The sequence below is a fragment of the Talpa occidentalis genome, unplaced genomic scaffold, assembly GCF_014898055.3.
Source record: "Talpa occidentalis isolate TD23 unplaced genomic scaffold, MPIMG_talOcc4v2.1 talOcc4.8, whole genome shotgun sequence".
In the NCBI taxonomy this organism is placed as follows: domain Eukaryota; kingdom Metazoa; phylum Chordata; class Mammalia; order Eulipotyphla; family Talpidae; genus Talpa; species Talpa occidentalis.
In genome coordinates, this window is record NW_023605194.1 from 30,158,265 (window position 1) to 30,288,618 (window position 130,354).

The 130,354-nt window shown below is 43.4% G+C and overlaps 2 protein-coding genes across 4 annotated transcripts; both read left to right on the forward strand.

Moving 5' to 3' along the window:
- Window positions 1-21,359: 21,359 nt before the first annotated feature.
- On the forward strand, window positions 21,360-24,371 carry FAM170B (family with sequence similarity 170 member B). The gene is made up of 2 exons (XM_037496388.2): window positions 21,360-21,700; window positions 22,966-24,371. Exons 1-2 carry the CDS (start codon window positions 21,589-21,591, stop codon window positions 23,715-23,717), a joined length of 864 nt encoding a protein of 287 aa, XP_037352285.1. The 5' UTR covers window positions 21,360-21,588; the 3' UTR covers window positions 23,718-24,371.
- An 8,877-nt stretch (window positions 24,372-33,248) lies between these two features.
- Window positions 33,249-111,374, forward strand: VSTM4 (V-set and transmembrane domain containing 4). Of its 3 annotated transcripts, XM_037497895.2 has the most exons (9): window positions 33,249-33,304; window positions 41,460-41,858; window positions 59,143-59,211; window positions 67,417-67,524; window positions 71,268-71,312; window positions 75,269-75,302; window positions 89,857-89,963; window positions 91,451-91,512; window positions 110,001-111,374. In XM_037497895.2, exons 1-9 carry the CDS (start codon window positions 33,250-33,252, stop codon window positions 110,124-110,126), a joined length of 1,005 nt encoding a protein of 334 aa, XP_037353792.1. In that variant the 5' UTR covers window position 33,249; the 3' UTR covers window positions 110,127-111,374. The 3 variants fall into 3 exon arrangements, with proteins under 3 accessions (XP_037353792.1, XP_037353793.1, XP_037353794.1); XM_037497896.2 differs by lacking the exon at window positions 71,268-71,312; XM_037497897.2 differs by lacking the exons at window positions 89,857-89,963; window positions 91,451-91,512; window positions 110,001-111,374 and adding an exon at window positions 80,000-87,575.
- The last annotated feature ends 18,980 nt before the right edge of the window (window positions 111,375-130,354 follow it).

Sequence of the window (130,354 nt, forward strand, 5' to 3'; positions counted from 1 at the left end):
TACTGATGTGGGGCCCTCCCTGGTGGCACAGGGGTTAAAGACCCAGGGCTATCAAGCTGTTACCAGCCACTGCAACTTGAGTTTGATCTCTAGCCAGGGAGCTACACACATGGTGCAGCAGACCTCTCGTGTCTCACCCGCTGCTCCCCTCAGCAGTATATTTCAATAGATCTGCCTGATCTGCTCCCCACTCTGTCTCTGGTGAATCCTCTCACCCCCAACACCTCTGGCCTACAGCTTAGTTCTTGCACACATAAATAAATAAATCTTTAAAAAAAAAAGCTGATGTGCCCCAAGAAGCAGAATGGCCTAGAAGCCCTTTGTCATAGGTGTCTGTGGCTTAGCTGCCAAATCCACAGTGAGTGGCTTTGTTCTGTGGCAGTCCTACTGGAAACTCTTTGAAACCCCTCAAGACAATCCCTAGCTGTGAAAGCAGCTCTGGTGCATGAAGGTTCCAATGGGCAGGAACTCTTGGAAGTGTTTGGAAGTAGCCACAGATGTCATTGTGTCTGTGGATATCGTGATTAACTCCCTCACTCTGTGCTTCGGAAGTGTGCTAAGGATTCCGGGCTGGGAGAAACCATGCCCTCCAAGCCCATTAAGTCCCGGGGTCCTAGAACACATGCAAGTCCCTAACAGCCCAGCTTAGCAAGCATAGCATCCTGCCCAAAGGGCAGGGGACAGACAACACTCAAACACCAGGATGAAGAACCATCTCTGATGGGTAGAGCAAACTACAGAGGACAGCAGACAGTGTCTAAAGGCAGAGCCATGGGTTTGCTACCTCCAGGACTCAGTATCTGGAGAAGAAGGCGAGATGGGAGAAGGTTATCTGTCAAGATCAGTAAATTAAAAATATGCATCAATCCTTAAAGATATGTAAATTAAAATAGTGTTTACATTGAATCTATAAATTAAATAAATAAAAATTAAATGAATATGTGTGTATACTCCTCCATGCATGTTGAAAGTATACTTACTGAATTCTAATATATGGGGATTTGGAGAGGTTAATAAATAGCACTTCTTTCCCTTTCTTTTCATCATCCAAGTTTGGAAAGAGCTGAGAGGTAGACAAACAAGTTAAGCAGATGGAGATTAAAATATCAGTTATTGTGATTTTCAAATGAGTCATGGCATGTCAATAACACTCTACTGCCCCTAGAGCCTTGTTCAGGGTCCTTGTCTCAGCCGAGTGACAAGTGGGCCTGGCTTGGTTGGAGTGCTGAGATCAAAAATGCAAAGGATGGATGGGTTTGGGCTGGGCTTCAGAGGTGGAGATGCCCATATTTGCTGACTGATAGACTTGATGAGGGGATGGGCAGCCCAGCATCATTCCTAGGGTTTGGTGCCATTGACTAGGGCATGGAATATTGGACTTGGGAAAAGTCTGCAGCTGGTCTGGCTCTCTTACATCAACCTAGGGGCCACCAGATGGGCTGCATTTGGAGACTATGAACCCCATGTTCCTGCATGTGTCCAATTTTGTGAGTTGGGCTAAAAACATACATATTGGAAATTGCTCCAGAATGTTCTCTGTGATCCATGAGAACAAGCAGGGGAGAATCGTCTTGGAGGGGCTATAGGCATCTTCTGTCTCAGATGGGGAGTTGCTTAGACAGAGGGAGGCTGAGCTGAGCAGTGGTGGATGATGCAGGCAGAGGGGGTCGTGCATGTGACCTGAATCTGAAGGGGCTCCGGCCAGTCTGTGCTCAGGACCCTTCCTGCTGATGGATTCTCTTCCTTCTGAGTCATTTGTCATAATCTCAGACTTGTCAGATAAATTAATCATCCTTAAAAGAATATGATTTTTCACAAGTACATTATCACTTGGATGACAAATGAGTGGCATGCCTCCCAGGCTGCGGATGGATGCAGAGTGCAGGGAAGTGGCTCAGGCCTCAAACACCCCAACCTCACTTATCAGCATATTCTGGGTCCAAATGTGTTCATGGCTTTGGAATCTCAACTGCTTTGTGATTTTCTCTTCATTTACAGTCCCCTCTCTGGAGACTCTACAGCTGCTTTGTGAGCCAGACAAATGACTTAACCTTGAATTGTCTCAGTTTCCTCATTTGTAAAATAGGCTATCAGCCCTGTAGGAGCATTTGTGAGCATTACCCGAGGTAATGGATGTAAAGCTCTTAGAATACTGGCATGCAGTCAGCTCTCAGCAAATGTGGTTTCTACTTATAGGTTACTTTGGTACACTTTTATCTTATTCCAAAACTCAGGGAAGCTGAGATTAAGGAAATTTTCACGCTTAGGGATTAAGTTTTTTATCTATATCTTTTAAATAAAGATTTCAGTTTAGAAAGTTTTAGATTTTCCTAAAATTTGTGAGGATAATTCATGTGCCCTGCAATCTAGTGCACCCTACTAGAAACATCTTATTTTATTATAGTATATCTATCACAATCACTGAGCCAATCTGATTGCATTATTGTGAGCTGCAGACCGAATTAAGGTTTCCCTTAGTTTTTACCTGATATTCCTTTTTCTCTACTAGGATCATCTAGGACACCACATCACATCACGTCTCCTTAGGATTCTCCTGGTTGTGATGATGTCTCATACTTGCCTTTTTTTGACAACCTTGGCAGTTTTAAGAATACTGGTTAGGCATTTTGTAGATTGTCCCTCAACTAAGATTTGTCTGATGTTTTTCTCATGAAGATAAATTTCTTTCAAGGTAAGTGTGCTGTAAAATTGATTATCATGGCACAATGAACCAAGTGTTTGCTAATCTTTACTACTGTTCGTATAAATAATATTAACCAGATAGCTGACAAATCTCTCTTAAGTTTGAACTGGTTCACATCAGCAAAAGGGAACATTTTTCTTTTTTAAATAAACAGAACAGGTATTTCTAATTAGCAGCAGGCTGCTCAGGTCAGCTTCATGTACCACTGTATGTGTGTTAGATCAACAGGTAAGCCCAGTCCTGGGCAGATGCAATTGGACACCACGGTCCCCCTTTATCCAAGATAAAACAAGCTGCCTTTGGTCACTCTGTAGACAGATGGGGCCCTTTGGTAGTGTGACCTGAGCTCATCACGGGAGTGGATAACAATTTCCCATTAGTTTTCTCAGCAAAAATGACCCAATAAGGAAAATTTACAATGTGATTCTAATCTTTTGTCTGTTGCTGAGATTAAATCAGGAGATGGTTCTTATATACTTACACTTATACTTACATACACATTGTGAGTCAAGTACAATTGTTGCTTGACCAAAAAGAAAAATATGTCTAAGAATTACCCAAACATGTTCTGATAGGGCATTTGCAGCTAGTGGCAAATTTTCTCTTCCGTTCTGTGCTCCCTCAGAACAAAATCACCAGTAGAACTCACTCTAAGGGGAGGTGTTTCTGGGCTCTGCCCACATCTCCCAAGGCCCTATCTATTGTTGTTGTAGATGTGACTCCTCTCCTGTCAACCTTCCAAAGTGAAGGTCACCTTGACCACTCTGTGCCCCCATCAGGCCTTGATGTGGGCTCACACAGGTTAGACATAAGTGGGACTGACATCCTTAAGGAAATGGCTGGTCTCAGAAGGAAAATAAAACACAATGGCACAGGAGAAAAGGCACTCGGTTAGGTAGTTGTTGCCTTCATTCAGATCCTATGGGTACTTGATTCATTTAAATCATGTCTGCACCCCCAAGCCTAGCTTTTTTACACATAGTTGCACTCCCTGGAAAAAATGCTCCCTCACTGATGGACTCATTCGTCACCACAGTGTGGAGTATGAGCTCTAATCTGAATAGCCAGGTTCCAAGTCCCCTTGTCTACACAGCCTCTGTGTGTGACTTCTGACAAATCTTCGCCTTAGTTTTCTCCTCTGTATACTGGGGTTTATGACTACTATTAATATTTCCCAACAAATTATTGTGTAAAACATTTTATGAAGTGTCCAAAATTTGTAAACCCTCCCTAAATCTTACCTGTTTATGATGTATGGTACTGGACCCTGGGCGGGGGGGCGGGGGGTGGGGGGAATACAGAAGACAGAGAAAAAGCAAGTGTTACTTTAGAGGTGTGGGCAGTGTTGAGGGAGTCCAGAACAAAAGAGAAAATCTGTTAGCAGAGAGTGGTGTTTCAGCCTGCATGTGAGGATCTTGGCATTAAGGATGAGGGCACAACATTCTGGAATATGACAATCACAGTGCCTGGAGCTCAGGTTGTGTAGGAAAGAGGATGGGGAAGACTGTGATGCAAATAAGGAGCCAACCCCATTTTGTCGTCTGGATTTTGTGAGATCTGTATTCTCTTTCACAAAGTTAAAGACAACAAATAAAGACAATAAATAAATACATGAAATAGAATTTCAGAGACATGGAAGAAAGATACAGAAGTTTTCATACTTCCTAAGTGTTTGACAAGGAGAAACCAGATAGGACTGAGAAAAAACATTTTTAAGAGAGTAAAATTTACCAGAGCTTTAGAAAAATGGCAACCTTAGCTTAAAAGGAAAGATTTAGCAAGTCAATTATACCCAGGAAAATCAAAGTAAAATTTGAGAGTACAAAGAACAACACCAACAACAAAAACAAACAAACAAAAAAATCAAGGCACCTAAAAGATATGAGAAAGTGATGAAAATTAGATTTCTTATTGGTAGAATTGAATGAAAGAAGGACTGATGTTTTTTCAAGGGAAATAAAATGTTCTATAATATTGTATTTCCTTCCCCAAAGCTCACAGTCAAGTGAGGTAGCCAAAAGATGTTACAAATGTAAAAACTCAGAAAATTTCGTATCAAAAATTATTTCTGAAGAATGACTAGAAGGTGAAATTCAGCAAAATGAAAAAGAATGTAAGAGGACATTATATAGAATCTTGATTAATTCTCAATATTAATAGAAAAATGTAGCATGAAATTTGATAATGTATAATCAGCAGAAACTCCAAGAATAGAAAAAAAGAAGTGGGAGATGGGAAGCTTCTAGTAGCTACACACCACACGCATACACAAAATATAAAAAAAAAGGAGAAAAAAGAGGAGAGGAGTTGAGGAGGGGAGCAAGAGGACGTAGGGGAGGAGCAGGAACCAACGAGAAAGCATCATAAATCATAACAAATCAGGGTGGTAACAACGAAATAAAAATGCATAAAAATAAATGTGAATTGGTTATATTTACTCAGTTCATCTACTTAAAACTGATGTTTGTTTTACTTAAAATTCCACTATTTGCAATTTTTAAAGGGGCACAACTAAAATAAAAAATACAGAAAGATCAAAAACAAAGGGATGAAAAAATAACACCAGGTAAATGCTAAAACTGCAGAAATAATATCAGGAAAGACGCTGAATTGAAGTAAAGCATTTGACATGGTACAGAAAATGACAATGATGGTAATAATTCACCAGGATTATGAAATGTCGTAAGTATCCACTTACTATGTACCTGACAACAAAGCTCTGAAATAAAATAAACCATGATACACACACAAGAAGAAATAACAAGAGCTTTTGAACCAACTCTCCAAATATCAGCATACTATGTTAGGATCTTCCATTAAGAAGGTCACCAAGAAACAAAAACAATCACAAATTACAAAGGATTGAAATTATATACTTTACATTTGCTGATCCCAATGAAATGAAAATCTAAAAATATTCTTTTAAATGCTAGTGCGAAAGTATTTCTTAGCTTGGAAATCTTAAAATACTTTAAAAAATAACTCTTGAGGGATTTTGAAACTGCAAATGACAGAGTAGTATATCATTCTAACCCTCCTGCCAATAATAATTGCAAACTCAGTATAAAAAAGCAAATTAAAGAGTCATTCAAAGGTACTGAAGAGCCACCTAAAGCAAACATAACCTGGAGAGAAGTTGACCCTTGAAAGAAGAGGAATAGGTAAGACCCACATTTTATCTTGCTTTACTCAGTATACTTCCCAGTTTACGCTGCACACATTGCAATAAAGTTTAAGCAGAATGTGGCCTTATTGAGCTGGGAAGACAGAAATTGGGACTTGAAGCAGTCAGAATGGCTAGAAATTTTGGAGAACAATTACAGAAAGGAAGAAATCTTACAGGGCAAGTGGGAGGATTCAAAATCTGCTTTAAATTTCTCCTTAAATCCTTGGCTGACTTCTAAATGTGGCATGCACAGGATGAAATTGCCAAGGGACTCAATGGAAAATAACAGCTAAAAAGAGCTGAGAAGAGATTTCAACAACTGTCCTACAATTGAGAGACTATGAATTTCAAATCTTACCAAATTAAAGGTCCATGGTTGATGGTTAATAATATGTGTCCACTTGGCTGGGCCACAGTGATTAGACAAACATTATTCTGGGTGTTTCTGTGAGGGTGTTTTGGGACAAGATTAAGATTTAAACTAGTGGACTATTGCTGTCCATGATTGGCCTCACCCAAATCAAAAGACTTGATATTGCCTGGACAAGATAGAATTTTGCCAGCAAATATTCTATAGACTTGAACTACTTACTGCATTAGCTCTTACATGGTTCTCCAGTCTGGGAGTCCACGCTAAAGATTTGGGCTTATCAGCCTACATCATCATATAGGCTAACCCTTTAAAATAAATCTCTTTCAATATAAATATATATCCTACTAGTTCTGTTTCTTTGGATTGCTCAGACTAATAATAATTAGTACATAATTGGTAAATACAATTGGCTTCCCACTGAAACTAGGAGTAGGGGTTGTGCCCCAAGGAATTTCAAATAAATTTGAAATAGATCCACTCAACAAACCCTTAGGCCAGGATTCTATAGAATTAAGGTAATTTGTCAGTAATTTAACTAACCAGACTACTGATTTGTGCAAGGATCTGAATTTACAAAGGTGACTAAATGATGACATGGAAAGATCAATGCTATTGAGAAAAAGAAAGAATAGCTTACATTTCCTAAGAGCAGGAGCAGAAGACAGGAGGGAAGAGATGAAAGCTTGGTCCAGAGCTTTAATAGTTTTTTTCCATCGCAAAGGCAATGCAGGACAGGGGAAACAGCTTAAGGATGGCTAGTTTGAGTAATGCTGGCATACTCTGGGATATGGCGGTTGTCTCTAGTCTGGTATTTGACACTAGATAATTTAAGCAGGGAAAATACTGGTGTGAGGATTAGCTAAAAAATATGGTTGGGGATATGAACACAGGTTTAGTTAGAAGATTTATGATATGACATTTACATGCCTACAAAAGCTGAATTGCAAGAATGGTAAATAACTTTGGCTGTTAATTTGACCAAACAATTAAAGGGTGTCAAATAGACAAATACAAAACCTAAGAAAACACAGAACAACTAAAAATCAACATTCTTCAGAAGAAGATACCAGAATTCAGAGTCTCCACAAAGGATCAGCCACAATGTCCATTATTAAAAGGGACAGGACCAGATATTCAGTGATGCAGAAGAACAGGACTCAACCAAGAAAAAGCAGACGAGAGAAGCAGATCCATCACAATCCAGATGTTGAAATGAGTAGTCAAGAACATTCATTATTTTCTCTTCAGGAAAAATGAACAGAATGGTAAACAAAAGGAATTCCTCAATTGGAAAATAAAAACTCTAAATAAGAGCCATGTGGAATTTTGAGGATTGAAAAATGCCCTATCTAACCTCAGGGCACTTTCTATTTGTACTTGCTGTTCACCTGGGAGGCTCTTCCCCCAGATTCTCAAATGAGCAATTATTTCCTCTCTCAACTTAGAGATCTATCTTCCTGCAGAGAGGCCTCACTGAGAGGGCTCCCAGAACTGTCTTTCTGCTTGCTATGTTTTATTTTTTCATCAGAAGCTTTGCCTCCACTGACATTAATGCTTATCCTTTCATCCATCTGTTGTTTATCTTCTGTAGGAATGCCAGCTTCTTGAGGACCAGGATTTTTTCTTGCTCAGTGTTGTATCTTCAGAGTCTAGAATAGTGTCGATCAGTACTTACTGTTGTGGAGTTATAAAGATTGAAGACATTGAAGTATAACAAAGAATATTTTTATAGAAATAAACTTGAACAGCTAGATAAAATGGATGATTTCCCCAGAAATTTAAATGACTATGTTTGACTCAAAAAGAAGTTGGAAAACTGAACAGATGAATTATCATGGGGGAATAGGGTTGAAAATAAAAATTGTAGTAGTTATTACTTAAATCTTCAATGAATCCCTATCAACTTACTTACTAATAGTATACCAGAAGTACCCTTTCTTCAAAGGCTTACCAATGCTTTTTGCCTTTGAAAAATTTGCCTTTGTTATTGATTGAAACAATTTCCAACATTTCCTCAGTTTTTTTGAACATGTGACATTTCTAATTTTTTGTCACTATAAACAGTATATAATGAAAAGTCTTTGTATATTCTTTAAACACAGGCATGAGGATTTATCTAGAGCAAATGGTTTATATGGTATGGCTAGTATGGAAAAAGCCTGAGTAACAATATAGTGAGTATTATATCACTATCATTGAGTATAGTGGTATTATGCTCCAGAAGGTACCACAGGGACCTGGTGTCCAAGGCTATTGGGTCTTGCTAGACCCAAAAAGAAGAACATCCTTCTCTGATTTTTTTGTCTGAATTTTTACCTCAGACAAAGGCTGTTCTTGGAGATAGTGAGAGAGACAAGGACTCCTTCTCCTAGCCTAAGAGAGTGACCTCAAGTGATCTTGGCAAATCCACAGGAGAGTCCACAGGACACAGTGAACTGTGAGACCACTGTGGCAGAAAGGGCAGCAGCATGGTAGCAACAAGGCGAAGGTATAAGGAGAGCCAAGTGCCTAGATGAGGCAGCTGTAGATATAGACTGAGTCATAGCTACTGTGAGGACAGTTGTAGATACAGATACAGACTGAGTCAGGTTGAGGGGGACCTGGTGATGTCAGGAAAGGTGGTATAAGCAGGAGGGTACATTCATATATCTTCCCTGGATTGGGAGTAGCTAACTTAGAGATGACTTACTCCCATCTGTTGGATGAACTGACATGGGACAGGTCTGAAATCAGTATAAAGAATTTCTAGGAATGATGGCAGACATGGAAACCACTCTTAGCGCTTCATAGTTGCTCAACTCTGAAAGAATGATCAAACTTGTATAGCACCACATGGAGGGTTTGAAACACCTAGATAGTGGGGGTGCCTCCCTTTGCAAGAAAGTCCAGGTGAGGTGGCTGATTCCACTTCCCTAGAAAGGAGAGTGATGGCAGAAAGAGAACTTAGCTTCAAGGAAAGAAGTTTTCATACAAGTGCAACTTTTTAGAGGGCAATAATGTCTACAGAGGATTTTTCGGAAGTCTTCTCACATAAAACTCTTGATGTTCCTATAAAGAACGAAGGATGCCAGCCTGGGCTGGCATGATTTGGCAGGCTAACGTCATCTCCTTTCATAATGAGGATGGTAATGACTCACCCAGATGCCAGAAGAGACAGTAAAAAGGGGAGGAGGAACAGGCACAATGCCAGGGCTTGTGACAGGAGGTGTGCCTGACCCCTGGAGCACAAGTGGTGCAGTCACTCTGTCAGATATTTTCCTGGGGTCTTGAGGGGTACCCTTCTACAAGATCTCCAAGTTTAAGTGGGATGTCTTGCTCTAAAAACAGAGAGGGCAAAAGAAAGTAGTATTTAAGCCGAGGTCAAGAGTGAAAACTTAAGTGTGGTGTAGCTTCTAAGCTTTAGCTATTGTTCATGAAATCAGTGAGGCTTCTTGTCTCCCACAGGGAAATAGCTCTTCAAATTAATGATAATTTACAATACGTGCTTAGCATTTGCCTGGAACAATTTTAAAGAAACATAGGAAAGCTGGATGGAAATAATGCCAAGTGCCAGGGCTCACATTCACTCTTTAAGGGGTTCAGTCCCTTAGAAGAAGTGGTGGGTGGCAGTGGGTGGAGGAGCTGCGGGCTGGGGCTGGTGTCCAGGGTGGGGGGGGGAGGGACATGCGGAGGGCACAGGGAGGACTTCTGTGATGGGGAAGACCTGCTCTCTGCAGACATCGCTGGCCCTAGTTTGGAGGCTGCACAATCCAACGGCTATTTGACCTGGGGCATGTTAAGGGCAAATGGTGGAGTCTCTTTCAGGTCTGGCGCAAGGATTAAAGAATGTAATAAAAGGTCTTGTTCTGTGCCTGGCACATGGTTGGTGGTAAATAAATGCTGATTCTTTTCTGTCCTATGACCTTAGGGCTAAGAAAACTGAATCCGGTGGGCCTTCCTCCCTTTGGGCAACTGGAACTGCTAATTCAGGTCTCAAATGCCTGAAGCCCAAGGCTGAATTTGTGTCCTAGGACGCACTTCCTGGGGCAACCCCCACACCTAGAGAGGCTGCCCTGCCCCACCCTGGCCCCAGCCCACCCCTGCCCAGGCCTGCGGGAGCCTCCCTCCATGAGTCTCTTGCCCAGCTGGTTTTGATCAGGCTCTCACTTGGGCCACATTTCTCTCTCTTCGTTTGTCCCTGTTTATGTTTTCTTGCAAACAAATGTCATGTGTTTCCCACGAGACTTCTTTCTGACCAGTTTATTTTAACCCTGTGTGCATAGAGCAGGTTTCTATCTTCCTCTTCAGTCCTGTGTTCTGCACCCAGAGAGCCAAATGCAGTCCTCTGAGCCAGAGGCTTGGTTAAGGGTAATGACCGGGACCTGGTGTGGAGCATCTTAGGGGATGGATGGTCAGTGGGCGTGGGGCTTTGCAAATCTTGTTTGTGGTCTACTTTTATTTTTTAAAATATCATTACTATTGTTAAAAAACAAAATCCACACATTTAAAGCTCTACTGGCTTTTTAAAATGATTCATGAGAGGGGAACTTTCTCTCTATCTAGCAAGTAGGGAAGAAAGATGCCCTAAGCACTTGCACGAAATGGAAAGTTTTTATAGAACAGAAAGAGTGTGGGACAAGGTTAGTAGTCAGAGAAAATATTATGTGAGATAAAAGTCACCTCTGCTCAGGGGGAGGCAGGGAGGTTTATCCTGCAGATCAGCTCATGGTGCTGATGGGGAATCTCCAGATGGTTGAAGAAGACTCTTTTGAGAGTAGTTGAAGCTGCAATTAGATTAAGCATTAAGTCTTTACTGGGGGGCCTGGCATGGAAAAAACAGGGTCTGTTTTTTCTGTGTATAGTAGTATATAAGTAAAATTAGAAGCAATTTGCTGGTTAGTTTAGTTAGTTTCTTTCAAGTTTATTGGACAACAAGTAGAAAATAAACAAAGGAAGGAATGGGGGCCCTCTTTTCTATACAAAGATATTCAAATTTTGGTATGTAGCATTCCAAACTCTGTGTGTGCGTGTGTGTACATATATCCTCAAACAACAGGAGTTTGAATTGTGTGGGCAAATTTTTTTATTTGAGGGTTGCACTTGTATGGATTTAACCAAATACAGATGTTGGTTTGTTGGTTGAACCCGCAGATGTTGAACTTATGGTACAGAGGGCCAAGAAAAAGTTACAGGAGGATTCTCAACCATATGGTGATTGGTACCCCTAAACCCTGCTTTGTTCAAGGGTCCAGTATGCTAGGTTTGACATAACTCAAATGATCTAGTGTGTTTTTTTTTTTTTTAATTATTTATGTATTTATTTATTTATATAAGCACTGGGTACAGTCAGAAGCACAGGAGGGTGAGAGGATTCACCAGAGCCAGAGCGGGGAGCAGAACAGGCAGAAGGACTGAAGCACACTGCTCAGGGGAGCAGCGGGAGGCAGGAGAGGTCTGCGCACCACGCGGGACCCTCCTCCGGTGGCCGGGGAACAGCCGAGGATCGAACCAGCACCGCAGAGGCTGCGGGCAGATCTAGTGTGTTTTTACTTACTATATTGTGAACAATCATTTTTCATGTTCTTTATGAACTACATTGTATCTCATTGTTTAGTTGTCCCATTATTTATCTCCTTATTTTCAAACTCTCACAGATATGTATCCACATCAGCCACTGGGACGGCTTATTTAAACACAAATTGCAGGCAGCACTCAGGTGGAACATAAGAATTTTCACTTTTAACATGTTCTGGGGTGAAGCTGATACAACTCAAACAATTTAGCCCAAACTCCTTGCTTGGAACACAGGGTCCTCCTGAGTTCAACCGTTCAAAATATTGGACACACCTTTTGTTATCTTAAAGATATATTTCTATTTTATTTTCTTTTTAAATTTATCTTTAATTGAGGTAATATTTGGATACCCTAGTCAGATGTCACCATAAAAGCTAAATTTCTAGAAGAGGGATTGCAGAGACAGATGATACCACAGGTTTAAAGTTGTTGCTACATATCGCCAGAAAATTTGTAGCAATTTATTTCTCTACCTGAGTATAAGGGCGTTCTGGACCTTGTATTTATTTATCTCCTCCCCTCCCCCCATTAACTGTGCCCACCTCCTTTAGCAAATATAATCCAGAAAGCTATACTCCACCCCCCTACCCCAACACGCAGGCTTTGTAAACCAAGAAAACCTCCCTTCAGACTCAGAGGCTCAGTTTCTTCATTTATTAAAGGGAAAACAATCCTTCTTTACCCACATTTCTAGGTTTCTCTGAGAATCATGTGAATAACGGACCTAAGTGCCCTTTCTAAATTGGGACCCACAGGCAAATGGGAGGGTCCTGAGCATTTCTTTGAGGATTAAGTATATTGTGGAAACTTCCGGAAAGTTAGTTACTGGGGCAAAGTTGCTTATAAAGGGTTTGTCTTCACAGCCAGAACTGCAGTTGAGTTAATTGATTGTAGGAGGGCCCCAGCTTTGTGATGGTGAATATTTAGCAACTTGCTCCCTGCCTGGGGGGATGGATAGAAGAGTAGGAAAGGATCATTGATTTTAGCCCTTGTCAGTTACCATAGTGTAAATTTTCCCTCCAAGCCCTTTTACAAGCTGCCAATGTGTCATTCATGCAGTAAAATAATTACAAATTGATGAGATTTAAGTATTTATTTCTGTGTTTAATGTAATTTATTAAATTGTAAGTTTCTATGATTTTAATTTTGATAATGACTGCATTTAACAACTGGTTTGCAGAATGTTCTTGAAAGATTTAACAATTGGTTCTCACAAACCAGTACTAGCTGGCCCCAGCACACCACTGGATGCCTCCTTGGCCATGAACTTATTAAAAATGCAAGTTGCTCTTCTATCTTTATAGAGAAAGAATGCATAGTTATCTGACTTCATTTTTTGTTTTTACTTTTTACTGAGATTTCCACATGGGTGATCTGAATTATTTTGGTTCCAAATGTTTGGCATTTGTGTATTAACATAGTCCATATTTAGGTTTTTGAGAATTGAAATTTGGGGTCCTGCTAAGACATGTGACTTTCAGGCAGCATAGCCAAGTTTCCTTGCCCATGTCTCATGCAGAAAGAAACTGTAATTTGGGGCAGCCTGCTTGTTTCCAGAACCTCATCAGTGAGGTCTTGAGAGATTAGTTTTCAAATTGCTGTTATCCTAGCTTTTTAATTATCTTAGTTTGGCTCTATTGTGATCAATTTAATTTGTGTGGTTGGGTAGTGAATCCTACAGTGTGACTGCTGCTTACCACATTACTGATGTTTGTGGCCTGCAATCTTCCAATAAGTTGACTGAGTTTGTTTGTTTGTTGTGGTTCAAATGTAAGCCATTCATACTCTTTCGTGCAGGCAGGTAAATAATGTAAAAAATGATTATTTGGCTGGTACAGTGAGAGTTCACTGTAATGGATCACTGCCTATGAATTTGTGCTATGTCAATATCCTATTACATGCTGTAGCTAGCAAAGTAATAATAAATTTGCCGGGTTATCTCAAAGTTTTAGGGAATCATTTTAAAACTGTAAATCAAAATTTAAATAATACACAGATGTTTATAGTTTTCTTTTATAAATAATACTAATTTATATCTGCTCCTTTCTGATGTTTATCCTATTGCTGAATTTCTGACAGCCAGGCTGGATTTGAGATGGTTTGGTTGGGGGTGGGGGGCAGCTGTCTTTCCTTTGTGAGGCGAGCCAATACTGACTTCCTATCATCAATGGCCAGGCTTGTCGCTCCTCCCTGGCAATGGGTGCCCATATTGCCCATGATGCTGGCTGGTTCAGGTCACAGGTGGCCAGGCAGGAGGTGCACCCCTCCAGTCCCTTTCTGCCTATGCTCTGGGCACTGTGGGCTTGCGACAGCCCTGTCTTTGCCTCACTGAAGTCATGTTTCCTGACTGTGAACTCTTCCTATTTTACAAACGTGCAAATCACATGGAGCAAGGGATCCTTTAGAACCAGATCTCTCCCTCCCAGCGCAAAGCCAAGTGGGATTTATCCCAGGAATGCAAAGATGGTCCAACATTTGAAAATCAAGCAATGTCATAAACCACATTAGAATAAAGAATCAGGAGGGGGAAACCCACATAATCATCATAGTTGATGTCGAAAACAGCATTGGATAAAATTCAACATCCTATCCTGATGAAAGCACTCAATAGAGCATTAGAAGAGAACTTCCTCAACAGGAAAAAGGCCACAGAGTATAAAAGTCCCCAACTAACAACATCTTCAATGGTAAAAGGCTGAAAGCTTCCCCTGAAGATAAGAGCAAAACGCGAATGTTGCCTTTTATCACTTCGATTCAACATAGTATTGAAGTTCTTGCCAGAAAAGAGAAAGGAAAGAGAAAGAAATAAAAGATGTCCAAATTGAAAAAGAAGTAAAACTGTATTTGCAGATGACATACAAAACCCTAAAGAATGAACAAAAAACTGTTAGAATTAATAAACAAAAGCAACTATGTCAAATTTTTTAAAAATTGTATTTCTGTATAATAGTAATAAACCATCTGGAAAAGATATTATGAAAACAGTTCTGTTTACATAGCATCAAAAGGAAGAGAATATTTAACAATAAATTTAACTAGGGAAGGGCAAGATTTATAACACCGCCCTTCCCGCCTCCCCCCATGTGGAGGGGGAGCTGCAGCCAGATGCATTGTCTTGCAGGGATGCAGCTGCCTGCAGCCTGGTACGACTGAATGGACTGCTTCATCTTCTGGCCCTTAAGCCTGGGCCTTCTGTTCTTTTCCTGGGAACTTTCCTGTGGGAATTTCACGTAGCCTGATCCAGTCTTTCCAGAAGTCCCCCTCCTCAACCTCGTTTCATTCCTGGAGAGCCTGGGATCAGTTACAAGGCTTTGAGTGGTGTGCAGGGGAAGGGATGGTGCCTGGCCTCCCCTGGGACACATTTTCCATCCATTAAACAACTGCATCATCTCACAAAAAGATACTTCCTCTGATGAATTAGATGGGAGAAAGCTAATCTTAAAGCAAGGGTCTGAAATAGTTGCTCTAACTACAGGAATAAAAAGAAATCACCCCAGTGCTGCTCTGGTCATCTGTCCACATGCTGCTTTCCAGTGGGATTTGCAAATGCCTTGGATGTAAGATTTCCTTGGAGTAATCCCAGCACACTCAGAAATTGTAATAACTCTGTTGACCTTTCAGGTCCTGGACTCTCAACCACCAAGTTGAAGCCATGCTTCTAGAAGTTTCACTGAATATGTTAGCAACTGGTGGCCTGAGAGCTGTGCTGCCTATAGCCAGTGCACTGTGATCATTGAGAGAGAAAAGACCTTTCTCCAGCACTCCCAGCATGGCTCTCTAAGAACAGCAAAGGGAGCAGACAGCTGCTGGGATCCTGGAGCTCCTGGTTCACGTGCCTGGCTTCTATCTGGGATGTCCTTCTTCCCAGCTGAGATCACCCTTCCAAGGAAGCAGATGTTGGAAATAGAAGTGATTGTATCCAGAAATCGCATTGAACAATGGTAGTCAAATGGAGCTATATCTGGGCAAGAGAGAGATAGACTCTGGGCCAGGTTGGAGCCTTGGGGCCTGGAGCACAGCCGCCGAGATGCCTGAAGGCCCCAGTTCAGGGGTGTCCCCCTTCCTGCTCCCTGATGACAGAGAAGATCTAGGCTGTTTGCGTGGGCACCCTGAGGTTAAGGTCAAAGCCCTGAGACTGCTCCAAACAAACCACTGAGAAATGACAGCCTATGATTAAGTCTGAAGGAAAACAAAAGCAAAACTCCCCTCCCCGTTTACTTGGGGAGCCCAAGGAAGAGCTCTTCATATTACATTTCTCTGTGGCTGAGTTTTTCCTTACGTGGTCCACTGACTCACTTCTTTTTAAATAGTTACAAGAAGCAACAGAAAATGAACTCAAAGGTTAACACAGCCCCACTCTAATCATCAACTTGTCAGATGTCTTCTGGCACTTTCTCCGCGGTCTTTGCCCAAGGTCGAAGAAGACTGACCTTCACTGGAAGAAAGTGCTCCACTCTGGGTCTTACTCTGTATCTGTCCTGCAGCATCAGAGGCAGCTCTGCCTAGGGTATACAGTCTGATAAGAAGAGTTCTTTGTGGGGAGGGGAATCCCTGTAGGGGTCCTACTTTCTGAAGTGAAGAGGGGAGCATTACCCACTTAAAACATGTTACCAAGAGGACCAGTCACAGAAATGCCACAGCCAATGCACTGCCCTGGGGGAAACATCAGGCTCTTTGGCCAACTGGCCGGGCTATTTCTGGACTCTCATGGGCTCTGGGATGAATGATGTGATTCTCCCTGTAGCCTAGATTAAGGCACAGGCCAATCTCTGGAGTTAGGAGTGAAGGGAAACGAGAGGTGGCGTCTCTACTTCCTGCCGTGCCTGTGGCTGCTTTGTTTCCTGTTAGCCTCTTCCCAGCTGAGAAAAACAGGGGCTGGGAAGAGGAGGTTTTGGAAGAAAAGTTAAGACTGGAAAATACTCCTGGCCTTCTTGATGAGGTTTCGGGCTCACATGTAACGTGTGAAATGAGTTGGCCAGGAGTCAGAGCTCCCAGAAAGTGCTGTGTTGGTCCTTTTGGGGTTTTGCACACCAACCCTGCTGGCTACAGCAACAGAGCATGGAAGTTCTTGGCAAGGCTGTGGAACCAGCTGGAAAACTTTGGGGGCTGGGACACAGAAGGCTGGGCAGGCCTAGGCCTTAACTCTTCTCCACCCCACTTCCCCTGGGGGTGGGGGATCCTGTATGGGTGGCCTCAGCTAAATATCTATGTGCAACAAGAGAATGGGTGGAGACAAAGAGCCTTCCAGTGGATAAAAGTGGCCCAGGGGCCACGTGAGGGTAAAACCCAGCTGTACACCTTTGGTGAGGCTTGGCATGGAACCACCCTCTGGGGAGCAGTCCAAGGGAGACAGTATTAGGGTAGCCAGGCAGAGCAGCAGGCAGCCCTGCCTCCCGGCTTGAGAGGTGAGCATCCCACCGCATCCTCCAACCCAGTCTCATGAGCCCTCTGAGACTCAACCTCCCTCCAAATAGGGTAAATAGGCCCTACCTGGAGGATTGTTGAGGATTAGAATAAACATATATATCAACAGTTTGTGGGGGGGAGAGGGGTAAGAGCTGACCCACATAACTTTGGAAAATGGTGTTTTGTCTAGAAATTATAAGTGTAAAGACAAAACCTACTATGTAAACATCGGATGTTGGTAAATGCACAGTGGTAAAGCATTTTCTGAAATTTCTGTGCATGAATTGTGGACTCGAACAAATAAGTAAATGGATGATGGGTGGTGGGGGCCATCCTTTCCAGCTGTCCTGGGGGAAGCACAGTGCTCAGCTGGGCCAGGGTGGTGAGGGCACTGCAGTGTAGACACACTAGAACATGTTTAAACACTTCAGGGTAAATCAAAGTCTGTTGAATTACTGTGGCTACATAACAAACAGCCCCAAAAACTAGTGTGTTAAAAAAAAAAAAAAAGCTTTTACTATGCTCTTAGCTTCTGTGTGTCAAAATTCAGACATGACAGATGGCTAAATTCAGAGGGGATGGCTGGTCTCTGTTCTAAGATGTCTGAGGCCCCTTTGAAAGACTCAGAGGCTCAAAGGCTGGAAGGTGGAATCATTTGAAGGCTTCTCTCTCACTTGTCTGCTGATTGGTTGGGGCCTTTGCTGGGGATGTGGGCTGGAACATCTCTATGTGGCCCTGCAAAGTGACCTGGGCCCCCATGCAACGTGGAGGCTGAGTCCAGAGGAGAGAGGAGAAAAGAGAGAGGTGAAGAGAGGGCAGAAGGGAGGTAAGGAGAGAGTAAACCAGGAGGAAGTCTTCTTGGTTAAGGTAGTTACAAAGTCACTCTGGTTCAGGGAGAGGGACTCCGTTTCCAAGGAAGTAGTGTCAACTTCATGTGGTAAGGGGAGTCCATGGGAGGGAGATACACTGGTAGGGCCATCTTCAGAACTATAATTTCCCACATCCCCCACTATAGCTTTCTCCCCTTCCCTGAGGTCACCACTGTTGCCAGTTGGGTGTGAGTGTCTTCAGATCTCCTCTGTACCTTTACATCCATACACACTATAGAACTTGATTTTGGGGCATTTGGTGGAGGGAGCTAACACATGGACTTCCTGTGTAAGTAGCAATCACTTATATCATGCTTTTATCATTTGGGGAAGGGTTAGCAGGCTTAATTTTTACATAAGCAGAATTCCTTGCATCTAGCTTTTTTATTTAACATGAATTCATTTGTTAGTACATGGAGATCTCTTCTTTTTATTGACATAAAATATTCTGCAGTTTGGTTATAATTTTATGTAAACATTTCTTTGATAGAGCTTTGAAATGTTTCTTTTTTCCCTATTATAAACAAAACCACAATAAGTATTTCTTTTTCTGCTGTTTTATGAACATAACACAAAAGTTAAATGTTTCCCAGAAAGCAGTCAGTAAGTTAATTGCTTATTGAAAGAGCTCAGCCACTTCTAATTCAATGGGTGCTACCAAATTTCCTTTGAGAAAGACCAATTACACTGGTAGCAAGAGTACAAAATGTTATTTCCTCACATCCTCACCAGCACTTTGTACTGACAATCTTTTTAACTCTCACTTGCCTTATGGGTAGAAACAGGCATACTGTTTGCCATGTGTTTTTAATCTGTAGCTTCCTTACTACATTCAGTTGAATGTTTTATATATTTATCAGCCATCTGCATTTCTTCTCCTGGGAACTGACTTTTTATTTCCTTTACTGAACTGCTCATTTCAGTTTCATGATAAAACAAAAAACACAAATTGAAACCCTGAGATATATTTAAAGCAATGAAGTTAAAAAGAGATGACAAAGATTCTCAGTGCTCTTGAAGGCTGATGTCATTTGAGTTTAGAAAAGAGACCCTATAATTACAAATGTTGACTTATACTTTCTAAACATTTTAAATCAAAATATAGCCCTAAATAGATGAAAATATTCTTAGTTGTTTCAAATGAGGTAAGATCAATTTTTATTTTAAAAAATAGTGAAAAAACTTTTTACCATTATTTTACTGATTGAATCTTCTTTTCCTATAGATTTCTGTATTTACTTTAATCTTTAAAAATTTAATATGCCATGTGCTCTTTTTCTGGGTTACTTTATCTTCTGTTGATTTACTTAATTTTTGGTGTCGGAACCCTCTTATTTTCATAAGAGGGTTTATGATTTACTTGGTAAGAAGTGAATTTGGATTTACTTGGTAAGAAGAAGACATTTACAGTATTTTATCTTCCCTCCAGGGAATATCATCTCTGTGTTAGCACAAGTGTGACTTTTTACCACTCTGTAAAACTCTGTGCTATCTTTCTTCATGCAGTGCCTCTCATTTGGGGGAGAGGGCTTATTCCTAGTAGCTGTCTGTGTGGGTGGTTAGACTTTGAAATAAAAGTTAAAACTCAGTGGAAGTTGGAAGGAAAGAGTGAGAAGTGTGTTCAAACTCCAGGATGTCCTGGAGCAGGGCTGCAGAGAACCTAGGTGCAGAGAACAGGCGGCTTAGCTGAGCAGGTGTGCCTGATCCGTCTGTTTAAATGTCACCAACAACTCCAAAGTGCTCATCACTTATTTGTTCATTAGTTTAACAATTATTTCTAGAGTAGTATTACTTGCTAATGTGTTAAACTATTTTAGCAGCTAGGGATAGAGCAGAGCAGAATTGATGATGTCTCCTCTTAGGGAGCTTGTATTTACAGTGGGGGAGATGAATGGACATAAACCCATTATACATGCACACATATATTACAACTTCTGAGGGCGATAAATGCTACATGTGCAGGGTCGGGTGACAGGGATATAGGCCTGAACCGTGCTATTTTTGTTAGTGTGTCAAAGCAGGCTTCTGATAAGTTGCTGCTTCAGTCAAAATTGGAGAACGAGGGTGAGCCACATGGGAACCTAGGAGACAGGACTCCCAGCAGAAGGAAGAACACGTGCAAAGATCCTAAGGCAGAGTGTCCTTGGGATGTTTGAGTCTTAGGAATTGAGAAAGGGTGAGTGTAGATGGAGAGACATGAGAGAAACCTTCGGGGACCCAGGCCACTGAGGGCAAGGAGATGAAAGTGAGGATGATGCCTAGAGAAAATTAAATGGCCAGCTATACCCAGGACCCCAGGAAACACTTGCCAGAACTGATGAAGTTCAGAGGGGAGAAGGCAGCCCCCCCACCCCAACCTACAGGCAGGCCGATAAAGCCCAAGGAGAGCGAGGGGGACAGACCCAGAAGGGCACAATTCTTTGGAACTGGTCAGTTTCTAGACAATAAGGCAATTCCCCTGAACACGACAAGCAATACCTTGAAAAAACCCAAATGCTTTACCCCTCCCATGGGAAGGGCAGAGCTGCTTGATACCATGGCAACTCAGGCCTAGTGTTCTCCCACACCCCAACCTGATGCCAGGACTGATAAAACTGCACCCCAGGAACATGTGAAAAGAGCAGAGACTTAGAAACTGCTGCTTGGACTGATAAACTACACCCCAGGAGTGCTTGCCCAGTACAACCCAGGAAGGGATGTAGTGAAACAGTTCCTGCACCCACTTAGCCCAGAGTCCCCACAATTCCCTGCAGTTGTTCTTACCAAGGTCTCTGCCCACCTAGGGACCTCTCCCTTGGCATCCTTTTATTCTGTCTCTAAATAACTTTGCCTTTGCTTCTGCTAACAATGTGGCTGTGAATTCTTTTCACACCATAGTCAAGAACCAAAGAACCCCAAAATCCAGGAACCTCCCCCAAAACTGACAATGAAATAGGTCCATTTTGATGTTGAGTGATAACAGTCTATATGTGAGTATTTGTGTGGTTAAGCGAAGCCGGTGTGAATTTGCATGAATATGTGAGTTAAGTGACCATATTTGTTCAAATTTGTGGGTGTGTGTGAATGTGTATGTATATGTATATGTCTGTGTATTTAAATATGTTTAAGTGCATGTGTATCTGAGTAGTTTTGTGTCTGTGTATGTGTTTATATGTGTATAGGTATCTATGTAGATGTGTTTAGGAGTTTGTGTCCTTTGGTGTGTATAAATGTTTATGACTGTGTATCTGTGTTTTGTATGTATCCCTGATAATACACAGGCAGGAATGTCCCGAGGGACACGTGCTTCGAGAGGGAAACCTCTCCTGTCATCCTGGCTGGATCTTTGCGCTTGCCGTAGGTCACAGAACAGACCAATGTCATTGATGAGGTCACAGAATGAAGCTATGTTCCTAGTGACCAAGGAGAGCCTAGCAACCACTTGAACTGGGGGCCAGTGGAGGGTTTCAGCACAGCCCAAGCCAACTCTCACCAAACAGCTGAAGCACTGAGTCCCCGTGGGCACAGGTATCAAACCATGAAACGCCACTTCATGCACCATAGTGAAAAGCAGTCATCAACAGAAGGAACCACCCTCAGTTTAGCCAGCCCTGAGTCCACAGAGGACAGCCTGGAAGTGAGCTGGCCAGGTATGTCAAAAGAAAGTGTGGAGGGTTAGGTTGGGTGGATTCCCCGGGAAGGAGGGAAGGAGGTCCTGGAGGGGTGGGTGTGGCATGACCTAAATGCTGTGTTGGCCATAAAAATGAGTAGTGGGTATGAGCGAGGCTGTTGTTCTGAGTGTACAGGAGATGACTTCAGGAGGCATGAGCATGAAAATGTTAATAATCTTGTACACTGGAAAGAACAGAAGTGACATATCAACCCTGTGATTTCGGCAGTGATATATATACATAATACTTTATAATTGACTAAAGTTGATCTAGAATATTTGTACACCACTATAAAAGACGGTAACCAGCAGCTAAGGGGAACATTGACTCTGGGCCAAGTGCCTGGTGCCGGGTCTTACTCCCTCTATCATTTAAACCCTGTAGGCCTCCGTTTCCTAATCTGTCAAATAGGAATCATGGCAATTCAATTTCTCAGGTTGTTTTTTAAAAATATTAAAGGAATTAAAACATAGCAAGCACTTACATGGTGACAGGGATATGATGAGAGTTCAAGGTGAGGGTAAGATGCCCCAAGGGGAAGGTGGGGGGTAAATGATCTGGCCAAAACGCTTGTGTTGCTTTTTAAATTGACTTTATTGAGCCATAATTTACATACACAAACTTCTCCGATGTTAAGTGCATAATGTGAAGGATTTTGACACATGTATATTTGTGTAACCACCAGCAAAATCTTCATATATAACATTTTCATCACCCCCAGATTCCCCCTAGCTTCTGGTACCCCCTATTTCTTGTCTCTTTCCCTATAGTTTTGCCTTTTCTAGAATATCATCTAAATGGAATCATATATTACATGACCATTTTAACCTGATTTATTTCATTTTGCATAAAGTATTCAAAGATTCATCCATGTTTTACATATAGTAGCTCATTCCTTTTTTTTTTTTTTTGGTCACTAAATAGGATTATATTGGAGGGATTCCCAGCTGATGGCCTTCTGGCCATCAAGCTTCAGCATTTACATTCATACATTTTTTGATCCTTAAATCCTTACTTTATAGATATATTTATTTATGCATTATTTGATCCTTATCCTTGCCCCAGGAGGTAGATGATCATTATCACTATATTATCCCAGAGTTAAGACAAAATGGGCACAAGGAGGTGATGGTATCTGCCAAAGGGTGCCCCAGCCTGAACCTTTTCAGAACTTGGGCTCCTGGAGGTGGTCTGTGGCACTGATTTTTTGGGGGGCACTGATGAAATGTCCTTTCACCTCTCAGGGCCCTTGAAGAGAGAGGAAACATGTCTGCTGCCCGGGCCGGGCATTTCCCAGGAGGAGGACCTGTATTTCTCCGCCGTCAGGGCTCGGCGGAGGCTGAGCTGGACCAGCTCTCCCACGTCTCAGTCCTCCTCCGAGTACCAGTCCTACTCCCAGTACCAGTCCTGCTGCTCCTGCATGTATGACGACGCGGACGCCCAGCAAAGCGTGTGTGCGCTCTACACCCACGTGCAGACGGTGAAGGGTGTGGCAGTGGCTTGGGAGACAGACACAGGCTTCGAACCCGTGAGCAGGAAGCCCCGCATTCACGAAGCTGAGTTCATCAAGAGGCAGAGGAGAAAAGGCTCCTCCTTTGAGATGGCGTCGAACACCGACCTGCACTGGGACTTGGAAGCCAGCAAGAACAACTGCTGCACAGAGCCTGATGATTCGGAGCTGCCTGGGCCCCTGGACTGCTGCCTGCAGGAGTTGCGGGAACACCCGGACTGGCTGGTCACCACCAACTACGGCTTGCGCTGCGTGGCCTGCTGCCGAGTCTTCCCCACGCTGGAGGCGCTGCTGGAGCACGCCCAGTATGGCATCCAGGAGGGCTTCAGCTGCCAGATCTTTTTTGAGGAGATGCTGGAGAGAAAGCGGGCCCGGGACCAAGAGCAACAGCTGGAGGAGGAGGAGGAGGAACACAACCCTTCGGGTAGTAGTGAATGTTCTAAGCCTCACGCCAAGGTGCCTCAGTCACAGCCACAGAAGCAGTGAGCTGGAGGTGATGCGCCCAGCCCCGTCCTCACCTCCTGCACCTCATTGCTCTCTCTCCAACCCCCAGGACCAGAGCCACCTGGCAGGGAGAGAGGACGAGGGCCAGGGAAGGACGCAAGCAGAACGTAGAGCTGGGAGGGCCATGAAAAAGGAAGGGGAGCCACCCTACCAAAGGGCACAGAATTTCACCCAGAGTCCTCTTCAAAACCTGAATCCAAAGAGCTAGGCTTCAAGTATTTCCGACTGCAGAGGCAAGATCTGAAGCTGGTAAGCCTGTGGCCACAGAATTTTTATTTTTGCTCGTGGATCAAGCAGGTCATGATTCACAGGAGAGCCAACTGCAAATGAAGCTTCAACCCTATTTTTTTCATTGTTAGGAATCCATCATATGCCCTACTTCTATCTCTTATTTTGGTGGGATTAAACTTAAATAACTCAAAGTTTGAGGCAATGACTCATTGAGTAAACCATGCTCTTTAGCTCTTGCCATTTCTGTAGGTTACAGACTAGCACAGACACTAGGTCATAGGTAGGTTCCCAGAAGTAGAGAGGGGGCTGGGTGAGTCCTGCTGACCCCTGAGTTCACATATGCTAACTATGCATTGTAAAATGTTGCAATAAAGTTCTTTTTCACCCTCCTATCTACCCCTAGTCTGGGGTACTGCATTCACTGAAGAAAGCACCCTGTGTATTAGGCAAGCTGATGGAGCTCTGATGCCAAACTTCTACTGAAAGGCAGTTAGAACAGGCAGTTACAGGCAAGGGGATAGATCACATGAAAGTGATTTGAGGGGGCTTAGAGGAAGTCCCCTAATCTCATGCTGGTTGATGAAGAGGGAAAACTTTTTGAAAGAGGTGATGCAGACGCTGAGAAGACAGTTCAAATTGACTCTCTACCTTAGTACTTTTGACATTTTAGTCACAATCATTGTTTTGGGTGCTGTTCTATAACACTGTAGGAGATTTAGCAGCATCTCTGATCTCTACCGTCCAGATGCCAGTAGCATCCCCTCCTCCATAATCGTGACAGTCAAAAATGTCTCCATACATTAACAAGTGTCCCCTGTGAACAAAATCATTCCTTGGTTGAGAATCACTTAGCTAGACAAAAATGAGGATCTTAGAAGGGAATGGAACCATATGTTTGGGCAGTCACCAGCCACTTGAGCTGGCTGGAATGTTGGAGACATTTATCCCCTCATAGGATCCAAAAAATTTCAGTACCTGTGTCCAATCACTGTGCTGTGCGTGAACAAAACAGGCATGGATAACATAGATTGACTCTCCCTTTCTATCTCTTTGTCTCTCTGCCTCTGCCTCAGTGTCTGTCTATATATCCAAACATACATATATGTGTATATATACACTCATTCATATATATGTATATATAATTATATATATGCAAAATTCAAAATAATTAGGAAACCTTTGCTAACTCCTCCATTACCATTTCTTAGCATTTGCTGTTTCACTCTAGGCCCCAGTGCTATTGTTTCTTTCTTTCCTTAAATGTGTCATGCTTCCATGCCTCAGAGCATTTGCATTTGTTTTCTAAGAAGAATGTAATTCTCTTCTGTGGCTCTTCTGGCTGAACTTCCCTTTGTTCATCTCTTGAGTTTTCAACTTTGTTGCTTTTTCAAAGGGGACTTCCCCAATCACACTGCCTAGTGTAGGCCTCATTTTAAGTGCAGGTGATTTTAAGAAGAGAAGTAACATGATCAGATTCATGTTTTAAAAATCTCACTCTGGTTGTGTATGGAATTTGGATTTGTACAGGAACAAAAGAAGAAATGACAAAGTAGGGAGGTTATTTCAGATGTCCAGGGAATGGACGACGTGGCTTGGATAAAGCTGGCCACAAGACAAGAGGGGGAGGAGTGGAGGCATTCAAGACATACTTGGGAAATAAATTTAGAAGACAGGGATGGGCAGATGTGGAGGTGGGGGTAGGTGGACCCCCAGGTTCCTAGAAGGAGCAAGTGATAGGTAGTTGCACAGTAACTGATATGAGGGACTTTGGAGAAAGATCAGCTGAGTGCGTGTATATGTGTGCGCACACACAGGCTAACATGTGTGTGTGCACATATGTGTGTGTCTGAGTCTGGATGTGGATGTACAGGGCCTGTGTGCTGGGAGCAGGGTGATAAACTGGCCTTTAGGACAAGGCCAGTTCCAAATGTTAATGGCAGGCACATTCAATGAGAGAGGTCAAGTGGGAAGTGGTTTATGGTTCAGAACTCAGAAGACAAGCCTGGATTGAAAACATAAATGAGCAAACTAATCTTATATAGAAAGTACCCTATTTAAAACCACAATAGTGGGGATGAGATTAACTAGGGAGCTGGAAGGAGAAATGAGGTGGGGATGCACTTCTTAGGAGTTTTAAGTAAAAAAAAGAAAACCATTGTTTTGAGGTAGGATGAGCAGTATCAAATGCGGGAGAATGGGAATGAGCAGAGAATGAAACATCTTTCATTTCCCCGAGCACATGGAGATTGCTGACGGCTGAGGTTGGGACAGCTCACATTGAGGGGGACAGAGACTGGACAGGCATCAGTCAGGAGTGGGCACAAGACAAGCTGCCAAAGACAAAACAACTCTGCTGGCAAAATCATTTCAAAAGGAGGGCCTCCCTGGTGGTGCAGAAGGTTGAGCATAGCGCTGTGAAGGCTGTGAAGCTGTCACATCCTCTTGCAGTGCGTGTTTAATCCCTGCCGGCCAGGGAAAAACCTGCGTGGCATGGCAGACCTCTCCTATCTCTCCTGTTGCTCCCCTCAGCAGTGTATTTCACACAATCTGCCTGTTCTGTTCCTCACTCTGTCTCTGGTGAATCCTCTCACCCTCTTGCACAGTTGGCCTGCACCCTGGTTCTTGTATAAATAAATAAATCTTAAAAAAAAATCATTTAAAAAGGAGAGCAATGATGGCTATTGGTGGACAAGATAATTTAAAAAAAATGATAGAGATGGGAGAGAAACCAATGTGATATGCTAATGGGAATGATCTAGTAGAGAGAGGGAGACTGATAAAGAGAGAAAAAATGGGGAAGTATAAGGAGAGAAGTTAAGAAAATGAGAGAGGGTTGGGTATGTTAAGTGTATTTCATGTGTGTGTGTCAGAAGAAGTCTTTGTGGAGTTCCAGTAAAGGGGAGCAGTAGCTGGAAGGTAGGAGTGGGTCTGAAGGAGAATAGGGTCCCCATCTCCTTCCCTCTAAGGGGAGTAGATTTATGTATGAAAATCTGATATCCTGAGGGCCAAGCATTGCTCTGAACACGTCCCATATGTTATGTAATTCCACAGTCCAATGAAGTGGGTCCTATATTAGCCCTGTTTTGTTAGGGAGTAAATTAAGATCTTGCCAAGGTTGTTCAGTTGGTGTACAGTGGAGTCAGGCTTCACACCCAGGCAGCCTGACTCCAGAGCCTGCGCCCCAAACATCACACCGAGAAGCTGATTTTAACATAAAGACAGATGCAAGGTGTTTAGAAAAGCAAACATGTCAACTCTACAGGCTGCACTTTCTTATGATTAAGTAGCAGTAGCTGGAGAGCAGGGAAAGATGATGGGTGTTCAGGACAAATGAAAGATAACAACCTTGGGTAAGCAAACTTTTAATGTGGAGGATAACTTTAGCTGACATGGATAGGGAAAGGAGGGGATAAAATTGATCTTAAGGTAGTGACTTGTGCTCTAAACATACCTTAAATTTAGCTGCTCTAACTACTTATTTGTAGTTTAAATACATCCCTTTACAGAGATCTGGGACCTCCATGAAATAAAATGAGTACCAAGGTGAGTAAGGGGTAGCTTTCCAGATGGTTCAAGGAATCTTAAACATTTTAGATTGCTTGAAACCACTTATTTTGGAGGGTTGCTTTAAATCCTTTATTTTCGGGGGGGGGTGAGGGGAGGGGAGGGATTGGGGTCAGAATGAGGGGGTTGCAATTGTATGGGGAATATAAAAATAAAGTTTATTATTAAAAAAAAATCCTTTATTTTCTTAAGTGATAGAAAAAGAAAAATTATTTTATGAAACTTACAGAAACCTGATAACAAAACTTGACAAAGATGGCACTAAAAAGTAAACATATGAATCTTATTTGTTTTAGTTAATAGCTAACCAAATTATTTAGTAGAATATGAAAAGAACAAGTCATTACTAAGTTTAGGCCATCTCAAGACTGCAAAGACAGTTAAAATGATTACATTTAGTAATACTTCATACGAAGATCTTGTGATTATCTCAGAACATATTAAAAAGACACTTAATATTCAGAAACAAACCCTACATTTCTTGCCAACTGTTTTTTAAGCAAGGGTGCCAAAATAATTCAATGGGGTTTCTTCTCAGGGTGATGAAACATTTTGGAAGTAGATAGTGGTGGTTACACAATTTTGTGTATACTATAAACCACTAAATTATATGCTTTAAAAGACTAAATTATGTGGTGTACAAAATATATCTAATGAAAAAGATACATAATAAACACAATAATACATTTATAAATTTCTTAGAAACTAAGAACAAATTTTCTTCAGATGATATGGAATATTTATCTCAAAGTAGCAAAAGTTCTGAAATGCTCCCATTTAAATTAGATAATACATGTGCTCCACGACAATTTTTATTTGACATTTCTCTGAAAGTTACAAACTTACTTAATAAGAACTTAATAAGAGATGAAACCAAAATGTTATACATAATAGACAGAAAATTATGCTTTTCCAGAAAAAGATATTACAGCTACCTTGGAAACTCATTGAATTAACTGAAAAATATTGACAGAAGAGTAATCAAAGGGTTAAAATATAAATGGATATCAAGAGCTTTCTTATAACTAATGACTATTTAGGAAATAATAAATATTGCATTCACTAGATAAACATATTCATGGAAATAATACAACTGCAATGAAATGTCAAAGTGATTCTAATTGATAATTTTTTTATATAATGTGCAGTATTTTTGTCTTCTATATTCAGCAAGTATAATTTTTATAATAAAAATGTAATAAAACATTTAATGAAGCATTGCTTCAGGTTAAAAATGACTTTGGGGACCTTCCCCATCCACATTTGTGGTCTACAGACCACACTTTGAGAACTCTAGCTCTTAACATTCTAATCCTTGGTCTGTCTGAATTAAATTAGCTTTGATTTAAGAGTGCTTTATAATGGATGAGGACCCAGCCAACTCAAGATAGTTAAATTACCAAGCTCTTTTTGTGGTGTGTCCTCATTTCTTATAAAGCTTGAAAGATGCAAGTGAGAGGGAGATCTTGAGAACTGTGATGGGAGCTCCTCTGAGTAAAGGTAAAGACAGTGCAGTTGGGAAAGATGCCAAGGTCATGCACTAGGGCTCTGAGGGAGAAGGATGCGTTTCAGAAGACAATGATGAGGAAGTTGGTTAAGGCAGACTGAGGAGAGAGAGAAATGGCAGGAGTTAAGGGCAGTGCATTGACTAGGGAACGTGACATCACGAAGGGGAGACCAGGTAGAAGGTTGTGGAGGCAGAGAAGTGTTTTGTTTCAGATCGCAGAATCCTGACCACCCTTTTCTGGGGAGTCAGCTGTATTTGAGGTCCTGTTATGGGCTGACTCATGTCTTTCCCAAATTCAGATGTTTAAGTCTAACCTCTAGTGCCTCAGGATGTGACTATTGGAGAGAACTTTAAAGAGGAACTAATTTACCTTTTAAGTTGTCAGAAAAGTAGGCTCCTAATCTAGTATTAATGTTCTTATAAAAAGAGGAGGTTAGGGCACAGACACGCACAGAAGGGAGACCATGTGAAGAGGGAGGGAGAAGCCTGTCAATTACAAGCCAAGGAGAAACCAACCCTGTTTATACCTTGATCTCTGACGGCCCTTGGCCTCCAAAACTGTGAGAAATAAATGTATGTATAAGCCACCCAGCCTGTAGTATCTTGTTACTAAGATCCTAGCAAACAATTACAGATTCTGAAGAGCATCTTTGGTTTCTGGTGGGAAGCCTTCCTGGTCCCAGATCCTTAGGAGAGCAAGCTGACAGTAAGTACTCAATGTTTGTTGATTTATGCTGGAAATGGAATAAATACATTTAGCAACCAGTGGCTGACTTTTGGCAGACACAGAATGGACTTCTGGCCCCGAGTACTCGGAGTGCTTTGGACACTGTTAGTGGGTTTTGCAGAAGGAATCTGGTAAGTATGTGTGGTGTGGGGATTGATTGAGAAAACAAGGTATGTTCTCTTCAATTTTCATCCGAACCTCTCATGCTACCCCTCTCAGTCAAACTCACTGGAAGTCTCCAGGGAAATGAGCTGGGTAATGAGGGGTGATGAGGACCTGGGTGTGCTGAGCTGTAGGGAAGAGGAAAGCAGAGGTACATGAAAATGCCATGTCTGGAGTTCAAAGTGTGGCACCAGGAGCCAGATGCTATATGTATACACATACACATACACACACACACACGTGCAGAGTGTGAATGTGCTGTGTACCTGGCTGGAGGCAGAGCTCAAGCACCAGGAGAGAAGGTCCACAAATGAGGTGAGAACCCCCAACGGAGGACTTGTTGAGAATCTCCTGCTGGATTCCTGCAGAACATCCCAGTGCCCACCCAGGAACTGCTGATCAGAGGTATTATCAGTCTTAGGGGAAAGAGTAAGAATTTCCTATAGCAGTGTTTTGCAAACTTGAGTTACTATCCTCTCAAAGGCCAAGAGCAGTCTTAAAGAGCCTGTGTTGACATAAGTTATTACTGTTAAAACGATGACTTAGTCAACACAAACACATACATTCAAGTTTTTATTTGCATTGTAACTATAAAACAAGCTTATAAATTAAATATGAACACAATTATAACAGCAATCAAACTCAGACTAACAAAATTAATTTTATGTGACTGTTGAGCTTGGTGTTTGCAAAACTTACTTGCCTCCTAAGTGAACATGGGACTGAATGTGAGGCAGACTTATCTGGGGCTGTTGGGGTCTCACTGCCACGTGCTGAGATGACACAAATTCCAACTATCGACAGTATGGAGGTGGAAAACCATTGCTCTTGAGGTCACGCTGATTGCCAACCTAAGTCCAAACAAGGGCACCGGTATCAGGAGCCACTGGGTGTTCATAAGTTGCTTATCCAGATAATCCATGTGCATAGAAAATTTTCTATATCTTCCTAAAGTTTTAAGAATTCCAATGGGGAGCTGGAGCTTGAAGAGCCCTAGCTAGGGTTGCTCATGGTACCTCTGTTTGAGAAACACAGCTTAGAAATGATCCAATGGAACATCTTGCATCCATCCTACAGATACTCACCCACCACTTCCCACATGTCCAGGGCCTGGGTGCAGGCAGCAGGAGGGACACAAGGAGAGTCAGTGTCTGGCCTTGAGGAGATACAGCTGGTCGTCTGGGTCCTCAGAAATCTCTCCAGGGACTTGAAAGTCCTGTGTCCTTTAGCTTCTGTGCTTTAACACACAAGCCCCTCACCCACTGCTCTGGGACTTTCTCAGTACCCTTGCAGGTTCAGTTCAAGGGTTACCTTCGCTTCAGATGTTTCCAGCAGGACAGGAAGAGGAAGAGGGTGTAGCCTCCATTGTGGTCAGTGATATAGATAACTTGTCCTGTTGATAACCTCTCTTTGATTCCACTCCCTTCCATTTGGAGCCTTCTAGAATCTGAGGAGCATTTCTTTCAGCATCCAGCCTGCAGACTCCCTGACACCAAGTTCACAATCACTGCCAAGGTTGTGGAATGACCCCAACTTATCAGGGTCACCAGTGAGGGTGATTTGGAGAAGCTATCTCATTCTACATGTGCTCTCAGAGGGACACATTTCCTTACCTTTAGGGGGAAACCAGTGCATTCCACACCCCTCCTCCAGTTTGCAGGGAAAAGATGCTGCAGGTTGCATGGAATCTCCACCATGGTGCTTCAAGGGTTTTCCTGCTGAGTGGATGGATACATCCTCTGTAACCATGATTTCTTATTTCTTATCCCTTCACCCAAGCTGAAACCCCTTTATCTAGAGTCTGTGGTTGGTTCTCACTCTTTCAATGCTAATTCAAGCATGCAAAGAACTACTTGTAGTTGTAAAATACTTGTGAGCCATGGAGAAGGAAATCTTAAAATTATCATATGAAAGTCCAGAGTGAAAAAATAACACATGAATCTGTTAAACACCTTGGGGGATGGTGTACACTCCCCATAACATACTCTCACCTTGGACCCAGGTTTTAGCAAACTGAAAATGAACAAGGAAGCAGAGACCTCCCCTAATCAGCCTGTCATGTGATGGCAGAACACAGTTATTTGGGGGGGAACTTGGACTTCTAAGATTCTTTACCTGAGGATAGGTGAATCCAGGTCAGTTCAGTAGGGCCTCCATATAAGTGTTCACAGGAACCTGCATCAACTTAAATTAGTCTCTAACTCAGAATGCAGTTGTACTTGATAGGACCAACTGATGGACAAATAAGTTGGTGGAGGATGTTCAAATGGTAGGTTTGTGAGTGAGTGGGCAGGCCGCAGGTGAAGGCCTTTGCTATGATAGTCCAGAACAAATGATATACTGAATTTCATCTGGGTCATTGACTGTCTTTCCTGGACTGTGTCTTCAGCAAAGATGGTCTAGTAGATTATTTGGGAAGCTGAAAAGTACTCAGGGAGCAAATAGGTGAAAGCAAAACCACGTTATATATTGGAGAACCACAGGAAAAGCACTTTCTAGCCCCAAATCTCCAGCACAACACTAGTTTTGGCAAAGAGAAAGCAAGGCTGGGGGAGGGAGGATATTTCGGTTCAATGCTGACTTGAAAAAGGAGAGACCAATATTTAGAAAGGATGCGAGGAACTGCTTTCTCCAAGTGTGGCCAGCGTGTGTAAAGGGCCCCTTCTACTGTCCCCCAGCTGCGAGAGTAAACTGCAAGCACACAGGTTGAGGCAGGAGGTCACCAGGACACCAAACAGTCCTGCCCCTTCCTTAGCTCCCTGCCCTTGTGCAACTATGTTGACATGCCCTATGTCAACTTCATCTGCAAAACGAAGTTCAGAGAGGTTACACTTGGCAAGGACCCACAACCGCTAATCAGAGTGGGCCCTGGGTCAGCTTTTAGAACCAGTTTTCCTCCTCTGGCATGAAGCCAAGTTCTCAGTTCACCCTCTATGATCGGGTGCTTCCCTCCACCTCATCCCATTGCAAGGGGATTCAAGGAGATGGCGACCCCAGATCTCATTGCAGTCTTGCGGGTACTCCCTGTGTCCAGTGATCACCTCTCCGAACCCCCCTTTTATTTCATCCGTGCAGTGGGGTGGGGTGGGTGGACCGAGACATCCACAGGTGGCTGGGTGACCGGCCGCGCGGGGGCCCTTCCTTGCCCGGTGCGGCGCTAGGCCCCCAGCCGCCAGGGTCCGGCCGGGGCGCGCCGCCCGGGGGCGGGCCGGGGCCGGGCCAGGCGCGGGGCTGGGGGCGGGCGCGGGCGCGGGGCGGGCTGGCGGAGGCCGGGCGGGCGGAGGCGCTGCTCCCGCGTCACTGCGCCCGGCGGCGGCGGGGAGATGCGGCTCCTGGCGCTGGCGGCGGCCGTGCTGCTGGCGCGGGCTCCGGCCCCGGGTAAGCGCGGCGGGGCCGGGCGGACGCGCGGGGCGGCCCCGGGACCCCGCGGGTGGGGCGAGGGCGGCCCGCGGCAGGGCGGCCGGGATCGGCGCTCGGGCCTGGCCGGGAGGCCCCGCAGACTCCGGGCCGCCCCCTCCCCGTCGCGCCCCGGGGCCGGGCTCCGCGCTGCAGCCGTCGCGGCGGGTTCGCTGAGCGCGGCGGCGCCTCCCCGCGGGTCCGCGGCCGCGGGGCTGGGAGCGCGGGCGGCGCCCCCCGGTCCTGCTCTGCCCCGGCTCCGGCGCGCCCAGGCGTGTCAGCCCAGCCCCCGTGCCCTTCCCCGGACAGGCCTGGGGTGGAAGATGTAGGCAGGACCGCGCAGCCCTGCTTGTTTTTTATTTGCTCTTGTCTCCAACAGTCAGGACGGACAACTGCTGGCAGGGCAGTCCCGGCTGCAACTTCCCTTTAAGTCTCTTTGCAGAGGTCCCCAGAAGACCAGCTCCGAAGTGGCTGGATCTGCCCCCGCTGGCCCTTGCGCACTGGGGACTTGGTCGTGGGCATCCGTGATGACCCGGCCGGGGAAGTGTGGTATCCAGAGCTGGCTGAAGTGGGGCCCTTGGTCATAGCACCCCGCTTTAGGGGCCGCCACTGCGCACGCGACTGACTTTTCCTTTGGACTTCTGCCCTCACTCCTAAGTTGCTGAAGAATTTTCTCTCTTTATTCCCCAGGGCCCTGCCCATATGCCTCTGGGCTGAAAAGGCCGTCCCTGCTAGAATAATAGTAATAATAAATTTATCAATGGCTTCTCACATTTCCTGGATGCAGATTGGGTGCCAGGTGTAGGCTACATGTACCATCTAATCACCAAAACACTTTAAAGTAATAATGACCAGCAAATATTTATATATCCAGGTACTTTGCAAACATTAACTCACTTAAGTTTGCACTTAACTCACTTAATAAACTCTGAGAGAAGTGCTATTATTATCCTTATTTTGTAGATGAGGAAACTGAGGCACAGCTTCATGAATTGCCTCCCTTTATGTCACAAGGCTTCTATGTGATAGAGCTGGGATTTGAACCTAGGAAGCCTCACTTTAGACTCTGCATATTCTTTTTTTTTATTTAAGTTTTATTTTTATATTCCCATGCAATTACAACCCCCTTATTTTGACCACCTTCCCTTCTTTCCCCGCCCCCCATCCCCCATAGAGTGTCTCTGGTTCATAGTTGTTTGTTGATTTTGATATTTTCTTTCTTATAGTTATTCTTTTTCCTGGTCCCTTATTTAAGTTTTCTAGATTCCTGCTATGAGTGAGACCATCTGGTATTTTTCTTTTTCTTTCTGGCTTATTTCACTGAGCATGATCCCTTCCACCTCCATCCATGTTGCTGCAAATTGCATGTGTTCATCTTTTTTGAATGCTGAGTAATATTCCATGGTATATATGTACCACATCTTCTTGATCCAGTTATCTATTTTTGGGCATTTGGGTTGTTTCCAAAGCTTAGCTTTGTAAACAGTGCTGCTATAAACATAGGGGTGCAGGTGTTCTTTGGAATTGATGTTTCTGTGTCCTTTGGGTAAATACCTAGGAGTGGAATTGCTGGATCATATGGAAGTTCTATGTTTGGTAGGTCCAGAAATCTCCACACAGCTCTCCATAGTGGTTGGACCAGTTTGCACTCCCACCAACAGTGCAGAAGAGTAGAAGAGTTCCTTTTTCTCCACACCCTCGCCAACATTTGTTGTTGCCAGTTTTTTTAATATGTGCCATTCTCACTGGTGTGAGATGGTATCTCATGGTAGTTTTGATTTGCATTTCCCTGATTACAAGTGATGTTGAACATTATTTCATATGCCTGTTGGCCATTTGCATTTCCTCTTCAGAGAAGTTTCTTTTTAGCTCTTCTGCCCATTTTTTGACTGGATTATTTTCTTTGTTGTTGTTGAGTCTCATCAGCTCTTTGTAGATTTTTGTGATCAGTCCTTTATCATTAGTGTTGTGTGCAAAAATGTTCTCCCAGTCGGTGGGGTTTCTCTTTGTTTTGGTTATTGTCTCTTTTGCTGTGCAGAAGCTCTTTAATTTGTAGTCCCAGCTGTTTATCTTTGCCTTCACTATTGCTACTTTGGGTGATGTGTCTGTAAAGATGTCTTTGATGTGCATATCATGTAGTGTTTCGCCTATATTTCCTTCTATGTATTTTATGGTTTTAGGTCTTATGTCTAGTTCTTTAATCCATTTTGAGTTGTTTTTTGTGCATGGTGTTAGGTAGTAGTCAAGCTTTATTCTTTTACATGTAGCGACCCAGTTTTCCCAGCACCATTTATTGAACAAATTTTCTTGCTCCAATGCATATTCTTTGCTCCTTTGTCAAAGATTAGTTGACCATAAATCTGTGGGTTTATTTCTGGATTTTCTATTCGATTCCATTGGTCTGTATGTCTGTTCTTGTTCCAATACCATGCAGTTTTGATGATTATGGCTTTGTAGTAGAGTTTGAAGTCTGGGAGTGTGATGCCTCCATTCCCTTCTTTTTTTTTCAGGAGAGCTTTGGTTATTTGGGGTTTTTGGTGATTCCATATAAATTTCATCAATAATTGTTCCATTTCTTTGAAGAATGACATTGAAATTTTTATTGGAAAAGCATTGAATCTGTATATTGCTTTTGGTAGGATGGACATTTTAATAATGTTTATTCTTCCAATCCATGAGCAGGGGATTAGACTTTGCATATTCTGACTAAGCTGTGCAGCCACTGTTTTGTAAATAGGGGAATTGATACTCAGAGTTAAGTAATTTTCCAAGGGTGAGCCAACTACAAGTGGCAGCACAGATGAGAGTCTGAGGGGAGGGACTTGGATTACAAGTCCAAGACTGGGAAGGGGTTCACCCACTGTCCCCTGGCTACCACTGCAGCAGGGTTTCCAGCGAACCTGAAATCTGTACTGTGGGAAATGCTCCTTGCACAGTTGTTACTGTTTTGATTGACAGTGATGGGCGTTTGACTGGGAGTAGTGGCCCAGGCCAGCTTTGGTGCCTCTGTGGAGTAGCCAGCAGCCATCAGGTGCAAGGGAACACATGGGTCTTCGACCCCAGAGTCCATGACCTCCTTATTAATCATAGCTACTGTCAAAAAGGGTTGTCGAGAGAGGTAAATTTTGGAGGGGATGTCAAGATGTCAAGGACATTCTCATGTTTCCAGCAGATCTCCAGAATCTGGAGAGAAGGAATTCAGGAACCTTTAGAACCAACCCTGGCTGTGCCCAAGGCCACCCTGTGCACAGATAGTGATGACAGCTCCTGCTTACAGGGCACACAATATGTGCCACCCACTTTTCTGAGGGTTTCATCCATAACCCCTCCTCATGATTCCCCATGGAGGGTCTGGACAGAATTCCTTTATACATAAATCTGGACTCTTGACCACTGCCTTGTCTCAATTCTCCATTTTGGAGTCAACTGGCTCCACCTCTTATTTTACAGAAAGACAAACTGAGGGGTGAAATATTTACTGAAAGTCAAGCTGTAATCCAGAGTGGTGGTTGAGAGCTATCTTTGAAGCTCAGTCACCTCAGTTTGAATTTTAGCTTTGCCACTTTCTGTGTGAGCTTGATCATGTGGCTTAGTCCCTCTGGGCCTCAGCCTTTCTATCTAAAGTGGGGATGAACACACCATGAAGATAAATTGAGAACATAAATCTAAATTGTTTAGGACAATGGTTGGCATAGAATTTACATCCAGCAAATGGCAGCTTTTATCATAGGTCAAGGCCATGTGTTGGTGCTGGGTGAGAGCTATTTTCAAGTGATGGGCTTTATAAGCCTGCATTACCTTAGAGACTAGGTCTGCCAGCACCTCTGCTTGGTATTCCATAAACACCCCTAGAGCTGTGAGTTTTTAAGTAATACAAGTATTCAATATATTTCACAGATTTATTTGGCACAAATTCAGACTATTCTTTTAAATGAGAATGAGATTTTTGCAGCCAGTTAGTACAGTTCACATCAAGTGCACATTCAGGGCTCCCTGAAATGAATGGTGGCAGTTTCTTCAGGGCACAGAGATACCAATACCTTACTGGTCAGATCAGAAAAGACGGACTCTGGCCGTGCCCACTTTTGCATCCCAGGCTGGGAAAGTGCTTTGTTTTCTATCCTGCATCTGGAAATTTCTCTCCTCTACTTCATGATCAGTAGAGAGGCAGAGAGAAAAAGAGGGAAAGAAAGAGGTACGTACAAGATGAGTAGATTGTATATTGTTTGGCTACATGGATGTGTTTTTTGAGGTCGTTTTCAGAGTTGGGTTGGTTCTTTTCATGACATTATCCAAACAGGCACAAGGGAATTAGACTCCATAAATCTTCAACATAGGACTATAACGTTCACTAACAGGCAAAACCAGCTACTTAATTCGTGGGATCCAGTGCAAGATGAAAAGTGGGCCCTTATTCAAAACCTATCAAAATGGAAAGAGAGCAGCAGCAGAGATGGAACCAAGCAGGGGGCTGTGCAAGCAGGGGGCCCCGTGTGACCGCAGAAGGCACACTCTTGAAGACCACTCAGCTCACAGACTGGCACATGCATCACTTTCTGTTGCCCCACCTGCACAAGTTTTCAGGGCATCAAACTAATGTTGGTATTTTAAAAGTGTTTTCTCTTTGGAGCCTTACACATCAAACAAAGCATCACCTTTCCGCAGTTAGATAAGGAAACTCAGGCTCCCAGGGCCTCATGTGTAATAGAACCAGGTTTCCAGTTTGATTTTCTTGGATGCCAGCACCTGGCTCTCTACCCAAGCCACTGGGAAGACCCCTTGCCCATCCCATGTGGGATACCAGAGTGCCCAAGTTAGGGGCCACGTGCTTGCTGAAGGATTAAGGTTCACTGCAGCAGGAATCCTGTCCTGGGTCATTCTCTTCCCTGTCCATGCCTTTCTTTGATTGGAGTAGAAAGCCCCCTCCTGAGATCCATCTGCACTCACAGGTGGCTGGCTGCCTGGGCCCTGGTGAGGGGTACCTGACTAAAGGACACTGATCTTTCTATTTCCAGTCTATTCTAAGTTCCTCCTGCCTCAGGGTCTTTGCATAATTGGGACCCTTTCCTTCCTTTCCTTGCATAATTGGGTCCCTTCCTCTTGCCCTGAATTTTATTTCATTAACTCTAACTCACCTTCAACTTCAATTTACCTTCATTTCCCCAGGAGCTCTCTCTTCCCTGACCCTGCAGGCTAGACCAAGGTCTTGCCCTGATTTGCTTTTACATCAAGTGCTGGGTTCCTCTTCTCCATAGTATGCAACAATATTTGTTGGCACAGATTAGATTCCTGTGTTGTTTTTTTCTTCCCACAATGGGCTGCCTGTCCCCTGAACCCTCAACTCCATTAGGTTAGGAATGCACCTTCTTCTTTGCACTGTGTCCAGCACATGCTCAGCAAGTATATATTGAGTGATTGGGCAAACAAAGCATAATTTAGGGCATAAACTGAAGGAGCAGGAGAGTGGCAGTACCCTGGTGAGTGTGTGGGGTGGGGAGGGTGTGGTCTACTTCCCACCTCAATTCCCTGCAATGCAGGATCACAAAGTAAAAATGTTTTTTTCAGGCCACAGTGACATCAGCAGTTCTCCTTCCTAGGCCAGAATAGGGAAGAATCTGGTCCCAGTGCTGCTCCCTTATCTTACTTGATGTAATGGCCTCATTTTACCATAATCATTATCTTAAAGGCCCTGTCTCTGAATACAGTCAATTCTTGAGTATTGGGTGTTAGGGCTTCAATATATGCATTTTGGATGGGACACAATTCAGCTCCTAACAAGGGTCTTTGCACTTCAGTGGGAGGAACATTTGTGGGCCATTTGTAAGAGAATGTGGGGCTAAATGAAGGCAGAGGGTACACTCTTGAAGACCACTCAGGGGTGCACTGGTACAGAGAAAAGGGGTGTTCGCCTTGGGACATGGTTCAGTCCATGCCCTTTGTGGTTGCTGCTGACTCTTGGTCTGAGCTACAGAAGTGGAAGGGTTACTGATTTTCCTCCAGAATGGAGTCTGGCCTCCCATGGGGACTGGAGCACTTGGCACATTCTTCTGGTTTCAGTCACTATAAATAATCCCGCCTTCATGTGGCGTTAACAGGAGAAGACTGGGGTGTGGGGTCCTGGCTGCTGCGCTCTCATCCCACCCATATTGTTTCAATTTCCTGTCTTCCCCAACTCTCCTTGACTCCAGTGGGGAGCCCTTGGGGGTGGGGTGAAGCTGGACTTCAATCCTGGAAGCCAGCTGCTGCATCTCTGCTGCTCTTTCTCAGTTGAACCCCTGGTGGTTGTAGGAGTTGGGGCAGCCTGCAGTTCCCTCTGTGTCTGTTCATGAGGGACCTCCCTCCACAGGGGTCTGTAGGGACCTCAGAGAGGCCTGAGCAGTCAGCAAGAAATGCTCTTGGACTGATTTAACATGGTGTGTGTGTGGGCTAGATGTCCACCAGGTCAGGTAGATGCATGGGAACTGGGGGGTAGTTCTTGCTTTTTTTGTCCTGCAGGAGGGACTTATGTGGATAGTGAGGTTGTTACTAGAAAGCAGGGGCCCTCCTCAGGAATCCGGGAGTATCTTCCTGGGCTGACTTTGTCCTTTGTCTCTGTAGACCTAGGGGACCTCATTCTTGTCCACAAGCTGCTTGGAGTCCAGCCGAGCACAAACCTTTTTCTTCTGAATTTACTTCCATTTATTTTCTTAAGGTAACAGAAGACGATGATGGTGCTATAAACTGAATAATCATCCTCCAAATTTCTGCATTCTAATTTCTGGAACCCATTGGGTTACCTTCTATGACAAAAGGCATTTTATAGATATTATTAAAGTAAGGATCTTGGTGTATCCTGGAGATCCTGGTGAGTCTGCCTTCTAAGAGATGAGAAAGATACTTTTAATTCTTGAAAAAAATGAAAGAAAATTGACCCTTATGTCTTATCTCTTAAGGTGTTCAGTTTAGCAAATCAGTATGGAAACCCCATAAAAGGATGAGACTACTGCCTGGACTTTTACAACAAAGAACATGTTTTAATGTGACTCCCTTCCCCTGGGGCCTCACCTGTTGACTTAGCCTCCCCACAGTGAAAGATTCAAATCTTTCTCCGTCTGTTTTTCATCCTCCTTCTAGTGTCCAGAGCTTTTGTTAAGTCTCAGATCAGAGCCCCAGCCCCTTTATGTGAGCAGAAGCTGACATTTGGGGCCTGAAAGCTGTGCTTTGGCAGCACCCTGTAAGGCACCTGCTAGTAGGGGTGGGAGGGCAGGAAACGGTGCTCTTTGCACTTGTGCCCTGGGCAGCGCGAGGCTGAGGATGTGGGACCTGGTGAGAAACATCCCTGCTTGGACAGAGGGAGGCTGTGGGCATCCTGCACAAAGCACCTGCTCTGGGCTCTGCTTGCCAGGAGAAGGCACCAGCTGAGTTCCTGGGCAGCGGGGCCACACTGTGCAATCCAGGATGGCAGCCTCAGGCGAGTCTAGCTAAGAATGAAGGGACAGGAAGTTGTGGGCTGGACATGGAATTCTGAAGCATCTTTCTAGTTGCTGAGAGGTTCCCTCACCCCTCCCTGTTTCTCGGCTTCATTCCTGCTCTTCAACTCTGAGGCCATCCAAGGGAACGAGAACAACGAACTGAGAAGCCCCTGTGGTTCCAGCCCCCTGGACCTAGTTTAGCCCTCTCTGACCAGTGCTGCTAACCTGCCTTGGTTGCTGGGGCAGGGGCAGGCACCTGGAAAGGCAGGTCCAGGTGTCTTGATGGAAAGCCCAGCAGAAGGGCAGCCCTCCTTGCTCCCTGACCCACGGCATTGCCCACTTGTACAGGTGGTGAAGCTGACTGAAGCAGGCCTTGGGAGGCAGGTGGTTGGGATGGGGAATGGGCTTGAAATTTTCAAGAGATTCCAAAGGTCCAAATCATTATGTGAAATCTGATTTTAAATGTCAGCAATTGATTAGAATTAAAGAAATTATCTTATAAATGAGGGCATGGGAGTCCTCCCCAAAGTAGACCTCCTTCTCCTAGGTAGAGAGAAGTTTGTGGCTGTTGGGGATGGCCTTCCTCCCTGGCCATGACATCACTGGGCTCCTGGAGAAAAGGACCACCATGTGTCCACTGGGAGCAGAAGTGCTGTCTTCATTTTCTTCCTTTTTTTTCTCTGCAGAGGTCTGTGGTGCCCTCAATGTCACCGTGTCTCCAGGACCTGTGGTTGACTACCTGGAGGGGGAAAATGCCACTCTTCTCTGCCATGTCTCCCAGAGGAGGCGGAGGGACAGCCTGCTGGCGGTGCGCTGGTTCTTCTCGCGCCCTGACTCCCAGGAGACCTTGATGGTTAAGATGACCAAGCTCCGGGTGATACAGTTCTATGGGAATTACAGCCGCAGTGCCTACCGGCAGAGGCTGCGTCTCTCGGAGGAGAGGCGGGGGGCTCTCTACATGCTCTCCGTTTTGACCCTCCAGCCAGCTGATCAAGGGCATTACTCATGCAAAGTCCAGGAAATCAGCAAGCACAGGAATAAGTGGACAGCCTGGTCCAATGGCTCTTCAGCGACAGAAATGCGAGGTAAGGATGCCTCTCCCCTCTGGGGAGAAGTGTGTGTGTGTGGGCTAGATCAGTGCATGTCCATCCTGTCCTCCAGGCAGTGGCCCCCAGGATGCCTCTGCTGGGCTAGAACACATCTTCCCAGCCTCAAAGGGTCATGGCTGTGTGAGCCAGGCAGTGGGAATGAGGATAGATCTGTACGTGGATGCAGGGAGTGATGTATATTTTAGATGTGGAAGCAGATGAGAAAGGAGCAATGCCCCATGTTAGCCCTCCCACCCCCAGGGAAACCTCCTTCCAGGCTGAAAGATTGGCCTGGCTCTGTGCTTTGCCTCCAGCCCAGGTCTGCACATCCTAGATTGCTTTGCTAGGGCACCCATGGGAAGAGGCATGCACTGGGAGGGTCTGAAGTTTCCAGGTCCCAGGGCAGGCAGGCTCGTTGCTGTGATCCATCACCCAGGGGAACCGATCCAAGCTCACTGAGAAATTCATGTAAAGGTGGAAAAAGGGCCGAGGTAGCCTTCCCTTCCTAGAGGCAGGAGGGTGGGGGCTGTGTTCTGGAACATCATAGCTACTGAGTACTATAGTTGAAGGTTATATTTTATCACAGATGTTTATTCAAGAAGACTCTGCTCAGGTTTAATAAGACTTGCTATTGTGCTCTAAAATTATATCTTTGAGTGCTTTGAACTTGAATTTGGTCTCACGTAAGATCAGGAGAATCACAAAATAAAATCGATGATCCCAAGTATGAAAAAGAAGATAATTTTATTCTATACATGTAATAGAATGTTAAGAGCATTAGTGATGTTGTTTTGTTAAGCTCTTTGGAAGGGATAGACTTCAGTTGTGTAAAGGTATTTTTAATATCCTATATGAGTCAGGGACTTGTTAAAATAAATAATTTATGTGGATAGACTTTCAATAGTCTGACTTTGTCTTTGGAGCTTGCTTACTGTAATGTTCTTAAGCACAGAATGATGTATTATCTGAAATGTTGTGTGCTTTTTCTACTTAGGCAAATTAATTCAAGAAAACAAATGACTATTAGTATAAATATGTATTTTGGCATAGAAAACAGAAAAATCAGATGACCAAAGGCTGAAAGGGGATCTACTCTGAATATCATTTGGCTCTAAAACTTAAGGTCTTATAGATGCCCTTTTTATTTTTATGTCACGGTGTATTCTGGACGTGCACCTTCACTCTATTGGCAGGAACTGTTCTCTGCCAGTTAGAATAGACAGTTTCCCCACGTCTAAGGGAGTGCAGTCATTTTGTTTATTAGCTAATGCAAATCTACTTTCAGTGTGAAACTGGTTCCTTCTGGAATGTTTGAGTACTTGCTCCAAAAACCTGAGTAGTTCTTAACACTTCACTGGAAATAAAAACCGCCTTCTTCTCCTTCCCTCCTCTCCCCCATTCCCTCTTTCTTTCCTTCCTTTTTTTTTTTTTTTTTTAAAGATTTATTTATTTATTTACACAAGCACTGGGTACAGTCAGAAGCACGGGAGGGTGAGAGAATTCACCAGAGCCAGAGCGGGGAGCAGAGCAGGCAGAAGGACCGAAGTACACTGCTGAGGGGAGCAGCGGGCGCAGCAGGAGAGGACTGCATGCCTTGTGGGACCCTCGCTGGCAGCCGGGGATCGAATCGGTGCTGCAGAGGCTGCAGGCAGCTCCGCAGCCCAGTGCTCAACTGCTGTGCCACCAGGGGAGGCCCTCCCCCATTCCCTCTTTCACTCAGAAACCCCTTTCTTTTCTTCCCCTTCCATGCCAGGGCCCTACAGTTTCTGTTTCTTCCCCTCCTCCTCTCTTCTTTCTACTCATTGTTTCATTATTATTATTTTGGCTGTATTCATTGTATGCAATTTATTCAAGTGACACTGGTTTACACACTATATATAATTCAGATGTGAAGGGTCACACTTCTTTAGATTTTGTGTTCCATACTACACCCACCACCAAGGCACCCATAGTCATTCACTGCCTCTTCCCTTCTTTCTCCTCTGTCTTTTTGTCTCTGTCTGGTGTTCACTCTCACACATATCGCCCTGATATCTCACTTAGAAGTGGTTCTAACCTCACAGCAGAACTAAGCTTATCCTGCTCCTCACACTCCCTCAGCCTCTTGGGAGGGCCATGGTTTTCTGATTGGAAGATTTAAAACTGTAGGAAGCTTTCTATGACCATGCTTTCTAGAACCTTCTACCTAGGCTACTAAGGAATACGCTGAGGGGGTTAAGGAAGGGTAGCCCCAAGTAAGTAATCTGAAAGCAGACTGACTTGTTTAGGTTGGAGTGTGTCCGTCCCAGACTGGGGAAATGTGTCCAGGCTTGACTGGCTGAACTTCCTGGCCAAGGTGGGGGATGGACTGGGCTCCAGCTTCTGGGCACCTTTCCCTGGCCTTTTGCTTTGTTCATTTCCAGGGACCTTGTTTTCCTAAATCTCTACCTCATGTGAATAGTTGTTATATGGAAAGCAAGAACACAAACAGCACAATGAAAAGTTCTGTGAGTTAATGTGTGTGGCTTGGAATATTAAATAGAAACTTCCAGAGATGTTTTTGGAGTGAGTCTTCCCCTGACCCCCTCTAGGACCCATAGTCCCTCTTTTCTAATAACTCACTTTGCTTTCGTTCCTATAGGCTGCTATAGCCATCCACGGGAGAGGACGCTTTCCTTGGAAATACATCTTAACGCTACTCCCCACCCCCTGCCCTTGACTATGGACTATCATGTGCTCTTTCTTGCAGTATTCTTAGTATGAAATAAAATTGCTTGTCTTTTGCTGTAAATTCCCAGAAGGAAAGGCTGAAGCATGGTGTCCTTATCTCACTGTTACAAATGGAAGTTGACTTGGGCTGATCCACTTAACGAATGGTTTCTGGCACAGAGCAAATGTCCTAGGAGCTTTGGTTCTGATGTCCACATGTTGGTTGTTTTTTATTGTAAAATAATATAGTTCAATTAGAGAAGGCATGAACAAATGCTGAAAGCGTTTAAAGAAGAAAATATAAATGATTTACATTATCTCCACCCAGGCATAACTTAATATTTCAATGTAAATCCTTCTAGTCATCTTTATGCAAATAAAAATTAAAATGCTAATTTCAGTCATACCATAAATACTGTGTTGTGGCTGACTTTTCTCACATTACTTAGTACTGTGTATATTTGCCTTTATTGCTAAATATGCTTCCATAACAGAACTGTGATGGTGGGATGATTGTGTCATTCCATGATACAGATGTACCACAATTTAACTTCCTAGTTAATATAATTGGACATTTAAGGTGTTCTCAATCCCTTGTCAATAAATTCCTACAGGTCCCTGTCTTTAGAATAAAGTTCTCAAATAAAACTGCCTTGTCCATAGGTATACTCAATTTAAAATATGTAATTGAAAGAGGTGAATTAACCTCTAAAGTAGCTAATCAATTTTTAGTCCCATCAGCACTGAAAATGTCTCCCCCCCTCCATGCATTGGTGTACATAATATGTACTTTTTTGAGGGTGGTGATGGTGAGGATGGTGATTAAGAATGATTGGACTAATACCTGGTTCACTGTTGCCCCTCAACAAATAATGAATGAAATACTCTTGGATGGCACCTCTTACTGTGAATGCTTCAAGGTAGGCATGACTTGGTGGATAATACCACCTTCTTTGGGAGACCTCACCCCTCTTCCTGTGGCCTATGCCAAGTGTACATCTTATTTGGGGTCTCTTATCTACCCTTCCTGTTCTAGCAGCCTTCTTTACTTGCCAGCCATGGAGAAATCTCTCACGATAGGGTCTTGTAGCTTCTGTTAATGCTCTTAGCACAACATTTTGTAGCTTTTTTTGTAACCTGCTGTGACAGACATGATGTAAAAAAAAATATGTAAAAGAGTCTAATGATATAAAAACCAAAAGTGTGAAAGTCTGTCTTTTCCCTGTTACACCCTAATGTCCTCAGCTTTGCTGTATGCCCAAAGGTAATCGTTGTCAGTGATTTGATTTCGCTCTTTCAAGCCCTTTCCATTGGCATTCATGCACACCCACACACAGAATTTTAACAATCTTATACTTAATGCTTCATAAGTATTGTGGATAATATGTTTTTTTTTTTTGTAATTGCTTTTACATAACAAGATAATACTCACTGTGTCCTATTGTTCCCCAGGTGATGAGCACTTAGAAAACTTCTAATTTTTCATTAACACAGCCAGTGCTTCATTGTATACATTTCAGTGAGCATGATTGTATACATTTCTAAGTGTTACTGTTGGTTAGATTCCTGGAAAGAGAATAGCCTTGCTGGGCCTAAGGCTATGCACATTAAATTTTTAATAGGCAATGCCAAAATGCTCTCCAAAAAAACTTTTCACATTTGTACTCTGACCATGATTGCATGATAGTGTCTATTTCCCTGAAGCCTCATTAACAATCAATATTATTAATCTTTTTCATTATTTATTACAATGATGGGAAAATAATATTTCATGGTTTTAATTTCTGTTATATTCAGTACTATGTAATTTAATTTCAATTATTTAATTCATTTATTAATGAGATTGAACATCTCTTCATATGTTTATTGGCTATTTAAAAATATTTTTCTGTGAGTTGCCTGTCTATGATATTTGCCTACTTTTCAACTAGTTGCTATCCTTTTCATATTTTTATAGATACACACACACATACCCACATACATATATACACATGTACATATATACACATGCATGTATATATATATATTTCTGATCATTAATCTCTAGCAAAGGTACAAAATTTTTTTTCTTGTTTGTTTCCTATCTTTCAACTTTGTTTTCTTTTACCACATCTTACCTTTTCAGTATATTTATATAGTCAAATTTACCATTTTTTCCCTTTATGGTATTCCTTTCTTTAGTAGTATTTTTTCTTGAGATGTAATTTATATTCAATTATACATTACCTTGATTTTGTGCCTTATCATGGAAACTGTTTCCCACCCAAGCTTATAAAAGTTGACTTCAATATTTTTCATTAATACTTTTCAAGAATTAAAAGAAAGTTACTCCTTTCTTTCCATTTTTATATAAGGTGTGCTGTAGTAAGTTTACTTTTTGTTTCTAAATGACTACCTTGTTGCCCCCTCATCATCTATTGTATAGTTAAATTTTCCCTGCTTGAAATATCACATTTTTTATAACTACCATCCTATATTTAAATTAACCTCACATACCTCATCAATATAGTGCTATTTTAGTCATTCAGGAATAGGGCTGGTCTCAGGAATAGGGCTGGTTTTGCCCATTTTTTTAATTTAGTTTTTCCTTTAGGTGATTCTACTTATCTTTGTAAAAATTTTGCTGGGCTTTGATTTTATTAGGACTTTGTTGACTTTGTTAATGACTTTGGCATGGGTCTGTACACTTACACGTCTTTATGATTTTTAATGTTCTGACCCAGGTACCTGTTGTGTTACTTCATGTGTTCAGTTTGGTTATTTTTGTTTTATCTTTCAGAAAGATTTCTTCATGTAAGTCTTGAAATTTGTGTTAAGTTTGTTGCTACATATTTTATACTTGTAATTGGGATTTTTCTCTCCCTACACACACACACACACACACACACACACACATGTCTCAAATTAAAAATTTAAATTCAATTTAAAATTGTTTATTGCTGGGGTAGAAAAGTATTTGTATTGTGTTTGGCAATGTAATGAGTTATATTATTATTTCAGATGTAGTATTTTTCAATTGTTTCTCAACAATGCCTATAAGTATATATCTCATTATGTTTTCTAACTTTCTTATATTGTCCAGTACTTTAGAGATAGTGAGTCATCTACTCTTTTTTGTGTTGTGAGTACTGGGAATTTTGGCTTTTCCATTTGGGCTTTTATCTTGACCACATTCTTCCACACGGCTACTGTTAGAGGTTGTCAGTTACCTTACTCAAAAGCCAGCTTTGACGTATCCATGACTTTTTCATGATCACCATTTATAAACCTATCAGATAAGCAATTGGTGTCAACTTAATACTCTCTCTTAGTAATTTACCTTTTCCTTTTTTAATTTCTTAAAACCTATATTTAAAATTCCATTCCAAAGAAATGAGCTACTAAGCTCATGAGCTACTAAAAAAAGATGAATGGAATAATATGGAAACAATCCGGAAAGGCTACATACTGTGTGATACCAACTACATGACATTCTGGGATAGATAAAATGATAGAAACAGCACAAAGAACACTAATTACCAGAGGTTGCAGGGCAAGGAGGGGTAAATAAGTGGAGCACGTAGGATTTTGCAGGGAAAACATTCAGTATGGTAGTGCAATGGTGGCTACATGTCATTATACATTTGTTTAAACCCATGGAATATATAACAGAAAGAATAAACTATGGATTTGGAATGATTATGATATGTCAGTTTTGACTGATCAGTTGCAACCAGTGTACCACTCTGGGGGAGGGGGGTTGATGCTATGCATATGTGGGAAGTGAAGGATATGGAAAATCTATGTACATACCTCTCAATTTTTCTCTGAACTTACAGCAGCTCTAAAAAAAATCTTAATTAAAAAAATCCACTCTAGAAACCTGTCAGAGATAGTCAAAAAGTCCATTAGCTTATAGTTTTAAAACCTACTTTCTTACTTTTCTTTTAAATCAAGACATGCCTTTAGCCTTTTAGACTCTTTCCTAGCCATTTAGAATCAGGACATGTCAACTTTTCCTTAACTGGAGTTCTTTCGGGCTTGTGAGTGATCACCACTTAGGAAAGGTGAGAAGTCCTTCTCGCGGTATGAATGTGATGAGAATGTGGTCATTGAGCCCACTGGCTGCAAAGGTCATTACTGAGAAAGTACAGTTGCCAGATTATTAAATAAATAAACCTCATCAATACAATCAGGGTGCCACAACTAAATTGTCATGGACACTGATTAAAGTCTAACATCTTTACATTATTTATATATATATTACAGTGGAGTTAAGTCTATTAATATAACATCAGTCCTTAGCACTTGTCTTTGATTCGCTCATTTGAGTGGTAGAGAAAGATATGGAGGCAGAATCCTGGAAGGGATATCCAGGGAATTGTGTATTACCCTCAACCTGTGATATCTCTGCTGCAACCTGAAGATGGGGACCCTCACAAAGTCCAGCTCATCAGTCATGTGCATGTAAAGTACCTGAGGGGTGTGTGAAAAATGAAGAAAATGTGGAACTTAAAATCCAAAACCAACCAAGTAGCCAACCCATGCAAATCTGCAGTGTTAATTGCTTTACTTTGCTCTACATATATTTGAGTGTCCCTTAAATCCAGGTAAATCTTTGAGAACGTATGTATGGTGACAAAAACAGAACATTATTGGGAAAAAATCGACATTAATAAGTGATTTTTTCCCCCCTAGAGATACTGCTGAATGTGTTTGAATAAGAAATGTAGATTGTCTTAACTTGGGGCAAAGCATAAGTTGCCTTTTTATGTTTTAATTGTGCAAATCATTAAAATATGTTGGAGAGTGGGGATTTTGAAGAATGGGAAGTTGTTAAGTTGGGTTTATCTGCAAAATGTTTGTGTGAGAGATTGTGGGAGGGAGGGGCCAGGGATTGTTGTGGCACAAAATGACTTGATAAATAATGAAAACCTCTGTGACCCTCTGGGTGACAATGGAGTCACACTCAACTTATTTTAGGGTGTCTATCATATCAGAGGAACTTGTCAAAGTCATTTTTACTACCAAAAGTAGAAGGAAAGGCAAGAAAATATGTAATTTCTTCAATTTTTTGTGTCATGCAACCATTTTATTGAGTGAAAAGTGCTGCCTGCAGTGAAAATGGATAGAAAAGTCCTAAGTAATGTGTGTTTTGAGACAGATTTCCAGTGGAGAACAGGAGGGGTAATGTTAGCTTTTATTTCATTAAATTGTTTTATCAATGACATTGAAAAAGAGCCCATGTCACCCTAATGAACTTTACAGAAGTGCAAAATTGGGAAATGTTCTTAATGTCAATAAGGAGTAAAACATAATAAAAAGGAATCCAGAGAGCTAAGAAATGCAGGCAGGAAATAACAGAATGAGATTCAATTTGGAAAAATGGCAGAGTAATACATTTGGGGGAAATGAATCTTAGGTGCTATTGGGAGTCACAGGAGTCTAGGAGGCTGCGCCTGTGGAGGCACTGTGATGATGGTGGCTGTGAATTACACGTGCATCTGCAGTGTGAGGCGGTGGCACCAACACTCCGTATTCTTTCCATCCACGTGCAAGTTGGTCTGGTGTCCCTGAGCAGGAAAGCAATTGCAATGTACTGCCCTGGTGAGACACTAATGTGGACTCCATGGCCTATTTGGGGAGCCTTGTTTTTTGAAAGGTAGATTCAAACTAGAGCAAAGTGGCAAAAAAGATAAGGAAATGAGAATCGTCTTTCAGAGACATGACATGATCAGTTCAGCGGAGGACGCCTTGCTGAGCTCAGCAAGAAATTGCTCAGAAAATAATATGGACCACAGTGTTCAGCAGTGGGCATTTTACTGAGTAACCTGCTCTGTACCCTCCAGATGCTGGGAACTTGGGGACATATGGGTGGATTTGTCTGTAGGAGTGGCAGATACACAAGCAGACACAGGATCACATCTAAGTATCATGATGTTCATGGGGCATGTGTGGAAGCAAAGGTGCACCCCTAAGGATGTGGGAGAAGGCAGTGCTTTTGCTGACAATCGCCATACTCAGGGAAGTGGTGGGGGTCCTATAATAGTAGGTCAGGACCTTTGTGGCCTGAGCAGGGGAGGTGGAGCAGGGTGAGCCTGGGTAACTAGGGGAGACAGGCAGAGCTGCTGGTGGAGGGGCTTATAAACCAAACATTAAGGAATTTACAATTGTTTTTGTAGGCCAGTATTCTCAACCTTGCTTAATGAAAGAATCACTTGATAGCATACAGATTCCCAAGAATTTGTCCTGGAGATTCTGGTCTGCTAGGTCTGGTTTGAAATTTGAATATTTAACATATAGGCTAGGTGATTTGATCACCTGGTAGTGTGGGAGCTTTTTCATTTTTGGAAAGCCTAGGAAGCATTTAAAGTGCTTTGAAAGATCTTTTCTATTGGCTGCTTGGGATGTGGATTTTAGATGAACCACACTAAAGGGTGAAGAGACAAAGTCTTTTGTAGTTGCCTATGACTAAATTTGGCAGTTGAATGGAGAGATATTAAAAGGTTAATGAGAAGTCTTTAATGATTGCCTGGATCTGAACAAGAGAGAGCTTTGGGATGACACCCGAAAGTCTAACTCAGTATGTGTAAGGTGGTGTCCGCAACTGGCAGAAGGACTACATGGGGTGAAGCTGGCCCACAGGGGAAGTTTAGGATTGACAGTGAGGTGGTGGGATCCATTCTTGATTGGATGTCTTATGGGTACTTCTGTTCTTCCATTACTGACACACCATGTCCCCACATGTCTTTCACCCTCCCTTTACCGTGTCCCCAAATCCAAGTATTTGCTGGTTATATTACGTCCCCTGCTCTCTTTACATCTTTGACTTCCCTTTGCTGCCTCTGTCTTCCCCAAGCTTTGGGGATCTCCCTTCCTTTGTGCCTTTTCCATCCAGATAGATGTCCCCATGGCCCCTACACTTGTCTTTCCTGGGCACTGGTCTGGCCTGGTCTCTCCCAGGTCATGCAGATCCTGTAGAGTTCTAAGCATGAGAACAGCCCAGGGGAATGAGAGGCTGGACTAGCCCCGAAGCCTGCTTTTTCTTCAGGTGCCAAAAGAAGAGTTTCCAGGTTGAAGCGTGAGGTCTGTGTGACTTTCAGTGGCTGGCAGACTCCATCACTCTCCTGCTACCACAGGTCCCCTCAGTGGCCACCAAGCTTTGAGATGGGCCAGTTTGCAGGCTGAGGGCTCTATGTGGGCCCTTCGCACCAGGGACAGTGGACATCTAGGGTTCATAATAGTGACATTGTTCATTTTAGGCTTCTGTTCTTAGGGGTATAGCAGCTTTGATGCCCAGACCTCATAAAAAATGAACCTCAGTGGCTTTTCTGTTTAATTCTGTAACACACAGACTCAGAAACAGTTCAATATTCTGAGAGGAAATGAACCTCCATGTTTTCAGATGGCCACATGTTCATCCACAGCGAAAATGCTAATATCAGAAGCAATTTCAAAAGGCTGCATAATCAGTATTTCAATTTAACCCCAAATAACATATTTTAACAAACCAAATTGCTATTTGACTTAAGAGTATTTAAGTAAGCTTACATGTGGGGAGTAGACAAAGCAAATGTAAACTCTGTTACCCTAAAGGTATTTGGGGGCAAAGATGAAATTATAATGTAATTTCTTATCTGGCTATTTAACCTGAAAATGTTAGAGGGAATTTAATAATTGGATCTGAAAGTACTACCACAGGGAACTGATATTTCAAGTTTCAGTGAAAGAAATTAAATAATTCCTTTTCCTCCAGAGACATGGAATAGATAATTAGGAATGAGATTTACCAAACATTTAGTGGTACTGCTTAATTAAGCAAGCACATATCTCGATGTTTAAAGTGTCAACAGGTCCAGACCCTCAAAGGAAGCAAATTGACAACTGGAGTGTAATTTAAACACCACTTGAAACAACTCATCATTGTACTTACCTTCATTCCAACTGCCATGGTCTTGGGTGAATTTAGAGATTGAAAACTTAATCTGAGCAAACATGTATGAAACCCCAGCTTGTGAGCCTGTCATCATTGTGCCTTGCCCAGGGAGGTAAGGTAGAGAGGTTTGATCCCTACCCTCTGGGTCCTCAGCTTCACAATCTGGAGGAGGAGACATATGTAGATATTGGTGGATATCTGATTGACATCCAGAGAGCTAATAAAAAGAGAGTGTGAAAGGACGGTCCAGAAGTAAGGATACATTGCTGAGGGGTATATGAGAAGGTTCCATGGGAAAGGTGTGTCTCTGTGAGACCACAGGTTGAGGAGGGCTATGAGAGCTATGGGCCATTTCCTGTCAGGAGACAAAGCAGTCTGAGCAAAGGTGTGGGCAGAGAACTTGCAGGTAATGTGATGGATTTGGATGCATGTTTATTGTTGGTGAGAGCCAGCAGTGGGGAGTGTTAGAGCAAAGGCTGACATATGGACCTGGCCGGTGACCTTAACTCCAGGGACCCTACCAGATTCTTAAATGCACCCTTATACCTGGTACAACTCAAGCTGCACAGAAGGACTCTCTCTCTCTCTATATGTACCTTATTCTGGAGCTGTATCTGCAGAGAGCCAGTTTCCAAGTCCTAAGTTTCAGTACTTCCTAAGCACCATTTGGGGGCATACACATGGCCTTTCTATTTTGTAGCTGATTCTATCTCAAAATGTGACCTTTTCCAACTGCCTTGTCACAATGAGGAGTCTATTAGAATATGCTGGTTTTTTTGGCTTGCTCTTTTGCTTGTTTGCTTTGTTTTCTAGAATTTGTCTTAGAATAAATGCAAAAGGAAAGAGTGATTTGAAATAAACAAAGTTGGGAGTTCTGTTTCTCATCAGCTGCTCCATGCAGGTCACGCAGAGGTCCTACTCACAATCTATGGCCTTATCCGAGTCCCAAGAGAGGCTGCCTTTGGTGTAAGTCTTGGAGGGGCAGGGAGAAAAGGAAGCCACAAGCAAAATTCTAGAGCAGAAACAGAGATGGTCTCTGTGTTTCTCTAGGGTTGCAGTCACCTTCCTGAGAAAATGGATCACTTATAAATAGTGGGGACACAGATACGTTGTCAGTTTTATTTTCCCTCGGGAAACCAGCCTACTGTTGAATAAGAAGAGCCAAGGAACTGAGTATACTAATTTTTGAAATTGGAGCAAAGGTGTTTTCTCATCTTTATTTTATTTAAGGGTCTGTTCTTGTGTGTACTTTATGTCACCAACCTCTCTCTTCCCTTTATATTTTTCTCTCTTTTTGATCTATGCAAGGTGCTGCCTGAGGAAACTGAGGCAGGGTAGCATCTGCTCTCCAAGCTTCTATGCCCTCTGGGTGTAAATTAGGTCTACATGCTGTGGATCAGGATCTTAAATTTCTGTTCCTCTCCTTTCAACTTGAAAGAAACTTAAGAACCATCTGCTTAAGGTCTTGGGACTTCCTGACTCTTCCTTAGGTTTTGCTGCTATTCTAGTTTTCCCTGGATTAAATGGAAGACACACTGATTTGGTTTCAAGTACTGGGCCTTGTGCTAGACTGGGTGGGAGATTAAGACCCAGAGTCTGGTTTCTCATGGCTTGAATTCCCTCTGTCTCTTGGACACAGTGCTTACCTCTCTACAGGAGTATGGGATATAGGGTCTCTCCAAATGGGGTCCTGCAGCCTCAAACTTCAGACTCTTCTGAAAGCTTTGCTCCCTAAACATGCAAATCTTCAAGCCCTACCAACCTTTCTGTATAGCCAGTAATTCAGAGGTGATGCCTGGGAATTTCTATTTTAACAAGAGTCCCAATCAGTCCCGAACACTGAAGTTTTAGAGATCTCGATCTTTGGACTAAATGAGGGCAAACAGCTATGGTTAAGATCTGTGGCATCTGAGAGCCCAGCCTTACTAGCAGTAAAAATAGAAAGGTCAAGGGGTACCTCCCAACTCTGGGCCAGTCTTTCCCTATCCTTGCCACTGCACCCTGTGGCCTGCATCCCAGAAGACTTTCTGTGTCAGAAACATATACCTTACTATGGTTGCAATTTAAGCTCCTTTAATTGTAGGATTCCTTGTTAAAGGAATGGGGCGATAGATAAGCAGGTGGGAAAGAATTTTGAGGGAATTGGAGCCTTCCCAGGGCCTATCAAAACCGTCAACCATCTGCTCTGAGGATGGCCAGGTCCTCAGTATCATTGGTGAATATGAGCCTGGGAAGGCCCCAGTGGGCATAGTCACAGGGTCTTCATGTGACCTCAGGGATACTGTCTGCCACACGGCGTGAAACATGCCCTTCCCAGGGGAATCAGTGGGATGTTCTGTCCAAGTTAGGGATTAAAACTCTCAGTTTCACACCTCTCTGAGTGATGGTTTCCTGCAGGTCCCATCAGAGGGGACTGGACTAAGATTCTCTCTTTCCAACCTGCTTCCTCCAGATATAAGTCAGATAGGATCAGTTTGTCTCGGTACCTCTGGGCTGCATTCTTCTAGAACATTTGATCCTGTTCCCACTTTCAACCAGTTCTTCCTGGAGGGGCCGTGATGTAGTGGATTGCACAACTTGCTCCTTATTAGATTTCATCTGATTCTGTTCTTTTGTGGAGGGGTCCCATGATGCCCTGCAGCACTGTCCCCTGGGCTACCACCTGGACAGAAGATCAGCTATGTTCTGCCCACTGGGCACGAGGGTTCCAAGGAAATCACATAGCAGTCAATAGGTCAGCTGATGACTTAGCTTTTGTGTACTCTTTTCCTTTCTTCTCTACTGTTAGCCTGAAGTAATGGATAAATGGGCATAGGAGTCAGAAATCAAAATGCCCACTTCACTTCTGATAAAGCTATATTGAGAAAGGCAGTTTGGCACTGAGGCCAAATTGAGCTTCCACTGCTTCCCTGATGAGTTGTAATTTCCTCCTTGCCCTCTTGTAGACCCAGTGTGTACACTCAAGGCCCTGCACTTGGTGGGAGGAGGAGGCCCTTGCACCCTTGGGAGGCCCTTGCACCCCTTCCCTAATGGGACCCTTGGATGCAGGAAGGATAGAGGAGGATGGTGTACATGAATGGCTCCAAATGGGGCTCTTGGGGAAGCAGGACTGGCGTCACTCCAAGCAACTGGGGTGATAAGACCTTCCCAAGCGGGCACACACTTCCCACCCCTCACATTAGCTCTTTGTTGGGAGGCTAGTCTCAGAGCACATGGCATGAGAGGGGGTGCCTTGAACAGGGCCGTGACCATATTCCCCTCACCCAGACGGGGCGGTGTGTCATCTCTACCCCTTCCTGGTGGGGTGATGGAGACAGGGGTGATTGGAGGTGGTCAGTAGAGGGTGATGGGAGTGAAGGCAGGGTTAGGCAGTGTTAATCTTCTTCCCCACCTGGGAGAGCCCAGCTAAGAGGAGTAGGGCTCCCACCCACCATCGTTACCCTGCTAGACAGCCCCTTGGTTAAAAGGCTGATGAATGCCTGGGAATCCCTAATCTCTGAGTGATTAGACTCGAACTGCCCTCAGGCATAGGTAGTTGTCAGACAGTAAGGACTGAGCTCCGCTGAGCTGATGCTTAGAAAGAACTGTGGGTATGAAAAGCTACTTGTTCCCTAATTGACTGAGAGTTCAGCTGGATCATAAAGTGAGGCAAACACAATTGAGCATATTGAATCTTGTTTTATTTTATTTTTATCATTATGAAATTTCTGTTTTAATTGAGGTAACATTGGTTAAGAACACTGTATAGGTTCAAACTTCCTCAAATGTTTGTTGCCACACCTCACTTCCCATCAAAGTACTAACAACCTTCGATCACAGTCCCTCAGACCCCTCCATTCTCTACTCCTGTTCCCCTTCCCCCTCTGGTAAACTTAGTTCTGCTGTCAGAATGCAAGGGTTTGCTTTGGTTTTGTTTTGTCTGTTCCTTTGCTTTGTTTCTTTATATTCCACATATGAGTGAAATCATGCAGTATTTGCCATTATAGTTTTGATTTGCATTTCCCTGATTACAAGTGATGCTGAACATTTTTTCATATGCCTGTACCTCACACCATGCACAAAAACCAACTCAAAATGGATTAAAGAACTAGACATAAGACCTGAAACCATAAAATATACAGAAAGAAATATAGGTGAAACACTACACGACATACACCTCAGCAACATCTTTAAAGACTAATCATCCAAAGCAGTGATAGTGAAGGCAAAGATAAATAGCTGGGACTACATCAAATTAAAGAGCTTCTGTACAGCAAAGGAGACAGTAACCAAAACAAAGAGACACCCCACTGACTGGGAGAAGATTTTTGCAAATAGCACCAATGATTAAAGGACTGATCACAAAAATCTACAAAGAGCTGAAGAGACTCAACCAAAACAAAGTAAATAATCCAGTCAAAAAATGGGCAGAAGAGCTAAAAAAGGAACTTCTCCAAAGAGGAAATGCAAATGGCCAACATATATCTTTTTGAATTAGTGTTTTCATATTCTTTGACTAGATGTGGAATTGCTAGATCATATAGTAGATCAATTTTTAGTTTTTTTTTTTCTTTTTTTAAAGACTTATTTATTCATGCGTACAAGAACCAGGGCACAGGCCAGATGCATGGGAGGGTGAGAGGATCCACCAGAGACAGAGCAGGGAACAGAACAGGCAGACTGAATGAAATACATTGCTGAGGGGAGCAGCGGGCGAGACAGGAGAGGTCTGCTGTGCCATGTGGGATTGTTGCAGGCAGGCCAGGATCCAAGGGGCGCTGCAGAGGCTGCCGACAGCCTCACAGCACTGTGGCCAACTGCTTGCACCACCAGGGGAGGCCGCAATTTTTAGTTTTTTGAGGAAACTCCACATTGTTTTCCATAGAGATTGGATCAATTATTATTCCCTCTAAGAGTTTATATAGCATTTTCTCTACATCTTACCAACACTTGTTTCTGATCTTCTTGATAAAGGTCATTCTCGCAGATGGAGATGATATCTCATTCCACCATCCTCTACTCCCTCCTCATTGTGGCTTTGATTTATATTTCCCTTATAATAATAAATAATTTAGAAGACAAGCAGAACTTTTTGGCAATTTTTATAGTGAGATGAAAATGAGAAGGACTGGGGATCCTGAGGTAAGGGAAAACCATGTAGGACAGACTATATAAAAAAGTGAAACCCAGCCTCTGACCAGGCTTAGGTGATCATCCCCAATCCCCCTGCTCTAATTTCCTACCAGAAAATAAAATTTTATCTAGTATTTCCATGATTTTTCATATATGACATGTGACATTAAATAACAAAATGATCAGGCATACCAAGAGATAAGATCAAAAGCAAAAACATATAATAGAAACAAGCCTATGAGTGATGCAGATATGAACATTATCAGGCATGTACAGTCAAATAATATGATTAATATAGTCAAGAAATTAGATAACTAGCTGGAAAAATTAGAGAGCTGGCATAAATAGAAAAGAATTAGACAGTCTATAAACTGGAAAGCATAATAAATGAAACGAAATAGTTGATAGATGAGTTTAACAACAGTTCAGACACAGATGAATAAAAGATTAGTGATCTCAAGGTAGGGATAAGGTAGGTCAATAGAAAATATCCAGTGCTGGCTTAGAGAAACAAAAAAAAAAAAGGGCAAATTCAAAATTGAAATCCATGGCACTAATAATACAGAAATTTGTGGGAGGGGAAGTAAGTAAGCTCAAATTTGCCATATCCCTTGCCTCTCATGTTGATTCAATCTCTATTTCAACCACCTTTCTTTTTTTTTCTTTTTCAGGCCCTAGAATCTCTTTTCTAGAGCTCTTCAATGTGGCAGCCATTAACCATGTGTAGTTACTTACATTTAAATTAATAATTTAAATAAGAAATAAAATTACAAATTCAGTTTCTCAGTCCTGTGTGGACATTTCATTTGCTCAGTAGCCATAAGCAAGCCAGGGACTGCAGCATGCCTATGTTCTAGACATAGAACATTCCTGTCATTTCAGAAAGTTCTGTTGGACAATGATCTCATTCCCTCTTTTTAGATTTTTGCCCATGATGACATTACCCTTATACTTAGGACCTTTCTGTGGTTCTAGATCCCTTAGTGTGATATTCAGTGATCTATATAGTGTAGCTTAATTCTGTTTTTTTTGCCTGTTGAAAGCAGGCCCAGTAAATTCAGTTTTCAACCATGGACTGAAAGAAGACAAAATAATCTGCAAATCAGATGACTGTCACTCTGTGTGACTATCTTGCATGGAGAATGGAGAGGTAGTGGATGGTCTGTATATAGGGATGTCCGGGAACATGCCCTACATTTTAGAAAGATGTTCACTCAAATGTTTTGATTCTTGGAATTCCCATTGGGGTTCTCTTTATTTTGAAAGTATTTGAGGGCAAGTGGGTCTTCTATTGAACTGACTTCTAATTTGCCATTTATTACTATTGTCATCGGCTTAACATAATGTTATTGCTTTAGTGTACCCACCACCAAAACACGTCATCTACCAGTAGTATTTATTGAATTTTAAACATAGATAACTTAATTCCCTTCTCTGGTCTCTCAGGTATCTCAGTTGCTAGGCTTGAGCCGTGCATTGCCCTGATATTTGAGTTGTAACAATTAAGTATGGTTTTGCAACTGTGAAAACTGCTTCATGCTTTGTCATTTCTTTTTTGTCTTACAGTGATTTCCCTCAAAAGTTCTGAAGATTCATCCTTTGAGAAAAAGAAAGAGACCTGGGCAGTTTTTGATGGTAAAGCTTGCATATTTATGTATTATAAGATGTGCCCTCACTTTTAGATAACAGGAAAGGAATAGAACAGCAAGACAAGGCCCTACCATCTTAGTTTTGCTGCAATGTCAATTTGTTTCCTTTCTCTAAAGTTACTCAAGAGTAAGATGGGACTCTCCTGTCATATCAGCATATGAGTTTTGAAAGAGTAATAGTGGAAGCTCCCATTTGCATAATTTGGGGTTGTTTGTTTTGTTTTGCTGCGGAATTCCTACTTCTACATCCTTGTGGATAATCATGACTTGCTAGGTCTTAGGTGCTGTCCTAAACACTTTACATATGTTAACCCACTTGATCATCAAATAATACAAAATTGAAAAGCACAACCACCATGACTAATTCTATCTTTGGCTTCTTAAGGAGTTTGGGGTTCTGCAAATAGTTTGCAAACCCTAAGCAAGTGATTTTCAACCCATGTGAGAATCACCTGGAGAACTTTAAAAGCACTGATCTCTAGAGATTCCCAGATGATCCCAGCATTGATCCCAGATTCCCAGATGATCCTAGCCTAGAGAGCAGAGGTCCCTAAAGCTGGTCCCAGACCAGAAGCAGCAGCTGATGAGAACCTGGTACAAATGTACCTTTTTTTTTGGTCCTACTGTTGCTTATGGAATCAGAAACTCTGGGGGTGGTTCCCAGTTTTAATTAGACCTTGAGTGATTCTGATGTACCCTCAGACTTAAGCCTTAAAGCAGTGCTTCTCAACAGGAGGCAGTTTTGCCCCTCCAGGGGGCATTTGCCGATGTTTCACTCTGTTTTTGGTAGCTACAACTAGCATTTTGTTGCTGCCGACGCCCTTTGGATGGAAGCCAAGGTTGGTGGTAACATGCTATAATGAACTGGTCAGCCCCCCACAACAAAGAATTAAATGACCCCCCCAAATGTTAAGAGTGCTGAGGTTGAGATGAGATGCATTGTCTTAAAGTCGGGTACGTTTACAAAAATTTATTATCACAAAGTAGTGGGGGATTATGGCCATAACAGTGAAAAACTACTGCTTGAGTTCTCAGGCAGAGCCTTTGATCAGTGAAAAGATGAAAAATGTTAAAAGGTGATGAGGAAAGTATGAAGGAATATGTCTTGGGAAGGCATGCATTTACTGATGCTGACTGATCTTTCCAGAAGGGTCTGAGGAGATGAGTACCTTGGGGCTTCAACATTACCTTTTGTTAACGCAAAGGCTAAGGAAGGAGGGCTTACTAGGGGAGAGCACTTGGATTCAAACCTTTTCTAATAACTAGTTAAAAGCAGTGGATTTGTTTAACACACAACAAAGGGGCACCCAGGGACCCCAAGCTAGCAAGGATGCACAGTCTGAAGAGATTCTGCCATCTGTCACATAAAGACAAAGGAAGCAGACGCTTAGTGTGATAGATCTTAAATAGAATTAGAGTGTATAAGGAGGAGAGAGAAGAGAGGGTATTCTTAATAAGTGTTCTCCAGTATCCTCCCCCCTTCTCAAATTACCCATCCCCTCATGGGCAAATGCCCAACCAAACAGGGTCTACCTAAAGTGGTGCCACTGAGGCTCGAAAGCTTGTCACAAGTCTAAGGTGCCTTCTAGAAGGAAACAGTGAGAAAGGAGCAAGGCAATTCTGGGACAAAAGGAGTAAACAAAAGTATAAATCAACATAATGGCTGACATTATCACCGTCAAGGACAGCCTTCCCCTGTGTCTCTCACCCACTAGTCACCTTCAAGTGTCCCTACATGTCTCTCCTGCATGTGTCTCCTCCAAGTCCCCTCTCAGCAGTAAGTTCCAAGGTACAAGTCAAAGCCGGAGAAGCAAGAGCCCCCAGCTCACCTGCCTTCAGTGTCACAGAGCTTCACCTTGCCACTCCACTGGTCCCCAAACTCCCGGCAGCTGCTTATGAGTGGGGGTGGGGAACACAGTACCTTCCCTAACAGATTGAATCATTTTCTCTCTTTCTAGAAAAATGTAACCATATTTGTGAACATCATGTGCTAGCCATAAGGTGTTACATGTGTAGACCACTAGGATTTATTTTGTTGTAGTTTTATATATTTTGCTTTTCAGATCGTACTTGATTCCAACAAAGCTTCTTTGCATTCTCTGCCTTTTCCTTTATCCAATGACCACTTTCTAGCACAATAATTCCAAATCCCCTCTCTCAGCCCTTCATTCAGGGAATTCCTGCCATTAGCAAAGAGAAGCAAGTAACTTGACTCCTCCTGGTAGACTGAAGTAGAACTACATTTACCCCAAGTTTCTGGAGCCTGCATGTGAACTCCCTGCTGTGAGGTGGTGGGAGTGTGGAGACAGGCAGTCCTGGGGCCCTTAAGTTAGGTCACTGGCAGCTCTAACAATGGGGACCCTACTTATCCCAAAGATGCACAATGATCTCCTGGGGGCTTTGCTAGTAGCCCGTACCCTGGGCTCCCCCTGACAATCTGACATCTAGGAAAGCATCAAAGAATTGGCACTTTATTAGCACCGGAGGTGTTTTCGATGTATGTGGCCTGAGGACTGTATTTTGAAATATCGCAGTACACATAAACAAGATGCAGTACGTTGAAGGATTGTAGAATTTAGCCCTTGCAAGCCTTGCAGCATTGTGAGTGTCTCTAAGACACTTTATGTAACATATGATGATTCACATGTAGCCATAGACTGTCCGGATTACTGTCCATCTAATGCTACACAAAATCCATAGCTAACATGCTTTCTCTTCTCAACACAGAGAAAGCAGAATGGGAATTCTCTCTGTATAATGCAGTTTCCAGTATCTTTCCTTCTAATTTCAGCAGCAGCATCCATGTGTTTCATTTTGTTAACCCAGACCAAGTGTTGGTGAGGTCAGGGGTGCAGTTGAAATTCCCTGGCGCCTGATCCCAGGCCTTTGCCCTTTTGTTCTTGGATGGGAGAGCCTCAGTCAGGCTTGCGATGGATACCCATCCTCCTGGGGCTTGGCCCTGCTCAGCTACGTGCCTGTCGAACAAAAAAAGACATTGTCAGGCCTCTCTGTGAGATGCTGGATTGAGTTAAAATCCCTCCGGGCTATTGCTCAGGTATTTTGCCCTGAGAAAGATGGTATTGCAGGCTAGATAAAAAAAAATTGAGGAAGTGTAAGTTTTCCTCCACAGAACTGAGGTCTCCTTAGCATCTGCATTTGCCCTGGAAGTCTACAGGATGACACTGACCTTCTTGATTAACTAGTCCCAGGACAGTAGGGTTCCTTCTTTGTGCTGAGGAATGCTGGGGTCACTGGGTTTCAAAGCAGCACTGAATATCCCAGCCAGCTTCAGGGTTGCCCGGCAACAGGTGCCTTCTGCCTTTTGTTGGGGCCACACTGGCTTGGCTTTCTGGGAGGGAGCTGGCACAAACATTGGCACCCTGTCGCAGCCTCCCTGCTGCATGCATATCACTGCAGCCTGCCGGCCCTGGCCCCACCATCTGCTTCAGGGAGGCCTGGGCTGGGGGCAACAGGGAGACATTTTCTGCATGGTGATGCATCTGTGTCTAAAATTAATATTGGTGCTTTGGAAGTCCAATGACAAGAGACAAAACTGCACACGGATTCAAGGAATATGACAAGGTTTTTTAGAATTACTAAGAGTACATAGGTATATGTGTTTAAAAGCTAATTGTTGATTTGGTTAATTGCAGATGCTTTGTTAAATTTGGATCTGAAGTCTTGGATTTAGCCTCCAGACAGCATTGTTTAGCCTGCTGAGTTTTAAATCCTTTGAGCCAACACTTGCAGTTAGAGAGGGGTTTACCTGAAAGTCACAGGAGAGCTGTGGCAGCCCTGGGCTGCCTCTTGGCCTGAGAATGGCTACCTGGACCCGAGGGCAGCTATCTCTATGGGGCAGGGCACGTCTTTCTCTAGCTTGTCTAGTGCACCAGTGACCCCGGAGTCTTAGGATTTGGTGATCCTGATCCTGGCTGAAATGGCACAGGGTTTAACCTCTGTTTGCAGGGAAAGACAGGGGAGCTGGTTTTCATGTTTTGAGTAGATACAGCAGGGAAGTGGTCTTCATTGCAGTCAAAAGAATGCTTGAAGGAGAAAATTTTGGATCCTGGTTGCTGCCCAATCCTGGCAATCCCCAGTGCTCTTTCTGAGCTTTGGAAGTTCCCGTAGCCTCAAGAACACAACAGAGGGCAAGCACAGCTTATCCTGTGCCTGTGGGACTTGCATGTGTGCGGCTGGGGCCTGCTGGCTGGTGTCCACAGCCTGGAGGGTCTGTGTGCTTGGTGGAGTAGCTGAGCCTTCCAGACTGGCCAGATGTTTTATGATTCTGTAACCACAGCTGCCTGTGGAGAGCCCCTCTGTGCCATGTTGAGGAGGCTGTGATCTGCAGCTGCACCGTGGGCCTCTTGAAGTCCCTTACCTCCTGCCAAGAGCAGAACCTGCCACAGATGTCTGCAGTGCGCTTCTGTAGGATGCTCGTGGGGCAACCTCACTGCAGCCTTGACCCTCCTTGGTTCCTGTAGTCCCGAAACCAAGGAAAAAATTCTGATGAAGAGGTGAGCCATGCTGTCTCTCTGCTGCAGTGGCACAGAAATGCCAGTAAGAGGTCTTCTCTCCACCCCAGGAAAGAACCTGAAACTAATTTGTCATTGCCTTTTGGTTTGGTCTATGTACCCACTTCTCCAGGACTCCTGTGAGGCAAATGTTGAGTCCACCTGCCCCATGTCGCTCTTCCTGGCTACGTAACCCATTGTTCACACTTCTTGTGCCAGAAAGAGCTCTGAACTGGACATTTGCTCTTTGTGGCCCATCCTGTGCCTGGTCATGAATCCTGTCCGGTGACCTCTGTTATTCCCCTCAGTTTCATGTTGTCTAAATGGAGGCTCAAGTCCCCCTTTAACTCTCCACACTTGTAGGGTTTGCTGCTGTATTAATCTAAAAGCCCACACATCCAAGCCCCTGCTGTTTATACAGAAAAGCAGCTTTGATTTTGGTAATAGGAGAGCTTTATCTATTTCATCTCAGCCTCCTCAGTTACCACTGAATACCTCAGTCTCTGAAATCTGGCTCTGCCTCATCATCCCACTGAATTGGTTTTCCCCCAGGACTTTCCCAGGAGCTTCCTGGTGGGAAACCACAATGGGTGTTTTTCAGTGGCACTTGATGCTATTCATTCTGACAATACTCTCTTGGCTTCTGGAACTCTGATGTCAGTGTTCTGCTTGTGTGACTGGCTGCTGGCTCTCTATATGAGAGACTCTTCCTCGTTCCCACCTATGTGCCCTCTCTCTTAAGTATTAGAGCAGGTCCTCCCTTCTCCTGAAACTTTGTCATACTTTGCTTTCCACCATTTTTATTTTAGGTTCAGGCTTTTTAGTTGCCAGAATGGAAGCCCACTCCAACTAATTTATGCAGAAATGCTGACGGAACCTAACACTACAGGAGTCGTTCCTGGACTCCAGGCACAGAGACTGCCCTGGGTCTCTCTGGGCCATTGTCCAGGGAGGGAGAGTCTGATTCCCTCTCTCTCTCTCCTTCCTTCTCATTGACCATGGCCTTACATGCTTCTCCAGGCTTGCCATGGAAGCCGGCCACCTAGCTGCCTGCTTTTTTAGGTGAAGCACTTGAATAACTGCTTCTCTGGGTTCCCCAGGGCTTTACAGAGGTGCATTCCTGTTGACTTGGCCCTTCTACTTCAAGGAACTTAACCTTAAGAACATAAGTGAGAGATGCATTAAGGTTTAAGCTTATGAATACTCATCATAGAATCATCTATCATAGGAAAAATTAGAAACACTTGAAGTAGCCTGCGAGATATTAAGTCACATATTAATATGATAAACTCTTGTCATATTTTTGAGACAACTCAGAATTATTTTTGAAGAGTTTAATGAGAAAATGAGATTACATGATAAGCAATATAGGAAACTATATGTTTGTAATTTAAATATATATATATGCAGATACATCAAAAAGTACTAAGTGTTAACAGTAGTTATCTCAGGGTGATGGAAGATTGATGACTTTTTTTTCTATTTTATATTCTTTCTATACTTTTATTCTCTATTTTTTTTTTGTTTTCTGTGTTATTTTAAATGTACCCCAGCACAGAGTTCCAGTCCTCTGGGGATCCCCTCTGGATCTCCCCCAGCTGGGTTGGGTCCCCCTCCTGTATGTTCCTAGTCCTGGGTACATGTTCCAGTTGCTGTCGGTACCATGCAGCCCTCTTATTTCTTGATGAGAAGACTTGTATTTCTTGTACCTAGGAGAGTGCTGAGTATGGCTGCTGATAAATGCCTGTTGACTGAAAAAAAAAAATAATTAAGTCAGTGGAGAAACATTTTTGCCAAGTTCAAACATTTGCTAACTTTAAACATCTGCAGCATTTTGCTGCAATTAAGGTTAAAATAATGCTTTTGGCTTCCCTTTCACTTTTTGAGTAGTTTTGGCATTTAATCAATCAGTTTGGTAATAAAGTTGATCATTGGAATTTAAGAAATGGATGTATATGATTATGGCTTAATGTTTGTATCTCCCCAAATCACATGTTGGATTCCTAACCACTGATGGTATTAGGAGGTAGGGGACTTTGGGAGGTGATTAAGTCACGGGGGCAGGATTAGTGTCCTTATAAAAGAAGCTAGCATGCTCCCTCTTTTCCTTCAGCCCTCTCCCTCCACTCCACCCTTCTCCATGTGAGGATACCAAGAAAAGGCATCTTCAAACTCAGAAGAGAGCCCTTACCATACATCACATCTCTCAGAGATCTTGTAATTTTGGACTTTTCCAACTCTGCCACTGAGAAATCAATGTATTTTTTAATTTAAGCTATCCAGTTGATGGTATTTTTGTTATAGCAGCCTGAATTAATACATATATGAACATGGTTTAATTAAAAAAATTGCTTGAGTTAATTGTAACCTAACATGTATTCCTAAGAAATAATACAGAGAGAGTCCTTGTACCAGTTTGTAACCTTTACTCAATTTCTCTCAATGTTAGCATCTTGCAAAACTATAAAGCAGTATCTCAACCAGGATATGGATACTGACACAGCCAAGATATGTAACATTCCCTTCCCTGTAAGCATCCCTTATAGCCAAACCCATTTTCCTCCCCTATCACACTCTCTCCTTACCCTGTGGCAACTACTAACCAGTTCTCCATGTCTATGCTTTTGTTATTTGAAGAATGTTCAATAAATGTTCAAAGGCTATATAGCACTTTGGGATTTTTTTTTTTAACTCAGCATAACTCTGTAAATTTATCCACATTGTTTCATGTAGTTTGTTTTCTTTTTACCACTGAGTAGTATTCCATGCACTCACTGAAGGACACCTGGACCATTTCGTTTTTGGCCATTACATATAAAGCTGCTATCACCTTGTATGTACAGGCTTTTGTGTGAACTTAAATTTTCATTCTTCTGGGACAAATGCCTCAGGGTTGAATGGCAGTTACAGGTGTACCTTTAAGAAACTGCAAACTTTTCTAGAGTAGCTCTGTTGTTTTGCATTCTCACCAGCAATGTCTGAGTGACCAGGTTTATCTACATCCTTGCCAGCATTTATTATTGTCACTGTTTTTATTTCAGCTACCTTGCAAAGAGTTTGTGATATCTCACTGTGACAAAACCTGTTTTTCTCATTAGTTAAGGAAGTTGGACATCTGATGTGCTTATTTGCCATTTGTATATTCTCTTTGGAGAAATGTCTCTATGTTTCTGCCCATTTTCTGATAGGAGTTTTTTTTTTTTCCTGTTCAGTTTTGAGAGCTTTTTATATTCTCAAAATTAATATATTGGGTATGTGCTTTGCAAATATTTTCTCCCAGTTTGTAGCTTGTCTTTATATGCTTTTAATATGGGTATTTTTTTCTTTTATATTTTCTTTTTTTTTTAAATTAATCTATTTTTTCTTACAATGTTTGCTTTCTTTTCTCAGGTGTGGCTATTTATAGAACAAAAAACTTTTTAATTTTCATGAAATCAAGCTTATCAAGTTGTCCTTACTAAATGGCACTTTTGGGGTCAAGACTAAAATTCTGCTTAATCCTGAATCCCACAGATTTTACCCTATTATTTTCCTAGAAATACTCCAGTTTATGTTTTACATTTACATATGTGGTTCCTTTTGAGTAGACTTTTTTTTTAAATGTATGCTGTGTATTTTATTTGGTGCATCTCCTCTGCTGTGGCCCATCCACCAGTAACCTCTGTGTCCTCACTTTCCAGATCTCTATATGTATGCTGTGCTTGTCTGCTGTGTGGGGATTCTCAGTGTCCTCCTCTTCACCCTGACTATCATCTGGCAGTCTGTGTTTAGCAAGAGGAAATCCAGAGGTAAGAGGATGGATAAGGTCATGTCTGGGATGGGAGCGCAACCAAACCACAGACAGGCGGAAGGCGCTGGGTAAAATATCACCTTGGTAGACAAATGCATCATAGTCAGGGATTACTTACTGCCATCTATTACTTTTATTGTTATTAATACTATTATTATTTATTGTGACTGGTGATCAAAGTGAATGAAAAGATGTATCTCCCTGAGATTTTGCTAAAATCAACTGTGAGCACTGCTGACATCTTTTAAAATCTCCCTTTCCATGTATCTCTTCCTTCCTTGGTTTCTGAAGGCCCTAACCTCATTCTACTTGAAGGGACTATAGGGTCAGATGAACCTCAGTTTGATTCTGGCTCTGCCACTGACACTGAGTTTTTAGACAAGTACTTAACTGAATCTTGCTTTCCTCATTTGTGAGACTGAGTCCTGTGAGTGTTCATAATCTAATTACAATGCCCTTGCTGAGCCTGGCAGGCAGGTGGGTTTTAAAAAATCTCCCCCTCCCTTCGTTTCCTGTCCAGTCTGAGTGTTGACTTTCTTCTGTCTCCTTCCTTGTCAGTGTCCCTGTTCCGGGGACTCTCTCCTCGGCCCCTCTTCGATTTGCTTGTACATTCCTAGGACTGCAGTTCTCAGGACTCTTGCCTCCCAGTGTTCTCTCGCAGTCCCCACTCTCAACAAGCCTCGAGTCCCCATTTCTACCAGCTCCTGTCCAATTTCTCTGAGATTCTGTCCCTGTGGACCCTTTCAGAATTTCCAAGATTGATGAGGACGCTGTGACCTCAGAGATAACCTGGGTAAGAACTGGCCTCTGGAATTAGACTAGTAGTTCAAATGGTAGGTGACCCTTCAATTACCAGCTGGTGACTTATCCACTTGCCTTGCTGTCTCCATCTCAATAATGGGGGAAAATTTGTACACTAGATTTGGGGGTCATGATTAAGGGGGCACTCAGACTGAGAAACGGAGCAGTGTTTCCAGAGGTGACTCTCCCCAGGTCCCAGGAAGGGTAAAGGAAACCAGAAGATAGACCCACCCAGGAACAGCTTCCCCCAAGAGCTGTTTCTACCCTAGACAAGGGGAGGAGACTTCCTGGTAAGAGCTGCAGCTGTGTCACCAACAGGAGTAAGATGACAGACTCAGGCACTGCCAGTCCCTGAGGTGACCGGGAGAGAGCCAGGAACATACATTTCTCAGTCCTTTCCTCTCACCCCAGATGTTCTGCTGCTGTCTCCATTTGGCTCCCCAACCGGAAACCCCAGGGGTGTGCATAGAACTCAGCCTGAGGGAGCCTGAACTGAGGGAGAAAGGTGAACCAGGAACTGGAGGGTTGGAGACACCCAGCACGCAGCCCCTGGCACCCAGAGACAGAGAGGGCTATAACCAGTGTGCCCCCACCACTTGTGACCTTCATGTATGGCTCTGTGCTGGACTTCCTAAGTTCATGCTACATGCATGTAACATGTGCTCACGCACCTCATCTACAGCACCCGAGACTTACTTCTGTTTCAAACCCATGACTACTTTTATGAGCTCGTGGCTCATGTCACAAATGAGCAAATGCATTTGCCTCCCTTTAAGGGGATAGTGTGTAAGGCAGGGGTGTGCATCTGACTCATTCTCCTTGGAATTTAACTCATGACAGCTGCTCAACAAATGGTGGACAAATGGGCCTGTTTCCCAGCTGCTGTGCTTCCAACTGTTGGAGTTTAGAAGCAAAATTAGGCTGGTTCCAGGCCTGTTTTGCTCTGAAGATATTGCTGCCTAGACTCAGGGGATGAGGGAGAGGCCTGCCTTGAGGTGCAGGCCCATTAGGCCGTAGGCAGGGCTGAGGAAATGGAGCAGAGTGGTTAGGTCAGAAAACATCCTTCTCCCCTAAGGCCAAGAAGGGCAGATTGGACACAAGCTCCAGGTCTCACATAGAGCCCCTAAGAACATGGACCCCAGCTGCTCTTGTCCCCCTGGAGTGGATTCCAGACAGTCATATGTGCACCTGTGCAGAGAGTCCCTACTGAGCTGTCCAGAGCACTTGCTACAGGACAGACCCCTCCCGGCCTCCCTGTGTTCTCATGGAATCCTGTCCACCCATCCCACGTAACAGCCGGTATTGCTCGCATTTTATAGAGAACCCAGATGAGGAACTTGAGAAGTTTTCCAATGAAACAAGAAAACACTCCCAATGAAACAGGGAGTGGCAGAGCTCGAGCCCCAGCCCCATGTGAAACCTGGCATGTTTCTAGCCAAGAAAATCTTAGCCATCTTGGTGCTGACCTTGCCAAGTAATTTTCCTTTACCCTTCCATGGCGGTTGTTGCTGCGGTCCTTCCCAAGCTGCAATTCATGATATCTGTACCTCCTCAGGAGCTTGACTTTGGCCTGGTTGTAACTGCCACCAGCAGGCTGGCATTCTCTAGCCCTGGCAAAGTGGATCCTGCCTCATGTAGCCTTGGGAGCCAGGTACCTCCCAGCAACAGCATGGGACCAAGGATAGGCCTCAGTATGGGGGGCCTTGTATCACTCTTACCTTGGTGTTACTCTAAGAGCCTTAAAACAGCACTGACAGAACCTTCAGTACGTCTGGGGAGACCGGAGACTGCATTTCTGGTGAGACCCCAGCTGTTGCCTGGACTGCTGGTCTGAGGGCACACTTCGAATAGCAAGACAAAGAGCCAGTTCTCAAGTCTCTCCTATTCAGCACCTCTCTTTTACATTAAGTATTTCGAAAGGATCTCCTTACTATCTTGAAATGAAACTCATAGATAGGACATGCTACCTATACCCACAGAAGTCATTTTAATGGTCTAACTATAATATTAGGAGAAATAAATAGAAAGTGATTCTTAACAGTAAGACAAAATTAAGAGTTGCACCTTTTGAATAAATTTGAATTTCAGGAAGACAATATTCCTTTCTAGTTGAAAGGACTTGAAATATGGACAGACATAGGTACATATCTATGTTTGTATTTGAAATAAAGGCTAAGAATCTATGTGTATATATGAAGACTCAGTGTGTGTGAGACTGGTGCAAGTATAGACTGACATAGATGTGCCTTAAAATCCAGGAGTGGCCCTGCTCATAATGATGGGATTTCTGAAATCCCAACTATTGGTAAAGTATCAAATCATTGCCAGGTTTTCCCATTCTTTAAACACTCGTGCATTAAGATGGAACAAATATTCCTTGTGTTTATATATAAATGAGCTTAGGTCCCAGGCTCTGATGAATAGTTTGTCCCCCTACATGAATATCAGAAGGGTTATTCTAAGTCATGAGGGACAAATCATTATTTGTGGACCACCTTACATATTGTTGGATGTCCTGCCTGTCTGCTTTCTGCCTACCAATTATCAGGTATTGTCCCCAAGCGGTGTAATAATCAGAAACATCCCAGGGAGCTCTAAATTGCCCCCAGTGTGTGGGACTATCTCCTCTGACAAGCATGGCCTTTGAGCAGATTTTCCCCAGATCTGATGCTCTGTGCATTGCATTGGAGGAAACAAGCCCTGCAGGAACTCTGGGGACAGACCCAGGGGAGGGAGACATGAAGCACATGGGACACTGTCTGTATTTGGGTGTGCTTCTGCCCTAGTCCTCTCTCTGGATGTAAGCCATTTTATTAGGTCCCAGATTCATAGCCAAGGAAATTGGGGCATGCAGAATAGAATACAGGTGAATTGCTCAAATATTGCACAGGATCCCAAATCTACCCCCTCCAGTTCCAAATCCTGTGCCTTTCTCTGCAGGACCACAACTGAAGCCATCCTTGGAGAGCCCTGTCACCACTGCAGGTGGGTTTGGGAAGGTTCAGTTGTCTTTATGGTGCCCAGAAAGGCAGCTCCTGGCTTAGAACAGTGACATTCCAGAAAATCCAGGTAAATTTTCAATGAGGAGTCCCGTGTTTCCATTGAGGCCTGGGTCACAGGACCCTTCCCAACTCATTTTTGCAATGAAATTTGATTGTTTAATAACAAAAATAACTTGGTGGAATAGAAGAGATCTGATCAATATGGTCTTGTTTTAGATTGGTTAAGGCCCTTTCCTGTAACTTAAGAGTGTCCTTTCTTGTTGTTGAGTTGAGCTTTTATCCAGAAAATATACATTGGTAATCCCAAAATGTTTCAGGATCTATTGCTACATAATAAACCACCAAACATAGTGGCTGCAGATAGCTTTTATTTGCTCCTGATTCTGAGTTGGCTCAACTGGCATGTCTGCTGGCAGTGTCACCTAGTGTCTCTGTGCAGCCTCATTGTAGTGAAGTGGATGTAGAGAGCCAGGGTGGCAGCTCTCTTGACCTGGAACCCACCTCTGACAGGCATGGGGCAGCAGGACTGGGGGACATTGCTTTCTCTACCTCTGGTCTCCCCAAGGAAGGTAGCTAGACCCCTGCATTGGCTTCCAATGAATGCCTAGAATGAACGCTGGCACAGTTGTCGTGCTGCCATATTCCTTAGGTGACAGCAGTTGCTAAGGGCAGCTGAGATGGAAAGGGGAGAGTCACTTGATGGGAGAGTGGTAGGAATCTGTGATCATCTTTAAATACCATACAAGGGAAATTTGATTGTTGTCTTTTCCCACTTCCAGACCCAATAGGAAGAAAAAGGGGTTCTTTGCTCAAGGATGAGTAAGGGACACACCTCAATCATTCCAGATGGCTAGGGCATAGTTAGTTGTGACTGCTGTGATCCCGAGGACTGGTGGTGCTAGAGGAGTCATTGGGCAAATACTAGTTCCTAAGGAGCAGGGATGGAAAGGAGCTGGGGAGAGGACAGGCCCCAACGGTGCTAGAGTAAGAGCAGGGTAGGACACATCCCCTTCTAGCAGGCTGGGCCCCTGCCCAGTTTTGTCCCCTTCACATGTGTTAGTCTGATGGGGCTGCCATAGAAAAGTACCTAAGTTGGGGGCCTTAAGCAATAGAAATGTATTTCTCATTGTTCTGGAGGCTCAAAGTCCAAAATCAGCTGCCGGCAGTGCTGTTCTTCTAAGGTCCCTCTCTGTGGCTGTTAGGGAGCTCACTTTTCCTTGTGTCTTCACGTGGTCTTTCTTTGTGTGTCTGTGTTCTGCTCTCTCTTCTTATAAGGACGCCAACCAAGTTGGATTAGAGCCCACTCTACTGACCTCATTGTAACTTAATCTTTAACTCCCCTATCTCCAAATTCAGTATGTTTTGAGGTACTAGGGGTACAGGGGTCCAACAGATGAATTTTGGAAGGGTACAGCTCAGCGCAGAACATGAGCTGTGTGACCTTGGGCAAAGTTGTTACCCTCTCTGTGCTTCAGTGTTCTCCACTGTAAAAGAGGTATAATGACAAAGTCATTCAAAAAAATTAAATTGGAATACACATTTGGGTTTTCAAGCATTCTTGCTTGCTTAACCCCTAAAATAATTCCAAAAACTATTTATTGTTTTTTGTTGGCAGCTAAATTTCTTTATCATAAGTGTAAATTTTTGCAGAGGATGTAATTTCTAGAGCATCACAAATATTGACAGCTTAAAATGAAATGGTTATATGTCTCTTTTACACTTAAATGTCATGGATTTAACAACCACTTCTTTTGGCTTAAAAAGACTACATAAGAGGAAAAAAGACTCATGAACCAACTTTAATTGCTAGAAATTTTATATTATTTCCTTTTCCCCTTGAACTTTTTCTTTAATCCACTTTCCTCACAACGAAAGCCCCTTATTGATCATCCTATTATACGTCTCTGTCAAATAAGTGTGTATAAAAATTTAATTAAGAATTTTACTTCCTTATTCCATAAGTCTCTAGGTGTTAAAATACCCTTGTTCTAAATTGAATTATCACTATTTCCCAGTTAGTAAGATTTGGAAGATTGTGACAAATAATCAAAACCACATAAATATATTATAAATTTAGATAAATAATTAATAATCATAAGAAGTAAAATTTATTGGAAATGTATTTTTATTGAAATGGATTTTTAGTTTTACTTCATATACCTTTATATGTATTTGCTTAGTAATAGTATTCAATATAAAAAGAGGTGGGGATAGTTGAAGGTTTCTTATACCACTCAATATTTTAAACTACTTTTGAGATATATTTCAAAAGCCATGTAATAATATATCATCAAAAATAATTTTTAATATTCTACCAACTGACAACTGGATTAGGTCATTATTCAATTCTTGTTGAAATGAAATATTGAAATACTTTCCCCTTATGAAATGTTTAGTTACCCAGTCACTTGTTGTTTGCTTTCTCAACACCGGCACCAATAGTTCAAATCATTCCTTGTTTGGGCCACACTGGTTTTACCCTCAGAACATGTCTTAGTACAAATCAGGATGAGTGAGGGGTGTGCCTTGATTTTATGAAATAGAAAGAGTGAGGTGAAAGGGGAGGCAGGGAAAGGAATAGAGATGCAGGCACATGCCAGGGCGGTGAATTCGTAGGAGAGAATACAACAGAAAGTGAGGGTCTAGGAACTTATTTCCTTAAAACTATTCTGAAGTGTGCAAGGGTATGCAAACCCCAGACTAAAGATAATGGATCTATATAATAAAATTATATTAATGTCAGGAACATAGGAGGTCTTTGATAAATACTAACTGTGGTGATTATTGTTGTTGTACTTAAAAACTACCCAGCACATACTAGGTGCTTAGCAAATAGAATAGAGGGTTTAGGTACTAATATAGAGAGTTGGGCCAGATAAACCCACAGAGCCTCCTCTAAAGCTAAGCTTGTCATACTCGTCTGGAACCTTCATTGGTCACCCACATAACAGATCACTCCAAATGTAGTAGCTAAAAACAATAGCTATTTTATTTGCTCACAATTCTGCAGGTCAACATTTGGGATTGGGCTCAGCTAGGACCACTTATGCAGCTGAAGTCCACTGGTGGATCAGCTGGGGCAATTTCTATCTCTCCATGTGGTGTCATCTTCTATGGACTGGCCAGGCTTCTTCACATGGTAGCAGAGACGGTCCCTGCAGCAAGAGACAGAGAAAACCCCACAGAACATTGTATGCCTTTACTTGTAACACACTGGTTAATGTTTCAGTGGCCAAAGCATTTCCTGTAGCCAAACCCAAAGTCAGTGTGGGAGGGGATTACATAAGGAGTTGGTGGATGCAGGGAGTGTGACTTACTGGGATCATGATCCAACCCAAACCCCAGGGGCCTGTGGCTGTTTTAGCTTTATTTCTATTTGGGCTGGACTGAACTAAGAGTCTTAGGTTGGGTACTTACTGGGATAAGTGCCTAGATAACCTTATTTTCCTCTGTAGCTAAAATCATTTGTTCATTCTCAAGATCTGCTATGGAGAGTGTCTTCCTCTAACTCTTTCCTATAGGTTTCTTCTTAGTCCTGGGAGAGCATTAATGAGAAAATGAAAACCCTTTTAGCAGAGAGGAGCTTCTAATGTAGACATGTGGGTACACTTTGACCCAGGAAGGCTTTCTCATGACTAAGGTGGAGCTCAGAAGTTAGGGGATTCTATTAATCCTAGGGCCCTTCCTGTTAAAACTCAATTCAAGCTGACTTGACCAAAAATCAATGTGTGAGGTTACAAGACCAGAAATTTGGGGTATATGACTTCATGCCCATCTTGATCCAAGAGTGAATCACCTGTAAGTCTTTGTGGAAACCCTGAGAAGTTAATTTCCAATCTCTGGGAAATACATAGCTGCTTAAATTTCCTAGTAATTCTGAAGTACACATACCTAACGAAGCTTTTATTTACCATCTTCTACTTCTTCTTCCTTTCACAGTGAGACATTATTTGGTGAAATGTCCTCAGAACAGGTAAGAATATTTTCTTCCTTTTTTTCAAATGAAACTCTTTACTATTTTTTTTAATAATAAATTTTATTTTTATATTCCCCATACAATTGCAACCCCCCCATTTTGACCCCAATCCCTCCCCTCCCACTCCCCACCCCCAAAAAGTGTCTCTGGTTCATAGTTTTTTGTTGATTTTGATTTTCACTTTCTTATAGTTATTCATTTTCCTGGTCCCTTATTTAAGTTTTCTAGATTCCTGCTATGAGTGAGACCATCCGGTATTTTTCTTTTTCTTTTTGGCTTATTTCGCTGAGCATGATCCCTTCCAGCGCCATCCATGTTGCTGCAAATTGCATGTGTTTATCTTTTTTGAATGCTGAGTAATATTCCATGGTGTATATGTACCACATCTTCTTGATCCAGTCATCTATTTTGGGGCATTTGGGCTGTTTCCAAAGCTTAGCTATTGTAAACAGTGCTGCTATAAACATAGGGGTGCAGGTGTTCTTTGGAATGGATGTTTCTGTGTCCTTTGGGTAAATACCTAGGAGTGGAATTGCTGGATCATATGGAAGCTCTATGTTTAGTAGGTCCAGAAATCTCCACACAGCTCTCCATAGTGGTTGGACCAGTTTGCACTCCCACCAGCAGTGCAGGAGAGAAACTCTTTACTATTTTACTTTATTTTGATGTTACCAAGAAATGGGTTTAATCTGTGTCTTTACCTAAAGGTCTGCATTTTAGTCCACAAATTGGCCTGAGAATGTGTGTTCTACATGGATTTGCATGTTTTCAGATTCCCTATGCTAGCTATTACCCCCAGAGGGTTCAGAGGACCTGTAGCTCATACTGACCCGACGTGCATGCTGGAGGAGGCTCGGCACCTGCTCCTGGAGAGTTGCTCCCTCTGTTGAGCATGGGGCTGGCAGCTGAAATGAGCTATTTCAATGCCCTTGGCCACAACATGTCTAATTCCCTTCCTCAATGCCTGCTTGTCCTAGGGCCCACTCATGCAGAACATGCCTGTTAGTGATACATGTGCTAAGATGCTACACTTTCAGCTAGTGGGACATTTCTCACAGGTGACACAATAGCTGTAGGAGATGTTGCAAGCACATTGTGTTTAAAAATTTGAGATCTGTCTCCCCACTCTTTCCTACTAAGCACAACTATTAAGTCCTGGAAAAAACATGAGACAACCAAAGACAGGTTCTGGAAAGTAGTGAAAAGAAAATTATGAAAGGTAATGAAGAAAAAAAATGCCTTAAAAGCAACCATAAAGAAATAATGCATTGCTTGAAGAGAACACACATTTGAATGATAGTGCATTGTTCACCTGAATATCTGGAGGGCAGAAAGAAGTGGCACAATTTTCAATACTGAAAGAAAAGAATTGTCAACTACAAATTCTACATCCAGTAAAACTAACCTTTAGGAATAAAGGGTAAATAAGGGCATTCTCAGATAAAAGACATTGAGAGAATCTGTCAGGCCTAGCTTATATTTTTTATTATTTTTTTTATTTATACAGGAACTGGGGTACAGGCCAGATGCGCGGGAGGGTGAGAGGATTCACCAGAGACAGAACGGGAAACAGAACAGGCAGACTGACGAAATACACTGCTCAGGGGAGCAGCAGGCATGACAGGAGAGGTCTGCCGCGCCATGTGGGACTCTCGCCAGCTGGCCAGGATTGAACTGGCGCTGCAGAGGCTATTGACAGCTTCACAGGTGGTGCTCAACTGCCTGCGCTACCAGGGGAGGCCCAGGCCTATCTTAAAAGAATGATTAAAAGAAATTCTTGAAATAGGAGGAGAAAGTCAGTACATTATGTAGAAAGAAGAAACAATGGAAAGAATAGAAATATGGGCATGTAAGTTAGACTATTTTTCCCCTAATGTGCTTAAAAAATAACATTTGATGATTGAAACAAAAGTATGAAACCATCCGATACTTAAGAAGAGTATTATGATATTTGGAAGTAGGGAAGATGAAGTGATCAAAGTAGAAGTGAGGCCTCTACCTGTTATTCAAAGTGATGGAATGTTGGGACCAGGAGCTTCTGGTAAGTCACATTGTGTGTATTGCAATGCACAATGACTGGAAAATACACTAAAAACCACTATAGAAACATAAAGGTAAAACCCTAAAATATGTCTAATTAACATAAAGAAGGAGAGGAATGAGAAAAACAGGAAATAGAAAAAAATAAAATGACAGATTTATTTTCCAACATACCATTTATTTTAAATGTAAATGTTTAAATACATTAGTCAAATGGCAGAGATTGACAGTGTGTATATATATATATGTGTGTATATATTTATATATATAAATATAATATGACCCAACTATGTACTCTTCCAAGATACTTACTTCAAACACAATGACATAGGTAGGTTGAAATAAATAAATGGAAAAATAGATAACAAAAAATAACAATAACAAAACAACTAGGTGTGAGTATACTAATATGTGGTAAAATAGACTTCAGAATAAAGAAATTTACTAGAGACAATGAAATGCAATAAATAATAATAAAAGAATCGATCCACCAGGACGGCAATGGCCCTAAATGTGGGGATGTCAAACACCAGAGCTACTATATAAAAAGCAAACACAGAAAGAACTGAAGAAGAAAAGAATAAATCCACAATTACAGTGGGCAATTTCAACATCCCTTATAGTACCTGAAAGACATACTAGACAGAAAATTAGCATGGATATCGAAGATTCTAACAACACAATTAACTAACAGGACCACATTGACACATAACAAATGCTCCTACCACTAACAGCAGGACAAAAGTATTTTCCGTCTTCAGTGGAACATTCACCATAAGGTATAGTCTATCTTAGACCATACCCTGGGCTAGAAGATCAACCTCAACAAATTTGAAACAATTAAAATCATTCAAAAATGTGTCCTCTGATTACAATGAAACCAAACACAAAATCAAAACCAAACAACAGCAGGAAAATCTCTAACATGTGAAAATTAAACAACACATTTAAAAATAATCCGTGGGTCAAAGAGTAAGGGAAATAAAAAAATGTGGGTTGCAGCTAAAGCCGTGTTGATAGGGATAGTTGTAATGTTAAGTGCTTACTTTATTTTATTTTTATTTTTTTTTATAGAGGCATGTTTATTTATTTATTTGTTTGTTTGTTTATACAAGCACTGGGTACAGTCAGAAGCGCGGGAGGGTGAGAGAATTCACCAGAGCCAGAGCGGGGAGCAGAGCAGGCAGAAGGACCGAAGTACACTGCTGAGGGGAGCAGCGGGCGGCAGGAGAGGTCTGCGCGCCATGTGGGACCCTCCTCCGGTGGCCGGGGAGCAGCCGGGGATCGAACCGGCGCCCCAGAGGCTGAGGGTAGCTTCGCAACCCAGCGCTCAACCGCTGCGCCACCGGGGAGGCCCTTAAGTGCTTACTTTAGAAGTAAGGAAAGACCTTAAATCAGCACTGTCAAGTCTTACATCAAGAAATTTGGAAAAGAAGAGTAAAATAAACCCATAGCAAAGAGAAGAAAAGACCAATAAATAATAAATAATAACAATAAAGATCAAACCAGGAAATTAGTGAAATTGAAAGTAGCAGAAAAATAAAGAAAATTAATGAAGCAAAAAGCTGGTTATAGGAAGCATTAATTTTTCTGATAAACCACTAGAGAAGAGGGTAAAAGTGTACAGAAAGGACAAAGAAAGTTTTATTTCCTATGATTATATGTGAATCAACAAATGGTATAAATTTCACTTGAAAAATGGATCTCACACCAGTGAGAATGGCACATATTAAAAAAACTAGCAACAACAAATGTTGGCGAGGGTGTGGAGAAAAAGGAACTCTTGTGTACTGTTGGTGGGAGTGCAAACTGGTCCAACCACTATGGAGAGCTGTGTGGAGATTTCTGGACCTACTAAACATAGAGCTTCCATATGATCCAGCAATTCCACTCCTAGGTATTTACCCAAAGGACACAGAAACATCCATTCCAAAGAACACCTGCACCCCTATGTTTATAGCAGCACTGTTTACAATAGCTAAGCTTTGGAAACAACCCAAATGCCCAAAAGTAGATGACTGGATCAAGAAGATGTGGTACATATACACCATGGAATATTACTCAGCATTCAAAAAAGATAAACACATGCAATTTGCAGCAACATGGATGGCACTGGAAGGGATCATGCTCAGCGAAATAAGCCAAAAAGAAAAAGAAAAATACCGGATGGTCTCACTCATAGCAGGAATCTAGAAAACTTAAATAAGGGACCAGGAAAATGAATATAAGAAAGTGAAAATCAAAATCAACAAAAAACTATGAACCAGAGACACTTTTTGGGGGTGGGGGGCGGGAGGGGAAGGATTGGGGTCAGAATGGGGCGTTTGCAATTGTATGGGGGAATATAAAAATAAAATTTAATATTTAAAAAAAAAAAAAAAGAAGTGCACAATTAAACCATAAAGCTTTGTTAAACCATAAGGTTTTGTTAAAAGATAGAAAGATAGATAAAGGTATAATATATTTCTTGACTGAAAAATAAAATTTCAACATTTCAAAAAAAAAAAAAAAATGGATTTGGACTTCTCTGGGGGATCCTGTTCGCTGTCCCAGCACTCCCTGTACTTGACTACTGTTGAACTTGGGACCCTTAGAAGTCCTGTTACTGATATCAGGGTGCAAAATTATCTTACTGAGGGTCTCTTGTCTACCAGGTACTGTTCTAGGAGCTTGGGAATAAGCAGTGAAGAAAAGAGAAGTCCTTGCATTGGTGGAACTTGCTGGGCAGTGGGTGCAAACTCACATGTCCCCAGCAGAGATATCTGAGATGTCTGACTATGGCTGAGTGAGATCAGCAATTCCTCTCCCGAGATGGCAACTATGAAACGTAATACAACTGACAAGAATGATTTTAGCACTCTGGAAATAGACCAAAGGCACATGCTAAACTGAGAAGCATTTGTACTTCTGGCTGAACTTCTGGTCAGAACAGTGGGGCTCTGTGGGGTCCTGGCCTTGGGCTGCTCTGACACTCTCCCCTCCCAGCTTGGTTGATGCAGAAGTTCTGGAGGGCCAGTTTACTTAGTGCGGCCGGATTCCTTCCCATGGGGTGCTTGGCTAGTGGACTGCTCCATCCTTGCCCCTGAACTCTGGCTTTGGCCTGAGTTGTTCTGTGCCCCTGCAGTCCAGGTAGTTCTGTTCCTGTTATGCCAGCAGTTCCCAGGCCCAGCCCCCTCAGCTGTGCTGAGGCAGTGGGCAGCTGGCCCTGGCGTCTCAAGCTGTGATAGGGACATATGTCCTTCTCTGTCCTCTGACCACTTCCTCCTAAGGGAGAATGGCAGAGAACATAGGAATAGGACCAGCGGCCAGAACCGGAAACCCTCAGGCATGGGAGGGATTTTCATGCTGGCGCCGAGGCTGCAATCACTGAGACCAGGCCTTGCCAAGTGACCGGAGCATAACCTGAAAGCCAGGGAAATCCATGCTTGCTAAGGAAAGTTCAGATGGAAGGAAAACAAACTCAGCTCACCCCTTAAGTCGGAAGTTGCCATCTCCTGGCGGGCTTTGCCCTGACCTTCAAAGTTGGGAGACTACAACTTCCCCTTGGCAAAATGCTCTACCCTGGAGGTAAAATTTGGGCCAAGTCTTGAAAGATAGTGAGAGTGCTCACAAGAAGAGGTAGAGGGAACAGCAGCGTCAGACGTGGGGTCAGAGAAGCAAAGTGGGTGGAAGGACTGGGGACTGAAGGAACTTGGGCCATGGGAGTGGTGGGGGGACCCTAGAGTTCAGCACTGTACAGCACAAAGGCGAGGCCAGACACAGCACAGAGGGTGACAGGGCCAGACACCAAGGGATGGCCATCGTCCTATGAACAACAGCAAAGTCACATTTTTATTATAGGCCATGTTCTGGTCACAGTGCCACATATGGGACACATGCCATCCTCTTCATTTTTTTTTTAAAGATTTATTTATTTATTTATACAAGCACTGGGTACAGCAGAAGCGCGGGAGGGTGAGAGGATTCACCAAAGCCAGAGCGGGGAGCAGAGCAGGCAGAAGGACCGAAGTACACTGCTGAGGGGAGCAGCAGGCGGCAGGAGAGGTCTGCGCGCCATGGGGACCCTCCTCCAGTGGCCGGGGAGCAGCCAGGGATAGAACCGGTGCTGCAGAGGCTGCGGGCAGCTTCGCAACCCAGCGCTCAACCGCTGTGCCACCAGGGAGGCCCATCATCCTCTTCATTTTTTGGTGTGCTCATGCACTGCCCTGGCAAAAGCATCAGGGGGTTTATTTCTAATCCTGATAAAAACCCTGCAAGGTACAAATTAGTCTCCCCAGTCAAAGAACAGGAATAAAACTGCCGTTATTAGATAAATATCTAGCTCTCGCTGCTGTTTGATTGCTGGTGACATAAAGCCAGGTCAGATGGTCTTAGCGCAAAAGGAACAGGCTGGCTCTTCTCACCAGGGATGCTGCAGTGGGTGAGCCTCAGGGTGACTCCAGGGGACTCAGGTCTACTCCTAGCCCTTCCCTGGACAGTGCTGCCTCCCTGACACATCCTCTGACTGGGCAGCTCTTCTCAGAAGGGAGAGGTGGCTTATGGGTGTGTTTATGCCTGGTCTCATGAAGCATTCATCTCTCCTCTTTTTTAAATTTTTATTTTAATTTTGGGATTACATTTTCATTCTTCCATATGTGCACATGTTTCATTCAGCTTCCACCAAACCACCTGTGCCTATATCTCCGCTGCCTTTTCCGCTCACCCCCTCCTCCCTTCCCACTATTTCTCTGGTAACTATTGAATTTGTTCACTATGTTTGAGATTTATTCCTGTTCTATTTTGCCTGTGTATGTTTCGTTATTTATATTCCACAGATGAGTGAAGCCATATGATATCTGTCTTTCACATTCTGACTTATTTCACTTAACATAATCACCTCGGGGTCCACCCATTGTAAGGGGACCCCTCTCATCTCTCTTTTTATCCAGCAACTACAACTGCACCTCAGTGTTAGTGGAACAGCCTGAGGATAAGATTTGTTGTGCGGGGGTGGGGTTAATGCCACCCAAACATGTGCCCTCAACACTGGTGGGGTGGTGGAGGCTGGGCAGGCCACTGCTGTTATGACCCAAGGCCAGGACACTGCATAGGATCCCCACTTATTAATGAAGCACCTCCTGATCTTATCAGTTTTCAGAGATTTTAAACTCAAAAACAAAACCTCCAGCCTGGGAAAACCCCTGCAGACTTCACGAAGCCAGCAGGGACTTTAAGGGAAGAGGATTGACAGTCAAGCATCAGCAGAACCTCTTGGGGGGTGCAAACCATTTATGATAAAAGGCCTTGGGCGCCTGTGGACAGGGAGATACCTCCTAAAGGAACATATTTTTTTTTTCTTATGCCATTTAGAATATGCATGCATCAAGTAGCCATCTATTTGGGATGGAAGCAACAGAGAATAAAACATGACCTCCAGGTTCTGCCAGTTCTCTCTAGGTGCACTGGGTCTGGCTTAGGTTGCAGAGACCTCTGCCTGGCTCCCTAGTCAAGGACGCTGAGAGCAGATTCCGTAATAACAATTATGGTGATAATACTGGTGAGATTATACTAGGTGACTCTGCTTGGTGCCCCCTACGTATCAGACATGGTTCCATATGCTTGACATGTATCCCTCATTTATGATATGATCATTTCAAGGGAGTCATTGTGAGTGGTGGTATCATTCATCCACCTTGAAAGTGAATCTCTGCAACTTTTAAGCAGCTCCTGCCCGTGGTAGTCACTAACCTCATGTATTCCAATGGCTGGCGAGGCCCATGGAGCACATTCAAAAGCCTAGAATGAAATGTTAGGCAATTTGCCCCATTTTCTTGAGTCCTTAGCCTTTACCGATGGCAGCAGGTCTGTAATTGTCAATGATGGTTGTTGCCTCCAAAGCTGTTGAGGCCAGTGTTCTGTCTTCAAGATTCCACACTTGATATTATTGGGTGTAGGTTATGGAGTGATAAATGTCCTGTGTGAAATCTTGGAAAAGGGACCCTAGAACTGCTTGGAAAGGACTTGATGACTCCCTCTGTGTATCTCATTGTCAGAACTGTGATATGGGGGTCAGTGGGAAGCATGTGGATGTTTCTGGAGGTTAAATGGGTCAACTGAAGCACTGGCTTTCAAAGATAATGTGGGGTAAGCGGGACTGGGGAGGAAAGGGCTCCAGGAAACAGGCCTGGGAGGGTGTTGGCAGCCAACACACCTTCCATAGCTCCACTCATCAAGGGTTTTCTGGGTTGGTTTCTTCTGCTTAACAAACACTTGGCATCCCTAGGGTCCCAGTTCAAAACCACAACAAATCCCTTTGTATCATGTGAAAGGTAGCTTGTGTCCAGGGAGGAGGAGTAGGACCTCAAGGAAGCATTTGTGTTCATAGTTCATGTGCTGAAATCACCACAAAGATTGACCAGGATCAAAGGAAACAGTATCTGGGGGATGCAGGTTGGGTGTATGCAAGCCCATCTGCTCACATGGTTAGCTCCATCTCAGGTATCCCCCAGAGAGAGGTGGATAATACGGGGCCATTTGATGGAGGGATGGGGACTGTTGCACAGCATTTGGTGCTGTGATTTAATAGCAGGGGCTCTGAACTCACTCAGTTATGCAAGCAAGATGGGGCTGGATCTATGATACTCCTTGTAATTAGGTTCTTTTGTGGGATCAGCTCAGTTTATGTTAGTTTTTTTCTACTCCCACGACTTTAAGCTCTAGAGTGGAGAGGTTGAATTTCCTCCATTTTGGCAGCTGACATTACTTATTCCAGACAATTTTCAGGAACAGGAATATGCTCTTCTCCTCTGCTCACGGTTTGGGCACCAGCCTCGCTCTTGCCACCAACCCCAGCACTGAGTTCATTACTTTTCCTCCTTCTTGCTGGGTTTGAGCAGCTGCAACTGGGAGCTCCCAGAAGCTCTCACCCTGAATTTAATACAAACACAAAATGCAGTAGAATGCTGATATCGCCTTCCAGCACCTTCTCTTTGGGGACCTGATTCAAGCCTAGTGCAGCTATTGTGGATCTGGCTTGATCGGCCCTTTTCCTGCCCTAGTTTTCTTGTTCTGTTATCTGGGTTGGACCCAGAATCCTTGCTTCTGGGCCAAGAAGGGAAGCTGACCTGGATCTGCTCCCATGTCTCCTGCCTGGCCTCTCTGCAGCTTTATTTTCCCTTTGGGAGTTGGGGGGTGGTGGCGGCTAGATTATGGATATCAAATATATTTTGTACTTGATATAAAATGTATATCTTATGTACATATATAAGATACAAGCCCTGCACATGATAGAGACAAACATAGCTACTACTAACTTTAGTTTCTGCAATATATGGTTGTTCACTATTTGTTCAATGGCTGACAAAATCCAGATTGCCTGTCTTACCTGGTGTCCTGGGACAGCCACCTGTTGCTCAAGGTGCAACTTCTCTCTCCTCTTACCTGCCTGGTCTGTGCTGTGCTGCTACTGGTATAGCACTGCTGTGTCTGTGTCAATAGAGGGCATGATGGGCTGTCTTGGGCAGAAAGATTTTCTGATCAAGATTTTAATTGAAACTTGCAGCCCTCCCCTCAGGGCCAAGACATGGAACCATAAAATACTCAAATGGCAACCCCATTCTCAATAGGTAGCACCATGAAATGCCCTGCAGTGCACCCTACATGGAGATTAGGGTCAATGTTACTTAGTGATGTCATGCCCCATCTAATTTAGCCAAAGCTGTCTCATCTGCTCTCACAATAATCCTGTGAAATAGGTAGCAAGGGCACATCTTCCCACTTTTCAGGGTGTGAGTGAGGGTCAGGGAAGTGAGTTAATTATGCAGGATCATCTCACTAGTCTCATGGAACCAGCTCTCGTGCAGGTTTTCTGCCCCTTTCCTGTGCCCATTCACTAAATCCAGCCTTTGTGGGAAAGAGACTTCAATGAGATGCAGCCAAGTTGAACCTTGTACATGCTGCAGCAAACACCACACCCTTGTAGGAGCCAGAAAGACAACTCTGTTCCCCACAAATAGCACTTTGCTCCAATCACACAGCTCTAATTTAGATGAGATTCTGGCCAGTTTTCTATCTTTCTTGGTTTGACTGGCTCCAGAAGAGTGTACTCCCTTGTGTGAGAGACAAAACATAGTCTTGTCCAAACCAAAAAGTAGAATAATTTGTTACTAAATCATAAAGTGGACTTTTGTTATCAAAAATTCTTACCAGCCCTGATGATTCAATAGGAGATATAAGATCCTAGGAGAAAAAAAAATATCACCCATTGTATACCATTGTCACGAACCAACATGCATGCATTCTCATGTTGCAGTATGAATTAGAGCTAAACTTAGTTTAGTGTATTTTTACTGTTTTGAGGGGGAAATGGTGACAAGAAAGCAGAACTTTTTCACCTTACTGAAAGCCCTGGGCATAATGGCATAAATTCATACAAGTGATGTCCCAAAACTCTCATTTGTATTAGTTTATATTTGATTCCCTATGCTTATTTATTTGTATTTTATCCATGTATTAAAGATCTAAAGAATTAAATTCAAGAAAATAGAAGAGGAAGGAGAAATGTTATTTGATTCTGCAAGGATGTGGCCACGGAAGGAAGGCAATCAAATTCAGAAGGTGTTAAATAGCTTTCAAATGATCTTCCTCTGTGAACCAGTATTTCCAGTGCTAAGAATCCAACCAAAAAACAAAGTATAAGAATGGAAAACCATGAGGCACTAATATATGTATATCAATATTATTTATATATCAAACTGGGAAACAGGTTCAATTCAGATGTCAGGGAATGGCTATGTGAACACTGTCATGTCTTTTCACTGGAATGGGATGAAAATGTAACTCTGGAAAATGCAGATGAGGTAAAAAGAAGGGTGCAAAGTTGAAAAACATAAAACTAACATAAGAACCAAGAAGAATCAGATTTTATGCTCTCTCTCTCTCTCTCACACACACACACACACACACACACACACACACAACCCACCAACCCTCACATGGGTTTTTATAGCAGCTTTATTTATTACAGCAGTTTTATCACCAAAACTTGTAATCAGCCAACATTTTTCAATAGGTGAATGAATAAGTAAGCTCTGATGCATAGTCTGCACCAAGAATGGACTATTATTCAGAGTTAAAAGCAATGAGCTGTCAAGCCATGAAAGACATGGAGGAAATTCCAGTGCACAGTACAAAGTGAAAGAAGCTAGTCTGAGAAGGCTGCACACTGTGTGATTCCAATTATATGACATTCTGGAAAGGGCAAAACCATGGAGACAGTACAAAGATCAATGGTTGGCAGGGGTTAGGGAGTGGGAGGAATCAATAGGTAAAAAGGACAGAAGATTTTTAAGGCAGTTAAACTATTTTGCATGATAACATTGGTAGATTCATTATATATTTGTCCAAACACAGAGAATATGCAACACCAATAGAGAACCCGAATGTAAACCATGGATTTATGGTGATAATGATGTGTCAGTGTAAGTTTCATCACTTATAGCAAATGTACTACTCTGGTGAGGCATATTGATAATGCGGAGACTGCATGTAAGAGGGTGGGGGGTGTATGGGAAACCTCTGTACCTTTGTTCAATTTAGCTATGAACCTAAAACTTCTCTAAAAAGTCAAGTATTAAAAATAAAACAAGGAAGAGGGGAAAAGCTGGAAATATTTAAGAAGGTTGTGTTTTGGTTATGATAGACTTATTTTCTTTTGTTTTCATGTCTGCAATTACTATTGAAAACATGAACATGCATTAATTTATAATGAAAAGAAAATAAACATTTCAAGATCTTAAAAAGATACAAAATGAAGCTGTCCATATGGTTGTATATTTAAGCAATTCTGAATTTCATATCCCTTAATTTTTTCTTAGTGGTCAGAGTTTTGTAAACTCACATTCCTTCTGACTATTTGTGAATTTACACAGTTGACCCTTTAACACTATGGCCAGTTAGAATTTTTGTTCTCAATGAAAATAAGCCATCATTGGGGAATCTCAGTGGGAACTGTGATCTTAGAGTTTTTCCCACATTATGTGATTTGATCTTCATTTATTTGTTTTTAAAACTCTAAGACTATTAGAATGGCCTATTTTCTTTTATTAAATATTTGTAAGTATTTATTTGTGTTTAATTTACTACTTTTCTTTCTTTTTTTTTTTTAAAAGATTTATTTATTTATTTATACATGCACTGGGTACAGTCAGAAGCGCGGGAGGGTGAGCGAGTTCACCAGAGCCAGAGCGGGGAGCAGAGCAGGCAGAAGGACCGAAGTACACTGCTGAGGGGAGCAGCGGGCGGCAGGAGAGGTCTGCGTGCCATGTGGGACCCTCCTCCGTTGGCCGGGGAGCAGCCGGGGATCGAACCCGTGCTGCAGAGGCTGCGGGCAGCTTCGCAACCCAGCGCTCAACCGCTGCACCAATGGGGAGGCCCCTAATTTACTGCTTTTCAAAGATTATGCAATCATATGGTTTAATGATTAAAATTTGAAAGTCAATTTAAAATATGAGTATATATACATGTGCATACATGTATTTATCGTGTGCATATATGTATTTATCATATGCATATATGTATTTATCACAATATATGTGCACATGTATGTATACACAGCCTGTGTCTATATGTACATCCATGTGCTTGTATATATACTACATATAAGTGTGTGTGTGTATATATATATAGTACATATGGGCATATATATGTGCATATGTAGTATATATGTGTACTCGGGTGTATGTATACTGTATAATGGCATATGTATGTATATGTAGTATAATATGTATATACAGTGAGAATTTCTGTTCAGAATCCCATCTGTTTAGTTCCTTGGCACTCTCATTCTGAGAAACCACTATTTTATAATTTTTGTGAATATTTTCAGGTTTTTTATGCATGTGCATGTAAATACTAGCATATATTCTTATTTTCCCCAATTTTTATATAAAAAGTGGCACATTTTTTTACATTGTCCAACACTTAGTTTTTTCACTTAGCAATGTATTTTTCTTTATCAATATATAAATAGCATCATTCCTCTTTACAGTTACAGGACCCCAGGTGTCTATTTGTGAATTCACCATAATTTCCTTAACCAGTCCCCTGCTGATGAATAGTTGGGTGGTTTCCAGTATGTTGCTATTGCCAACACTGTAGTGATGAAGCTTATACATATATTTCATACATAGGCAAGTAGATCCACAGAATAAATGCCCAGATGTGAAATTGCCAGGTCAAAAAGGATAAGCCTCTGTGATTCTGACCATCCGAGTTATTCTGATTGCCAGGCTGTCTCCAGAGAGAAGGGGTTGCCCTCCTACCAGCAATACTTCTGAGTGCCCAAATCCCCCACACTCTTGCCAAAAGAGTACTTTGCCTCAGATGTAATTGTCATTCTGATTTGTGGAAAAAGGATTGGATTCCTTTCACAAGGGATTTTTAGCATGTTTTCATAGGTAAGAGCCCTTCCTCTTGTGTGAAAACTGTTTACTACCTTCATTTTGATTATACATATTTGATTATTTGATAGTCACATTCATATGGATTGCTAGAAATCCATTATGAATTAGAGACATAACTTCTCTCAGTAACTGTACTTACCTGGCTAGAACATGTGCCTGAGGATAAGAGATTCTAAATGGGGCTCCCCTCTGGGCTGCCTGAATCAATAGTATGCACTTGAAATAAGACCGATGGTTGTTCAAGAGAGTGTGTGGACTCCATCCCATGTGGCATCAAGGTCAGGTTCGGCTTTCATGTTGGGCTGCTTACTCACGGTGTCACTTAGAGCAGGTCATTTAGCTTCTTGAAGTCTTGGTTTTCTTACCTGTATCATAAGGCTAATGAGTCCCCCACTGTGGGTTATCATGGATAACACATAGGAAGAATCTGGTACCACAGTGATTACATGGGGTCAGATAATTGTAAACACTCACGGTACTCCTCAGGGTGAACTCACAGAGTTTTCACTAAATAAAGGTATAGGTGCAGCAGGAGAGAAGATATGCGCCATCATGGCGAATCCCAGAGACTTTTGGGCTCAGCTCCCGAAGGTCTTTTCTTACTTGCACAGGACATGCTTTATTTTCAGATTGTGAGCCCCAAGGATACATACAAGAAATCTTGGCTTTAGGGGATTTCAAGTAGAAGTATCTAGTGATATCTTAATAATTACTATTGATGTATCCAAGCCAGACTGTGTAAATGATGAGCCAGGTGTAATCCACTAATCTGTGCATCCCTAAACAATGCAGACATGCTGGCCCTGCATCTCCAGGGACTTTTTTTTTTTTTGACATTTAAACAGCACATTGTAAATGACTGACTAGCTCACTTCACCGTTCTTACCTTAACTGAGGATCAGTACCAGACTCCAGACATCCCTGGAGATAAGCATAGAGTGATCTCTGTCCAGTTGTAAGATGACCCTGTCTTACACAGGTACATAGGCAGCACCCAGAAACTCCTACTTCCTTTCTCTTCCCTGGAACAAACCTGCCTTTTGCTTTACCAGGACATTTTTCTTCTACAGCTCAGGGGAGACTGTCACCAGTGTGACCAGCTTGGCCCCACTGCAGCCCAAGAAGGGTAAGAGGCGGAAGGAGAAGACTGACATTCCTCCCGCGGTTCCTGCCAAAGGTAGGAAGCTAGCTCATGTGGAAATCACCACGAATGATCTAGAAGTAGTTCTGAGATTTGATGTGGGTTCAGGACAGGAGGAATAGCAGGTGGAGGACATGGCATCCAGTGTTTATACCATCTGGAGACCAATCTCCCCTCCCCACCCTGCCCAGATTCTGGTCATGACTGAGCTCTGTCTTGGGGTGGGGCTGAGGATGGTGCCATTGCGCACATGCTTTAACAGGGGTGGGGGCAGCATCCACAGGCTGGTTCCACAGTGTATGTCACTTCGAACCACTAAAACACTCTGTGAGTAATAGGTGGGGCCAGGGATGGTATCAGCATCTTCTTGGTTCACTCAAGGGAAGGAAGATTCTCTGAGTTTTCTGAAGATGCTAAGCAAGTATATAATGTATTTTGGATGGGTCCAGGGGATAAAGAGAGGGCTATTCCTCAGTTCTGATTATGACTTAGAGCAACATAATGAGGAAGATGGGCATTTTGAGTAGAAATAATCGCACATGTCTTAGAAGAACTAAATTTCTAATATAACTATAATATATAATATAAGTTTATAATATAACTATAATATGACTGGTTTCTAATATAACTATAGATAATTTAGGAGAATTCATATCTCAAAGAATTTGAGATATGGTTGGTAGTATGAGGATTACCCAGGTGAACAATTTATTCACAACATAAAGATGCACTTTGTCTCTCAACTGGGGCTTCACAGGAGGTAGCCTTGGGGATCCTTCGAGGCTGTGGTGAAAGCCAGTGGTGCTGAGGCTGAATGCACATTGGGTAGACAGAGGGGTGGAAGGCCTGAGTTCTGGGAAGCAAGGGAAGCAAAGTTGTGGGAGGCAGCAGAGAGCCCCTGCTCTGGGCCAGGTGTTTCACTGCTACATTGTCTCATCCAGTTATAGTAGCTAGTACCCTGCCTGCCTGAAGATGAAAAGGAGACTCAGAGATAAATGATAGAGCCTGCCTTTGAAGTGAGGGCTGCTGGGCTTCTAAGGTCAAGTTCAAGTCCCATGTCACCTAGATACCAGTTACACGATGGTTGGGAAGAACCTGGGTTTCTGTTTATCAGGGATAATAAAATCCTCCCTGACAACCTCATAGAGCTGTTGTGAGGATCAAAATTCATTCTCATCAGTGTTGGTGTGCAGATGGGAAGAAACTGCAGGCAAGGCCCCAATCTCAGCCTCTACCAAGCACCCCTGTTTCTCACCCGCCTGCCTGACTCGTTGTAGCTGGCAGTGTTTACTGCAGAGCTGTTTTGTTGACCTTGTTGAGGGGAAATGATGACATTTCCAAAGAACAGGTGAGGGCTGCCCCCACCAAGGGGCACAGCCTGGTACCTAGATCAGAAACTGGCGTTCTTCCTTGTGGGCGGGTCAGGTCCATGAATCTCCTCAAGTCTGTTTTGATGCTTGTGATTTGTGGGCATGAGAGTCTGGGATGGAATTGTAAGCTGACCCCTTGACATGCTTCCACAGCTCCCATTGCCACCTCGTTCCACAAACCCAAGCTGCTGAAACCTCAAAGGAAAGTCACTCTGGTAAGTAACATACTCTGTGTTGTTGTCATCCCCTCCAGCCATAAACATGCTTCAGGGTCCAAGTAGCATCTTTATTGATGCAAAACATCCTGAAAAGTTCCTGGTGCTTTTGTTCCTGAGCAAAGGGATTCTCTTTTCTTTGGTCAGCTTTTGAGCCAGCTCATCTCCATACTTAGCTCCCAGAGTAGTTTTTTTTTTTTTTTTTTAATCCAAGTGGAATTTTTTTCATTTATAAATGCTAAGATTAAAGTCACCCTCCGGAATTTATAAATTAGAAAGTGGACCTGCTTGTATAAAGTTACCTGATAACCACTCTAATGGGAACTCCTGAGGGATCTTTCTCCTGCATGGCCTTGACACTTTTGAAGAGTAGCCACCAGTTAAGTTATAGAATATTCTTGATTTGGGTTTTTCTGATTATTGAAAACAAGGATATGGGTTTGGGGGAATGTCAGCACAGAGGTGCATCGTATCAAGAGCATGTATCATATCAAGATGCATCATATCAAGAGCATGATGTCAGCATGTCCTGTTAACCTCAGTCACATGTTTAGGTGGTGTATGCAAGCTTCTTCAGTATTAGTCACTCTTTTTCCTTCCCACACTCTGCTTGTTAGAAGCCAGTCACTAAATCCATTTCTACTCAAGGGAAAGAGAGTTAAACTCCACCTCCTGAAAGGAGGTGTATCAAAGAATTTGGAGCCATTTGTTGAAACCACTCCAGTAATTAATACATATTTTAGGGGAGATACATCAACTCTATGCAAATGTGCTTCAACTTTTACCCACAAATTTAGCACTCATCAGTGAATTCTGCTTGCAGCAGTTGTTACTATGGTATATTAATGGTGATTTACTATTTTCCTTAATCCTTCCACATAACTATTTGATATTTTTCTGTAAGAAAGAGCTGAACCCCTGATTTATTTGTTCACCAATTTCTTTATATCAGTACAGGTGCATGGATATTGAATTTTTTTTGTTTTGTTTTGGACCATGTCATTATTTATTTTGTTGCTAATATTGTTTAGCAGTTGGGTATTTGAGCAAGAGAGAGATTCTGACAAACATATTCTAAAATGTGTGCATACTGCAAAGGACCAAGATAATTTTGAAGAAGTACAAAGTGGGAAATTTATATACCAATTTTCAAGATTTACCTTAGAGCCACAGTAATTAATCAAGTATGGTATTAGCACGAGAACAGATAAAGAGACCTAAGGAGCAGAATAAAGAGCTCTAAACAAATTTACATAGGTGTTTTCATTTGATTTTTAACAAAAGTAACAATGCAGTCCAGTCAATGTATGTGTAGTTCAATATGAGGCGATGGGTCTGGTGAACATTCGTATGAAACCCAACAATCTATAACCCCTGTTCACATCACACACGAAAATTAGAGAAGGGTCATAGACTGAAGTATAAAAAGTACAAATAAAGCTTCTAAAGAGAGCTTATCTCCCTAACTTTGGGCTAGGCAAAGACACAGAAAGTACCAACCATATATATACGTGCATATGCACATATATACATATATATATGTGTATGTGTGTGTGTGTGCTATATATAGGTGATTTTTTCCATGCTGTCCAAATTCTCACGGTAAGTCCCCCCACCCCAGATTTGCATGTGAGGACATACAAGCACTCCATTTAAGAAAAGTGAGTTTCAATAATCCAAAGTGGGTAGTTTCCATCTCCCCTGGAGCCAGTGCTGCTGCTGGTGCATGCCCCTTGCTTTCGCTAGTGCTTGGCCTGGTGGGCCCCACCTCTCATTTCCCCATTAAAGAAATTGCTTGTACACCTATCACCTATTGGGTACAAAATGCTGCCTTAAGCAATTTTGGGTCCCTTAAAGATAGGATTCAACAGCGTTTACAACAATAAGTCTGCCCTCATTGCAAGTTTTGTGTGCTGTTTTGTTTGTGTGATTGTTTGAGCTGCCTGCCCCTCCCTCCTTGCCCAGTACTATTTTACCCTGTAGGGGTCATCAGTCCTGTCTGCCCACCGCTGGGCTTAGCAGCCTCTCCCTGATCTTACCAGCCCTGGCTCAGATGGGACCTCCAGGCAGCCACACTCAGCAGAGGGAGGGCAAGGGCTTAGCTCCTCTGCAGGAGCTGGGCAGACATTGGGATTCTTTCCATAGAAAGGAAATTGAGGCAGTTATATGCATTTCAAAAGCACATTCTGTTTTATAGAAGTATTGCCAGTTTTAATTCTTTAAATACGAAATTACTCCCTTGATCAATTAAGGTCTGAAGAGACTTAAAAACTTTTATAAGATTTTCCAGAAATGAGTGGATTGGGAAACCAGTTCACACCTCTAACAATGCACACCCAAAAGAAAAGAGCTAACTTGGGATGGGTTTCTGTCTGACCAGAGTCAAAAATATCAGGCCTAGCGTCTGCAGATTTTGGTTAATATTAAGATTTATTTTCCCAGTAGGCCAGCATTGACCTTAGTCTCAATTTGGTCGATATTTATCTCTCAGATCAATAAGTCTTGATGGTAGTTGAAACTGAAGTCAATAGCTACTTGTTGACTCACACAGACCTTGGTGGGTAATTTAGAAAATAACTTGGAGGCAGCTTTTCTCTGGGGTCTGTTACCAGTTTAAGTGTTTAATTCTGTAATTGTTCCATTTTGCCACAATCTCCTTAAAATAGTGCTTCCTAAGTGATCATAGGCCAGAGTCTCCCAACCCCTCTTTCCAGAGTGATATTGGCAACTGCTCACCCTGGGAGATGACCTGCCCACCCCCTCCACTGACTCTGAAATAGAGGGAGAACTTCATCTACTGAGCACCTACCAGACACAGGCTTCTCTGCAAGGTGCTTAACCCTAAAGCCGGCTCCATTCAGTCATCTCCCCACCCAAAGGGATCCTGTGGGCCCTTGGGCTCCTCCAGCAAAACAGCAAGCATTTGTCCTTGTTTTTTCACCCTCAAAGTATTAACAACTGGGGACCTTCTCTTATGTTTCCAAGATGACATGCCTTTCAGGAGAGGTATATGTACCAGAGATTAAGAGTGATTGGAAGGTTTACAAAAATCGTTAGGACTCAAGGAGATAAAAAAAAGTGAGAAAGGTATTTTAGACATTTTATAATGAAGGTATTAAAACAACCCCCCCCCCCTTAACAAAACAACCAAACATAAAAGTCTGCTTTCAAACTTAGCTAATCAGGTAATGAGGCCATTATCATTATCTTCATCAGGCAGGTACTTTCTGACAAGGTGATCAGTCTGTCTAATGGCCTTAAACATTGACAGTGAGGTCCTGTTCCCATATATCAAGAGTTCTTCATCCTTTAGGAGACAGGGAGCACTTTCACAAAAGTCAGTTTTCTTTTACATTGGAGTTGGGGGATGGGCATTGGCTCAAAAGACTCCCTTGAGGCTTTCTAGGAACCCCTATTTCCTCCTTTTTGGTTAGATGACCCTGCAGGAGAGATCCTGCCACCCTTGGAGCTAATTCACAAACTTTCAGGAAAACCTGCCATTGCTTCCTTGTTTCAGAAGAAACACAGAAAGCCAGAAGCACATATGATTTATTTTTATTGCATTAGGGCAGTTATTGATTTGGAGGCAGAGTGGAGGAAGAGCGAACAGTTTCTGTGATGTGGAGGCAAGACCTCAGTGTTTAAGGGAGAACGGCCACAGGAAACATGAGTTCAAGAGGACAGTCAGCATCCCAAGCTAACTAAAAGGGAAGCGAATACAGCCCTTTAGGCTCGATGACCTTTTCCACGCTCCTGCCTCCATTACTGTCTCCACCCTCCTCAGTGAAGACCATTCAGTGAAGCCTCCCTCTCTGTCACTCATGTGTCGCCCCCAGTAACTGTGAGTGTCAAGCCATCCCTGTTCTCCAAGGAGAAAATGATCTCTTGTGTACAAAAGACCAAAAACAAAAGAAATTCAGGAGCTTCATGGGCTTAATTACCATGAATTTCCCCGTGGGTCTCCTGCATCCTGTCTCCCCACTCTGATGCATCCTCCACATTGCTGCCTAGGGATTTTTCTAAAACACAACTCCAACCATGTCATTTCCCTGCTTAAAATACTCTCGTGGCTCCCCTTGCCTCCAGGATGAAGCATGGTTTCCTGTGAGTGGCATACAGTGGGCTGGCTGCATCCTCTGTCTCCCATTCCTCTCCTGTACTCTGTATGGTCCAGGTCCTGATACGTGTGGCCCTCATGGGCTCTGTCCTGCTGCCCTTCCCCAGCCTCCCACAGAGCTGCATTCATCTCCAGCATGTGACTCTCCCATCCCCTTCTTTTGGAGGTCTCTTGCCCCTTCAGTGTCTGTTTCTCCATAAATCTAGGGTCACTCGGGCATCAGCATTAGATATACCTCTGCATGTCAGTCACCTCCCCACGGCCAGCCCCCTGGGTCTTCTCAGTTCATCTTTATTTCTGACTTCTTGAGACTGGTAACCTTGTACCTGACGGTACACGTGGGTCCCCTGCCATCACCCCAGCTGACTGCTTCCCCACATGACTGCTGCTCCTCCCCACATGGCTATTCTGCTTCCCTTCCTTGTCTCCAGAGTGTTGGCTCTTTCCAGGGTTCTCTTCTCTTTGAGCATGTTGCTTGGAAGAGTCAATACTCTCCGAGGTCCAGCAGATACCTGCGTAGCCTCTCAGTCCCCTAAGCTGGGTCTGCAAGCCAGTTCCACACTGCTGCTTCTCACTGATGATGGGACACTCACCCAGCGGGCCCACACGCCCCAGTTTCACCACAGCCCACACCAAACTCCTTACCATCACCTTGTCCTGTTCTACCTGGGGTATTTCTGCCTCAGGCTGTGCCACCTAAAACCTTCATTTGCCTTCCCCACCCCTGTGTCCACTACTGTGTGTGACTTCTCAGTGTGCCTAGCTTGTCCTGTTCTTCCTTTTCGCTGCCTTCCTGCCACAGCTGGCTCTCAAGCCTAGCAGTGGCCCAGCCATCTGACTTGGGGCTCCCTGGGGGCTCCCACGGCACCCGGGCTTACCTGTGTTTTAGCACTTTCTCCTCCACGGTGAAGTCATGTTTACCTCCTTGCTTGACTTCTTCCTCCTCTAGAACAAACTGGCTCCTTTTTACAAAGTGACCTCTACATTTCTGATACCACACAGGTCATATTATATATGGATCTGAGCATGTTTTCATGTTCCTGTCTCTCTTTGGAGGAAATGTCTATTCTTCTCATTCTTTAATTGGGTTTTGCTATTGTAGTTCTTTCTATATTTTAGGCATTAACCTCTTTTTAGATATATAATACTCTTCTCTAGGGAATTGTGACTCTCCTTTATTTCTGAAAATCTCTAGATGGAAGGGTGTGGACCTCTTCTGTGACCTCCAATTCTGACATGTAGGAAATATTTGAGCAAATACCCATCACATTTAAAGCAAACTTGGCTCCTCTCATGAATTCTGAAGTATCAGAGCTTTCAAGACAGACAGGCAGTCGGACAGGCAGACGGACATTCACTCCCTCATAGCTGAGCGGGAACAAGTCTGAGGAACCGGTGGTCAGCCTAGGACCCAGATACCAGGCCCTGGTCAGTGTATGCCTTGTGTCAGAAAAGAAATCCCTTCCCCTGGCTCAGTTTTCACTATTGAGAATATACTGCCAAGACCAAAAAGAGAGAGTTTTTCTCTGATTCAGTAGCAGAAAAGGGCTTTGAGGCACATTAGAGACCAGTGATAGAATTCTGAGAGGATTTTAATAATAACCCAAATCCCAGCAAAATTATTTCCAGAGGACACGCATTTCAGGTTTCTTGAAGGATGTTTATAATAAGCCGGAGAATTTCTCTTGTTGTCGTTAATGTGCTAGAACTGGTTTCAGTTAAATTTTACATGAAAAGGATATATTAACCTGCATAAAATATGTTCATAATCTCGATTTAAAATTAAAAAGAAGAAAAAACCCCACAACCACATGTACAATATATTGCCCCAAGTAAAAGCCTTGGGAAAAAAACAAAAACTTTGCTTGTACCACGCTAGTACCATTTTTACAGAGATAAAAATTCTATGCTCCCCTCGGTACACATGCACATCCCATTATTGTCATAGGGAGTTATGTATGTCGCTGGCAGGAAGAATAGATGCCGAGGTTTCGGAAAGGATGAGAGTGGGGGAAACAGAAGTCTTTTGGTTCCATGGGTTTCCTCCCGCCCAGAGAGCAGGAGGCTGGGGCTTCCATACATGGGATCAGGGAGGCAAGACCAGACCTCCCCCAAAGTAGAAGTGGGAACATCTGGTATCAGGGAGCCTGTTAGCCCTGTCACAGGGCTGTCATTTTCTGGCAAACCATGCAGTCAGTGCCAAGGACCTGCCTCCCACTGTCCTCATACAACTACCAAGTCTGATGCTTGTCAGCTGTGTCAGAGGCCGAAAATGATGGGCTCTGCTTTTATCAACAGTGGGCCAGGTGAAAAAGTCTTTCAAGACTTCATAAACAGTCGTTAGGAACCCCCTTGGAGACACGAGAATCCTACTCCAAAGTTGCTGCAGAATTTGTTCTCACCTATTCTAGAAGGGGAATCAGGCTTTGAGCTTTGAGGAAAAAAAGTGACTTTAAAATTGACCTTGAAGATTGTTTCTCCTGTTTACTGCATCATTGATTTATTCAGATAATTTTTCCAGTCTGCTACTTACTCATTCCCTGAGTATTGTCTGAGTGCTTACAGGCCGTGTGCAAGGTCCTGGGACGTGAGCTTTGGTGTGTCTTGACAAAGGTGAACAAGTGGCCGAGAGGTGAGCTGGAACAGGGGATGACTAGGTCTGGAGGCAGGATTGGAGGTCTGGCATGTGCAACCTCACCTGCTTGCATAAGGGCCACCCTGTTTTCCTGGGCCCCAGGGGCCCCATTCTGGGGCAGGCCTGTCCCCGTGTGTCTGCAGGCAATGTCCCTAAGATGTTTTCCATCTTAGCTCAGCTGATTTGCTGCCTTTATTGGGCACTTCATTGCTGGGATCATTGCACTGCTGGGAAATTTTTTTTTTAGTTTCTTCACTCTGTTTTATTTTTGTAATCTCATGAAACAATATCACTTGTGCTCACATTTGATTTTTTTTTTTTTAAAGCCGATTTCATTTAAAACCTCAGTTTTGAGTGCAAAGCACTTCAGAGTTGTTATTAAAAGACTTTTTCAATCTCAAACAGAGAATACTAGAAATGAAGTGCATTTTGGAGGAAAAAAAAAAAGGAAAAAAATCATCAGCATATCTGCAGCATCAAGCTAAGCATCCAAAATATCAAGAAGAAAATCTCTATATGAAATTCTGATTTTAAAACAAACTAACAATTTAAGAGGACTTTTTTTCCCTAGCCAGATTCAGTTCTAATTTATTATTGTAACTTCCTAAAGCTGAATTTATAAATTGCCTGTAAGTACATGTGATGTGTAAGTCAATATGACAGTGAATGAATTTATGGTGAGAATTTGGGGTGCATAGAAAGATGAAGAATACAAACTATACATTTAGTCTGTGTGCCCATTTTCCATATTACATATTAATTCAACGATATGAAATGCCTACTGCTATTTTAGGTTTGGTATTAATGCTTGGTTTGTGTATTGTGCATTGTATCCTTCATTTAATGCTAGTGGTGGTGGTGGTGATGACGGTCATGGTGGTGGTGATGGTGGCTGTGATGGTGGTGGTGATGGTGATGATTGTGCTTCCCCTGCAGCCACTGGCATGACCCTGTTATAAGTGTCTTTATTATCTCCATCTCATAGATGAGGCAGGGAAGGCAAAGTGAAGAAAGCACAGGCATAAAATGCCCTACCAGGAAATGGCAGCGCTAGATCTGACCAGCACTTTATCCCGCATGCCAGTTCTTCCCCACTGGCTTCTTCTGCCTCTCATCTAAAGTACCCAGTGACTCCAAGTGCACTGAGTCTCAGGGTATTTTCTGTTCAGACCTCACTGCATGGGTTTTTATATGATAAAAGCTGCAATGGTGATTCAAGGTAGGGTGCAAGAGTGGGGATGACAGTGCATCATCCCCAATTGTTGCAATAAAAATTGAAACGGTTTCTTAGATTCTGATTTCTCTTATATGGCCTCTGTTAGGAATTGGGCTTTTTTCTTTTAAACATTTTTCTATGTCTATGCAAACTTATATCTATGTGTATACACAGTCAGCAATCAGTGTAGGTCACGGTTGTGGAATATGACAAATTCATTTCTTTGCCGAATTCCCTACAAATAAGAATAATCCTAAAAAAATGTTTATACAATGAATTGTTTTCTTGTTAACAATATATCAGGCTTATATTTCTACATCAGGACATATAGATCTACCCCATTTTATTTGTAATAGCAGTGTTACAGTATCATTTCTTCATCCCCAATTCCAATTTTTCACTCTGCATCTATGCCCTAGTGAATATCCTTTCACATATATCTTTGCTTAAGATGTTTCTGTAGGAGACATTTTCTGCAAATTGAATTGTGTGAAAATATATCTGCATTTTCTAATTTTGATACATTCCAAATATGTCTTCTCATTTTATTCTCTCACCAACAGAGGACGAGAGTGATTATTTCCTTACACTTGCCCCAATGCAAGATATCATTTATCTGTCTGTATATGTATGTAAGCTATCTATCTATCTGTCTATCTATCTATCTATCTATCTATCTATCTATCTATCTATCTATCTATCTATCTATCTATCTATCTTCATCATCATCTGTCTGTATTTTAAACTATTTAATCTAAATCCATCTGCACATTTTATGACTCCAAGCAGTAAGAATGCAGGTATCTTAATTCTCAGTAGACTATCCTCATAGACACCCCAGTAGGAGAAAAGTCTACAGTTATGCTCACGATTTCCAAAAGCATTCCTTTCTGCATTCCTGAGACCAAGGGAATCCACAGGAGGGTTTCAAGTGACAATCTCAAGCTAGTTTTCTTTCATTTTGCCTTATTCATTTTTCATTTAAAACATGTGCCAGAAAGTACTTGAGTCAGGTAATGTATTCCAACCTGGTCACAGCCAGTGATGTATTCCAACCTGGTGAGAACTCAGCAGAGCAAATGTCTTGGGTATCTTGAAATCACACCTTGTGGGAGGATTTACACATGTAAATCAGCATGCCACAAATCAGAGCTTTTTTCTTGTTGAGCCAGTCGCTCAACAATTTACCCACATACCCTTAGGCTCCACAGTGCACAAGTTTGCAAAGTCACTGCTTTCAGGGAACCGAGTGGTGTGATAGGAGGCCAGGTACTCTAGCACCAGCTCTGCAGCTCACTAGCTATTGACCCCAAGCTTACCATTCTTTGCCTTTGTTTCTGTATGTTTAAAACAAAGATGATAACAAGAATACCTTCTAAGTAGAGCTGTTATTCCACTAAGTAAACATGAGGTGCTGTCACTGATTTCTGTGAGAGAGAGAGCAAAAGATAACCAAATGGACAGTACAGTGCCAGTACTTTAAACATGAGGTGCTGTCACTGATTTCTGTGAGAGAAAGCAAAAGAACCAAATGGACAGTACTTTACAATGCCAAGGGGTGATCCGTGCTCTGCAGAGTAATAGAGAAGGGCAAGGTAGCCAGGGAGGGACTGTTCAATGGGGAAGGAGACTCCTTGAATCAAAGACTTGATAAAATGAGAGAGCAAGTCACAGTGCCATGTGGGGGAAAGAATATTCGAGGCAGAGAACACAGCCTGGGCAAAGGCCCTGAGGTGTGCCCTGAACAGGTAGGGCTGTCCATGTGTGTCCAAGAAACAAAAGGAGACCAGTTTGGTAGGAACACTGACTAGCAAGGGGCTCATGTGGTTGCTGAGGCTTGAGGAGACCCAGGGTGAGATCAGGAAGGATCACGATCCTGATAAGCACACTGAATTTTATTCTAAGTATAAAGAGAAACCATACAAAGAGAATTTTGTATGGAGCAGTGGCATGGGTTGACTTATCTTTTTAGAAGATTTCCCTTTCCCACTATTAAAAAAAATCATTGGATTTATTAGGTACTGGCTTGAGACTTTGTGGCATCTATCAGCATCTGGCACATAATATTTTCCAAATGACTTCTGAGTATCTTTTCTCTGCCTCTAAGTATTTCAACAACACTACTTATTAAGACAACTCTTTTTCATTCTAAAATGTAATAATAATATTAATAACAATAACTTGCATAGCATTTTTTACCTCCCAGGTAATTTTCTAAATACATATATGCATTAGTACATTCAATCCTCAAAATTACCTTTAGGGTTATTTGTGATTCCCATTATAAATGAGGAAACAGAGAGGTTAAGTAAATTACCTGAGGTCACACAGCTAGTAAATGGCAGTGTTTGTCACTGAGAGTCCATTCTTTGCCTTTGAATGGATCCTTATATAATCTGATGAATTTAGGGGAGTCTTAAAAATTATCATCGAATAGAAGATTGTGTGTTTTGGATGAAAAATTTTCAGAGTGCACTCCTATGTAGAAGCAGATAACCAAACACTGTTTTTCTATGCATAAATAATCTCTTGACTAATACTGCCAGTAAAAGTACTTTTGGAAGGCAGCTGGGAAAACATACGTCTGCAGTCCATGGGGAAGGGCAAATGAGTGACTGTATTAGATCATGCAGCTATCAATGTTCCACTACGAAAAGCTTCAAATATCAGGACCCTCCCCAAGAGCATTATCTGTAATTAGATTTCAGTTTCCAAAACATGCGTTGGTGAGATCCAGAGACGATCATGTGTCTAATGCCTTGTAAAGCCTCAGCCCTTTCTATGCATGGCTAAGAGGTCCTAGAGCTGTCTCTCCTTAGAGCAACTAGCCAGGGGCTTGGACTTTCTGTCACATCACACTTATTCTGCACTTTGCCAAATGCCTTTGAATTCATCAGACCCAAGAGAATGATATGAATTTGCTCTGCTCAGGATTTCTCAGTGACTTCATCCCATCCACAGTGCCAATGAACTTGGGCAGAATTTTGAAATGCTCATCTAAGACTTACAAGTTCCAGCTCTTTTCTAATCCTTCCCAAGTCTTAGAAAACACAGGGTCATTGACCATCATTGGTTACATGGAAGCTGGGAAAAGAGGTGGGGAAACCTGAGCAGATGTAATCAGTTCCTAGGCATACAGGTGGTGGAGGCAACAGAGGCCTTGGAGAACACCTCTGTCCCCATGTGAGATGATGTTCTCTAGGCTCTGGTTCACATCTTATAGATGCAGCTAAGTCAGCAGTCATGACTACACGCTGAATTTGAATTTGCGGGGAGAAATGAATTGCAGCCGCCAGCTCCAAGTGAGTTATGTCAGCAGAGCCAGAGATGCCAGTGATGATCTCAACTTGGAGGAAACAATGATTGTGGACCTGGTGTGTGACTTCCATGTTTACCTTGGAAAATTCCCCTGGATTTTTGTTGTACCCCACTGACACATCCTCATAATATTACCTTTTCTGGGGGTGCCTCCAATTAAGAGTCTTGCCACTTCCCACACAGACCAAAGCAGAGTCTGTGCCCTTGGACCTTCATTCCACCTTAGTCAGGGGTGCACCTGCCTCTTTCTTGGAGGATGGAATTGTGGTGGGTGTGAGATGGCAGAGAGAAGCAAGGGGTCACCTGAGGCATTTCAACCAGACTCTCCTCCTTTGTTGTCCATTCCTATCAGTGACAGCTCAAGTGTCTGCCCTCAAGTCCCCCATCACTCTGTCTCTCTCCAGGTCCCCCCACTTCTGGTGAGAACAGGGTCCACTCTCTTTTCCCTACTAACCCTTTAGCTGGAGACTAACACTGCCCTGGAACCTAGTGGGCCTGATCTGAAAATTCACCTTCCCATGATCTGTTGTCTTTGGAAGATCACTGTTTTGCCCCTTGGGATTTCAGGGACTGCTGTGTGTCTGGCTGACTCATCTGGGCATATGGCATTTACATCAGAGCTGTGGCCACAGCCTTTGATTGCATATATATATATGCATGCCAGTCAGCAGACCTGTGGAACTCAAAATTAAGTTCATATCCAAGGCCTATTGATTCTAACAGGACTGATAGGGACTGTGACCTCATTTTCTTTCCTGAGTCTGGACCTCTGGATACCTGCCTTCGTCAAATACAGTATCACTCTACCTCCTTGGTGGCCAGTTAGATGGTGGATATTGCAAGGGGAGAGTTGTTTTACCTGGTACTCCTCTGTTGAATAAAAAATGAGCACTTATCTTGAAGGGGGAAGAGGAAGTCTGCCCTCGATAATATGTAATACTCTCTGGGGTAAATAGATCCCTGATAGTGCAACTTGGTAGAACTGCAATCACATTTTTTAACTCTAAGGTGACGTTAGCATAAACATCCCATGTCCTAGTTATTGATCTGCTGCTGTGATAATGGTATTACCCAATTGAACTTCTGACATCGGAGAACTTGCAGTGGCTGCAATTGCATTTTTCTCTTATTCCTGCAACTTAATTTGACTTGCACCTCCAACGGTGATCTCTATGAAAAATGTTGTTTTGCAGGAGTCTGAATAGAATGTTAAATCAATCTCTCTCTGCCCCTCCTCATCATAAGAATGTTAACTTTTGGCTTGAATCCTAGAAATATACCTACAAAATGAAATCCTCAGCAACTACCATTAAAGTGTGGTGTGTTCCCAAGAGACACACAACTTTCAAGTTCCTTAGGGTTACCTTTCAAGAGTTTGCCGTATTAAGTCAATCCTCCCACGTGGGTCTGCTTTCCATAATCATCACTCTTAAACTGGGGGATGAGAACTCACTTGAAAAGTGGGGGGTCCAGCTGGATGCTGTCATCTGCTATAGCAGCATCTTATCACAGACAGAACAGAAGGATGGGGCATGGGAGACATGACATTTCCAGCTCTGAAGCACGCATAATCACTAAGTCACACCTAGAGTCTGGAAGGTTCCATTTCTCTGTCAGAAAATTGGTCTGCCTGGTAATTCTCTCCTAATTCGTCAGAGGGCAAGTATGCTAAGGGGGAATCTAATTAGTCAACACTTAGTTCAAGTCCAGGATTGGTGTGTTCCTTAAAGATAATGAAAAGGTAATCCCTGGACCACTCGCGCCTACTAGAATGACTGATATTATAAATACTAACAGTACCAAGTACTGACAATAGGAAGAACAAGTAAAACCCTCAGATATATCTGGTAGAAGGGAGACATATCTGGTACATTGGCTTTGGACAAATAGTCTGGCAGCTTCTTTTAAAGGTGAACATAGACTTTCATGTTATCCAACATACCGCTCCTGGGTGTTTAGCCTAGAATAATGAAAATCTCATGCAAAAACCTACACATGACTGTTTATAACAATTCTATTCATAATTATTAAAAACTTGAAATAACCCAAATGTCCTTCAGCCAGTGAGTGAATAAGCAAGCTGGTAGGTTTTTCACCATGGAATACAGGTATACCTTGGAAATACTGCAATAAAGTGAATATCAGCTGGGTTGGCTTCTTCTGAGACCTCTCTCCTTGGCTAGTAGACAGCTAGCAGCTCCCTGTGTCTTAACCTGGTCTGTGCTCTGTCTTGTGTCCTAACTTCTCCTCTTACAGAGACACAAGTCACAGTGGATTAGGACCCACTCTAATGACCTCATTTTACCTTCATTACCTTTTCAAAAGCCCTGTCCCCAAATACAGTCTTATTCTAAGTATTGGGGGTTAGGGCTGAACATTTGAGTTTTTTTCCAGGGACATAATTCAGCCATACAATTAATTTCCTAGAATCCATCCATTATCTATCAAAAGCTATCCAGGGCTGCTAGTTCGCATAGTTCTTGGTGACTTATAAAATATTCAGAACATATACAAATGGATTTTTAGGTGACTTTCCAAAGAGAAAGAGATGACAACAAAGCATGTTTAGAAAATTCTAGAGGACTCTGTCAGGACTTTTCCCAGCAGGGGAGTCCACTGTGCTGTCTGTTTCTGTCCCCCTTTGCATTCCATTGAAGACAGCAACATCACACGCCAATGCAAAGCTCACTTCTGAGGCCTGGAAACCCAACTTTGAGTGGTTACTTTTGTATTTTCAGTGTAATCTGAAGCTGTTGTGAGAGTGTTTGTGAACAGCCAGTTCATGATTGTTTGTTTTTTGCCTGAGTTATAATGTCCTGTATACTTCTATACCCCCGAGAATGGCAGGGGCAGCCACAGATCTTGGGGTCAGCACCTGGTAGGGAACTTACAGAAGAGCTGTTTAATTCATCTGAAGAGATCCACATACTATGTTCCAGTTTTTGAACTGCTGTAGACCCTAGGACTGATGCCTTGCTTAAAACCAGAACAGGTTTCTATTGTCACTCCTGCCGATATCATCTAAAATACAGGTTGGGCCCTGTGGCTGGTCCCTCTCCTCCCTCTGCCCCATTGCCATCATCCACTTTAACCATTCCCTGGCTCCTGTTCTATGATCTTACCTTGTCTTACTGACATGCCATGCCAATAATTTTCTCTAAGCTATTTTTCTCTCAATGCACCTGAACCTTCCACGGAAACATCAGCACAAAGAAGGGTAGCTTGGTGAAAACTGGTAAGGAGTCCATATTTGCCCCCTTTCATTGGCCATTTGGAATTTATTTCCAGTTAAATAAGCTGGGAAATGTAATTAAGCACATGGTTGATGGTGATAGCCAAGTGTGCATGCCAGAAAAGCAATAGGTCCTTTACAGGTGCCAAGGACTGATATTATACATCTTCTTTTGGAAACTGTATAGACTTCACAATTCAGAGCCTCCTGTGTGCTGCCTCATATCTTCAATCAAATTATTATATTCCAGAAATATGCATAAGGGAAATGATTCTACACATTTTATGGTGGGTTGTTGCTTGTAGCAGTAATTGAAGTACCTTTCCACTTATGAAAGTACTAATTTTATTTGTTTTTATTGCTTTCCTAGATGCAATTATTTATTTAGTGTGCTTTGGCTTTATTAAATTATGTTTACTATAGGAACATCATAAAAATGTATGAAAACAACACATCAGCCAAGCCAGCCTGGTGACCTGTATTGAGAAAGCTAGTGTTATTTTTCATATCCAAACATAATGGAATAACTTAAGAATAAACAGATAATCTACGCTAGAAAACAATGCAATTTCTAGGTAATGTAATAAAACACCTGGACAATATGATTTCATAAATCTTGGTTCTAAAATTTACATGAGTTGGGTTTTGCCCGCTTATTTGAGGACACTTGGCATTTCTAAATGGAATCATTATAATGTGAAATGTAATTAAATCAAAAGGCAAGATGGAAATGGAATTTTTGTTGACTTGTAAGATATGGGCGACTAAGAAGCAATGTAAAGACATTGGTGTCAAAAGACAAGAGGCTCCCATACCTATAAATGTTCCTAACTTTACAATTAAAAATGGCTAGACAATTTGTAAAGCTGGCTTGGCAATCAACCTTTAACAGAGATTAACTATAAGCAGTTCTTGTCACTATTAACGATGCTTCATCTCAAAAGAAAAGAGGCTTTTTTTGCTTTTGGCAGTTTTTTGAAAAGAAACATACACATACACACATATGCACACACACACAGAGCAAAACAAAGCAAGGATTACAACCAAAGCCAAAACAATGAACAAAAGTGGGACCACGTAAGTGAAAGTCATGTGTATGTTATGAATCTAAGTTAGTGACCAGCTTTTATTTTTCTAATTATGAATTTAAGTTCATTAATGTGTTGTTGCTTAAATGCATGTACTATAAATGGTGAGTCATCCTCCAGTCTCTGGTTTCCTTCCCCAGCTGGAACCATGGATATCGGTTTCTTGATTTTCCAAGCAGACTCCAAGGGTTTTCTAAGCACATAAAATACACTCATGGAAATCTACTCACCTACACCCATATTTACAGCAATGATGGCAAATCACATAGCCTGCCTGCCTTGAAAGTCTGCAGCGCTTCCTCCGCTGTATGATCCCACCAGTCTCCTATCAATGCCTGTTCCAGGGCTTCTGGCTTTTTGTTTGCACCAAGAAGCATTTCCACCAACAATATACTAGAGGATCTACTTCTTTCTGTTTCTTGTGGCAGTCTTTTTTTTTTTTTTTTCAATTTTTAATGTTTGTCAACATGAAAGACAGAAACCGATATCTCAGTGGGATTTTAAATTGTTATTCTTCTTATGAGGGAGGTTGAGATCATTTTATATATATATATATATATTCTTTTATATATATATATATATATATATATATAAAAGAATATAAGAACCTTTGTATTTCCTTTGCTGGGAACTGTCTGGTCCTGTTGTTTTTTAATTTGCTTGATTTCCTAATGGATTGTTGGCCATTATCTTCTTTCAGCTGTAAGTCTTTCTAGATGAGCTGAAAATATTTTCCCCATTTTTTCCTGTCTTTTGCCATTCTTTAGACAGTATTTGGCTGCAGAGAGCATGAAAATACACATATATTTTTCTATTGCTTCTCAGCTTTGTATCATACTTTAAAATACCTTCTAGCCACCGAATTTAAAGAAAATACTCCCTACAAGTTCTCATAGTTCTTTTTTTAAAAAGATTTATTTATTTATTTTATACAAGAACTTGGGTACAGGCCAGATGCACGGGAGGGTGAGAGGACCCACCAGAGACAGAGTGGGGAACAGAACAGGCTGACTGACGAAACACACTGCTGAGGGGAGCAGCGGGCGAGACAGGAGAGGTCTGCTGGCCATGTGAGTTGCCCCGAGGCCGGCGGGGATCGAACCGGCACTGCAGAGGCTGCAGACAGCTTCACAGCACCACGCTCAACCACCTGTGCCACCAGGGAAGCCCTCTACATAATTTTTTCAAATCCATATGCCATTTATCTGGTGGAAAGAAGGATACAAGGATATGATTTTTCTTTCAAATGGCTACCCAGGTATCCCAACATCATTTATTAAAAAGTGATGTTTGGGCTTTCTCATCAGTCCCATGGACTTGCCAGTACTGCAGGACCATAACGATGGTAGCTTTGTATCTTTAATATCACTAGAGTCATGTCACCAATAATGTCATCATTATTTCAATAGTGTTCTTTAGCCACAGTAAGAAAATATACACCTATGACCATTTTATTTAAAAATTGTTTTTAACAAAATTTTAAAATGTTTACTAACTGCTTTTCTAGCATCTATAGTTTTAACCACATGATTTTTCTCATCTGTTATTATTGTGAATTATATTAATAGATTTTTCTAATATTGAATGATGTTTGCCTTTATGAAGTAAAATCAACTTGAATATGATTATCTTTGAATTGCTTCTTTATTCTCTCTGATAATTTTGATTTAAATTTTATATTGATAAATGAGATTGTTCTAAAAGATAGGATGTTTTTCTTTTTTCTTTTTTCTTTTTTTTTGTGGGACCCTCGCCGGTGGCCCGGGAACAAACCGGTGCTGCAGAGGCTGCGGGCAGCCTCGCAGCCCAGCGCTCAACCACTGCGCCACCAGGGGAGGCCCCGGATGCTTTTCTTTTTAAAAATGCTCTGCATCAGTTTAACTACATTGAAATTATCTGTTTCTTAAAGGAATTTCTTTTAGAAATTTTTCTATAAAATTGCTCAGACCTGGCCTTTTGGAGATAAACAAGGAGCTCTTTGACATTATTTTCTCTCTTTTTTGATAATTACTGCAGCCCGTCTTTTAGCGTTAATATTTATAATTTACCTTTACCTGGAACAATACCCATTTTATTCTATACTTCAAAAACTTTGTAGTAAGTTGAACAAAGTAGTTTTTCTTTTAAAAATTTCCTTCATTTACATTATATCCTCTTTCATTTCTTATTTTATTCATTTATATGTTCTTCTTTTATCTTGATTATTTCCAGTTTGTTTTATTGTTTCCAAGCACAAGATTTTGGAGATTTTTATTTATTCTACTGCTTTTATTTCTTGATTTGTTGTCTGTTTTTAACTTTATTCTTCCTTCTGCTTTTCTTTCATTTATTTTTCCCCTCTTTTTCTTCAATTGGATGTTTGCTCCATTTAAGTCATGTTGTTTAATATAAACATTAAAGGGTATAATTTTTCTCTTTAGTTCTAGAAATTTATCATTGCCTTAAAGAGATTCTGAAATTTTAGTTTCATTCAGGTTAGTTTCTAGATAGTAGCATTCTAGTTTTATTAATTTCTAGAATTTTTTTATTTTTTATTTTTTTTTTTTTTTTGGTTTCTGCCTCTGCTTTTATTTTTTCCTTTTGGCCAGAGACTATTAATTACATTATTTTTACTTTCAGAATTGAGGCTTATTTTGTGACTTAATATTTAATCTTTTTTTTTAAGTGTTCTATGTCAACTTGAAAATAATCACAGTGTTCTGTGTAAGACAGTGAGATCTGGCTTGATATGTTATTTAGGTTGTATATATCCTTTAAACTTTTTTTGTCCATTTGTTCCTCTTTGAAGTCCCCAAATGCTTGAAAATGCATGACTGATGAATAACTGTGTGATGTTGAAGTCCCTGTGGTCAGCTAGAATTGTGATGTGTTTTGTTTTATAGCCAAAGATTGCTGAGGAGAGCTTGACCTACGCAGAGCTGGAGCTGATCAAACCCCACCAGGCTGCCAAGGGCATCCCCACCAGCACTGTCTACGCTCAGATCCTGTTCGAGGAGAACAAGCTGTAACGCTGGGTGCTGTTCTGTGGTCCTATTTAATATCTGCCACCCCAGTTATTTATGAAACCTTGGAAACAAAGTCCTTATTTTTGTATGTTCACTTGTGCCTTCCGTGTGGTGAGGACCCCCTTTGCAATGGCATTCCAGGTGCCTTCAAAGAGGTACGAGGCTCTTCTTTGCAAGAGAGCCATGACCACAGCCCTTGGACAAATCTCTCAGGACGAGATTTTTCTGGGTCCAAACTCTGAGAGGCGAGGAATGTGATTCTGGGAGTATCTGAGATTTTCTTCTGAGCCAAACCCCTTCAAGTTTTCTTTGTGTTTCTCTGGGTTTTAATTTTTTAAAAATCTTTTTTGAATCTTCATTTTAATCTTCTTCCTGTATCCATGATATCAAGCTCATAGTATATAGCTAGAGGAAATGCCATTATAGGCCCAAGTGTGAGATGGTAGTAGATATGTAGTAATTGGTTTTCAAAGGATCAGATAACATTGGTCGGGCAGCCAGAGCAGAGCAAATTGCTTATCGCAAGCAGTCCCTCAAGATAGCATCTCTTGTTTCTAAGAGACAATCTGACCCTGGCGTGTAAGGGCACGGGACAGATAGGGGTGGGGGGGCCTGAGGTTGAAGCTAGCAGTGAATGTCCCTGAATACCCCAGTGCCTGTTTCCACACCCATGATCACCTGAGGCCACCAGACAAGTAGGACACCATCCTAAAGGGCTCCACCCCTTTAGAAGGGGGGCTATACTGCTATGGAAGGTTCTATTCTCCAAGAAGTTCTTACCCTTTTCCAAAAGGAGCCAGGGAGTTTATCATCAATTGACACTGTGGAGGAAGGGGGTCTCATGGAGTGTTGCCAAGTCTAAATGTCCACTGCTATGAAAGCAAAGTCTTTTGCCTGGTCCCCCAGGGTAGGAGGGTAGAAAGTATAAGCTGGGCTGGAAAAGTGTTTCCTGAAGGCCCTTTGTTGCAAACTGCTTTGTCCAGCTCTGTGTGTGAATCCTCATGGGTTGGGATGGGGGTCAGGGAGGGACGTGTGGACTATCAGTCCATGGGGAAGTTGCTCTGTGGATCTTTGTACACACCTGGGATCTCACTGACGATGAGCTCATCCTGGAGGAGTCATCCTGCCAACTGTGTTGTTCAGGACACTTCTTGAAGCATGAGTGTGCTCTGGTGGTTGTTTACTGCACACTACAGAAATTATTTGACTTTGTAATGGACTGTGTATATATGGTAAATTATATATTTTTAAACACAATTTTGCATGTGTTTTGTGTCTCTCTATGTAGCCATGAGGATGTGCTTGAGTTTCTTATCCTTTATTTGCCTCAGACTCCATGCTTGTATAAAGTTGACTTAGCTTCTCATAGAATTCTTATAACAGGACAATGAATATTGCAAGATTCCAGACACTGTAAATTGCTGCAAAACATACGCTGTTAACATTCACACTAATATCAGTCCATATTTTCAAAATGCAAATGTCTTTACTATTTAAGGCTCTCATTGCAATAACTCTAAACTGTAAATATTTGTCCATGAACTCAGCTCAGTAGTAACACTCCCAAACACCCAGGATAGCTTTTGAGTGCCTCTCATGGTTTATTGGAAAGGGACCAAATTGGGAGCAGGTAATGATTTTCCAGAACCAAAAGCAGCCTGACTTTATAAAGAGGAAGTCATTTTCTCTGGCCTACACCTGCATCTCATTCCCTCCCTCTCTGCCAGATTTCAAGATAGTAAATAAAACACACCGCTTTTGAGGAAGAAAAGTCATTTGGCAAAACTCATTGGCATTTCCCAGAGCATCTCTTTAGGAGAGAGAGAAGAATATATGATTAGCATACCATTCATATAATTATCATCGGCATCATACAGTAGTTTATCATGGCAGTGTGCCAGCAGAATGCGGCTGTATGGTATTTTGAGGAAGAGGGTGATTTCCTGATTTTTATTATAAGAGTCAGATGGGATAGTGGGGTCCTGGGGATGCCTGATGGCAGTGAAGAATAGGGCATGTGTAGGGGAGGTGATGGGAGAGGGCAACGAGGTTAGAGGTCTCCAGGCTTCTACAGTCCTGAATTAAACTTCGATCGTCCCCAACCATCTCCTTAAATTCAGTGGGAGTTTAGGGTCATGATATGTGAAATGAGTGCATTCCCTTAAGAAAAGCTCGGGGTTTTAGGAGCTGGAAGCTGTAAGTATAGTAAGTCATTGTTAAAAATTTAGTTCAGTTTCTTTCTCCAAAATTCTGGTTATAGCTGCAAAAACCCACATGAAGGTGTGTGAGTGAGGGGCCTGCTGACACCGAGTTTAAAGGAAACTGCAAGACCATCACCTCCTGCTAAAAATGCACCCCGGGAATCACGGGAGCTAGGGGGACACAGATAAGCAGAGCTTGTCCCACTGCTACCTCCAGAAACAGGCCGTGGGTGTTCAGCTCAGAACGAGAAGCAGTGGATGATTTGTTCCTGGTGCTTCTTTGAGATGGTAAATCCTGACATTATTGTGATAGCAAACTAAAGAAATGGATCCACTCATTCACTCTCTGTCAGGTACACTGTTACATATGTGTGCTTTGACATTTCTAAAGATAATCAAGGAGACGCTTAAACTTGATTAGGGTAATTCAGGAAGACTCTGATGTGATTTTACCGTAAGGCATCTTCTGGTAACAACTATATCTATGAGCAATTTTCAAAACGGACATTGCTTGTCCATTTAAATGAAGCTAAATAAGATCCACTGCTCCAAATGCTGGGACGCTTCCAGGCAGTGTGCAGGTGCTCTCAGCATTGGTGGCGAATTTTGGGGAGGTCATGCCTAATGTAGAATCTTGGCCAGTAGCAAGGAGGTGAGAAGTTGTTTTCACCTGATGAAACCATCTTGCCTAGTTAGAGCTCTGAGCCTCGGACTAAAAAGCCTGCATAGGGAGCGAGGGGATTTCTTTTTGTCTTTTTTAAATATAATTTTTTTAATATTCTAAATATATTTTAAGATATAAAATGTATCCTGTTTTGCTCAGGGATTTTCAAACTAATGGTACATATAAGGCTACATCTTAGATTGAGTTCTAAACAATATTTTGTTTAGAACTTTTTAAAAATTTTATTTTATGTATTTTTTATATCATTTTTCATTTTTGCACAATATATGAATTTGGAAGGGATCATGCTCAGCGAGGGGATTTCTTTGGAACTGCATCTTCATTAAAGCATCCTGGCTCAATTAGCATATAGGGCCAATAAGAAAAACCAGGCCTACCCCCTTCTGAAACTTGTTGGAATGAAAACAGCCTGGGGCCGCTTCCTGTAGTTTCGTGCATACTCATCTGGGTCATCTCACACGTCAAACTTAAAGATTCACTGGGGTTAAGAGCACTGAACTGGTTACACTTTTATTGTTCATGCCCTTGTTCATCACTCAGCCTCTGGCATGCATGCTTCCAACACAGGCTGGGCCAACAAGGGTGCCCAGACCATGAAAATGGTGCAAAGCCTGTGGGCGATGATCTGGGTCAATCAGAAGCATAGGACAAAGAATCATCTTCCTTTGGGCAGCTGAGCTGGGATACCACATCACAGATCTGCCTACAGCAACATCTGTCCAACAGAGAAGTGGTGGCGAATGAAGGAGAGGCTGAGAAAGAGGCAGGGCGGAGTGTGTCCTAGAAACAGAGAACCCAGTCCCCAACCACTAAAATCCCTTTGCTCTTTCTTTCAGATCTTTTGATTCAATAAACTACCCTGTTTCCTACTATCTACATTCTACTTTTGCTCTAGCTTGTCAGAAGGCAAAAGAGAGAATTTGGACTAATAAAGTATTCATCATAGTTGCTTCCTAGTACAGGAAGCAAAACAATTGCACTGAGCCCCTCAATCCAAGGAGCCCACTCACACCATGTCCAACAACCAATGTGTAGCCCCCAAGACCGGCTATGCTCTGCTCCCTCTAACTGAGTGAGCCTCCTAGGGGCTCCAAAAATTCCCTTCTCCATGGAGGGGTCCATCAGGAGTCAAGACTGATGCTCTTCCAAAGGAGGGGCCCTCAGGTTCAGAGTAGGGACACCAGCAGGCCTGGAGCAACCCAGAGGCACAGGGTGCAGATGCTTATGAATCATGTCACTTGGATGTGAGAGGGAGAGTTTTTGTGCTGACTGGTCCAAAGTATGGGCTGGCTTCCATGTTGACCGTGCTGCTTTACCAGTGTGCCTGACCAAGAGACCTGGGCAGGGGATGGGAAAACCCAGTTCTGTGTCCTTTAAAGCTCGTAGTAATGTGAGGCGGCCACATGGTGAAGATGCTGACACCACCATCCACCCCGTACACTGGACAGAACATGTTTAGTGGATGGAAAACAAGAAACTCATGGTTTGGAGGAAGGGTCTGCCTGAGCTATGGTGGGGTATAGATGGATAGGATAGACTAGTGCTCCCTAAACCCTAATGTGTGCACGAATCACCTGGGTCTGGTTTAACTAGATCCTGGCTCAGGAAGTCTAGATTGAATCTGGGAGTCTGTGTTTCTAACAAGCTTCTAGGGAATACCCATGTTTCCAATGCCTGGACCACACTTTGAGGGGCAAGGATGGAACTTATTGGAAATGTGGACCTTGACCCCATGGGGAGAGCCACAGAATAGAGGTCACAGCTGAAGCCTTGACAGTCGGCAAAATCACCTGGGAGAGGCACCCAGTGAGGTGAGAGGATGCCTGGATCCGAGCAGGGGGCAAGCTGGTACCCTGGCGGCAAGTCCAGAAGAAGTTGAGAACCCTGAAGGAGACCAAAGAGAAACAATTGATCCAAAGAGCAGGGGGTGGCAGGAGAAAGCATCACTGCTTCCGGAGAGTTTCTGGAAAGAGGAGGGACATAACGTGTGAACTCCACGGAGGTAGAATAGAGTACAGGTTGAGTCTTGCTCCTTCTGAATTAATTGTACATTTCACAGTTTCAGAAACAGTTTGTTTTGCTGGGGAAAGCAATTCCCCAAGTGCAGGAGCCACCAGACTTCGGCTCTAAGTCCCATCTGCTCTGCTCAGCGATTTTTCTCCAAAGCAATCAGTGTCTTTCCATAGGGTGGCAATTTGGAGAAGATGCTTAATTAATGCACAGGGTGGGGTGCAAGGGTGTTTTCTGCTTCTGCTGTTGTCATTGATAAAAGATGACTTGGTGCTTGCTTTCTAATAAACACAGCTCGATTAGCTTCACACCATTTTAGTGTCTGATTGTTAAATGTTAATGTACTGCACCCTATAGTTTTAAATAGAATTAGAGATGTTTACAGCTTTGGTTAAATGCACCTTGTTCTTCCACATTAAACTTTATTGCAAGTGTCCTCCATCTGCAAACTGGAGAAAAACTCATTAGTAGCTGGTCTGTGTGGGGGCCATGGTGGCTGCAGAAAGAACTAGCCTTTTACTTTCCTTTATTATAGCTTTCGAGCTGGTGGGGTGTGATGGTGTCCTATTTATGAGTATGATTAGAGAGTCAGACTCCTGGGTCTATGGGTGAGGGGTCTTAGGGAATCCATGAGCACCTAGGGATTTTTTGCAGAAGTTTGTGTTGCGTGTGTGATGGTCTGATAATCCCTTTAGTTTTTTAACAGGGTCCATGAACTACAAAAGGTGTAACCTTTAGAGACTCCAGACCAGGGCCCCATAGCACATCATGAGGACGTCTGTCACTTCAGCTGTGGTAAGCTAGGGCGATGGGAAGGTAGCTGCTATTTGGTGGCCAAGACTGGTTGTAACAGACTATTGACTCCCAGCCCAGTGACCTCCCATGCACCTCAGCCCTAACCCCCAGACTAACCACTAAGCTCGGGCTCCAGAAAGCTGCCTGTTGCCACTTTTCTCCTGGCTGCATGAACCCTTGCCTCTTACTGAGCTGGTCTTTGACCTAAGTAAGGGTTAGGACTGCTCAGCCTCCCACTTATAGGATCTCTGAGTCCTTGTCCTTCCTCAGCTTCTCCCCTGCAGGTTCCCAGTTTCTACAGTACCCCAGTTCTCAGTGTCCTGTGATTGCACCCAGCCCAGGTGGTCAATGTGGAATTCTCGAACATGTTTTGGCTGTTCCTACTCCTCAGCTGTTGACTTTGGTAGGTGCTACCTGGCAGCACATGGTGGCATAAGTTTGCGAGCAGTGCAGGATGGGAGCAAGTCTGGCATAAGTGCAGGATCAGAGGCAGCAGAATGGAGTCCTCTAACCCTCAAGTGGCGATTGGGGTTCTGACTACACACTGGCAGGTGAGCATAGCCAGGATTGACCCTGGAGAGAACACAGGTGAGCCCCTCTGTGCACTCTGTGTCAGTGGAGCAGCAAAAGGAAAGACAGTGTGTTCCCAGATGGGAGCTGCCTCTCAAGTCGTGTATCATGTGCAGTGACAGGCTTGATCTCTGCTCCAGACCACAGCAGAGGACTCCCTTCACTTGAAGACAGTGACTGGGCATCTAGGAACATGACTCCTTGACTGAGTGTTGTGACTAACAGACCTTAGAGATTGTCTGCTTAACCCCCCTCCTGTCCTGGCCTTTTAACCAATGGAATCATGATTTAAAGTCACAAAACCTCATTAGTGTTCACCAGGAGCAAAACACAGGTCTCCTCTCCGCCTTTCCTGAATTCCTCATCCATTCTACAGATTGCCTCCCCTCCTCCTCCACCCCCCAGAGGGCAGTAACATCTCAGCCTTTTCCAAGGTAGGCTGGCTGGACAACATCCGTTGGAAGGTGACAGCTGATGGCCAGTAATGAAAATAAGCAGGGTAAGCCTCTCAGTGGCAGGACAGATCAATACAATCTAAGCAAGTCATCAAATACAATAATCTTCTCTCCCTCCAGGGAATTTCGGAGGTCAATGTTCAGTTCCACAAATCTTTACTGAGCACCTATTACGTGCGGGGCAATGAATGTAGATTGCACAGCCAAGCAGCCAAAGCAGCACAGCCAAGAAGCACATTACACCTACAATGGTTACTGCTGGCAGGAAACTTGCAAAGTGCTGGGTATACTTTTAGGGGCGTGATAGTGGCATTACTGCTGTATATGACTGTGAGAAGTGGGGTTTACAGCACTTCAGTGGCTCTCCCCAACCTACACTGTAAATTGCAAAGTTGCATTAAAACAGAGTTGCCCACTGCCCATCCTGTGTCTTTCCTGTTGCGATCTGTCAGGTATGAGACCAAGAAGGACATAACCCCAGTGCCAGGGCACAATGAGGAAGAGGTAGGGGTCAGGATGGACTTTTTGGAGGAAGTGTCCACTTGAGCATAGCTTTTGTGAAGGAGCAAGAATCTGCCTCCCTGGTGGTGCAAGGGGTTAAGATGCAACCTATGAAGCTGTCTGCAGCTACTGAGTTCGATCCACAGCCAGGGAGGAACCCACATGGAGCAGCAGATCTCTCCTGTCTCACCCACTGCTCCCCTCGGCAGTGTATTTTAGTCGATCTGCCTGTACTTTTCCCTGCTCTGTCTCTGGTGAATCCTCTCACCCTCCCCCACCAACCCCACACCTCTGGTTTGTACCCCAGTTCTTGTATGCATAAATAAATAAATCTTAAAAAATTAAAAAAGAAAAGAATCTGCCTGAGCAGAAAGCAGGGGCCTCTCTGGGCTGACTATCCCCCACAAGTCCCTTCTGCTGGGAAGTATAGCCAGACAGCAGGTGTCAGCCCTGTGTGCCTTTCTTAGGGGATTGCAGAGTGAGGCTGCCTGGGAGCCTGGGTGGACCACAGTCCCTCCAAATAGGATTTCAAATAGTGGGCAAGCAGGTGGGATGTTGGGCACTGCCTTCTTTCCCTCACAGCTGACACTTAAAATAGCCTTACTTTACCATCCGGAAACTGAGGTCATTCAGATGTTGGGAGTAAAGCTGGAGGAAAAAGGAAAATTTACTGAGCCCCAAGGATGGCAAAAAGAGCAAAAACACACATTGCAGAGAAGTTTATTACTTTAAACTTCCTAAATTCTCAATTCTTCCCACTCCCACCAATGAAGAGAGCTTGGTGGCCTGGTTGCTTTTCAATTTGATGTGTTCCCTTGATTTTGACAGATTGAGAATTTATGCCAATATCTCTGCACATGGTTTATTCTAGATATGTGAGTAAAGAGGAGGCCTTTGCTTCTGTTCAAGGCTGGCTTGACCATCGATGGCATATTAGTGGCAAGAAAGGTTAAAACGGGGCTTGGACTTCCCGAGCTGTTAACTTGCCCCTCCTCAGATCTCTGGAGAGACCCAGTTACTCCACTGCCTTCTCTTGACCCTCTGTGGCAGATTCTGAACAGCACCCACAGTGCTTGGGGTCAACAGCACCACCTGGTGGCCATCGCTGAGAACTTGCAACTTTCCCCTTTCACGGGTCCTTGCTAGGGACCTCCTGCCTTCTTCCTCCACAGTCCCTTTCCTTCCGTCTCTCCTCTCCATTTCCACACAGTCTCTTCATCATCCAAGCATGGCCAAGTCTCCCTCCTTCTCTTCTTTTTATGTTGTCTCTCTTGTCCTCTCTTGCAGTCCCTCAATTCCATTTGCAAGCAAAACAATTGTTTGCCTCGCCTGCCTCCAGCGGACTGGGAGCCCAGCAAGCTCCTGCAGAACATTCTCTCTGGCTTGGGTGCCACAATCAGCACCAGAGGCCGAAGGAGGTCAGTGTCTGACCTTGTTGTCCTCCACAATTTATTTTCTCTTGCGGCTGTCCTGGCTTTTCCCACACAGTAGCGTGAACATGAAATTTAGAGTCAGAAGATGGGGTCCAAATCTTGGGCCCACCTTTACATGGCTGTGTGTCTGCGAGCAACCATTTGGGCTCCCTGATTTGCTGTGTCCTCATGTGAAAAGTAACCAAGGCCAACAGGATTGAAAGCAGTACCTTGGTGGAACAAGTCTGCCTCTGCGAGAGAGGGCAGGGCTGGGCTCGTGGTTACTAGCCCTCCCTGTGGGCCTCCGCAGACAGAAGAAGAGGGGCAGGGATGTGGAAGGCTCCCAGAAGGGCTACCCCCAGAAGGAGCTGCTCTCAGACCCAGGAGTGGGAGGTCCAGCACCCAAGGCTGGCTCTCCCTTCAGCTTGTTGTCAGCTCAGGCTGGGGATAAACACAACTGATTTTTTTTTTGTAAGATTTATTTATTTATGCATACGAGAACTGGGGTGTAAGCCAGAGGTGTGGGGGGTGAGAGGATTCACCAGAGAGAGTGGGGAGCGGAACAGGCAGATCTGATGAAATACACTGCTGAGGGGAGCAGCTGGTGAGATAGGAGAGGTCTGCTGTGCCATGTGGGTCAGCTCCCTGGCCAAGGATTGAACTCATGCTGCAGTGTCTGGAGATAGCTTGATAGTGCTGTGTTTAACCCCAGCACCACCAGGGAGGCCCAAAGACACCTGATATTAATGTGACCTGTGTGCATGTAGAGCACCAGGCCTGGTGTAGGGGCACCTCTGTTCCTCGCTCCCAGGGTCTTCTGTGGGGCCGAGCGACTGGTCTCCAGCCCCTGGTCATGCTTCCCGAGTACATTGTCCTCCTCAGACTGAGCTCCCGGGGAAAAAGGCACTTTGATGATGACTTTCTGTTCTCCAGGGGACAGGAGGCCCACTGAGGCAAGCCCTGTCTACTTTGTCACACGCTATCCCCACCCAGTACCAGCCTGCTTCATTATACTTAGAAAGGGCATGAATTTGGGAGGTACTTTGCAAAGTAAAAAAAAAAATTAAAAAGAAAAAAAAAAAAGAACCCATGTGGAAAGGATATTTTTTCCTATAGATTTTGTTCCTCCCTAAAGGCATCCAAATCCTCTGCCCCAAACCACATTATCCAGAGCTTCCACAACTCAGCAAAAAGACACTGCTATATTTATCCTGCTGGCAGCCCCCTCTGCCAGTTTCCATCAAAGACCAGCCTGAAATAACACACTTGCCTGGGGGGGTGACAAGGCCGCAGCGGTAGGCAGTACCCTCTGACTGTGGTCTGCGGTGGGGGGTTTAACAGGAATCCTGGGACATCTTCCATCTCAGGACCCCTCAGAGGTTCCTCTCCTGGGGGATAAGAGGCAGCGGAGTCTTTTCCCAGAGAAGCACTGGATCAAAATGGATCAAGAGGTCGGCTCAGGAACAGCCCCACATTCTTAGAACTCCCCAATACCATATGGAACCGTGGCCATCAGAAGACCACAGTCGTGGTCTGGGGAAGAGACCTCAACTAGCTAGGAAGACCCCTGGCCTGTTCCCTAGGCAGTTTCAGGTAACACGTAGAGACTTAGACAATACTAATTTCCCCGGATGAAACCCCCAACTCGAACAAGGTAACAGGAGTAGCTTCTGTTTGTTAGTTGCTTATACTTTGCAAAGGGTGTTTCTGGTATATTGTTTCTCCTCCAAATTTGACATGTATTTTCTTAGTACAGTTTCTGAAGAAGGGTCGGGGTTTGGCCTAAATTCCAGCCACTTGCAGCCTTCCCTGCTACTGCAGAAGAGGAGGGCTGTCTCCAGATGTCTTTGTACCCCAGCCCATTCTTCCTGCTCATGTTTCTTGTCCGTGTCAGGTTGCCCTTTACACCGCAGTGGTGCCACATCACCATCTGCCCTGCAGCTTGTAGCATTCAGCCAGGCTCTGTGCTCTCAGAGGCTCGCAAACTGACATTTTGCAACAGAAAGAAATAGAATGTTTACCCACCGATGAGACCCTGTACGGCTTTGCATCCTGTCCATCGGCTGCCATGGTCCTCTGCAGCATCCGTCATTCCCACTAGGACGTACGTATCTTTATTTTTCACTGTTATTTGTTTTATTGTGATAAAGTACACATAACGTGGAATGTACCATGTTAACCATTTGAAAGTGTATGGGCTGGTGGCACTAGTACATTCACATTGCTGTGCAACCGTCACCACCACCCATCTCTAAAACTTTTTCATCTTCCCAAACTGAAACTCTGTCCCCATTAAACACCAACCCCGTGCCTCCCTATTCTCCAGTTTCTGGCAGCTAACTTAGTCTCTGTTTCTATGTGGCCACTCTATGTCTCTCATGTAAGTAGAGTCATTCAGTATTTATTATTTTGTGACCAGTTTATTTTACTTAGCATAATGTCTTCAAGCTCATATCATGGCAAGTATCAGAATTCCTTCCTTTTTTTTTTTTTAAAGATTTATTTATTCATTTACACAAGAACTGGGGTACAGGCCAGATGTGTAGTAGGGTGAGAGGATTCACCAGAGACGGAGCAGGGAACAGAACAGGCAGACTGACTGAAGTACACTGCTGAGGAGAGCAGCAGGCGCGACAGGAGAGGTCTGCTGTGCCATGTGGGACCCTCAACAGCTGGCCGGGGATCGTACCAGCGCTGCAGAGGCTGCGGATAGCTGCACAGTGCAGTGCTAAACTGCCTGCGCCACCAGGGGAGGTCCAGAATGTCCTTCCTTTTTAAGGCTGAATAATATTCCTCTGTATTTATGTGCTGCACTTTTCTTATCCATTCATATGTGCTGCACTTTTCTTATCCATTCATCACTCTGGACACTTGAGTTCTTTCCTTCGCTTGGCTATTGAGAATAGTGCCACTCTGAATATGGGGCACAGGTGTTGTTGAGACCCTGCATTTTTTTTTTATAGATTTTTTTTAAGATTTATTTATTTATGCAAGCACTGGGTACAGTCAGAAGCATGGAAGGGTGAGAGAATTCACCAGAGCCAGAGCAGGGAGCAGACCAGGCAGAAGGACCGAAGTACACTGCTGAGGGGAGCAGCGGGAGGCAGGAGAGGTCTGCGCGCCATGTGGGACCCTCCTCCGGTGGCCGGGGAGCAGCCGGGGATCGAACCAGCGCCGCAGAGGCCGCGGGCAGCTTCGCAACCCAGTACTCAACCGCTGCGCCACCGGGGAGCCCCTGCATTTTTTTTTTTTTGAGAGGCTTTTCATCACTGCCCAGCACAGAGCTTCACAAAGATGGAATGCTTGATAAATATACGTTCGCTGACTTACTTACCTTTCCTCCCTAGAACTATAAATTCCATACTGTTGAGATGAAGGTGTTTTTGGAAGTCAAGTTTCTCTTTGAGGGGTATTTAGAAATTGTGATGTATTAAATCAGCCATAACCAACGATATAATTTAGTACTAAATTAGATACTAAATTAGGCATCTAATTTATAGTCAAGAACATTCCACTTATTTAACTTAACAATTTAGGGAGGGGTATCTTGAATGAGAATTTGAGAAAAGCTGCAATGTCATTATGTCTATTTTTATAGTGGAACATTCTAGAAGTCACATTTGCAGAGCATAGTTTGAGATGTGTACCTGATTTGGATCCTTGCAGGAATGCCATGTAACTGAGAAGGAGGGATGGGCTCAGTGGCCTTGTAAAGGTGACCAGCACACAGCAGACCTCTGGCATGCTGGATCTGATTCTCCTGCAAGCCAGCACTCTCATCCAGCAGCCTCTACCACAGAAAGCATTATTCTAAACCCATCTCTGTATGCAGCCCCGTTGAGTCCTCTTGTTCTATTCTTTGAGAGGACTCTAAAGGCATGAGGACTGACAGGGGAGGTTCAGGATGTGGTAGTAAGAGGTTAGAGTTCTCTGCGCTGTGGGGAAAGAAAGGAGGGGTGGGCGTGGAGAGGAGTTAGGCCCTTGGGCACCTCCCCCAAATTCTCAAATCTTTAAGCATTTTCCAGCTACTTACTGTTTCCAGTTTCCTAATCTCTCGGAGTCTCAGTTTCTCCTCTCTGGAATGGACATGTTTCATCTATGAGACGTAAAGAAGGCAGTACAGTAAAGGGCTTGCAGGCTCCCAGTATGCTAAGTGCCCAGGACATGGTGGCCAGTGCTAATCTCCCTTCTGGCCCACCAGTCATAATCCAGTTTCTTCTCTTCACTTCAATATTCCATCAGCCGTGCTCTAACAATAATGGCGTCCTTGAAGACTTCTTGTGAGGATGAGAAACAATTGTCCAGAAAGCACGTGTGCAGGGCCTGGTACACAGTAGTGCTGAGTCGAGGACGAAGGCTCTCCCCAGGCTGGGGAAATTCTGGGTGACGGAAGCCTTCCTCGGCCTCCATGTGTCTTAATGGCTACCGAGGGCCTCTGGCGGGGGCTGCGGGAGGGAGGCCCCAGCAGGCCTCTGCTCAAGCGGTACTAATTGTGCCAGGGAGAACGGCTCACTAGAGTGGAAAATAGTCCTCATATATCTAGCTGAAGACGATAATGACCTTTTAAATAACAGAAGCAATTTTATTTCAATACCTCAATTACTCTGAACTCTCAAATGTCAAAGTGCCCGGCACTTTCAAAATAGCTTAATACAGACATTTATAGCACTTAGACACAGCTAGTTTCTTATCTAACCTAATTAGGTGTTGTACAGGAAATGGCGAAGCTCACCATCTGCGGTATTTTTCACAGTGATCCCCATGCACTGCCCTGGGCTGGGTCCAGCGCCTGGCAGCTGGAATTTCTCCAGGCTAAGGATGCTGCCATTCTGGGAGGAGGTGTGAGTGTGTCCTGGCCAGGGGCTTGGCCTCATTCAAAGGGGGACGGCAGTCTTGACATTTGCCTTCTAATTTGGATAATGCCAGTGGCAATGTGTCTGGACTCAAGGGACAGCTCCTGTGTGTGAGATTCCAGAGCTTCTGGAATGGAAGGAGTGGCCTAGGAGTGGGCTCGTGTGACATGGCCCTGCAAAACAAGGAGGTGCCTTCCCTGGATGTGGGTGGTATGAGGCCAGCGTTGCTTTAATTGGCCCCCACCGATACCTTCTATCACCATTCTTTAGAGGCTGCCCTTGTTTCTCCCTGTCTGCAGCCCAGAGGCCCCTGCGTGATGGACTCCTTCCTTCCTGTCCACTCTGCCCCTGCTCCAGTTATTCTCCATCACTGCTCCAAATCAGTCACCATCCTGTTTCTCAAAGCAGCACACTCATACTTTAGGGACTTGCAGTTGTTCCTCCCTATGCTGGAATGTTCTCCTCCTGGCACCCATGTGGCTCACTCTCTCACGGCTTCCACTCTCAGATGCCACCTTATGGGGGAGGATGTCTTGGGCACCCTATCCCACATTTCTGCTTCCTGTGTTGCCTTTGAACAAATGAAGGTCACACGGATTTTTTTTTTCTAGTTTTTTTTTTTTTCATAGTTTTAGGCTTCACATTTAGATATATGATTCATTTTATTTATTTATTTATTTCTAAAGATTTATTTATTTATACATGCACTGGGTACAGTCAGAAGCATGGGAGGGTGAGAGAATTCACCAGAGCCAGAGCGGGGAGCAGAGCAGGCAGAAGGACCGAAGTACACTGCTGAGGGGAGCAGCGGGCGGCAGGAGAGGTCTGCACACCATGTGGGACCCTCCTCCGGTGGCTGGGGAGCAGCCGGGGATCGAACCGGTGCTGCAGAGGCTGTGGGCAGCTTCGCAACCCAGCTCTCAACCGCTGCGCCACGAGGGAGGCCCTGATTCATTTTATTTTTAAAATTGAGATATAACTGACATGTATTACTCTCAGGTGTATTATAGAATTATTTGACATTTGTGTATATTGTGAAATGATCACCCCACAACGCTTTCTAGGGTAGTTCTATGATCTCTGTTTTACAGAAGACACCCACAGACAAGTACATTAGTCACTTAAGTCCCCCAGCTTGTGAGAGAAGTCAGGCCTTGTCTTCTGATAGGAACAGCAGCCCTCTGCCTCCTTCTCTTGGGGTGCAAGGAAGGTAGTCCTGGGGTTGAGAAGGGGAATCAGCTACTTCCCCTCTGCGAACAGGGCATAGGTGGAAATAACTGGGCATCCTGGGACCATCTGCTCCCTGAGTAGGATCTCAGGTAAGGACAGTGTCCCCTAAAGTGTGGTTTGGGGCCTCCAGGAGGTGGTTGCAGGATGTGCATGGAGAAGAGGTGGGGTTCTTTTTTCCAATTAATTTTATATAATTTAAAAAAGAGTGTCTACAGACATTATTGTCTGTGTGATTTCACAGACAATAATGCTTCGAGGAAGTTAAAGTTCAATAAATAAGTGAGGTTAAAGATAATATTAAGACAATACTGTACAGGTGATATAGAAACACGTTGGAGGGAGAACAGGAATGAGAAAAATTCAGAAAACACTTGCAGGAGGGGCTGATGCCTCAGAGAGGAGAGAGAAGAGATGGAAGGGCACTATTCTCTTCTCAGACCCTGTGAGAAGCCACAGAAATCAAGCAATAACCACCCCCGGCGTTCCCGAGCCAGGCTCTGCGCTGGGAACATGACACACATGGTCTCACTTAACCTTCACAAAAAGCTGCGAGCTCAGACATCAGCCCTCTGATTTTACAAAACAACGGCAAAAGAAAGGACAGATGAGACTGAAAAGCCCAAGGGAGCAGAACTGGGGTAGGAAAGTGGGGATCTCGGCCTCTGCTCCGAGGCTCCAGCAGTCTGGGGGCTGTGAGTGGGGGGCTTCTGTGACCCCAGCTCTGGGTTAGTGGGGAGGACCCTGCAGGCCCAGGGGAGCTGCTCGCTCTGGGAGTGAACTCCTTGGTACAGGAGGCATCCAAACTATTTTCTGCTGACACAAAAATTCTGACCCATTTTAAAAATTCTTCCCAGAGCCACTGTGCCCGTTCTTCTTCCTTTGTGTTTCCTCTTGAGGTGGGGAGGGGCAATTGTTCCTGGAAACGAAGGCACTGGGGGAAAAGATGGGGCACCAAGGCTCCAGGGCCTGGAGGGGGTCTGTTTAGGCTTCTACTACCTCTGCCTGCACCCCCAGTTCTCCCTAGAACATGAGGATACATGCTACTGCAAAGAGGGTGATCTGGTCTGACCTTTACCCCCTCTGGCACTGACCAGCAGCTTGTCCTTAGACATGTCCCTGCCCATCGTTGGGCCTTAGATTGCCCTGCTGTAAAGTGGCAGAGCTAGAGGGTCTGTGTGGCCCCTGGTGGCCATAGCTTCTTGGGGGTTACATTTCAGGCATCCGTGTCTGGACTCAGCCTCTCTCTTTTGAGCCCTAATCTGACAAGGAGCATGTAGTCATCCTTGGGTAATACTAGGAAATGAATGAAAGAGCGAGTGATCAGTTGCGTGGGTGGGTCAAGCATGCCTTTAATGTCAGCTAAAACCCAATGGCTGTGGGGAAGGTAACACGGCTGCAAAGTGTACCTTGGATGGGTGGGGTGCATTGGCCACTTGGGAGTCATTTCATACTGGTATATTCATAATGATGCATTTGTGGCAAATGACAGTAAAGGGTCTTGAGCAAGCAGTGTGTCTGTGTCAACCAATTTTGGGGCAAACAGTGATCGCAATGCATAGCAGTAGGGTTCTCTGAATTTTCAGCATTTGGGGAGAAGGAAACAATTCTGAGAATCCTCCCATTTACTAAGAAGGCTATGAAGGTTTTTCATTCGCAGCCCATAAGTGTGAATTGGAAACAGCACATTCATATGTGAACACACACACACACACACAAAGCAAAACTTACTAAAGCAAAACTGATTTTAGCTTAGAGAGATTTGATTTTATGCTAAACAAATTTCATCAGAATTTTCATATGAAGAGTCTATTCCTCCCCAAATGTGCCCTGCTTGGCTGCATGTTAATGGGGTCAAATCCAATTTCAGAGTTCTCTGCAGGCCCCAGAACTGGGTTCTCAGGACACAGCTCTGGGCTGCCGCTGATCCTGGGGAGGCAGTTGCTGTCATAGTGGCTTCCACGGCACTGGACTCCTCTCCCTGAAGCCCGGGGCACAAAGAAATGAAAGCAGAATGGGGCAGGAGGCTGTGACCCCCAGGAGAGAGGGCCAGAGTACCCTGAAAACTTGGTTAGTAGCTAAGAGAAGGCGCCCCCCTAACCCCCCAAGAATCTTCTATGAGCTCTACTGTTGAATTTTTCTTTTTTCGTGGCAAGAAATTCATCCATCATGCACTGGGTACCAAAGAGGGTGTTGGGCCCTGGGGCAGAACACCATGCTTTCCTACCTTTGAGAGGTCCAGGGAGTGGGGTGCACAGGTCTAGCAAACACAAAAACAGGACACACAGTTGAAGTTGAATGCTAAGTAAACAACAAGTAACAAGCATAAGTGTGTCTTAGCGGAGCCTGGGGCTGTCCAGGAGGAGCGGTGGGCACTGCTGGTAAAGCTGTCTCCCTGAGGTTGGCCTAACTGCCGGTCCTGATCTTGTGCTCTCACTATCCACACCGGAAACCCCTGATTTCCTCCATGTGCCCTGCAATTAGAGGAACATCAGCTGTGCTGCGTTCTCTTCCCTGAGCTCAGAGGATGTGGAAAGCCAAGGGAGGCTAGGGTGACTGTTACTGTGATGAGTGGATGAGAAAGTGGCATTTATTTGGACTGTTGAACAGAGTGAATTTCCAGGGTGGGAAATGTGACCATGGCATTGCTGATGAGAGTGGGTGCAGGGACTCTGGTCATCACAGTGTTGGGGTGGAGAGGGGAGGGGCTGTTCCGACATTATTGAGATGTTTCATGGGGAGGCACACAGTTGTGGGAGACCTGGGCCCAGTGTGGCTGTTGGTTCAGGCTGAGCTGGTAACAGTGCATGGAATATTGGAAGGTGGGGTGTCTCTGACCTCAGAGGCTGGCCTATCACAAAACACTGCAGTCCTGAGACTGCAGGGTGAGCAGCAAAGGGAAAATGCCTCCCTTTTCACCCCAGCCTATCACTCTCTAATCCAGAGTATCTCCCAGTGGATTCTGGAGACCCCATCAGCATCACCCAGGAGATGGTTAAACATGAGCTGTGGCTTCTTGTAGGGTCTGGAAGGACCACAGTGCAGGTTTTCTGATCCAGCAGACCAGGTAAAGGAGGAATCAGAGTCCTCAGTGGCTTTTTGCAGGCCTTTTATTGGAATTTACCCGGTATATAACAGGCAGGTGTGCTGGGGGGCTGGGAGGCTGGCAGTTCTCCCAGCAAATCCTCACTTTATCTGGGCTCTCCGGCGTTCTCTGCTTCTCTCTCAGCTTCTGCTACTTCTTTCTCGGCTTCTCTTTCGGCTTCTGTTCATTGTTGGCTTCTGCTGGTGTCCCCATGATGCCGCCCTTAAAAGCACAGTCTCAGCCCAGGTGAATCCCATCTACCTAGGCCCACACCCTACTCCAGGTGCCCGCCATTCAGGACCGCAAGGATCCATCATCTATCCTGATGGCGGGAGGGCAGAAAAGCCTGACATTTTTCCTTGCCCTACACTTCTGCTCTAGCTAGTGGGTCCAGACTCTGGGGCCAGGAAGAGTAGACTTGCATTCCAGGAACTTCCACAAACAAAGCCACCCCAGGTGAGCTCCCTTGTGTCAGCCTCATTAACATTTAGATGTAAGAGCATACCCCCTGCCACTTTTTCTCTGTTCTCCCCAGACCAGCAGGGAGCTTTCTGGGCCCAGAGAGAATGGGTCTCTGCCCCTAGGGCCCTGGCACAGGGCCTGATATGTGCTAAGCTGAAGGTTGTCATCAGGTTGGAGGCAGGCAGCCTTTCACTTGCTTCATTCCTCCATAAAAATAGATGATTTAATCTCACAACATCAGAAGAATGTGGGGAATCAACTTTACAGATGCAGAAGCTGAGGCAGAAGATAGCAGGAAGCGGGGATTCTGGGAATAGTGCTCAGGCTGCCTGGCGCTCAGACACTGCCCTCCATGAGCCTCACTGCACGTACTCATCAGGCCCTGGCTCCAGATACGAAATGGCTTGGCATGGTTCTTACTCCTCAGAACCCTTGTCTCTTCTAGATTTGGGGTGCTGGTAGGCCTGCAACTGCATCTTGGCCCAGGCAGCTGACACTCCTGGCCTCTGCTCTGGCTGCCCCTTTTTTGGGGGACCAGACCCGAGTCTGTTCTCTCCTTCCCCACGGCTCAGTCCTCTGCCTTAGCCTTCCCCAAATCACTCACTGACGACTTGAGGGTGACCTTGCGGTCCTGAATGCATGCCTGATGGCGGGCACCTGGAGTAGGGTGTGGGCCTAGGTAGGTGGGATTCACCTGGGCTGAGACTGCTTTTAAGGGCGGCGTCATGGGGACACCAGCAGAAGCCAACAATGAACAGAAGCCAAAAGAGAAGCCGAGAAAGAAGTAGCAGAAGCTGAGAGAGAAGCAGAGAAAGCCGGAGAGCCCAGATAAAATGAGAATTTGCTGGGAGAACTGCCAGCCTCCCGGCCCCCCAGCACCTCATGTTGAAGCCCTAACCCCTGTACCTCAAAGCTGACCAGAGTTGGTGCTAACATCTTTAAAGCAGCAATTCAGGTAAAAATGAGGACATGTGGCTGACCCCTAGCCTAATAGGACTTATGTTCTTAAAAGAAGAGGAAATTTGGGCATCCCTGGTGGTGCAGGGGGTTAAGCACTGCACTATGAAACAAGCCACACCTCTGCAGCACGAGTTCAATCCCCGGCCGGCCAGGGAGCAACCCACATGGTGCAGCAGACCTCTCCTGTCTTGCCCGCTGCTCCCCTCAGCAGTGTATTTCAGTCAGTCTGCCTGTTCTGTTCCCCACTCTGTCTCTGGTGAATCCTCTCACCTCCCCCCAGCATCTCTGACCTGTACCCCAGCTCTTATATGCATAAATAAATAAATCTTTAAAAAAATTAAAAAAAGAAGAAGAAATTTGGTACAAAGGAAGACCACATGTAGACACAGGGAGAAGAGCACTATCTAAAAGTTAGAGAGAGAGACCTCAGAAAAGCCAACCCTGCTGACATTTTAAGTTTGTACTTCTATCCTCCAGAACTTTCTGTTCCTTAAGCCATGTCCCCATTTCTGCTATGATATGGGGGAAGCAAAAGGCAGTGCCCAGGGAAAGCTTGGTGGATGCATGAACCCAACACAGCCTTTGGACCAGCAGACTCTCAGCCTGGGGTAAACGCTATGCAACACGACAGCAGGCCAGCCCAGCTGGATATTTATGGCTCTGCTTCCTGGCCTTCCTGGGGAGTGGTGCTCTCTGCTCTCAATTTATGGTCCTCCGGAGCAGGCCCAGACTGGCTAGGGGATTGCAAATGGGCTCTCTGCTAATAGCACAGGCAGACGGTGCAGGCGGTGGCGCGATCCTGGGCCCCAGGGTCAGACGCGTGCCTGCTCACCCAGGGAGGGGTGCTCTGAACCTGAGAGGCGTCTCCTCCCCAACCTTCCCCTTTGCAAAGAAATCAAAGTTCACAGTTAGCTTACAATTTCCTAATCGTCTCTCACTGATTTTGATATAACTTATACCTCCTCTATTTTCTTAACATTTATCTTTAAACTGACCCTCTGCCCCCTGGAGACCA

What these genes read in the sequence shown, in the direction of transcription:
- FAM170B (XM_037496388.2), top strand. Translation starts at nt 21,589, where the DNA reads ATGAAACGCCACTTCATGCACCATAGTGAAAAGCAGTCATCAACAGAA. An exon ending in CCTGGAAGTGAGCTGGCCAG is followed by an intron (nt 21,701 to 22,965) that starts GTATGTCAAAAG and finishes TTCACCTCTCAG; the next exon opens with GGCCCTTGAAGAGAGAGGAA.
- VSTM4 (XM_037497895.2), top strand. Translation starts at nt 33,250, where the DNA reads ATGCGGCTCCTGGCGCTGGCGGCGGCCGTGCTGCTGGCGCGGGCTCCG. An exon ending in GACCTGGGCAGTTTTTGATG is followed by an intron (nt 59,212 to 67,416) that starts GTAAAGCTTGCA and finishes CTCACTTTCCAG; the next exon opens with ATCTCTATATGTATGCTGTG. An exon ending in GAGCCCTGTCACCACTGCAG is followed by an intron (nt 71,313 to 75,268) that starts GTGGGTTTGGGA and finishes TTCCTTTCACAG; the next exon opens with TGAGACATTATTTGGTGAAA.